The following is a 141,878-nucleotide window of genomic DNA, read 5'->3' on the forward strand; positions in this document are numbered from 1 at the left end:
GCTGAGACCAGAGGATCACAGTTCGCGGACAGCCTCAGCTACTTAGGGAGGCCCTCTGCAACTTAGTGAGACCCTGTTTCAAAATAAAGAACAAAAAATAGGGCAGGGGGTGTAGCTCAGAGGTTGAATGCCCTTGACTTCCATCTCCAGACCCGCAAAAAGGGGGGGGGAGGGGCTTGGGGTGTAATACAGAGGCAAAATGCCCCTGGGTTCCTTCCTCAATACCCCCCAAAAAAAAAAAATCGTTAAGCCAGACATAGTAGTATAGACCTATAATCCCATTTACTCATAGAGCTAAAGCAGAAATATCACCAATTAGAGGCCAGCTTTGGCAATTTGGCAGAACCCTGTCTCAAAATTAAAAAAAAAAAGTTAAAAAGAACTGCAGTTGCAGCTCAGTGGTAGAGAGACCCTTGGTTCAATCTCCAGTACTACAGAAAGGGGGTGGGAGTATTTAGTGAGATTCGGCTCCTAGCTGGCAACACACTTGTGATCCCAGTACTTGGGATGCTGAACCAGGAGATTTTAGGAACCAGGAGATTTTAGGTTCAAGGAGAGCTTTAGCAAGTAGTGAGACTCATCAATCTAGCAAGACCCTGTTTTAAAATAAAAATAAAAAAGGACTGGGGAGAGAAAGGTAGATAGATAGATAGATAGATAGATAGATAGATAGATAGAAGAGTTAGCTCCTTTTTGTGTCTAAACCCCAGCCTTGTGACCCCCACCTCTGCCATACAAAGATCATGTCTGAAAGCCATTTCTGTGGTTTCCATCCAGAGAAATTCAACACACATTTTTACAGAAATTGTAACATTATCTACATCATTCTGCACTTTATTTTTTTTTAATCCTGGAAAGTGGTACACATAGAGCCACTCATTCTTGTTCATTATTTCATAGTATCCCATTCAATAAACATACTACAGTTTGTTTAAACAGATCCAGAGCATTGAAAATTTTGGTGACCTCTGATCTCCTGCCACAGTGAATATTCTTGTGCATATATAATTTCTCACATATGGAAACATTTGCAAGATAATTTCCTAGAAGTGGAATTTCTGGGTGAAATGGCAGATGTATTTAAAATGTTTAAGGTTATTACCAAGTTGATTTCCATATCAATTTACTGATTAAGACATGTTACAATTATAAAGACACCATCTGTTTTTCTTTTAACTCAAAGGAAAAGATAACATAGTCATTGTCTATGGCATTAAGAAATCTTCATTTATGAAACATTTCCTCCGTGTCAGGAACTTACACGTATTGCCAAAAGCACTCCTGACACATTTGAAGCACAGTGAAGTAAGAAGTAAGCCTTTTAGCCGGGCATGGTGGCCCATGCTTGTAATCCCAATACCTGGGAGGCTGAGACAGGAAGATAGCAGGTTCGCAGCCAGCCTCAGCTATTTAGTGAGGTGCTCCACAACTTTGTGAGACCCTGTTTCAAAATAAAGAATAAAAAATAGAGCTGGGGGTTTAGCTCAGAGATAGAATGCCCCTGGGATCCATCCCCAGTACCACACACAAAAAGAGAAAGAAAGAAAGAAAGAAAGAAAGAAAGAAAGAAAGAAAGAAAGAAAGAAAGAAAGAAAGAAAGAAGAAAAAGAGAAAAAGAAGCCGGGCGTGGTGGCGCACGCTTGTAATCCCTGCGCTTGGGAGGCAGAGACAGGAGGATCGCACAGGTTCGAAGCCAGCCGTGCGCGCTGGCTTAGGAGACCCTGTTTCCAAATAAAAAAGTATAAAAAATAGGTCTGGGAGTGTAGCCCGGAGGTAGAAGGGCTTCCAGGAACCCCAGTACCACCAAAAAAAAAAAAAAAAAGAAAAAGAAAAAGCCTTTTAAGGCTCCCACAGAGTAGGCAGCAGAGACAGACAACAAGCCTTGGCCTATCAAGGCTCCAGCTTGGCCTGGCCCTGGCCCTGGCCCTTGTCACAATACAGGAAGCTGACACTCTGGTATGAGGAAGTCTGTTCCAGCAGAACTCACAGCAATGTCATGTGACCATGCCTGGGAACACAGGCTCAAAGCACAGGACAGACTGGCGGAGGCGGGGAGCCGAAAGGGCTTCTCCAAGGTGGGAGCCTTCCAGGTGAGGGCTCCAGTTTGAAGGAATGGATTTTGCTGGTGAGATGTAGGGAAGGGTCCTCAGGAGAGAGGGACCAACATCCACAAAGAACTAGAGGCCTGAAAACCAAGTAGAGAAAGGAGAGCAGGTGTACACAGAGACAGGCTAGTCTGGGGCCAGGCTAGAAAGGTATGCTGCAGCCCCTCCTATTCCTCTAGAAGCGTGGTTCCTCTGTGGCAGGTCACTTATCTGAAGAGGTGGCCCAGGCCAGAGCTGAGACTCTGGAGCCAGGTGGTCTGGATTTCCGTATCACTCCTGTCCCTTCCTAGCTGATGCTCTGTCTCCTCCTCTGTGAAATAGAGGATGGATTTATAAAGTTATCATGAAGCCGGGCGTGGTGGCGCACACTTGTCATCCCAACATTGGGAGGCTGAGACCAAAGGATTGCGTTGGCAGACAGCCTCAGCTAATTAGTGAGGCCCTCTGCAATTTAGTGAGACCCTGTTTCAAAATAAAGAATAAAAAAAGGGCAGGGGTTATAGCTTGGAGGTTGAATGCCCCTGGGCTCCATCCCCAGACCTGCAAAAAATAAAATAAAAATAAAAAAATAAAGTTGTCATGAGAATTAAATGTTTAAAACACATTTTTATTTTTTTAATTTATTTTTTGGTGGCAGTACTGGGGATTGAATCCAGAGGCATTCTACTTCCCAGGTACACCCCCAGCCCTCTGTTTTTTTGTTTTGTTTTGTTTTGTTTTGAAATAGGGTCTTGCTAGTTTGCTAAGTCTTGCTAAGTTGCTGAGGCTGAATTTTTTTTTTCAGTACTGGAATTCTCCTGTCTCAGCCTCCCATGTACTGGGATTACAAGCATGCACCATCATCATGCCCAGCCAGTTTTTGTTTTGTTTTTGTTTTTGTTTTGTTTTGTTTTGTTTTTGTAGTACAGGGGATGAAACCCAGGGGCATTCTACCTTTGAGCTACACTCCCAGACCTATTTTTTATTCTTTATTTTGAAACAGAGTCTCACTGAGTTGCAAAAGGCCTCACTAAGTAGCCGAAGCTGTTCACGAACTGCAATCCTCCTGTCTCAGCCTCCCAAATGCTGGGATTACAAGCATGCGCCAACACGCCCAATTCTTTCAGTTTTACAAGCATTCCTTAAGTGAGCCACTTAGGCTCTCTGCAACTTAGTAAGATATATTTTATTTTTTTTAAATTTATTTTATTTTATTATTTTTGGTGGTACTGGGGGTGGAACCCAGAGGCTTTCTACCTCCGGGCGATACTCCCAGACTTTTTTTTTTTTTTGGAAACAGGGTCTCACTAAGTTGCTGAGAGCCTCACTAAGTAGCTGAGGCTGGCTTTGAACCCATGCGATCCTCCTGTCTCAGCCTCCCAAGCGCAGGGATTACAAGCGTGCACCACCACGCCCAGTATAAGATGTATTTTAAAATAAAGAATAAAGCCAGGCATTGTGGCGCACGCTTGTAATCCCCGCGCTTGGGAGGCTGAGACAGGAGGACCGCACGGGTTCAGAGCCAGCCTCAGCTACTTAGTGAGGCTCTCAGCAACTTAGTGAAACCCTTTTTCCAAATAAAATACAAAAAAAGGTCTGGGAGTATAGCCCAGGGGTAGAAAGCCTCTGGGTTCCACCCCTAGTACCACCAAAAAATAAATAAATAAAATAAAATAACAATAGGGCTAAGGTGTAACTTGGAGATTAGAATGCCCCTGGGTTCAATCCCTAGTACTGCAAAAATAATATATATATTATTATATATATTATATATTACATATAATATATATTATATATTATTATATATAATAAATGAAACATTGTCTCTTCCTTTTTCTTTTTTCTCTGTGTGTGTGAGTTAGAGTTTGGAACCTAGGGGTGTTCTATCTCTGAACTACACCCTTCGCCCTATTTTATTCTTTATTTTGAATAGGGTCTCACTGAGTCGCAGTGAGTCTCACTTTACTGCTAACACTATTCTTGAACCTGTGATCCTCCTGTGCAATCCTCCTGTCTCAGGCTCACAAGTACTGGGATTACAAACCTGCACCACCGTTCCCCGCTCACCCGACTCCTTTTTCATCTTTTTGTAAGTGGATACTAGAAAACTCAAAGTTCCATAGGTGTTTTTATTCGTCATCTTTGGTCCATCCCCTGCCTCCAGGTGACCTACCTCCTGCCTCCTGCATGAGCAGCTGTGGGTTAGCGGTCTCCCCCAGCCAGGCTTCTTTACTTAGGGTTGCCAGACTGCCCGGTGGTCCATGTTTTGTCGCCCCCTGGCGGCTGCGATTCCAAGATGCCCTCCAGCTGTGTGTGTCAGGTGTGTGTGTGGGGGGTGTTGGGGATTTAACCCAGGAGGCATTCTACCTCTGAGCCAAACTCCCAGCCTTATTTAATTTAATTATTTATTGTGATACTGAGGATTGAACCCAGAGGAGTCCTACCTCTGAGTTATACCCTCAACCATTTATTTATTTATTTATTTATTTATTATTTTGTGTGTGGTACTGAGGATTGAACCCGGAAGCATTCTATTTCTGATCTATAGACCCCCAACCCAATTTTTATGATTTATTTATTTGTTTTTTTTTTGCAGGTCTGGGGATGGAACCCAGGGGCATTCTACCTCCGAGCTACACCCCCTGCCCTATTTTTTATTATTATTATTATTCTTTATTTTGAAACCGGGTCTCACTGAGTTGCAAAGGGCCTAAGTAGCTGAGGCTGTCTGCGAACCACAATCCTATCTCAGCCTCCCAAATGCTGGGATTACAAGTGTGCGCCACCACGCCCGGCTTTTATTATTTATTTTGAAACAGGACCTCACTAAATTGCAGAGAACCTCGCTAAGTAGCCTAGGGCTGGCCACGAACCTGCTATTCTCCTGTCTTTGCCTTCCAAGGCTTGGGGATTACAAGCATGTACCACCATGCCATTATTTTTTTTACTTTTTTTTTTGTGTGTGTGTGTGTGGTACTGAGGATATAACCCAGGGATATTCTACCTCTGAGCGATACCCCCAGCCCTACTTTTTTATTTATTTATTTATTTATTTATTTATTTATTTATTTATTTTTGGTGGTACTGGGGTTCTGGAAACCCTTTTACCTCTGGGCTACACTCCCAGACCTATTTTATATTTTTTTTATTTGGAAACAGGGTCTCTTAAGCCAGAGAGGCTGACTTCGAACCTGCGCGATCCTCCTGTCTCCACCTCCCAAGCATGGGGATTACAAGCCTGCACCACCACACCTGGCTTTTACTCTTTATTTTTGAAACAGAGTCTCCCTGACTTGCAAAGGGCCTCATTAAGTAGCTGAGGCTGTTTGCGAACCATGATCCTCCTGTCTCAGCTTCCCAAATGCTGGGATTACAAACATATGCCACCATGCCCGGCTTTTTATTTATTTATTTATTTATTTATTTATTTATTATTATTATTATTATTTTATTTTTATTTTTATTTTTTTTACTTTTGTTGTACTACAGATTGGACCCAGAGACATTCTATCTCCAAGATACACCCCCAGCCCTGCTGTCCTTGAACCTGCAATCCTCCTGTCTCAGCCTCCCAAGTACTGGGATTACAGGCATGCACTACCATTCCCAGCTTATTTTTTATTTTGAAACAGGGAAGCCAGGCATAGTGGTGCACACCTGTAATCCCAGTACTTGGGAGGCTGAGACAGGAGGATCGCAGGTTCTTAGCTAGCCTCAGAAACTTGTGAGGCTCTCCATAACTTAGTGAGTCCCTGTTTCAAAATAAAGAATAAAAGCCGGGCGTGGTGGTGCACGCTTGTAATCCCAGCATTTGGGAGGCTGAAACTGGAGGATCACGGTTCGCAGACAGCCTCAGCTATTTAGTGAGGCACTCCGTAACTTAGTGAGACCCTGTTTGTTTCAAAATAAAGAATAAAAACTAGGGCAGGGGGTGTAGGTCAGAGGTCAAATGCCCCTGGGTTCCATCCCCAGGCCCCCCTCCCCCAAAAGAAGAATAAAATAGGGCTTGGGTGTAGCTTGGAGGTAGAATACAGAGAGAGAGAGAGAAAGAGAGAGAGGGGAGGGGAGGGGGGTGGGGGGGGAGAAAGAGAGAGAGAAAAAGAGGGGGGGAGAAAGAGAGAGAGAGAGAGAGAGAGAGAGAGAGAGAGAGAGAGAGAGAGAGAGAGAGAGAGAGAGAGAAGCAGGGTCTTCCTAAATTGCTAAGGCTAGACTCAAACCTAAGATCATCCTCCTGTCTCAGCCTCCCAAATGCTGGGATTACAGGTGTGCCCTATCATGCCCAGCTAATTTTTTGTTTTGAAATAGGGTTTTGCTAGGTTGCTAAGAATCTCACTAAGTTGCTAAAACTGACCTTGAACCTGAGATAGTCCTGTCTCAGCCTCTCAAGTACTGGGATTACAAGCATCGGCCACCATTCTGCCTTTTTTTTTTTTTTTTTTTTTGGTGTGTATGTGGTACTGAGGATGGAACCCAGGGGCATCCTACCTCTGAGCCACATCCCCAGCCCTATTTTCTACTCTTTAGTGTGTGTGTGTGTGTGTGTGTGTGTGTGTGTATGGTACTGGGGTGGAACCCAGGGGCTTTTCTACCTCTGGGCTATACTCCCAGACCTATTTTATATTTTATTTGGAAACAGGGTCTCACTAAGTTGCTGAGAGCCTAAGTAGCTGAGGCTGGCTTCGAACCTGCGAGATCCTCCTGTCTCAGCCTCCCAAGCATTGGGATTACAAGCGTGCCCACCACGCCTGACTTATTCTTTATTTTGAAATAGGGTCTCACTAAGTTGGAGAGTGCCTCACTAAGTAGCTAACGCTAGCTGCAAACCTGTGATCCCCTTGTCTCAGCCTCCCAAGCACTGAGATTACAAGCGCGTACCACCACACCAGGCTCTGTCTTCCTTATTTGTTTGTTTATTTATGTATTTCCATTACTGGGGATAAAACCCAGGGGTATTCTACCTCCGAGCTACACCCCCAGCCCTATATTTTATTTTTTATTTTGCAACAGGGTTTCATGGAGTTGCAAAGGGTCTCACTAAGTAGCTGAGGCTGGCCATGAACCTGGATCCTCCTGTCTCAGCCTCCCAAATACTGAGATTACAAGCATGAGCCACCATGCCTGGCTTTATTTTTTATTTTGAAACAGGGTTTCACTACATTTCTGAGTCTGACCTCCAACTTCCAATCCTCCTGTCTCAGCCTCCCAAATACTATGATCATAGGGTGTGCCACCATGCCCAATCCTCCTTCTCTCCAATAATATCCTGTCTTTCAGGACTGTATCCTGAAATACTTTTTGGTCCCAAACCATATATTCCACTTACCTACTTTCCTGTTGTTATTTATTTATTTATTTATTTATTTATTTAGTGATACCAAAGATTGAATTTAGAGGAATTTTACCCCTGAGTTATACCTCAGCCCTATTTTTTAAATTAATTAATTAGCCAGGCATGGTGGCGCACGCTTGTAATCTCCGCATTTGGGAGGCAGAGACAGGAGGATCGTGCAGGTTCGAAGCCAGCCGTGCTAGCTTAAGAGACCCTGTTTCCAAATAAAAAAGTATAAAAAATAGGTCTGGGAGTGTAGCCCGGAGGTAGAAGGGCTTCCAGGAACCCCAGTACCACCAAAAAAGTAAACAAATAAATAAATAAATAAATTTATTTATTCTTTTTTTCTTTTTTTGGCGGTACTGGGGATGAAACCCAGGGGCATTCTACCTCCGAGCTACACTCCCAGTCCTATTTTTTATTCTTTATTTTGAAACAGGGTCTCACTGAGTTGCAAAGTGCCTCACTAAGTAGCTAAGACTGTCCATACACGAACCACGATCCTCTGGTCTCAGCCTCCTAAATGCTGGGATTACAAGCGTGTGCCACCACACCCGGCTTATTCTTTATTTGGAAACAGTCTCACTAAACTGCTGAGAGCCTTGCTAAGTTTGCTGAGCCTGGTTTCAAATCTGTGATCCTCCTGTCTCAGCCTCCCAAGAACTAGGATTATAGGAATGAGTCACTAGGCCTGGTGAGTCAGGAATCTTTCCAGAGTGTTATTTGTCCCTTGTGCTAGTACCCTGGTTCATAACCTTCTTGAGTAAACAAAGGGAATGGAAAGGAACTAAATTTCAATGGGTCATTAGGCTGGGAAAATACCCAGATGGATCTTCCTGGAAAATTATCAAGCTAGACCAAACCAGAGTCAACTTGGCCAACTCGGGCAAGGGGAGTGGATGGGGAAGAGGTCATAGATCACCTCCACTGGGAACTCTAGATTTTCCAGGGTTCCTGAAAATATTCCCAGGGTCCTGTGGAATGGAAATGTAAATTCAAGGAGACAATGTAACAACATAAAATATGCAACTGTTCAGGGAAAACTTTATTTTTAAATGAGTAACTATCAAATTTATGTGGTGTTTATATTTCTATGATTATAGGACTTTTTAAAACGTGTGAGTGTTTATGTGTTTTTAGAGATTGAACCCAGGGGCATTCTACCTCTGAGCTACACCCCCTGCCCTATTTTTTAATCTTTATTTTGAAACAGCGTCTCACTAAGTTGCAGAATGCCCCACTAAGTAGCTGAGGCTGTGAATGGTGATCCTCCAGTCTCAGCCTCCCAAAAGCTGGGGTAACAAGTGTGCGCCACCACGCCTGGCCTTTCAGATACTTGAAGGAAGAATATGGACACATTTTTTTTTTCTTGTGGGTCTGGGTATGGAACCCAGAGGCATTTGACCTCCGAGCTACATCCCTGCCCTATTTTTTATTCTTTATTTTGAAACAGGGTCTCACTGAGTTGCAGAGGGCATCACTAAGTAGCTGAGGCTGTCCGTGAACCGCGATCCTCCAGTCTCAGCCTCCCGAATGCTGGGATTATGAGCGTGCGCCACCAAGCCCGGCTGAACACAAATTTTTGAAGATCACTGTATACTTGAGGGTGGACTTGCTAAGTTGTAGTAGAATAGTGAGTGCCTATATGTGTAAGAATGAAATGTAGCCAGGCATGGTGGCCCACACTTGTAATCCCAGCATTTAGGAGGCTGAGACAGGGGGATCATGGTTCACAGATAGCTTCTGCTACGTAGTGAGGCCCTGTTTCAAAATAAAGAATAAAAAATAAAATAGGGCTGGGGGTATAGCTCAGAGGTAGAATGTCCCTGAATTCCATCCCTGGTACTGAAAAAAGAAAAAGAAAAAGAAAAAGAAAAAGAATGAAATGTAAAGGTGTTTTGGTTTTCCTGAAGGAGAAGAGGTGTAGGCCACACATTAGTACTGGGTACAACTTGTTGAAAGAGACTCACCCTAACCCAAATCATTGAAGATTAATAAATGTAAGCCTAAATGCCACGCTCTGTGTTTGCACTAAGAGCAAGGATATTCTGTCCCATCTAGCAGATGCTTTCCATGTGCTGGGTACCATGCAAAGAGCTTTACAGATACTATTTAATTCCCTGGCTTGTCAGATGAAGAAACTCAGCTCAGGCTCAGAGAGGGTAAGTGACCTGCCCAGGATCACAAAACTTGTAAGTGGGAGCTCTGATAGAGACCGCTGCAAATCACCCTTCTCTCCCCATGTCTACCGAGCCACTGCTCCCTCTCTACCCTTCAGGGTACTGCCAGGTGTGTGACATTGCAGGGGCACTTCTAGTCCTCACAGTGGCTGTGGATATTGATACCCTGGGAGAGGTCTCCTGCCCCCAAAGTTAACACTAACCAGCAGGGTGCCGTTTTATTTTCCGTTTTTTTGTTTTGCAGTACTAGGAATGAAACCCAGGGGTATTCTACCTCCAAGCTACACCCTCAGCTGTGAACTGTGATCTTCCTGCCTCAGCCTCCCAAATACTGGTATTACAGGCCTGCATCACCATGCTCAGCTATACATTTTGTTTTGAATCGGATAAAGAAAACTATCTCCACTCTGTCACATGTGTCCCCTGGTCTGGTAAAATGTGAACTTCAAGGTGATAGGTCAGGTCCCCTCATGGGACCCTGTAGCTGGGACAGGAGACAGAGCCTGGGAAGCCAGAAGCAGAGACAGGGCAGACTCCAGATGTTGCAAGAGGACTGGCATTCTCCTGCTCCCTCAGCCTCCACCCCAAGACCCCAGCTACTTAAATACCCTCATTTCCTCTCTCCAGTGCGACTCTACTGACCGAGAGGCTCCCAATATCGGTTGGCAGACCTCGTCCAGGGGCACCAAATAAAAGTGCCCGGTCTCACACTCCTTTGCTGGATTTTGCCTCCCTTGTGACCCCCGACTCAATTTCAACATTACACAAGGATTAGAGCACTGTGGTGTCTTTTCCAACATCCTGCCCTCCTCAATGCCCCCTCAGTGTCCGCTTGTCCCTACCACGGTACTCGAGGTGCTTATCACATTTATTTTTCTGTATCCCCAGCCCCAGCCCCAGATCTGGGCTCCTGGGAGTCAGCCAGATTCATCAGTGACCCCAGAGCCCGGCACAGGACCTGCCACCTGCACAGGCAAACAGTAATAACCAGTGTTAGTGGAACCCTTATCCCATCCCATGTGCTAAGAACTTGGCCTGTGTTCATTCATTTAATCTCACAACTATGCCATGATAGGGATTTGCTATTATTTTCATTCCACTTTACAGATGATGAAATTGATACAGAGCTAGCTTGCCTGAGGTCACAGAGTAAGCAACCAGGCCAAGGACATGAACTCAGGCTGTCTAGCTCAAGTGTGTGACCTTAAACACTGTGCCACACTGAAGAGATAGCTTGGTAAAGTTTTGCTCAATAACTTTGCTCACATACACACATACAAAAAAAATTCTATAATTTCTCCAAAGTCTCATTCAATCTGAAAGTTATTCTGGTTTTTGGTTTGTTGTTTGTTTTGTTTTTTTGTGGCACTGGGGATTTAACCAAGGGGAATTCTACCTCTGAGCTACACCCTCAGCCCTATTTTATTTTTATTTGGAAACAAATTCTCGCTAGGTTGATGAAAGTCTCATTATTTGCTGAGGCTGGCCATGAACTGTGATCCTCCTGTCTCAAGTACTGGGATTACAGGTGTGTATCACCTGGCCTGTACTGGATTGCTTCCCTGGATCTTGATTCCAGAGCTGACCTTCCCGGCCAGTGTGAGTCCCAGAAATTCAACTGAGCATAAAATTGGTTGTGAGTTTCCCAGGGCTCCAGGCAAATAGGAAAACAAGACTGATTTTTAACACTTCTAGTAATTCCTTTTAAACCATTTGTTTCCATTAGGTCTTAGAATATTTAGTAATTGCTCCCCCATCACTGTGTCAAATCTTATGGAAACAAAGACTGGTAAAACCCCACCCAGTCTCTGCAGTTAAAAAGATTACAGAAGCTGGGCACTTCTGTGAGGTTCCACTTTACTAGTCTGGAAGTGATTAAATTGTGGGCTGTATTCATTCAACTACAGCAAATCTCACCTTTGATTCTCAGGAATTTCAGGAAAGCACCTCTGTAGGTGTTCACTGGAACCAGGCAGGGCCTGAGTGCATGTTCTCATACAGTTTTCTTTTCTTTCTTCTTTTGTTTGTTTGTGGTACTGGGGATTGAGCCTCCAAGCTATACCCCATACTCTGTTTCTTTTTTTCTTTTTTCTTATTTGGAAACAGGTTCTTGCTAAGTTACAAAAAGCCTCACTAAATTGCTGAGACGTGTGTGTGTGTGTGTGTGTGTATGTGTGTGTGTGTGTGTGTGTGTGTGTGTGTGTGTTACTGTGGATGGAACCCAGGAGCTTTCTACCTCTGGGGTACATTCCAGACCTATTTTATATTTGGAAACAGGGTCTCACTAAATTGCTTAGAGCCTCACTAAATAGCTGAGGCTGGCTTCAAACCTGTGCAATCCTTCCTGTCTCAGCCTCCCAAGTACTGGGATTACAAATGTGTGCCACCACGCCCGGCTGAGGCTGGTTGTAAATCTGTAATCTTCCCGTCTTAGCCTCCCAAGTACTGTGATTAAAGGCATGTGCCACCACACCCCGCCAGTTTTCTTTATAATTGGAGAGACCGTTTGGTGAACACCCTGTTTACATTTTAGCTGGGAAAAGATTAAAGCACTCCCACAGTTCTGCTCTTAATTAGAACTCAACGTACTGTACTGTATAATAGTTCTTTAGCATTATTTTGAAAACCAGAACAACAGTTGTCCTCTTCTTATAACATCCTTATTTAAAACAAAGAGCATCAGGAAAAGACAAAGTCTTTCTTTATGGTCTTTCTCCTAGGACCAGGGGAAGAAACCCCAAAGAGGCAGCCTCCTGGTGTTGTTAGGGAGGGCAGCACATGAGCAAACTCAAGCGCCTCAGGAGGGGTATTTATTTCAGAGAACTTGTTACGACCTCATCTTTAGTACTGGATCACCGAAACTTGGTTTTGTGAACATTCTGGAAAAGATAATGCACTCACAAGAAAATTCGTAGGAACCATGCTACCAGTAGCTGATCTACCTTTTTTTTTTTTTTTTTTCTGGTATTGGGGATGAAACCCAGGGGCTTTCTACCTCCAAGCTATACCCCCAGTCCTATTTCATTCTTTATTTTGAAACAGGGTCTCATTGAGTTGCAGAGGGCCTCACTAAGTAATTGAGGTTGGCCGCGACCGCAATCCCCTGTCTCAGCCTCCGAAATGCTGGAATTACTAATGCATACCATAACTGATCTAAAAACCGGCTAGATTCCGGTTTTTAGATCAGTTACTGGAATGAGGCATGGTGGCACACGATTGTAATCCCAGCATTTGGGAGGCTGAGACAGGAGGATCGCAGATCGTGGACAGCCTCAGCTACTTAGTGAGGCCCTCTGCAACTCAGTGAGACCCCCTGTTTCAAAATAAAGAATAAAAAAATAGAGCTGAGGGTGCAGTTCAGAGGTAGAATGCCCCTGGGTTCCACCCCAAGTACCACAAAAAATAAATAAATTAATACAAACTAGAATCCATTTGTGGATCTGTCTGTTCATCAAACTCTCCCTCTTTTTTTTTTTTTTTTTTTGCGGGTCTGGGGATGGAACCCAGGGGCATTTGACCTCCGAGCTCCACCCCCTGCCCTATTTTTTTATTCTTTATTTTGAAACCGGGTCTCACTGAGTTGCGGAGGGCCTAAGTAGCTGAGGCTGTCCGCGAACCGTGATCCTCAGGTCTCAGCCTCCGGAATGCTGGGATTACAAATGTGCGCCACCACACCCAGCTCATCAAACTCCCTGACACTGAGCCTGAGCCTTCCAGATCTTAGCCTCTTGTTTTTGTTTTGTTTTGTTTTGTTTTGTTTTGTTTTGTTGTGGTAGTGAAGATGAAACCCAGGGGCATTTTATCTCTGAGCTACACCTTCAGCCCTATTTTTTATTCTATTTATTTTGAAACAGGGTCTCACTGAGTTGCAGAGGGCCTCACTAAGTAGCTGAGGCTGTCCACGAACCACAATCCTCCTGTCTCAGCTCCCAAATGCTGGGATTACAAGCGTGTGCCTCCATGCCCGGCTTTTAGCATCTGTTTATAAAATGAACAAAACAGGCTTGGTCCAGATGGAGGGCAGAGAAAAACCAGTTCCTGGGTTCCTCATCTCAGTGAGGGTTGATTGTCACCAAGCATTCATCACTGAAGACAGAAATAGGACATCATTTTCAATTTCCCCTAAATCTTGGCCCACTATCAAAATATATCAGGTCCGTAGCTATCTATCTCTGTGTGTGTGTGTGTGTGTGTGTGTGTGTGTGTGTGTGTGTGTGTATGTGTGTGTGTTATTAGGGATGGAAGCCAGGGGCATTCTGCCTCCAAGCTATGCCCCCAGCTCTGTTATTTATTTATTTATTTATTTATTTATTTATTTATTTATTGTGTGTGTGGTACTGGGGGTGAAACCCAGGGTCTTTTCTACCTCCTGGCTATACTCCCAGACCTATTTTATGCTTTATTTGGAAACAGGGTCTCACTAAATTGCTGAGAGCCTCACTAAGTAGCTGAGGCTGGCTTCGAACCTGTGCGATCTTCCTGTCTCGGCCTCCCATGTATTGGGATTACAAGCTTGTGCCACCACATCCAGCTTTTATTTTTATTATGAAACAGGGTCTTGGTAGGTTAATAAAAGTTTCTCAGTTGCTGATGCTGTCCTCGAACCTGCAATTCTCCTTTCTTAGACTCTCAAATACTAGGATTACAGGCATGCACTACCATGCCTGGCTTCCTTTTTATTTTTTATTTAATTTTTTTTGCAGTTCTGGGGATGGAACCCAGGGGCATTCTACCTCCAAGCTACAACACCAGCCCTATATTTTATTCTTTTTTCAGAAACAGAGTCTCACTGAGTTGCAAAGGACCTAAGTAGCAGAGGCTGTCCACAAACCGTAATCCTCTGTCTCAGCCTCTCAAATGCTGGGATTACAAGCATGCGACACCATGCCCAGCTTTATTTTTTATTTTGAAACAGGTCTTGCTAAGTTACTGCATGCTGCTGGCCTCCTGTCTCAGCCGGCCAAGCAGGCCACCATGCCTAGCTATCTGTCTCTTTAGTTCATCTACTTTTCCTCTTCCTCCTGCTTAGCTCTCACAGAAGTCTGTTAATTCTCTGATTATAGGACAGGTCATTTTGCACCAAAGTTTTTTTTAGTGCATCACCACGACCAGCTGGCCAGAATTTTTACCCCCACCCCCTGTACTGGGGATGAAACCCAGGGGTATTCTACCTCCAAGCTGAATCTTCATTCCTATTTTTTATTCCTTATTTTGAAACAGGGTCTCACTGAGGTGTAAAGGACCTAAATAGCTGAGGCTGTCTAAATGAGGTAAAACTACTCAAATTTAAATTGCTGAGCCAAGAGGGGTGCAAGAGGAGCGTGGAGGTGCACACTTGTAATCCCAGCATTCAGGAGGCTGAGACTGGAGGATCGCGGTTCACAGACAGCCTCAGCTACTTGGTGAGGCCCTCTGTGACTCAGTGAGACCAGGTTTCAAAATAAAGAATAAAAAATAGGGCAAAGGATGTAGCTCAGAGGTCAAATGCCCCTGGGTTTCATCCCCAGACCTGCAAAAAAAATAATAAAATAATAATAATAATAATAATAATAATAATAATAATAAGCCGGGGGTGGCGCATGCTTGTAATCATAGCATTTGGGAGGCTTAAGACAGGTGGATCCAGGTTCAAGGACAGCCTCAGCTACTACTAAGTGAGGCCTTTTGCAACTCAGTGAGACCCTGTTTCAAAATAAAGAATAAAAAATAGGGTTGGGTGTGTAGCTTGGAGGTAGAATGCCCCTGGGTTCCATTCCCAGTACCACAAACAAACAAACAAACAAACAAAAATTAAAATAAAGAATAATAAATAGGGCCCGGGGGTGTGACTAAGAGGTAGAATGCCCCTGGCTTCCATCCCCAGTACGCAAAAAAAAAAAAAAAAAAAAAAAATTATTGTGATAACAGTCCATTATGCTAACACGCAGGTGTGTGTGTGTGTGTGTGTGTGTGTGTGTGTGTGTGTGTGTGTGGTGTACTGGAAATGGAACACTGAGGAATTCTACCTCTAAGTTATACCCCCAGCCCCATTTTATTATTTTATTTTGAAACAGGGTCTCACTAAATTGCCGAGGTTGGCCACATACCTGCGATCCTCCTGTCTGCCTCCCAAGTACTGGGATAACAAGCACCTGGCCTGCTCTGACTTCTGACAGAAATTTTAATAGGTTTTAGGTAAGAGCGCCTGAGTTAATAATATAACAGGCACAGAACAGCTCTTAGGACACTGAGTAACTATTAAGGCATTATTATTATTACTGTCATTTGGCACAGAGGAAACGGATGCAGATTGGAGATGGGGGTTCCTATAGAATTTCATTGAGGGCTTTCATTCAGCAGATTTCTTTTCGTTCGTGTGTGTGTGTGTGTGTGTGTGTGTGTGTGTGTGTGTTAATGGGGACTGACCCCAGGGGCGTTCTACCTCTGAGCTACACCCCCAGCCCTATTTAAATTTTTTATTTTATTTTGAAACAGGGTCTCCTTAAATTACTGAGTCCAGTCTCCAACCTGCAATCCTTCTGTCTCAGCCTCCTATATACTGGGGTTACAAGTGTGAAACACCAGGCCGGGCAGACACTTAAATGAAAGTGCAGGGCCTAGGATTCCATGCTGGCGAAGATCTGTTGCTTTGTGTTCAGACCCGTAATTTCCATCCCTGCGCCTCACCCGCGTTGCTCATTTTCAAGCTGTGAGGACTACACTCCAAACTCTCCCGCAGTCCCTGCTCGGCCTCCAGGCGGCTCGGTTTCTCTTCTTTCCCACAACGCCCCTTCACGTAAGACTGCACTTCCCGTGAGCGCCCGCAGGCGTCGGCGTCGCGCAGCTTGCGTCGTCGCCCGGCGCCCTTTATACGCACTTCCGCCCGCGAGCCACTTCCTTTCCTTTCGGCGGCGCGCGGCGGCAAGATGGCGGTGCAAATTTCCAAGAAGAGAAAGGTAAGCCTGTGGGCCCGATTAACTGGCGTCGCGCGCGCCCAGCATTTCTTGAGGTGTCCGGGAGAGGCCCACAGCCTCGTGCCTGGCCTCGGGGAGCGGCCGAGGCCGCCTGGGGTTCCCGCAGGCCGCGGATGGCGGCGGATTGAGTTGCGAGGCCCGCCGCGGGGGAGCGCAGTGTGGTGGGAAAGGAAGACAGATTTCTGACAGTGCCGCACGGCGATGGATCTCGGGCGCCACGGCTACCCCGGAAAAGTCATCCGGTTTTATTCTATGGCACTGAGAAAGGGAGGCAGCCGTGTAGTTTTTTGTTTTATTTTTTGTGGTGCTGGGGATGGAACCCAGAGGCTTTCTACCTTCGGACTACACGCCCAGACTTTTTTAGTATTTCATTTGGAAACAGGGTCTCATTAAGTTGCTGAGAGCCTCACTAAGCTGAGGCTGGCTTCGAACCTGTGTGATCCTCCTGTCTCAGCCTCCCAAGCGCAGGGATTACAAGTGTGCGCCACCACACCCCCCAGCCCGAGTTTTTAGCCTTTTATTTTGAAACAGGGTCTCACTGAGTTACAAAAGGCCTCACTAAGTACTAGCTGAGGCTGTCAGTGAACCGCAGTCCTCTGTCTCAGCCTCCTAAATGCTGGGATTACAAGCATGCACCACCATGCTCCGCAGAGTTTTAACTTTTTCTCATCCCATGAAAATTTTGTAAAAGCCATTAGCTTTAGAGATCGATGGTGTGTCGTTTTGCCAAGGTACATCAAAGTTAAAAATTAAAGCCATGGTGCTCTTTAGAATTAGGATTTCCCATCTTCCCTAGGTAGGCTAAGTAAGACACTAACAAAGACCACGTTGTGTCTCTTAAGTGAGGCTGCTTTTCCCTTGAGTCCACTCTGCCTTTAACGAGTTATGTAGTGTTCATGCTGTCCTGAATGAAAAATGGAAGACAGGTTCTTTATTTTGCATGTGTTTAAACCCTTCAATGAAGAGGTGATGACGAGTCTGACTTGGAGGTGTACATCTTTGTCCATGTGATCCTACTCTGTGCTGTGTTCTGCGGCATAGTTTAAAGGACTCTGGTCAAAGAAACTTCCCAAAGATGACCTAGAGGCATTTGTCTGAGAAGGGTTGTTGTATGGCAAAAAAGTGTTGGAGAAATTAATGGGTCACGGTTTTGGAGGTGTTGAGTTCTGATGAGGGGTTCATTGGCTGATTAACTAGGCCACTTCAGGGGAGAATAAGCCTGTTTTTTTGTGTGTGTTCTAATTTTGAACTTGCTTTTTTCGTTAGTTTGTTGCTGATGGCATCTTCAAAGCTGAGCTAAATGAGTTTCTCACTCGGGAGCTGGCTGAAGATGGCTACTCTGGAGTTGAGGTCCGAGTTACACCAACAAGGACAGAAATCATTATCTTAGCCACCAGGTAAACTCAGTTTGATTTGCCATCTATAGTTGTTGTGATGCTGACAACCGGTGAGTCTGGCCTTGGTGAATTCGGTTTTTTTCTTTAAAATGTGTGCTTGCTTTGTGACAGTGAATGGGATTTTGCTATCATGCATAAATGTGAGACTTGGAAACGTAACACGGAGGATTTTTGTGAGTCATGAATTGTCACATTTACTCCCTAGGACACAGAATGTTCTTGGTGAGAAGGGTCGTCGGATCCGGGAATTGACCGCTGTAGTTCAGAAGAGGTTCGGCTTTCCCGAGGGCAGTGTAGAGGTGAGTGGTCCTGTCTTATACCAGGGGTTATTGTGGAATTGGAAGTAGCTCTTTAGAGTGGCATTTCTATAAACTGACCTTGGAGACTATTCATGACTAGTGAGTTAAATGAATTGATATTTTGAAGAGCTCTTAATAAAATCAGTGCCCCTTTTTTGTACTGGGTATTGAACAGGGACCTTTGAGTTTTCGTCTCTTTTACTTAGGAGCAGGGTCTAAGTTGGTGCAGGTCCCACAAAACTGCTGAGGCGGGCCTTGAACTTGTGATTCTCCTGTTCTGGTCTCCTAAGTTGTTGGGACTTCACATGTGCACCATTGTTCCTGGCTCAAGTGGGCTTGATTTTATAGGCCTGTTCAGCTAATTTATGGTATTCAAATATTCCACTTGGGTACAGAAATGATAACATAGGGGATCAGTTGGCTGCCCATCAGTCTCGTTTTTAGGAGGGTGCTCTACCTGTGAGAGGACGTTGAGGAATGATTCCACTAGTGTCACTTTGTACTGTGTATGCAGCAGGAATGCTTCAGTACTTAAGAGATATTATTGTATATAGGAAAAGATTTTTGTGGTGATTGTGTTGGCTTTTAACTGAGAATATAACAGGATGTACCTTACTTCCTTTAAAGCTTTATGCTGAAAAGGTGGCCACAAGAGGCTTGTGCGCCATTGCCCAGGCAGAGTCTCTTCGATACAAACTCCTAGGAGGGCTTGCTGTGCGGAGGTAAGTGTCTTGGGACTTGATGTTCATGCCTTTTTTGGTATGGATCAGAATGTGGTATGTGCCATTTAAAATTGAGCAGATGGCCGGGCGTGGTGGCGCGCGCTTGGGAGGCAGAGACAGGAGGATCGCGCAGGTTCGAAGCCAGCCGCGCGCGCTGGCTTAGGAGACCCTGTTTCCAAAATGAAAATGTAAAAAATAGGTCTGGGAGTGTAGCCCAGAGGTAGAAGGGCTTCCAGGAACCCCAGTACCACCAAAAATAAATAAATAAATAAATAAATAAATAAATAAATAAATAAAATAAAATTGAGCAGATGAACTCTTATGAAGTGACAGGATCATCTAGTCTCTGAAGGTTATAAGACTTGCAAATCTGTATCCCCACTGAACTCTGGTAGAATAACAACTAGTAAAGAAGCAAAGACCATAAAGGGTAGTCAGTGCTATAATGGAGAAGTGTTCTGGGTGTTTATGAGTAGAACAGAAATACAATTTTAAGCCTCCTTTGAGGCTTAAAAGACCCCATGGCAAGTGGGCAACAAGGAATGATTGTACCTCTTAAACAATTAGAAGTCATGCGTGTCCATTCGTGTATATACTCTCATATAGGGGACTCTCAAGAGGTAACAAACCGGGAGTGGTGACGGCTCCCTTGTAATCGCAGTACTTGGGAAGGCTGAGATGGGATTGCAAGTTTGCGGCTGGCCTCAGCTAGTGAGGGCTTCTGCAACTTAGTGAGACCCTGTTTGAAAATAAAGAATAAAAATAGGGCTGGGAGTGTAGCTAAGAGATAGAATGCCCTGGGGTCAATTCCCAGTACTGCAACACAGGTTTGATGGAAACAAGCTTAAAAATCTAGACAGTCTAGTAAACTAGGCGGTCAGTTACTGTGAGTTGTGATGAGGGAAAAAAGAGCATGAGGGGATGGGTTGCCTCCTGAGCTGGGCCTAGTGGTGAGATTGTAGTGGGAAGTTGAGTGCATTTTGACTGTTAATGGATTTATGGAGTGCCTTGCCCCTGGGAGGGAAGGGCATTACTGATGGTTTGAAGGTTGGGTTACAGGAAGGTTGACCTGGTAGGGTGGGTAGTACAACATGTGAAAATAATACCTGGTTTGAGTGCCAGATCCACTGCTTAGAACAATGGTTCCAGAAAGCTTGTTTCCTGGGCTTTGATGGAACCATCACTTGAAAACTTGTTAGAAATGAAGAGTTTGGTTTCTATCCAGGAGCCATCAAATAGAAAACTGGAGGTATGCCCCCATTAGTCAGTCTTAATAAGCGCTTCATGTGAATTTTGTATACTTTAAAGCTTGACTTGGAGCCAGGCATGGTGGCACACGCCTGTAATCTCAGTACTTGGGAAGCTGAGGCAGGAGAATCTCAGGTTTGAGGACAGCCTTAGCTGTTTCAAAATAGTAGTTTGACTTGGAAGTTCTAAAATGCAAGTGGGTTGCTGAACTTTTTCTCATGGTGCTGGGATTTGAATCAAGGGGCATTCTATCTCTGAATTGAAGGAAAATGTGAAAGGGCCCGGAGGTGGTTAGCTATCCAATTGCCATCTCCCAGGGTATAAAGTAATGGTTAAGTTAGGGTGGGCATGTTTTTTGGGGGGTGTTATTGGGGTTCCTGGAACCCCTTCTACCTCCAGGCTACACTCAGACCTATTTTATACTTTTATTTGGGAACAGGGTCTCTTAAGCCAGCACGGCTGGCTTTGAATCTGTGCGATCCTCCTGTCTCTGCCTCCCAAGCGCGGGGATTACAGGCATGCGCCACCACGTCCAGCGGGCATATTTTAAAGTTGAAGTTTTATAGAGCTAAAGTTTTTCTAGCATATTTTATCAAAGTAGTCAGGAGCCTGAATTAGTGCTTATGTCTATTAGTGAATATGAATTTGAGAGGATGAGTATTTCAGTGAACATGAAGGGACCACTGTTTAAAGGGGTACTTGTGAGTGTGCTTATATATGAGAAGCACCGAGGTAGTATTTTTAAAATATCTACACCTGGGCTCTGCCACTTGAGATTGTACATGGCCTGAAGGGAGAGCCTTAGCCATCAGGGTCAGTCTTCTCATAGCTAAGATTGGAAAACACTTGCTTAGAAAGAGCTTTCATTAATTCTCTGAGGAAAATTAACCTAAGATTAGGTGTGAGAGGAGTAGAAGAGAATTGCTATTTCTTGGCAAACTAATCATACTCTTTACTGAAGAACCATTTAAAAGTTAATGAAGCAGGGTGAGGCTAAGATAGGATGGTTGGTTCAAGGACAGCCTCAGCAAGTAGTGAGAATCATCAACCTCGCAAGATGAGACTGTTTTCAAAATAGGGTTGGGAGTTTGGCTTAGAGGTAGAATGCCCCTGGGTTTTCAAGTCCCAGTACCACATGGTTAGTAAAGACCAAGTCTAATTTTTGTTTTTAACTTGGTGGGGTGAACACATTCTGTCTTTGTGATAACACAGGTGGATCTCTTCTCTTCCAAAGGGCATGCTATGGTGTGCTGCGGTTCATCATGGAGAGCGGGGCCAAGGGCTGTGAGGTCGTGGTGTCTGGGAAGCTCCGAGGACAGAGGGCTAAATCCATGAAATTTGTGGATGGCCTGATGATCCACAGCGGGGACCCTGTTAACTACTATGTGGACACTGCTGTGCGCCATGTGCTGCTCAGACAGGGTGAGTAGCTGGGGGCAAAGGACATTAGCAGATAAGTATGGTTTTCCATAGACATCTCAAGTGTTTGGGGGGTTTACCGTGGAGGTAACTGGGGATGTTTTGATTGTGTGGGTTGTAAAATTTGTATTGCTGAGATCGTTGGATCAACAGTTGATCTCATCTTAGCCATCTGTATGCCCTTCCGTGATGACACGATGACGAGTCAGAAAGGTCACATCCTGCTCCTGGTCCTTGTCAGTGCCATGTTCTGTGGTGCTGTGCATGGGTGCCATTTGCAAAAGTGTCCTATTCATTGATTGATTTAGAGGCATTTGTCTGAGAAGGGAATCAGATCCAGCGGTGCTTGACCAAACTGCTGCTCTTCTATTTGGTTGTATGTTTGGGTGGTGAAACCCTACGTAGGTCCTAACTATTATGTCCTCTAGGTGTGCTGGGCATCAAAGTAAAGATCATGCTGCCTTGGGACCCGAGTGGTAAGATCGGCCCCAAGAAGCCCCTGCCTGACCATGTGAGCATCGTGGAACCCAAAGATGAGATCCTGCCCACCACCCCCATCTCAGAACAGAAGGGTGGGAAGCCAGAGCCGCCTGCCATGCCTCAGCCAGTCCCTACAGCATAAAAGGTATGTCCACAGGGGCTGCTCTGGACTAAGTAAGATTTTATTCCTTTTCATCTTTGAATACTGTTGTCTTACTAGTAAAGTACTTGTTGAGTAATATTGGATTCCATTTACTTTATATGGGAAAGTAAAATACAATTCCTATTCTTGGGCCCACAGGGTATTCTCTTACAGAAGGTTCTACTTTTATTACTCCCATTTCCAGGCTACATCCCCAGACCTTTTTTTTTTTAATATATATTTTATTTGGAAACGGGGTCTCACTAAATTGCCAAAAGCCTCACTAGCTACTGAGGCTGGCTTTAGACCTGAGGTTCTCCCGTCTCAGCCTCCCAAGTACTGGATTACAAGCCTGTGCTACAAGCCTTGAAATTGTTTTCATTTATTGCCCTTATTTGCTCAAGATTTTTAAGGCACTCCTGAGAGTAGTTATTCTGTCCTTTAGGAGCTCCCTTGAAAAGTAATACCAAACCTCCCATGCCTGGCATCTGAAGCTTTTTGTCTCCCAGTGTTATGTTGTACTTTATGTTTTTGGTACTGGGGATGGGAACCCCAGGGGTATTCTACCTCCAAGCTACACTCCTAGCCCTACTTTTTATTCTTTTTATTTTGAAACAGGGTCTCACTGACTTGCAAAGGGCCTACGTAGCTAAGGCTGGCCATGAACTGAGGTCCTCCTATCTCAGCCATCCAAATGCTGGGATCACAAGCGTGTGCCACCACACCCAGCTTTTTTATTTTTAAATGGTCTTAAGTTGTGGAGGGCCTTACTGAGTAGCTAAATATTAATCTTGTGTGTGTGTGTGTGTGTGTGTGTGTGTGTGTGTGTGTGTGTGTGGTACTGGGGGTGGAACCCAGGGACATTACTTCTGAGCCACACCCCCAGCTATTTTTTATTCTTTATTTTGAATTAGGGTCTCATGGAGTTGCAAGGGGCCTCACTAAGTAGCTGAGGCTGTCTGCAAACCAGGGTCTTCCTGTGTCAACCTCCCAAATGTTGGGATTACAAGCATGCGCCACCATGCCCGGCATCTTTTATTAATCTTAATGTGAATCCTGAGAGTGTACCCATTTGATAAGTGAAGGAACCTAATTTCAGGTGAAATTTCTCTTACTGTTGTGCTTTGTTTTCAGGGTATCCTTGGAAGCTGTAGCTGGAATCTGGATGTTGCTGTGTAAAGATGTTTAATAAAATCTTGGACAAAGACATAAGGCCTGACTAGACAATCTGTCCAATATTGACAACTGAGTTGTGTTGGCCTGTGAAGCATTACTTGGGAAGCCTTGTACAAGCTTAAAGCTCAAAATTAAATTTTCCTGTGCTCTTAGCCATTCCAGGGGGATGAGGGGCTAGCTAAAATTTGTCCCAAAAAAGTACTTGCTACCATGTCTCTCTGTTACTATATACATTTGGGGCATGTTACTGGGGATTGAAGGGGGGCGGGGTTCTCCCTCCAAGCTACACCCCTAGCCCTTCAAATTTTTCTGTTTTCAGATAGTTTCTCAAATTGCTGAGGCTGGCATGGTGGGATGTACCTATAATCCCAGTACTTGGGAGGCTGAGACACGATTGCAGGTTCAAGGAGAGCCTTAGCAACCTAGCCAGATCCTGTTTCAAAACAAAAAGGTCTGGGGGTGTAGCTTAGAATGTCCTTGGGTTCAGTCCCCAATGCCACAAAAAAAAAGACATTGGATGCTCTTTGTTTAGGTGAAATTAGTGAAGGTAGTTTGCTTTAAAATCCTGTACAAAGCCAGACATGGTGGCACATGGTTGTAATCCCAGCATTTGGGAGGCTGAGACAGGGATCCCCGTTCGCAGACAGTTTCAGCTACTTAGTGAAGCCCTTAGCAACTCAGTGAGACCCTGTTTCAAAAAAAAAAAAATACAGAATAAAATATAGGGCTGGGGGTATAGCTTGGAGGTAGAATGCCCCTTGGGTTCCACTCCCAGACAGGATTGTTCGTAATGAAATGAGTTAAAACCAATTCAAGCATTTAGGTAATGGGTGCTAAAACAGGTTTTCTGAGACCATAGTATTTAGTGTTAGCACAGCCAGCTAAAGTCATTATGGATAGGTGATAGCTTATTTTTCTGAGTTTTCTGCTCAGTCCACTCGGGGAACAGTGCTGCTATTGACTTCCCACCAGGTGGTGCTATAACAGCAAAAATTGCTTTAGAGAAGCTGTATGGAGAGGGAAAAATAAACTTACTGAACTGTGGACTGACACATGGAAAGCTGCACATTAGTCTTTAAGGGTGTCCCTATCCTCCCATTAGGCAAGGTGTCAATATTGAGCAGCCAGAATTTTGCTTAAAGTTGCACTTTGAATCTAATCCCACTACCCTGGAGGCCGAGTCAGATCACAGGTTTCTGGCCAGCCTCGGCAACTTAGCAAGACCCCCACAACTTCGCGAGGCCCTGTTTCAAAATAGGTCTGGTGGTAGATCTCAGAGGCAGAATGTCCCTGATTTAAATCCCCAGTACCAAAATCTGGAGCAGCACACAAACATTGAGAGAGCTAGGGAAAGGGATTTGAGGGGAGGGCCATGCCTGTATAGAACCTGGGTTTGCAAGCCAACTGTCTAGGCTGCTGTGGAGTTCTCCGGGTGGTGATTGCATATGATCTCACATCTCCAAGGGGAAATCTAAAGTTTTAAGCTTTGATAAAATTTTAACTTCATAATAGACATGTTTATCTTATGGTTGTAAATGATATGTACTGTGGCATACCCTTTTCCTAAGTTTTCTGCTATTTCTAGGATACACTGCTCATTTGCAGAGTTTCTCGGGTTGCTACAAATGTGTTGAGAATCATCTATAGTTCCTTAAGCACTTCCTCTTGGATATCATTAACCAACTTCATGCTAATGGATTTTCTCCATTACTACCTATTTACTAAAACATGTTCATTTTTGGTCTATAAAGGTCAACCCAAGCCAGGCAAGTGTATGTGGTGGTATACACTTAAAATCCCAGGACTTGGGAGGCTGAGGCTAGAGGACTGCAGGTTCGAAGCCAGCCTTGGCAAGTTAACCAGGCCCTCTGTTACTCAGACCCTAATTCCAAATAGAAATAAATTGTATTGGGGGATATAGCTCAGAGGTAGACTGCTTCTGGGTTCAATACTCAGTGTCACTCATCAACCCATGGTTTCTAAACATTTCTGTAGCATCTTTTACTCCAGTCACCTTTGTGCACACCTGCCTTCATGCCTCAAGCTATGAACTATACCAAGTGAATTTGTAACAGGCACCATAAAGATGAAAGAAACCAGGTGAGGTGGCACATGCTTGTAATCTCAGTACTTGGGAGACTGAAACAGGAGGAACACAGGTTTGAGGCCAGCCTGGAACTCAGTGAGACCCTGTTTAAAAAATAAAGAATAAAAATAGGCCCCAGAGTGTAGCTTGGAGGTAGAATGCCCAATACTGTTTAAAAAAATAATAAGGCTGGGGTATAGCTCAGAGATATATATAAAACTAGAAACATTTTCTCAAACTGAGAGGAGTGGTTGGTGAGCTCATTTATCTCCAAACAGAAAAGATGTTTTCCATTCATTATACCCCCAGCCCAATTATTTTGAAACAGGTTCTCAATGATTAGCAAAGGGCCTCACTAAGTAGCTGAGGCTGTCTGTGAACCTCGATCTTCCTGTCTCAGCCTCCCAAATTCTGGGATTACAAGCAATATGCCACCACACCCTGCTCAATTTATTTTTAAGATGGTCTCACTAAGTTGCAGAGGGCCTCACTAAGTTAGCTGAGGCTGGCCACGGACCTGTGATCCTCATCTTAGCCTCAATAATTTCACCACTATCCTTAAGAGACTTGACTACTGTTCATATGTCTGCATTCTTTTTCTGATTTGTCTGAACAAGTATGAAATATCCTCCCCTGTCAATATTTCTGTTTTTGTCATGGGTAGAAAATGAGAAATCTTAATTCCCAACTGATGTTTCCAGACTTCAGAAAAATAATACAAGGCCTGACATGGAGGCGCCCACTTGTAATCCCAGCACTTGGGAAGCCAAGACAAGAGGATCTCAGGTTGGCAGCCAGCCTCAGCAACTTGCGTGCAGCAATTTAGTAAGACCCTGTTTCTAAATTTAAAAATAGCCAGGCATGGTGGTGCATGTTTGCAATCCCGGCATTTGGGAGGCCGAGACAGGGAATGGTGGTTTGAAGACAGCCTCAGCTACTACTTAGTGAGGCTCTTTGCAACTCAGTGAGATCCTGTGTCAAAATAAAGAAGAAAAAATAGGGCTGGGGGTGTAGTTCAGATTATAATGCCCTTAGGTTCCATCCCCAGTACCACAAAAAAATAAAGTTTAAAGAATAGAATAGGGCTGGGGGTGTAGTTCAGAGGTAGAATGCCCCTGGGTTCAGTCCACACCATAAAAAATAAATACAATACTTTAGGAGCACAGAAGTACAATAAGAAACTGAAGATAAAAAGGGCCTGGGTTCAATCTCCAGTATCTCACCCCCCACATCAATTCTTATAAATTGCCAGAACTGGTTTAAAAAAAAAAACTAAAAAATTAGATTGGGTCCTCTGACTTCTGATGGAATAACAGGAGTTAAGCTGTTCTCAGCTGGGGAGAGGATGGCAAACGTGAATGGCTAAGTCTCGGTTCCCAGAGAATGGCAGCAGGCCTCCCCATTCAGGAGGCAGGCTGAGGGGTCAAAACGGCAATGGACAGGGGCCAAGGAGATGGTATCTCCATCTGCCCGGTAGCCCTTGGAGATCAGAACACACTGGTGCTTCCTGCTATGTTCCTATGAGCCTCACTCATCAGGCTTGTCTGCCCTCATCCAGTTGAAGGCTTGTAAGGACAGAGGCTGTACCCCATCAGATGAGGTTCTCCATGGTAGAAGTGACAGTAGCGTCTACTTCTGTACAATTGCTGCGCTGTGCTGTCAGCTTAGTAGAGCCTGGGTGAGGCAGCAGGGAGAGCAGGCTGGACCCAAGTTTGAATCCTCACTTGGCCACTGCTTACCATCCCAGTGACCTTAAGCAAGTTACTTCACAATTCTCTTTCTTGGGCAAGTGCTCTGCCACCAAGCTGTACTCCTGGCCCCACTTTGCAGTTTTTTAACCTCATTTGTGATGGCAACGTTGCCTGCCTCAGGCATTCCAGGACATCTGATTTAGTATATTCAGCAAGTGGTCTTGTCTGGGCACTGACGTGAATCTGACCCCTTTCCTGCCTCCGGGTATGTCAGGGGAGATCCAAAGGCCTGGCCAAATGCCGAATGATATGAGGGACAATGGAAAGGAAGGGACACTAGGAGAGAGTGGGCAACTCGGGGGTGCAGGATGACACATGTGCCAGGGACATCAACATTCACAAAACGGTATAGGGGCATGAATGACTAGCATGGGGAGAACACGGCACTCTGCTTGGCACCGAGGAGTGTTCAGCCCAGATGAAATGCCCGTGTTCTGGGGGCAAGTTTGACTGGGTATGTCCCTATCCTTTTCCTGGGTAGGTAGGCAAACAGTATGGCACCTTCTTTGTTTTGTCCTGTTACCCATGGAGTGGGATAGGCAGGATCAGTGGAACTGGGCCTCCACTCACTTCTCCCTGCTGCCTTTATCAGCTATGTCCAGATGGTCACAGACCCCCTAATCTGAGATAATCAGTGGGTCAGAGCTCAGCTGGGGCCTGGGCCTTTGTGCCTGGCTGGGATGGCCCAGCCCCAGCTGGAAAGACCCTGTGGAAAGGGCCCTGGGGCTTTGGAACATGGGGAGGGTTGTGGGTCTGGCCGTGTGCTGGAGAGAGATGCAAGCACCAGATGACAACTCCTTCAAAAGGCAATCTAAGTGCAAATGAGGGGTGCCTGCAGATGGGCTGGCCAGTGCCTCAGGCCCCGGAGCCACAGGCACAGACCTGAATGGCCGCAGCCTGAGGATCCATCTGTGGTGTGTTTTGTTCCTTCTCTAAGCTCACTCCAACCTATCCAGTAGTTAGGTCATTGTTCCTGGAGCCCCAGGTCGCACCAAGTTTTATAATGACATTAGAGGCTGGTGCCTTACATTGACATAGGGAGTCTGGCAAATCCAGGCGCACAGGTGAATGGCTAGCCAGGTGCTCACAGGCCCATGAGTCCAGTGCCCTCCACTCTAAGAGACTGTTCATAAGGTTTCCTCTCTTTTTCCCTTTTTTTATTTCTTATTTGGAAAACCCTAGGTTGCTGAGAGTCTTCCTAAGTTGCCATGGTTACCTTTGAACCTGTGATCCTCCTGTCTCAACCTCCCAAGTACTAGGATTACAAGCATGTGCCACCACCACCCCTGTGCCTGGTTAGGATTACAAGCATGTGCTGGTTCTATTTTTTTTTTTTTTTTTCATTCTGAAACAGGGTCTCACTAGGTTGGTGAGTCTTGCTAATTGCTGAGGCTGTCCTTGAACTGAGATCCTCCGGTCTCAGCCTCCCAAGTACTGGAATTACAGGTGTGCACCACCACCCCTGGCTATTTCCTAATACCCACACTGCTATTAGTGAAAATAAATATGCTACAGACTGATGGATATTCCTCCAACTATCTGTTGGAGCCTAATACCCAAGGTGATAGTATTAAGTCTCTGGGGGAGTACCTAAGTCACTGGGTTGAGTGCCTTTACAAGAGGTCAAGGAGCTGCCTGCCCCCTTTGGCCAGGTGAGGGCAGAGCAGGAAGGCTCCATCCAAGGAGCAGCACCCTCACCAGACACTAAGTCTGCTGGTGCCTTGACCTGGGACTTCCCAGCCTCCAGAACTGTGAAAAGTCCATTTCTAGGGTTTACAAGTGTCTTTAGGCATTTCACTGCAGCAGTATGAGTGGACTAGGATGGTACGAATGTGCTCTGTAATCAAGTAAAAGCAAGGAGCAGATCCTGGGGATTACTTCCCTGGGCCAAGAGGGTTCGAGCTAGGACCAACCTTTGAATGAGGTTTTATTTCTACAAGAAAAGGGGCAATAAGTTAAGAGGCCATTGACACAAAGGTGCCAGGAAAGGAGCAGAGTGCTGTGCCTGATTTCTCCCTGCCTCTCTGCCTCCCGGCTCGGGCGGTCCCGGTCTGTCACCTGCCCGGGCTCTGGATGATGGTGACACAGCCATGGGAGCTGGTGCAGCGCTGCAGGGATGGCTGGGCCTCCACCTGCCCACTGCTGGGGTCAAAGGTGAAGACCCTATCCGTGCTTTCCCCGCGATCATCCCGCCCACCAAGGATGTGGATCTTCCCGTCACACACGGTCACGCCACAGTTCTCCTGGGTGGACAAACAGAGAGGCAATCAATTATGGGGTCCAGCCTGGGACTCCCTCGGTCCCTAGCTGGCCAAGCCAGATAACAGAACCTTCCCTATAGACTATGACAAGGAAGCAGAATTTGGATAACCTCAGTTCAAGTTGACTTGGCCCTTAATGAATGAATGGCCTAGACAAGTCATATAAGTGCTCTGGGCCTTAAGTTTCCCCATCTCCAAAGGAAGAATAATGGTACCTTCTTCGTAAAATTCTCTTCACAATGAACAGGGTTAAGTATGTAAAGCATTGTATATAGTGCCTTGGTCTTAGTGAGAAGGCTAAAGGGATAGTGGCTGGGATATAGTAAACATACCAATTCTACCACCACCACCATCACCACTACATCTCAGATTCACAGAAGCCAGAAATCTTAGGCTCTTGGGATCACTGAAGGTCAGGACTGTCTGGGACCAACAGTCCAACCACACCTCTATAGAGAGTCCCCTTTGGAGTCTCAGAAAGGGGACAGAAGGTCAGGAAGGCCAGGAATTATAGAGGCCAGAGCTTCCAAGACCTGCCCCTCCTGTTTCTGAGATCACTGGAGCAGGGAAACTCAGCAAATCCCTTCCCCACTCCCCACTACACAACAGATTACCAGCTGGTGGACTTTTGGATAGGAAAATCATTATAGGGTCATTCAGACCAAACCCCCACTCAAAACTACAGCACTTGGGGACCAAGGCTCTGCCTTATTATGGCCCAATTTAATTGGTGGCCTTGGGCCAACCTCTTTAAGGCCAGTCTCCTCACCTGTGAAATGCACAGTTTGTGACTGAGGACAAAGCTAGAGAACTGTGTAAGACTAGTATAGTACTCAGTACAGAGTTATACACAAAACCCATTACCCCCAAGATTCAGAGCTCAGATGTGGGTTCCGCTCTGCTGAATGCATGGATCATTGTCAGGGCTCACGCCCAGCAGCTTCCACTTACCACAGGACTGGGGAGGGCAGCTGCCTCCCCCCAGACATCAGTGCCAGGGTCATAGGTGAAGATTTTGCTCATGAGGCCCCCTACCACATAGATGGTGTCCTCGAGGGAGACAGCCTCCAGACACCGTTGTGAGAAGGGTGCTGGTGACCGCAGGCTCCACTGGTCCTCCCTGGGATCAAAGCACTGCACCTGAGGGATGGGGAAGCAGTGGTGGTGGAGCCTAAACCCAGCTTTCCTGCTGCCTGTGTCCTGCCACCTCCCCCAGGGACACTTGGCACCCCACCACCAACATCCACCAGGCCTGAGCTAGCATCCGGGAGGGAGAAGAAACCCACCATCCAGCCCCAGCTCCTGGACACTTTTTGTCAAAAGCCTCCTCTTTCAAGGTCTAGCTCAAGTGCCACTCCGTCCTTAAAGCCTTTCCCTGCACCACTTTGAAGGAGAAATGAGTTGCCTTGTGTGAGATTAATCATATGAGCACATTGTATCAAGCTGGGAGAGGTATGGGTCCCGGGAGAGAGAGATACTGTCTGTGTCCTCCACAGAGATGGGTCCCTGGCAGCACACTTTGTTAGCCCTCTTCTTTCCTGGTGCTCTGGGGTCATGACTTGGTTCCAGCCAAGATGTCTCACAACCCTGCTGCTACAGCTGTTCACGGGCTTTCCTGAACCCTGTCTGAGTGCACACCTGTACCTGGCTGCCTGCTCCCTGTTTCCTTGGAGACCTTTGAGAATGGCCTATATAACAAATCAGTGCTATGTGGGAACATGCAAAATGTACTTCCTACCACTGGTGCCCTCCTTCCAGCTCCAGGAAGGTGTGCTGGGGGATGAGGTCAGGGAATAAGAAGGGTAAGGGGTCTTAATTTGGGAAAAATCTGGGTCCCAGGATTACAAGCCTGTGAAGCCATCAGGGGAGGAAGAAAGCCGCTATGAAGATTAATTTTTATTAACAAAAGCCTGAACATCCAACAAAAGGTTAGTAGACTGCAGTTCTTCCACCCCAAGGATGAATACTACAGGCATTGAAACATGGTTCTGAAGTTCTCAGCATGTAGGAAGTGCTCATGCTTAAATGAGAATAGGAAGCAGAATGCAAAACTTTACAGTAAGAACTAAAACTTCAACAGAAAATCAAAAGTCAATTCCTGGAAATATATAGCAGTTATCCTCAGGTGATATGATAGGACTAGGAGTGACTTTCTCCTTCTAAATTTTCAATGAGTGAGTGTGTGTGTGTGTGTGTGTGTGTGTGTGTTACTGGGGATTGAACCCAGAGGCATTCTACCTCTAAACCACACCCCAACCTTATTTATTCTTTATTTGGAAACAAGATTTCAATAGGTTGCTGAGGGTCTCATTACTTGCTGAGGCTGTCCTTGAACCTGTGATCCTCCAGTCCTGGCCTCCCAAGTATTTCTAAACTCATTTTCTTGCCTGAAACCTGTCACTGCCTCCTCTGAGCTGCTGATGGGATTGAGAAAATAGAGGAAAATACGTAAGCACCCGGGTCTATGCCTGGCAAAATGTGGGTACCGCTGATTTCCCATAGCCATCAACTCCCGGTCTGCACCCACCTTGTCGGTGTTGATGCCGTCCTGCCTGGCACCCCCGATCACGTAGAGCTGGCCAGAGCAGGGCACCACCGCCGCAGAGCTCACTGCCTCCGGCAAGGGTGCTGCAGCAGCCCAGGTGTTGGAGAAGGGGTCGTACCGCTCCACACTGTGCAGGCGCTGAAGGCCATCGAAGCCACCCACCGCGAACAGCTGCAGTGAGGACACCACCGGGGCACTGGGAGTCAGGGCCATGGGCAAATCCACAGCCCCACCACTTTAGTCTGAGTGCAGAAACCATCCCCACACCAGTTTGGGGGCCAAAGTAACTGGGAGTAACCTATCAATGCCACCACCTGGGTGACCTCCACCTAGTTAGGAACCTCCCTGGGTGGCTGCTTCTCCTTAACCAGGGATAATGAAGCTGGTCTTTAGCTGGTCTGACTACAGATTAGATTACAAATACCTGGCACCAAGTTGATACTTACTAATAAAAGCTGGTAGTTTATGAAGGGTTTATCATCCCTACTTAATTCTAAGAAGCACTTTTGTGTTTTTGAATTCTGGATGTAGTTTACAAAAATAATTGGCTGGATTTTTTTGTCCACTAGTGGAAGAGTAGAGATTCAAACTGAGACTGCTTGCCCCAGAGTCTACACCTCTGACCACTAGGCTGTACTATTACAGTAATGCCCATTATTGATAGCATTAGCTTCATTCTGTGATCTTGGGCAAATCCTTTTCTTTTCTTGGGCTTCAGATAACTTCTTACAAAGAGAGAGTCTTAGAGGGTCTTGTCCCAGAACGTCCATATCTGTGTCTTGGGTCACAGGGCAGCAGTCTCAGCGTTTACCTACCTGTCCCTGTAAGGCCACCATCTTGTGCCTCCACCTCCCCTTGTGTAGTGAGGCTACCTTGAGCCAGGTGTGAAGATGAGAGCTAAACATCCACACGTCACGACTGTTGATGTGGCCCCCTAGGGAGAGATAAGCAGCTGTTAGAGCAGTTGTTGCCCCAGGCCTTCTTGTTATCTCCAGCACCCTCAAAGAGTAAGAAACACAGACCCCCAGATCCAAAGGAAGGCTTATATTATATATATAGACGGTAGGAAGGGCTGATATAAGATTCTGGGCCAGTGACCCAGACCTGTGCTTTGAATGAGTGAAGAGAGTCTTTTTTTTTTTTGCGGGTCTGGGGATGGAACTCAGAGGCATTCAACCTCCGAGCTACACCCCCTGCCCTATTTTTTATTCTTTATTTTGAAACAGGGTCTTACTAGGTTGCGGAGGGCCTCACTAAGTAGTAGCTGAGGCTGTCCACAAACCGCGATCCTCCGGTCTCAGCCTCCCGAATGCTGGGATTACAAGTGTGTGCCACCACGCCCAGCCGAGAGTCTTGAGTTAAGGCTTTTGAGGGACAGGCCCTACAGATTCAGGAAGAAGGTGCTGATCCTCACTGGCTGCCTTGGTGGGGTGCCAGCTCTGTGCTCAGGGAAGCAAAGGAGGCACTCTGCTAGAGGTAAGAATGTGCAGGGTACCCAAGACAAGCTGCAGGGATGTGCTGGGGGTCAGGGGAAGGCGGAGCCATTTGTGTGGGGTGGGGGAGGGGTGGTCCCCCACACTTCTGCTTTTACTGTTATTTCATTCTCTCCCTCCATGGGGTATAGAGATTATGATACCCAGTTTCCATACAGAAAACCTGGATGAGACTTAGAGACCAGGGATGACCTGCAGAGGACCATATGACATGCTGTCAGAGCAAAGAGTAGAAGAGCTCCTGGGCCCCGGAACCCATCACCGGTGCTGCTGAAGGCCACACCAGCGCTCATCTCTGCCTACAGACCACTTCAGCCAATTACTAGGTTATCATAAAAGGCCTCACCTCCATCTCCCAAGGGGGGGAGGAAAGAGGAGGTAGTCTGCAGGAGGCTATGACCCAGCTCCTTGGGGCTCCTGCTGCAGTCTAATTCCTCACCAGAAACATAGATATCATTGCGAAGAGCACAGGCTGCGAACTCGGAGCGAGTGTAGCCAGGCAGGCTGGGCAGTGGGGTCCAGCGTTGGCTCCCTGGGTGGTAGGCATCGGCAAAAGGCAGCTTCAGGAGACCCTTGCGGTCACAACCACCGATGACCACGATGACTTCAGCTAGGTCCATGAATCTGTGGAGTTCATCGCCAGGCCTGTTAACCTGTGCCCAGGTTGCTGCTCCTTCTCACCCCCTTGCTGTCCACAGTGTACAGTCCTGCTCCCTTCCAGGCTCTTCCTCCCACCCCACCTGAAGGTTCCTGCTGGACTCCTGCCACTTCACCCTTCCCTCTGAAGATGAGCTCTAAGTTACACAAAATTAATCTTTGTGAATCCTTCCTCTTCCCCTTCCCTAGAAAAACCACCTTGTTCAATTCTTATGACTTGTATTAAGTTCTCTAGAGAAGGAAACAGAGGCTCACAAACTATGGATTGCCCAGAGTCAAGTCCAGTTTTGTCTAGTGTGAATCCACCCCTTTCGCGACTTTTCTGAGCTCCATCTCCCAATTAACTCCCTTGCCTCACTCCTTTATCCATTTTTCCTTTTAAAGCCATTCCCTAATTTCTTGGAGCAGGACTACTCACCCTCTCAGCAAAGCACCCCCCGGCACTGACCCTTCAAGGTTCCGACCTCACTAGATTTTCCAACCCTTTTAGCCAGTGGTTCCCTGATTCCTTTGACAATGATCAAGCATCTTCTCTGCCTCCGGCTCTAGGTAGGCCTAGCATTAGAGATACAGTGGTAACGTAGTGTCATCCCGTCTTAGCCCATAGTCTCCGCTGGTCTGCCATTCCAGGGGTGGGTTACGCCTTTTTCATTTCTTCCCTTGTCCCTGTTTACATCCCTTATTGTTCTGTGAGCTCCCAGGGAGCAAAGGGTTTCCCCAACCACTCCCTGCAGGACCTGCAGAGAATCACAGGTGCCGGGCAAGGGACACAGTGTGCGCCCGGTGTGTTAACTCTACGTGTGGGTTGCTGAATCCCCTAAGGAGGCGCGACCAAGCGCCTGCGGTGGGAGAAGGGCGTGGGTGACCATGCGGCCCGGGCCCTACCTCCGCGGCCGGGCCCGCAGCGCGCCCGCCTCCCGGCCCAGGATGAAGCAGGCCCGGGCCTCGAGCAGCAGCGGGCGGCAGTCGGCGCAGGCGCGCAGCAGCTCGTCGGCCTCCACCTTCTCCAGGAAGTAGGCGGGCGCCAGCAGCGGCAGGCGCACGTGCTCCAGCAGGCGCCGCAGCTGGCCGCGGCGGGCCGGCGCGTCGTGGCGCACCCAGCGCATGGCGGCCTCGAACACGGGCTCCTCGCGCGCCACGCCCAGCGCGGGGTCGGCCAGCAGCGCCGCCACCTCGTCGGGCGCCAGCTCCAGGAAGGCGGCGTGGCGCGCCAGCTCGGCGAAGGCCAGGGCCGGGCGCGGCGGCGCGGGCGGGCGGCGGCCCCGCACCGAGCCCAGCACCGCGGAGAGCGCCGCCCAGGGCCCCGCGTCCGGGCCCCGCAGCGCCGCGGCCTCCCTCATCCTGCGGGAAGAGAACCGAGATGAGGGAGGCGCCTGAGCCCACACCGGCCGCGCGGGTGTGCCCTGTGCGCCGCGTCGCGACCTGCCCCCCCCCCAGCCGCCCATCCCACCCGGCCCCTGTTTTATGGGCTCCACTGATCTAGCTCCCCCCCATCGGCTGTAATAACCCAGCCCCGGCCTCATCTGTAGCACCTTCTCTCCCTTTACCCACTTCAGCCATACATTTACGAAAGCCTGTAAGGTATTCTAACAGGGCTAGAGCAGTGCCACAGGCTACCAACACCAGGACGCCTTTACCACCATAGTCTAAGGAGGGAGAGCCAGGGGACTAATGGAACCTGAACCTTCTGTATAGGGAGGGAGGGTCTCGTGGCTGCAGCTGTAGTGTTTGGTTAAGGCATCCAGAGGTCTCAGTGTGTTTGTGTGCACCTGTGCCCACAGGTGCACAATAACTACCTCCCCCTCACTCTGTCCCGCCCGCTGCAGATCTCCTGTAGGTACTGCCCATTAACCAGACCCTTTCTACTTAACACCTGCCCCATCCTCCACAGCACAGCATCACACTGTAGCAGATGTTCAGTACCTGTTCGAGGTCGAGTGAGTGTATTAAATAAGTACTTATTAAGAGCCTTTGCTGTGCCAGTGAGCCAGACCGCCATAGTCCCTCTCTTCCCAGATCTCACAGCTTGCCCCCCCCCCCCGAGAGAGTACGGAATAGTAGGAGAATTAATGGTAAGGAGAGTAAACCCAGCTAGAGGGGAGTGAGGGAAGGGATTCTTGGATTCTTGAGGGGGTCCTTCAAACCCGGAAGGATGGGTAGAATTAGCCAAGTGAAGGCAGGGGAGAGGAGGGAGGATAGCTGTGATGGAGGGAGTGGAAGAACCCAGCACTAAGCGTGGACGGGGGCGCTATTCTCTCTAGCAGGGCAAGTCACTGCCCCTTTCCCGATCTCACCTGAAGCAGGCTCGTGATGCCTATCCCACAGAGCTGTGACTGTCTGATTACTGAATGTATGAAAGGTGCTAGGTATGTGGTACACACTCAAAATGCTTTCTTACCCTGACTTTACTCACGCCAAAGGGAACACACTACATGCTGGTTGCTTTTGTGCACATAATTTGATCTGCCCTCCACAGCCCCGAGAAGTGTTTTTACCCCCTCCCCCTTTAAGTTTGTCATGAGGCAACAAGCACTCCTTCAGAGGAGGGTGTGAAGAGCACTCCCCAGAGCCCACGGACTGAGGGCTGTTCCATGCTGCTCAGGGTTGGGTCCTAGTGAGCACACAGCCTCTGCTGCACACCTCCCGGGGGCAGGAGACTCCTCTATGTGGCAACTTACTGCAAGAGAGCTCAGCTCTGCCTTCTGGCCCTCGCTTCTAGCTCCGTTCTCTTGACTCAGCCGCTCTGCTGCCCCTGACGCTGCCCAGGGTCAGCCTGGCTTGCACCACTCATGTCATTTTGCTTCAGCATCACAAGAAATGAGTTTCCTCGTGGACACGGAAGGACACTACTTTTCCCAAGCAGAGGGGGCTGGGCCCTGAACCCACCTGGCTCCAGGCTCTGCGTTCCTAGCTGCTCTGCTGCTTGTCAAGGTAGGGGTCATGACCCGGAGGAGCAGCCAAGGACCAGCAAAGGGAGGCGAGACAGGTCACTTGAGCATGCTCCCCCGGGGTCCTCAGCCAGCCCAGGACACACCCACACTGAGCTGAGACCCAGGACGGCAGGTCTCAGTGTAAGGAGAGACTTCCTGCTAAGATGTCCCATAGCACCCGAGGCTTCTTAGGGAGAGGGAGGGAGTCTCCTCCTGAGAAGGGTGCCAGGGCTTATTTGTTCTACCTCTCTCTACTGCTCTAGGTAGGGAGAGCTGTAGACACGGGGACATGAAACCCAATTTCCACCTTGGGATTTCCAGTCTGGGGCCAAAGATACCCAATGGGAACATGGAAGGTAGAGATTCCCATCAGCCTTCTCCCATCTGGGCAGAGTCTAAGCACTTCAAGCACCTCTAAGATCCAGCCTGTGGAAGTGGGCTCAACATGCCACCATTCTCGAATCTTTTACAACTCCACACTCACACATGTACACACGCTCAGACTCACAGATATCACCCTGCCGGGCTGTTCTGCATCCTAAGCTCTGCCCCAGGTACTTTGCACTTACCTGGTCACTCCCTTTTCCAAGGGCTCCTCAGCTCCGGCTCTTGCTCCAGACTCTGTCTGCCACCTACACGCAGCAGCAGCCGGGGTTTCAGTGTCCCTACCCCTCTGCCCAAAGTCCCACTCAGGCTCAGCTGCGGGAGGACAAAGGGGCTGGACGCCAGGGGGGAGGGGTGAGGGAGGGGTGGACGCCGGGCTTTTGTTTCACTCTTGGACCAGCCCCAGGAGGCAGAGGGCGGGAGTAAGTGTGGGATGGACTGTTGTGCTGCTGGGGATCTGGTGAGTCCGGAATAGGGGCTCATCTGGTGCTGGCCTTGTTCTGAATAACTAGTAACATACAGGTGCATGTGTGTGTGTGTGTGTGTGTGCTTGTGCATACACGCGTTGTCTGCCTCCAGTGGATGGGTGGTTGTTGGCATGGTGTTCCAGGGTAACTCTGTGAATAAGGGAATACATGGCACACAGTGTCTGTTTAGCATTAGGGTGGTGTGGGCATATCGCTGCAGATGTGACCAAGAATGTGACCATAACTGTGGGTGGAGTTTTCCCTCCTCCTGCCTGTGTGTGACTGCCATGTCTATGCTCCTGCTTGACAGCAGACATGTCACTGTGGGACTTGGCATGACCCAGTCTTTTGTATCTATGTGATATATGATGTGATGTGATGTGTGTGTATCAGGGTTTTCTCTGTGAATTGTGTATCATATCCATAGACCTGGTGTGTCTGTGTGTACACGTGTGTGTGTGTGTGTGTGTGTGTGTGTGTGTGTGTGTGTGTGTACACATAGCATGTGGTCCTGGGTCTGGTGTGGTGAGTAGAGGGGAGGCACCGGGGCAGGCCGAGTTGGGTGGAGAGGAGAATGAGGCAGCTCTGGCCCAGGCTGGCCTCCTGGAGCCAAAGGAAGGGGATCCTGGGCTGGTCTGGGTCATTTGCTGCTTCCATGGGGCTGGAGAGGGGATTTGCCACTGTGGAAGGGGGCAGTGGCTGGGGGAAGAGCTTGCCCTGCCAAGAGCCTAGACAGGCCTGAGGCACAGGAGGCCTGGTCCTGGCACTGCTGAGATACCAGTCAAATCACTGCCCACCCCTTGACCTGGCTCTTCATCCCAGCAGGAGGGATAATTATTTCCTGCTCTGCCTCTCATACTAGGTTGCTAAGACACTTAGAAAAGGGTAAAAGCCATGCACTATGTGGAATCATCCTCGTGGAGGCCAGGTGTAGTGGGAGACAGCCTAGCCAGGTTTGGGTGGGCCCAGAGTTTGTGGAAGGATCCGGGATGGGAGGGCTCACTGTGATCTTAGCTAAGCATATGTCCTGAAGTCTGGCTGACCCTGCTCCAGGGAACAGTCCTGTGCCCCAAAAGAGGATTTTCTGTGTAGCTATTGGTTAAAGATGTGAGAGATTTGGCATCTTCATATTTTTCTCAGATGGGGGGTGAGGGGAGGCCTGCCCTCTGAGGTGGCGGTGTCGGGGGAAGGACTAGCTTACAGTGGGCAGCCAGAAGGCGAGGGGCCCCTTCCCTATTTTCCTGTGAAGTGGGCAGACAAGGAGAGAGGCTGTCCTCTGCAGACAAGGAGAGACCATGAAGGGTGTCAGGAGTGCAGGGCTTTCAGGCTAGGGGAGAGGAACCAGAGTGGGCCCTGGGCTACAGGCCCTGCTGTCTGCCCAGCTGGGGGAATGGCCTCCATTGTTTGTGGGGATCCTGCCCCTGGATCAGGAGTGGGGTGCAGTGCAGGGCCCTGGGGACAGCTGGATGCCAGCTAGCAATTCCACTCAGGACTCCAGCCCCCTTCAACCGCATTCACTCTTCTCCCCCTCAAGACTCCAGGGTGTCTCAAGGTGCCCAAGTGTGGCCAGGTGCCTTGGACATCTGGCCAGTGTGTCTAGGGGAGCTGACAGCACAGGGAGGGACTGGCAGGAAGGTCTGTCCTCTTTCCTAGGTGGCCCTGCTGGAAGCTGGAGAAGAATACCTTGGGGGTATTGGCCCGACGGTTTCAGGTTTCACTCACTGCATATGTCCAGAGACAGGCAAAAGCTGACCTCTACCCTAGGAAAGGAAGCTCTTGCCAGATGGGTATCCCCAAGGGGCAGTCCTCGAGGTTAACACGGGCCCAGTGTATGCTCCAGCATTTGGAAGGGGCTCTTTCCTTTTCCTCTAAGAAGATGCCAGAAACTTTCAGATCCCAAGAATTCTTATCCAGAAGACCTTAGAGAAGAGATACATCCCTTGCCTCCCAGGAAGCATGGTCTTTACCTACGGAAGGCCAGAGCTGGTGTTCAGCCTGCCCTTCCCCTTAGGATACACTTGAGACTACACAGACAGAGGGCAGTGGTCCCAAAGATGGGAAGGGACATCTGTGGTACCAAGGCTATATTTTGGCTTTCACTGTGCTGGGCATAGGGGTATGCCTCTCTCAGTCAGGTCCAAAGCCCTGAGAAGTCAGAGCCAACCCTTGCCACAGGGAAGAGGCATCACTGGGTTTGTCCCTTCATAGGTCAGGGGGGCTTAGAGTACCTCCTCATGGCTAGAAGGACATAATGGCCACACTCCTCAGCCCTGCATTGGACCCTGGGCCCCACTCCTCACTGGTTGCAGAAGGGGGCACGGGGCCTGGAGCCAGTGTCAGGACACTGGCTTTGCCTGTTCTAAGCTGTGTGGCTTTGGATGTTCACTTTACCCCTCAATGTGTTCCCCACCAGCCCTGGGGCATCATGGCTGACACAGGTGGGGCTCAAGCCTCCTACCACTTTCCCATTCATTTCTGAGAACGGCTCCTCCTCAGATCACAAGCCGGAACTGAATCCCAAACCCAGTGCCCTCTGTCTCCACCCTTCTGATGACAATTCAGACAGTACACATAAAGATGGCAGCTTTAATCATCCAGGCATAGGCCCCCGGGCCCCTCCACGGCAGGCATGATGGCCACATGCCTGCACTTGACCGTGCCCTGATGCTTTTTTGGGGAGGGGGCCCGCCCTGTGGCCACTGATGTGGGAACCTGAGGTCAGATCAGACTGCGGATCTCCTGGGCCTCAGGGCCACCTCTGCCCCAGAGGCCTGTTGGACACTTGGGTGTGAGATAGGGCAGCCCTGAGCCTGTACTTCTGGCCATCTCCAGCTGCTCCTAGGGGACATGGCTCGAGCCTCTGCCAGGGCAGGGGCTGGCGGTGGTGGGAGGCTGGCTGGGGAGGAGGATGTGTCTCTACCACAGCCACTGGCTGTGCTCCTGGGCCGGACTTCCTTGTGCTTTGAGATTGATGTAGAGAGCAGAGCTGCCAGGTCCTTGAGGCAGGATAAAAAATGGAGAAGTCAGTAGCCTCTTGGCATGGACAGGGGGACAGAGAGACGTACGTGAGCACAGGTGGGTGAGCATCCACACCCTCCACTGCTACAGGTGATACAGCACGGCCCAGTGAGCAGCAGAACTTCCAGGCTGGGATGTGAGGGTGGCCGTGAGAGCAGGGCCAGGCCCCTCACTCCTCCAGAGAAGGAGCCCCAGGCCTGCAGGGGCATCTGAACGCTGGAGTCCTGGCCCAGCTGGGCCTCAGGGGAGAGGGGACATCTTTCAGGAGAGGCTGGAGTAACGGGGCTGGAGCCCATGAGGAGGCCGTGGAGCCAGCTCCCAGAGCACTCCAGTGAGGACACGCTTTTGCCGGCTCTCCTGGGTGCTCCCAGTGTCTATGTTAGGTACAGGCAGAGACAGACAGGTCTTCAGCTAGCGCCCACCCCGGTCCGTGAGGGTCTTGGCTCGGCTGCCACCTCCTCGGGGGCCCCCGGCAGTGGTGGTGCTGTTGGTGTATGTGTCAAAACTGCTGTCCGAGCCTACAGAGAGCTCATCAGAGACCTCCACACCATCGCTGATCTCTGTTGGGCCAGGAGAGAGAATGTCAATGAGGAGGACAGGCTGAGGACGGCTGACCCACAACTCCTAGTGCAGTGGCACAGCCCCTGTGTTGTGGTTGGCACTGAGGCTGGCGTTCAGGCCTTCCTTGGACTCTGCTGAACTTTCTGGGCTCATCTCAGTCTCCCATTCCATGGAACTACCTTCTAGCCACAGAAGAGGCCATCTGTACCCTCTTGAGCTTGGTGCCTAGCATTTACTCTCCTTGAGGCTTTGTGTGTGTGTGTGTGTGTGTGTGTGTGTGTGTGTGTGTGTGTGTGTGTTACTGGGGGTGGAACCCAGGGGCTTTCTACCTCTGGGCTACACTCCCAGACCTATTTTATACTTTATTTGGAAACAGGGTCTCACTAAGTTACTGAGAGCCTCACTAAGTAGCTGAGGCTGGCTTTGAACCTGTGTGATCCTCCTGTCTCAGCCTCCCAAGCACTAGGATTACAAGTGTGAGCCACCACACCTGGCTGTTAGCCTCTCTTTTGGGAGTGATTTCCCCATCTATATCTCTTTTTCCTAAAACCCTGCTCAAGTCTTTTCTGTGTTAATCTCCTCTGAGTCCCTGAGACTGGGATGGGCTGCCTTATGGCCAGCCCCTGATTCCCTCGGCCCCAAACACAGGATGCTGGGCCCTCACTGAGCAGAGCACCTCCAGGGCATGTGCTATAGTGCTCCCTTACTGCCTTCCCGCACGCCTGCTCTGGAGCACCCTTCCTTCTTTCTTCCCACCCAGCCTGAACCTTGATGCTTTACCCAGGCACCTCCTACCATCCTTCACACTCCAGCCATGTCATCACCCACAACCTTCCTCCCTGCCTCAGGGAGCTCTAGCCACACTCTCCACAGCACCCCAATGGAGAGCTCTATTAACCCTTAGTTTCCCATGCCTTTGTCTATACACCTACCTCCTCCAACAGGCTGGAAACGGCAGTAGGGACTGGCAATGAGCAGGGGCAAAATCATTATTTATGGGATCTGTGAATGAACCAAGCAGAGGATTTGGGCCTTCCAAACAGACTCCCTCCCTGCCTGCCTGTCACGTGGGTGGAGACCTAGCCCAGGGTGCGCCTGGCCTGCTGCAGCGCTCACCTGAGAAGATGAGCTTCTCCTTCATGATGCTCACGTCCCGGCTGCTCCGGTGCACTGCAGCACTCAGCATGATCTGCTCAGGGTTGTAGCTCCGGATGCCACCCAGGCGCCACCTGCAGAGATGGCCCCTTGGCATCAGGTCCTTCCTCACCCCTTCCTGGAGCAGAGACCCTGTTCACTTCCAGAGCCTCTCTGGATGTGGCCTGAGAGACCAGCAGGACTCATGTCCCACTGTACAAATAGGGAAACAGGCCCAAAGAGGGGCAGAACAGGGACTTGAACCAGTCTCCTGATTCCTGGCAAGGGTTCTTCTGCCTGCCTCTGACCTCTAGAGCCCTTAATTAACAACACTGGCCCAGAAAGATAGTTTGGTGAGTTCTGTCTTAGGTACTGCCAGTTATGTGCCTGACTTTCTTTGGGACAATGGGCAGGGGAGCTTAGCAGAAATGGCTCTGATGACTTATTCTGGGGTACACACCAATCTCAGGAGGTCCCAGCTGATGTCTCCCACAGCTCCACCATCATGACAGGCTGAGTGAAGTGAGAGGGGAATCCCAGAAAGGAAGAAAGGGGAGGGAAGCAGGCGAGGGCAGGTGAGGGCAGTGTGGCTTTGCTCAGGCCCGTGAGGCAAGGTGTTCGAGTGACTTGGGGTGGGGCCATTTGCTGCTCTGTTCTAGCAATGCTAGCGGGGAGGGGCAGGTCAGCAGGAATCCTCCCGATGGCTGGGGAGAAGGTAGCGTGGGTGATACAGTGGATCAAGAGTGGGCTGCGAGGTGGACACGCAGGGGCTAGGGCCATGGGAGGACTCGGGCTCCTGCCCCAAGACACCTGGTTTTGCTGTAATAGTTCCTCTGAGCCAGCCCCAAATCCCTGGCCTCTGACCTTAGACTTTTCCTAGGATCTAGGCAGAAGGATTCACAGACACCCCCCCATCCCTACATCACCAAGAGGAGTGGAAGGGCATCTTGGAGACAGGCACTCAACCTCCCCGGGGACTGAATCCTGCTTGGGTAGGAGAAGGGAGCCAAGCCTCCACAAGAAACCAATTGCAAGTTTCTGGATGGAGTCAGCACAGCAGAAATGGACACACAGATGGACAGAGCAGACAGACAAGGAGGAAGCAGGGGCAGAGGGGAAGGCACCTGCACCCTGGCTGGGCTGGCTACCCCATGAATCCCTGAGGGCAGCGATCACACCTCCAATTCATTTCTGGGCACCTGACACCAACCTCAATGCCTGCCATGTTGTGGGTGCTGGACCAGCATTTGTGGAGTAAATGAGGAAGAATGAAGCCACAACAAAGTGGTCTTCTTTCCCTGCCTCATTCCTCCCCAGGTCCCCTCCCCTCTCAAGCTGCTCCTGACCTCCAGAAGACAATGACCACCACTATGGCCATATCTGATAGGCCCAGTACCCCACCGGGCAGCACATGTGAATGTCTGCCAACTTTGCAGACAGAGGAAGAGTCAGCTGGCTAAACATCCCTTGATCGGGCTCAGTCCCACAGCAAGCGGGCAGGTTCTCCTAGAAGCTGGTCAGTGAAGCCGTCTGACCTAGTAGGCCCTAAGGCACTTGACCAAGGTGGACTTGGGTCCCTAAGGACCAAGTCTCGTCTTAGAAATTAACATTAAAACCCAACAGGCAGGTGTCAGGCTAGGGTCTCTGCAGCCAGGCACATCTGGAACAGGAAGACACTGTGGGCCCTCCCCAGGGGGATGGGATAAAGGCTGAGGAGGGAGAGGAGCATGGGTGGGAGTCAAAAAGAGAAAGATGGGGACACAGAGAGAAAGATAAGCAGAGTGTAGACAATAGGAAAAGAAGCCCAAAGAGGCAGAAAGTTGGGGGTGCACTGGGCAGGTGTGAAGGCCCCTGAGAGGTAGGCTTGGGGGATGGGAGTGCTCAGGCCAGGAGCCCCTCCCTGAGGAAGACACATTGGGCTGAGAGAGGTGGGGGTCAGGGACCTGTCAAGGAAACGCTGGTCTCCACCATGGAATCAGAGTAGGAACAGAGAGTGGAGGGAAGGCACGTGGCCAGGTGGGAAGAGCAGAGAGGAGGACTGCTGGGGAGAGGGGCTGTGGGGCTTCAGGCACGGGAGGTGTGACCCGGGCACAGGCCATGGTGTGTGGCAGGTTTTCAGACAGAATTGGAAAGGAAATGGCAAGAAGGGAGAAAGAGGAACAGGAGGAGAAGGAGGAGGAGAAGGAGGAGGAAGACCACACCAGAATTACCTGATCAAGTGATAGCTGTGAGATGCCAGAGTGCAGCAGAGAGGGGGAGGGGGAGAGAGGAGGGACATGCGCCGGATCAGAGCAAGATGGGACAGAGAGAGAACGTCAGTCAAGAATAAAACCCCAGCCCCTTGGTTCCTGGCTGGGTTGGGTGCAAGGCTGGCCCTAAACCCTCCCCTGGACCCCCCAGCCCACCCACATCCCAGCTGCCGTCCTGAGGGGTGTGGAGGCTCTCAGGTTGGCAGGAGTGAGTGCCGGATGCCACTGGGAACCCATGCCCTGGCTAAGGGGTGAGCAGGCGAGCCTGCAGAGGGGCAGAGATTTGCCAGGATCCACCCAGCAGATCAGGTCAGGGCCTGGCTCTGGGCTCCTAGCTGATGCTCATTCCAGAAGCCGCCAGCCTCTGGCTGGGGGAGGAGGGGCAGAGCCATGGGGGCGCCTCCCTTTTCTGCTGGTCAGACCTTCTCCTGGCCCCAGGATTTGGGGGGTGGGGGGCTGAGCCTGCCAGGGGGTAGGGAAGGCCATGGATTGTCAGCGCCTACTCACTTCTGGAACACGAAGATGCCCACGATGAGGGTGAAGGAGATCAGGTCGGCGGTGACCCACATGAGACAGTACTCGTCCGGGGGCTGTGGACAGATGGCGCGAGGCCAGCTTCCAGTCATGGCCCATTCAGACTGAGGGTCCATGGGCTGGAGGACCCCCTGTGACCATCGAGGAATGGCAAGGGAGGACATTAAAGGGATTGGGAGTTTAAGATTGTACTTTGCAGTAGACTCTGTGGACCCCAGGGTGTGTGCATGCATACGTGTGCACACACTAAGGTTACAAGTGGAGGGTTTGTGTGATTTAGGGGGCTCAAGCAAGAACCAAATGATGGAAGAAGGATATTGGCTATGAATGCGTGCGCGTGGCACAGCGAGCAGATGGGCATGTGAGCCTGTGAGCGGGGGTGTGGCCCCTGTGCAGGAGTACACGTCACTGTGTGAGGATCAGAAGGGCGTACAGAGGGACTGGGAGGACAGAGGCCTGTGTGTAGCTTCAAGCCTCCTTGCTCAGGCCAGCGAGACAGGATGCCATTGGTCAACCCTGGGGCCTGAACTCTCCAGCGTTTTCGTCCTCACGTCAACCAAGCGGAGGCTTGGGAGGTTTTTAAGGACAATGGGCAGGTGAGAACTGGAGAGTGAGGCCTTTAGGGCTTTGAAGGGGTCATGATGATTCTAGCATGTGAAGCCTGTGGCCTAGGTCCCCATTTTCCTTTTCCCTCCAAGGCTCTCTTCTGACTTAAATCCCAAAAAATCATAACTCAGGTAGGCCTCAGTACCACCGGCACCCTGTTAGCCATGAGCAACCTCTGTCTGCCTTCTGTATCCTCAGGGGTGGCAGTGGGAGCTAGACCCCACTGCTCAGGAGGGAGGCCAGGGGCTCCCCAGGGAGAAGGGGCTGGAGCTTGGTCTGTCTGCAAGCATTCAGCCCACCAGCACAAACATGGTTTGATTAACTGGTGTCTGAGCAGACTAACAATCTGTTCTTGTCCTGTTGTTACCCTTTTCCAATACTTCCTGTCCTTTAAAACCAAATGATATAAACACTCCCAAATCAAGAACCCCAAGTAGCTATCTATTTCTTGGGGGCCCCTAAGTGATGTGTTCCTTCCCAGGGGTCAGGTCCAGAGTCCCCATATCACCTCAGTACGGACCCCAGAGGCTGTGAAAATCCTCCTCATGCCTGCAGCCCCAACTTGTCCATCGAGTCCTGCACGCAGAGCTAGCCAAGTGGTTGAGGCAGGCTACAGGCTTTCTGCATTGTCCTCGGGTGCTCCCCAACAATCTCCAACTCACCATGATCCAGAGGGGGGCAGGCACTCGGGCCAGGGTGTGGGAGTTGTCGGAGGTGACAGATGGGACCCCGGCACACCACAGCAGGGAGAAGAGCCATGGTGTGTTGACAGTGTAGAGGTTCACGCTCAGGTTCCAGGATGCGTAGTCCCTGGACAAGAGACAGCGACTGGTAAGTCCTGGGTATGGGCTGCTGCTCAGCATGGAGCACCTGTAAGTCACGCCCCTTCACAACCTCATGCCACTTCACAGCTACCCTAGAGGAGGGAACTCTGTGCCCAGAGGCCCAGCTCATAGCCAAACCCAGCTCTGCCTGTAGGCAGGCAACCTCTTTGGATTTTTTTTTTCAGTACTGGGGATTGAACCCAGGGAAATCTATCTTTGAGCTCCCTATTTTTTATTCTTTATTTTTATTTTTATTTTTATTTTTATTTTTGTGTGTGTGTGTGGTGCTAAGGATTGAGTCCAGGGGCATTTTACCTCTGGTGTACATCCCCAGCCCAATTTTATTTTTATTCTTTATTTTGAAACAGGCTCTCACTAAGTTGTGCAGGGCCTCACTAAGTAGCTGAGGCTGGCTATGAACCTGAATCCTCCTGTCTCAGCCTCCCAAGTATTGGGATTATAAGCATGAGCCACCACTCCTGGCATTTATTCTTTATTTTGAAACAGGGTCTCATTAAGTTGCAGAGGGCCTCACTAAGTAGCTGAGACTGGCTGCAAACCCGTGATCCTCCTGTCTGAGCCTCCCAAGTCCTGGGATTACAAGTGTGCACCATGCCCAGCGGCCTCTTGTCTTTGAACCTTGTGTGCCCAAGTCACTTTTGTGCATACCCTCTGTCCCACTGTACTGGGGTGACAGGGCTGGGGTGATTGGGACCCATACTTCTTGGGGTGGCCTGGGGCCGGATGGGGTAGACACCTGAGCTCCTGGCGGGACACCTGAGTGTAGCGTAGGTTCAGTCTCTGGATGTGGCCTCTCCGCAGACTGGAGACCGCCTCCTTGGAGCCTGAGGTCTGCTGGAAGCCAGGAGCCACCTTCCGCACAAGGGGCCTCTGCCTGTTAGGCAGCCACAGGACCTGGTGGGAGAGGGGGAGGCCTCAGGTTTCTCTTCCACAAAGGAGAGGTAAGAGCGCCTACCACCCTTGAGCTTGTGTAGGGTTAACAGAGGGGGCCTGGCATATGGTGGTCACAGAAGCTAACATAATCATTTTCAGGGGACAGCTCAGCCCAGCTGTGGGCATCAGTGCCCTGGCAACAACTCAAGAAGCTTCCTCCCAGGTCTCTGTGGAGACAAGATGGATCACCCAAACACAAATTGGTCTGCACGCAGCCACCAACATCTAGTATGTTGTCACAAATTAGTGGCGAGTTCTTCGGCACCACAGCGATGTGGGCAGTCCTCCACTGGAGTAGCCAGAGAACCTGGCCCCGCTCCCGCCCTCTGAACATCTGAAAGGACTTTCTGATTCCCCTCTTGTCCTCACAACGGCCCTGGTGGAGAGCCGAGGGGCACACAACCTCCGCTTCACGGATGTGAACGCTGACGCGTGGAGAGGGGCAGGCGAGTTCATGCTGGAGTGGCTGCAGGCCTCACCTGGTGCTGTGGGAAGCCAGAGTGCAGCAGGGCCTCCAGCGTGACATTGAGGAAGCTGCCACGGTACGGGTGCTCCCGGGGTGGGTCACGCAGATTGAGCAGCAGTGTGGCATTGCCCTTGGCCAGCTCCAGCAGCTCCACCAGGCTGCAGATGGACTGGTTCTGGGCCTCCCTGTAGTCCGAGGGTGACAAGGAGCTGGCCGTCCAGAAGGGGTCTGTCTGCAGAAGACAGGGATGCATGGGGCTGTGTCAGCAGCCCTTTGGGGGTTTTTGCATGCCTTCCCAGCAACTGAACGTGGAGATCCCCGGGCTGCCAGTGTCTGTCGGTGTGTGCGTGTCAGGTGAAGTGGTGGCTGTGGCCTTTGGGGGCTCTAGGAACTCCCTTTTCTACCCCACAGCCACTTCCTGAGAGAATGATTTTCCTGGAGCACCTCCCAGACCCCGGTGCCTTTTCTTCTAGCCATATTTCAGGCCAGATGGCGGACCTCCCTCCAAATATGTAGAATTGCCAATTAGCAATTCTGTTCATTGTCAGCATCCCACCTATCAGCTTTTCTGGTGTGGGAGACAGATCTAGACCAAGCAGTAACACCCAGGAGGCCCAGCTGCAGTGGCAGGAGCCCAGCAGAAGCCGCTGGCCAGCCTGCTAGTCACCGATTTGATGGACACCTGTCTCGAATTGCCTGGGGTCCCTGCCCATGTTTTCCAGGACCAGGACCAGGACCAGGTGCATCCAGACCTTCAGGAACCACTGTCCAGCGTTGAGCCTCTGCAGGATGGTCCAGTTGAGCATGGAGGCGGGCCTGCGGGCGAGCTCCGGGAAGGCCTGCTCCACATCGGTGGTGCGCCGCAGCGTGGTGTCATGCATGAGGAAGGGCACACCGTCCAGGCTGCGGTGAGAGTGCCGAGTCACTGCCCGCCCAGGGCCCCCACCTGCCCACCAGCAGCAGGCCTTACACACTGCACTCCTCCCCCCAGCAGGGTCCCTGACTGGACCACAGGCTCCCTGCCTGTGCATCGAGGACAGCGGTTGGTGGGTGACTCCAAAGGCAGCACCTCTGGCACTCTATGAGGGTCAGGCAGGGGTGAGGACTACCAAGGAGGGAGAAGCCTGGCTCATTCTCTTGGTAACCTTGGGGGTAAGGTGTCATTTCATTTGATAATGGGGAAACTGAGGCAAGGGGAGGGGAGCACCTAGCTCAAGATTCACAGCCAGTCAGTGGTGGAACCAGTCTTGGAATCCAGTTCCTGTGATGTCATAATGCATAAGGACCATAATGCATAAGGGCACCCCTTTGGCAAATTCCACTCCCACCATGGCTGCCAAGGCTCATAGATGAAGCTGGGCATGGTGGCGCACACTTGTAATCCCAGCGCTTGGGAGGCTGAGACAGGAGGATCGCACAGGTTCGAAGCCAGCCTCAGCTACTGAGTGAGGCTCTCAGCTACTTAGTGAGACTCTGTTTCCAAATAAAATATAAAATAGGTCTGGGAGTATAGCCCAGAGGTAGAAAAGCCTCTAGGTTCCACCCCCAGTGCCACACACACACACACACACACACACACACAAGCTCATGGATCTTCAGGCTTCATGGGAAACAGTAAAAGGCACTGTGCCCTGCCCAGGGCCTCAAGGCAGCCTTGCCCCCTCCCCTTCTCAGAGCCTCCATTGTAAGATTGGTGTGAATCCTTTCTTCCTGCCATTTATACTAATACATATTTATATACCTAAAGGTGTAAAATGTGTATGTCTCTTCTGTGTGGTCTTTACCCACAGCTGCCTTCACTTACTGAGGGTTTGAGCTCCACCATGCAGACACACATAGATCTAGTTTTCCTTGGATCTGTGGCAGGGCTCCAGGCCCCGCCCTCCTCCCTGCCTGAACCAAGAGAGTCAGTCTGCTCTTTTCTATATTATCTGCCCTGGAGTTTGGCACAAGATTCACTTGTTTACCCTGCTGTGGAGGCTCCGGGCCTCCATCTCCCCAGCTGCACAGCTTTGGGATGGGCGGTCTCACCAGCAGTGACCCAGGTACAGACCTGTACCCGGTGACCTGTACCGGATGTACACTGTACCCGATGCCTGGGGAGGGGAGGTGCCACCCTCCTTCCCCTCACCTACCTGATGGTGACATCCGCCTGGAGCCCATACAGTTTCTGCTCAAGGGCCTTCCGGAAGGACATCAGCGTGTGCTCTGGAGCCAGCTGGGGAGGAAGGGGTAGTGAGGGGAGAGCCGGAATCCAGCTGATATACCCCTCTCCAGCCAAAAGAAAGCCTTCCATGCTGGGAAGCTGGGTAGGCCTGGTTCTAACTGGTTCCTCCATGGAGTAGCTGCGTGACCCTGGGTGCCCTCTCAGCCTCTCTGAAGTTCAGTTTCCTTTTCTGCTAAGTCATGTCCACTTTTCAGGGGTTTTTTTTTGGGGGGGGGGACAAGGAAAGGCAGAGTTAGTGTGGGCATATATAAATGCCTGATATATTGCTAGTACCTAATCCTTGCTGTATCCTGAGCACTGAGCGAGATGCTGGAGGCAAGAGGCCTTTTTATGGTCCTGAAGCTCTATGGTAGCCCTGGATCAGGCTGAATGCCAAGTTCCTTCTTGGTTATACCCTGAGCTCAGTCCAGGTGGACATGCTGGAAGGAGTGGGGGATGAGATGGTAGTTTAATTGGGGTGACACATTTTCTCATATGCACAGGTGTGACAATAACCTCTTCCTCCCTGGACTGCTATATGGATTAAAAGCCCCTAGCATGATGCCAGATCCAGAGAAAGTGACTTCACAGAGTATAAATCAGCCCCTGGTTCTAGCCTTGACTCTGTGTTATCTATGTTTGTGAGCTTGGGTGCACTTCTCCCTCCTGTGCGTTGTCCCCACTTGCCCCTTGGGGATGTGTGCTCACTGTTCTCTGAGGGTCCTGAGGCTGGGAGAGTTGGGGTTTGATCTCTTTCTCCTGCTCTGGTCCATCCATCCGAGGGCACTGTCATACCCCTTGCTGCCACTGGAGGTCAGCACCAAGCCAGGGATTGGGATAAGACCGGTGTCAGCAGGATGGGAATGGGGTGGAGAGAAGAGGGAAAGGGTTCCTATGCCTGTGAAGGTGGACTGGAAGCAGATCAGGAGGGGCTTCCAAAATGGGAGGAGGCAGCCGGGCTTGGTGGCGCATGCTTGTCATCCCAGCATGCGGGAGGCTGAGACCGGAGGATCGCGAGGTTCGCGGGCAGCCTCAGCTACTTAGTGAGGCCCTCCGCAACTTAGTGTTTCAAAATAAAGAATAAAAATAGGGCAGGGTGTGTAGCTTGGAGGTCGGTCGATGCCCCTGGGTTCCATCCAGACCCGCAAAAAAGAAGGGGAAAAAAAGGGGAGGAGGAGGCAGAGCAAGTGATGGATGGGGAAAGTCTTTTCTGGGAGTTTTTGAGGCCTCAGTCTCCCAAGCAGCTGGGATTACAAATCTGCTTGGTGGGTCCTGAGTGTGTGTGTGTGTGTGTGTGTGTGTGTGTGTGTGTGTGTGTGTGTGGTACTGGGGTTCCTGGAAGCCCTTCTACCTCCAGGCTACACTCCCAGACCTATTTTTTATTTTTGGAAACAGGGTCTCCTAAGCCAGAGCGCGCGGCTGGCTTCGAACCTGTGCGATCCTCCTGTCTCCGCCTGCCAAGTGCGGGGATTACAAGCGTGCGCCACCACGCCCGGCAATGGGTCCTGATTTTTAATAACTGAATTAGAAAGAGATAGTTTTTTTTTTTTGCTTTTTTTTTTTTTTGGTGGTACTGGGGGTGGAATCCAGAGGCTTACTACCTCCGGGCTACACTCCCAGACCTATTTTATACTTTTATTTGGAAACAGGGTCTCACTAAGTTGCTGAGAGCCTCACTAAGTAGCTGAGGCTGGCTTCGAACCTACGCGATCCTCCTGTCTCAGCCTCCCAAGCGTGGGGATTACAAGCGTGCACCACCACCACCACGCCCGGCAGAAAGAGATAGTTTTGAGGCAACAAAGGATTGTAATTGACATGGACTTTATGTTAGATAATATTAAGGAATTATTAATTTGGATAGGTGTAATAATAGTATTATGGTTATATTAAAAGGCCTTGTGGGTAGAGATACATCTTGAAGTATATATTGTTGAAATGATATGGTGTCTAGGATTTGCTTTACTATAACGGAAAAAAAAGGTAGGGGAACTTTTTCAAAATATAAGAAAAAAAGTAAAAATGGCCAAATGTTGCAAAATACTGAAGGTGATATTGGATGCATTAGGTGTGTTTCTTTATTATGTGATATATTATTCTTTCCATTCCTGTGTATGTTTGAAGTTTTCCACCTAGAGAAAATGACCAGAGCAAGGTGTAGTGGCACATTCTTATAATCCCAGATACATCCTCTTAAAGCAATGGATTTGTGAGTCCAGTTCACTATGCCAGATCTGAATGGCACAGTTGTACCTAGACACCAAGTTCTCCGGGAGCTAAAAGCATCTCCCAGAGGAGACCAGTACTGCCTCAAGTTTCTGGTGGGTGAGGAGACTGGTCCAGAGAGGGGTCTGCCAGAGGTAACAATAATGCCTCTTACTTTCTGGGTGCTAGGTATGTTTCTGGACACTACATCCATGCTAACGCCAGTCAATCTCAGCATCCCCAAGGCAGGTTGTAGGGACCAAGCACAGAGAATATGAAAACTCTGGGTTCCCACAGCTGGCGGGGCCAGGCTTCCCACCCAGGCAGCATGGCTGTGGAGCCTGAGCACTCCTGTGTGGGACACAGGGTACCGCAGGGGCAGAACAGGGCGCTGACTTTGACGTCAATCTCTTTCTCCAATTCAATCCAGTTGAACCGTCTTCCCTTGCACAGCCGGCTGAGTTGCATCCTGGCTCTCCCGCCCTGTCACCTGGCCAGCTCTCCTGCTTCCTGGTCACAGTGCCAAGCTTGGGCCTACCCCTCTCCCCTGCATCTCTGTAGGTCCCACAGGATAAAGATGAAATCTAGCAAGATGCCTTCAGGGCTCTTTAGGATTTGGTGCCTTGCAGCTCTCCTGGCCTTTGTACCAACTCTCCCCATATATCTTCCCCAAACCGCTAAGAATGACTCCTGTTATCAGGTTATATATATCATACCCATTTCCCAAAAAGGCCCCCTCCCCTGCATTGGCAGCTACTCCCACCCCCACACAGTCTGCTAGGCACTCACCATGGGGGCCCCACGGTGGCCAATGAGGGCAGGCTTGGGGCCCAGGTCTTTTTTCTCCATGATGCAGGGAGAGGAGATGGTGAGAGGGGCCAGGTAGAGGGCAAAGACCACAGCGAGGAACATGCAGAGAATGGTCGCCTGGGAGGCTGCGGACATGGGCCATGAACACCTCCTATGAACCACTGCTCCCACCAGCCCCCACCATGAGCCCCAGATGGCTAGGGTTGGACACAGGAGCCCAGTGTCCTGGGGGGGGCAGTGCCATTCCTGTTGGAAACCCCGCCCCCAAGTCACACACCTGCGCACACACAGACCTAGGGACTCAGGAGGACTTCAGCTCCAGGCTGACCCCCCTGAGCAAAGGGCCCCTCCCTCCAGGCCACCCAGGTGAAGTGTGGGCAGGGCGGCCCATGCTGGCCTTGGTACTGTGCCAGCCCTGCCCCGTGGTACTCACAGGACCGCTCTGCACGGGCAAACTGTCCTGCCACAATCCAGGAGAGAGCGGTGATAGCAGCCAGGGCCCCCATGTGCAGAAACGGTGCTGTGCCCTGGGTGAGAGAGAGAGGCCTGAGCTTGCCTAGCCCCTCAGGCTGCTGACGGTCCCCTCTACACACAGGGCAGGTGACTCAGCTGAGGACACTGGGAATCCAGGGGCCCTGGGTTGTAGCATCTTCTCCTCCTCTGACCTAGACCCCCTCTGGCCCTCTGTGGGTCTTGGTGTGGGGACACAGGAGTGATGAACAGCACCGCCCGTCACGGGGTCCTGGAGAAGCAGCCCTCACCTCCACTCACCTGCAGGGAGATCAGCAGCACCTCCCACTCGTCCTCCCACAGCTGGGCCACTGCAGACATGGCCACCACCGTGGAGGCCAAGATGACCACCAGCCCAATCTGGAGGGGAAGCACCAGACAGAGGGTCAGAGAGGTGTGAGGGGCCCAGTGTGTCCGACAGGGAGGGATGGAGAGAGCAGTAAAGGAATGAAGGAGAGAAGAGGGAGGAAGGAAATAGACTGGTGTGGTTCGGCTGAAAAACACCCAGGTACAGACTCAGAAGGAGGTGGCCCAGCCCAGGAGGACAGGACAGTGAGAGAGGGAAGGGAGGGTGAAGAGAAGATGAGGCGAGTCCTCCGTGGGCCCAGCCCTCCAAGCGACCTCAGGGGAAAATCTGGCCCATCAGGGAAGGTCCAACAAGAAAACCACCTTGCCAGGCTGGGTGTAGTGGCACGCACTTGTAATCCCAGCATTTGGGAGACTGGGACAGGAGGACTGCGGTTCGTGGACAGCCTCAGCTACTTAATGAGGCCCTTCGCAACTCAGTGAGACCCTGTTTCAAAATAAAGAATAAAAAATAGGGCTGAGGATATCGCTCAGAGGTAGAATGCCCCTGGGTTCCATCCTTGCCCAGGTGGGGGCAGGAGCCCAAGTGCAGGCCAGCCTCGCATGCACCTAGGGCTGGCTCACAGTGGCACTTCCGCAGTGCACACAGCAAGGCAGGGGTCTGCCCCGCCCCTTCCCCAGCACTTGCCAGCCCGGCCTCCCAGCACCCATCCAGCTTGTGTCGGGGTTGCCAGGAGCACAGCTCTGATGGAGGACTCAGGAGTACCTTCAGAGATTTTTTTTTTCTTTTGTGGTACTGGGAATTGAACCCAGGGGCATTCTATCTCAGCCCTATTTTACTCTTTATTTTGAAACAAGGGCTCACTAGGTTGCTGAGAGTCGTCTTATATTTCTGAGGCTGTCCTTGAATCTGCGATTCTCCTGTTTCAGCCTCCCAAGCACTGGGATTACAGGTGTGGGCCACCATGCTTGGTGGGAGAAAGGTCTTTTGGGAAATATGTTACCCTAGGCCCCAAACTAAGTGAAATGAAGCTCAAGTTTCCTGTTTCTCAGCCCCCAGCACCATTCCCTATTGGGCGCTGAGTCTCACTGCCCACTCTGAGTCTCCCACACTGTCCGGGCTGGTCCCCAAGCCAGTCACACCTCTGCTCCAACATCCCACAGCCGATGCTCTGGCAGGGCCCCCAGGGCGACCACGCTGCCCTCTGACTTCTCGGACGCCTCTCCTGCTGCGCTGCCTGGACTCCCCACCACCCTGGAGCTGTCCTTCCCATCAGCAGTGTCCTCTTGCCTCTTTCTCCTCCTGCCAGGCCCTTTGGCTGGCACTGACCCACTGGGAACCGCCGGCAACAGAGCAAGGGCTGAGCAGACTCTCTAGAGGTGAGGGCAGAGACAGCAGCCTATCTGTCTTCGCTCCTTGCCAGGTAGAGAAAATGAATTCTTGCCTGGGATTAAGTTTTCCTTTGAAGATTTGTCAGTTCAGCCCATCAGCCTGGAAACAAATGTCTCCCTAAGAAACAGTAACAAGGCTGAAATAGGTAAGGCCTCTCTGGGCTGTGATGAGCTGGCTCCAGGACAAGGGAAGACAAGGGAACAAAAGTGTGTCTGTGTGTGGGGGCACGTCAGGGTGTCCTGGGGCTTTTCTCTTGTCTCACAGCTTTAAAGCAGAGGACCCAGACACCAACCCCTCTGCCGGCTTCAGAGGCTGTGCTCTTTCTGGGGGGCCAGGCTGCTGGGAAGCCCAGGAGTGTGGGACAGGGGATCAGGGAGTTCCCAACAATCCTGAGAATCCCCTTCCTCAACACACGGGCTGTGGCTCAGCATTCTATTTCTGAGCTACACCCCCAGCCCTTTTTATCTTATATATATATATATATATTTTTTTTTTGAAACAGGGTCATACTAAGTTGCTGGGGCTGGCCTTGAACCTGAGATCCTCCTATCTCAGCCTTCCAAGTACTGGGATGATAGGCACACACCTGATTGGTGCCTGATTGGTCTTTGGTTGTCTCTTCTGCTGGCTGTGGTTTGTGATGGCAATGGGAGGGATGGAGGATATAGCAGTATGTTCATTCATTCACTCAGTGAGTCTTGCCTGCTGGGTGCTGGGACCCGGCTTTGCAGACCTGCAGTGGGTAGGGTGTCTGGCCTCTGCTTTTCTGGGGTTTCATGGCATACAGTTGGCCCAAGGTGAAGAGCCACACCAAGTCACACTCCTGGTCAAATCCTGACTCTGAAAAAGCCAGGCGTGGTGGTGCACGCCTGTAATCCCCGCACTTGGGAGGCTGAGAAAGGAGGATCACACAGGTTCGAAGCCAGCCTCAGCTACTTAGTGAGGCTCTCAGCGACTTAGTGAGACTGTTTCCAAATAAAGTATAAAACAGGTCTGGGAGTGTAGCCTGGAGGTAGAAAGCCTCTGGGTTCTACCCCCAGTACCAAAAAAAAAAAAAAAAAAAAAAAAAAATCCTGGCTCTGCTGGGTGCAGTGGAGGAAGCCTCTCCAGGGTCTCGCTTGAGCTGAGACCTGGGGTAGTGAGTGCCCATAGGAAAGGGTTTGGGGAAGGTAAGTGAAAGCATGCAGGTGAAGTGCTCTGCACAGAGCCTGGCAGCAGAGTCCTTACCAGATGTCACCTGTGTCTGTTTAAGTGGTAGCAACTGATCAGAATTACTGTGAGAAGCGAATGAAATGCCATGTGACAAATGCCCTATATACACGGTAAGTGCAAAATAAACAATGGTCGGTGCTGTTACGATGAACACAGTGCCTCACATACAGGAGGCTCTCTATGGAGAGGACAAGGAGAGTCAGCTAGCAGAGGTGCTGAGCCTGAGCTGCAGGTGGCAGGTGCACCAGCCCAGCTCAGCCACACCTGCCACGTGGCTGTGTGGTACTCTAGGCTTCTCACTGGGTCTCAGGTGATAATCTTTTTTTTTTTTTTTTTGGTGGTACTGAGAATTAAAACCACAGGGCATTATACCCCTGAGCTACATCCTCAGCCTTATTTTATTTCTTATTTTGAACTAGGGTCTCACTAAGTTGCTGAGGCTTGGCCATAAACTTGCAATCCTCCTGTCTTAGCCTCCCAAGTACTGGGATTACAAGTGTGCACCACCACGCCCATCTGACAGACCTCTCCTTTGTGCAGAACTTGGGTTGTGGCTGTGGCCCCTGGGCCTGGAAGCCAGGGGACATGGGCAGGAGCACTTTGGATGCACAGAGCTGTCAGGACTGCTGGGGAAGTGGGAGCTATAACCATCACCTCACAGTGCCCTCTGAGCTGACTCTGGGTGGGGGGTGGGGTAAGAGGGGATGCCTCAGGAAAAGACAAAGCCCCCAAGAATACCCCCAATGTTCCCCTCACCTCCTGGCCCTGGACTCTCCTGGAGGCTCACCAAGGAGGGACCTCTGGAGAGAGGAGCTCTGGGCAGAGTAGGGAGAAGGATGAAGGTCCCTAAAGGTACCTGGATTCATTCACACACCAACCCCTACACAGGTGGCTCCCTCCCCATCCAGTCCTGGGTACCTGTCCTGCCCTCTCAGGACTCAAGAGAACCAGGGACTCATGATTAAAAATACCATAAAACTGGAGTCTTTCAAAATAACATGACAGTCGGGCATGGTGGCATACCCTTGTAATCCCTGTGCTTGGGAGGCAGAGACAGGAGGATCACGCAGGTTTGAAGACAGCCTCACTGGCTTAAGAGACCCTGTTTCCAAATAAAAATATAAAAAATAGGTGTCTGGGAGTGTAATCCAGAGGTAGAAGGGTTTCCAGGAATCCCAGTACCCCCCCCCAAAAAAAAAGAAAAAAAAGAGAAAAAAAAGGAAAGGAAAAAAAACCAACATTACATAAGACCAGAGAGATACATGAAAGTAAGTAATAAGTTCAAAAATAGATGTGAATACATTAAACTATATACTATATGATCAAAGTGGCATCTCAGATTAGAGGGGACAGGCTGACTTACTCACTGGAGACAGCTGAAAGCCATCTAAAAAGAACTAAGATCACATCATACCCCCAAATAACTTCCAAAAGGATAAAAAATTTAAATGTTAAAAAATGTAAAGCCAGAAGTAGTGGCACACACTTGTAAGCCCAGTATTTAGGAGGCTGAGACAGGAGGATCACAGGTTTGGTGCCAGCCTCAGCAACTGGTATGGCCCTTCAAAACTTAGTGAGACCCTGTTTCAAAATTAAGAATAAAAACGGGTTGGGGGTGTAGCTAAGAGGAGAATGCCCCTGGGTTCAATCCCTAGCACCACTCATGCATGTGCACACACACACACAATGTGAAAACATATAATTACCGGCTGATACCACAGAGAAATTTTATATAATTTTGGAATGGGAAAGACCTTTCCAAGTCTGACAGCTTAAGTACATGGGTGGGGGGATCCTATCACCGGACAAATACAATAAGCAGTTAAAAGATGAATGACAAACTAGGAAAAATCATCTGGAATTCATTAGACAAAAGGCCAATTTTGAAATCTCAAAGAGATCAAATTAGTAAGCAAAAAGAAAATCTAACTGGGTGTGGTAGCCGTAGGCTTATAATCCCAGTCCTTGCGAGGCTGAGACAGGAGGATCCCAGATTCACTGCCAGCCTCAGCTACTTAGTGAGGCCCTCTGCAACTTAGTGAGATCCTGTTTCAAAAATAATTAATAAAAAATAGGACTGGGGGTGTAGCTTGGAGGTAGAATACCCCTGGGTTCAATCCTCAGTACAAAAAAAAAAAAAAAAAAAAAGCAGCAGCAGCAAATCCCATAAGCAAAAAGCTAGTCGATAGAAAGTCCAAATGACTCAAGCCTGTGAAAAATGCTGAATCCAAGTCATCATAAGGGAAATGCAAACGCCAAGTATAGTAAGCTGCCATTTCCCACCCATCAGGTAGGCGAAGGTCAAGAAATCAGCTGCCGGCTGTGGGTGAGGGTATTTTTATAGGCCTGGCCGTACATTGCTGGAGAGCATGAGTTAGTGATGCTCTACAAGGAGGCCATGTGGCAAGATTAGAACAAGGAATCTATACATTCCTCGCCCAGAAATTCCTCTCCTGAGTCACTACCACACCACTGTCCTGAAAAAGGACTGAAAGCAACCCAGATGCCAACTGTGGCCATCCACGGGGGGCTGGCCAGATAGCTAGGGAACCAGCGAACATGGGGGACAGGGAGAGGAAGTGCGCGACAGCGTTCAGTGTCCCCAAGGAGGAGCACTGGGCATTTTGTTAAAGGGCAGAGCAGAGGGTGCGGAGGACAACTTGTGTTTCAAGAGAAGGAAGAAGAAAATGTGTGTGTGTGTGTGTGTGTGTGTGTGTGTGTGTGTATACATACATACATACATACATACATACATACATGTTTTTGCAGTACTGGGCATGGAACCCAGGGGCATTCTACCTCCGACCTCCACTCCCGGCCCTATTTTTTTATTCTTTTTTTTTTTGGTGGTACTGGGGTTCCTGGAAGCCCTTCTACCTCCGGGCTACACTCCCACGGGCTACACTCCCAGACCTATTTTTTAACTTTATGTGGAAACAGGGTCTCTTAAGCCAGCGAAGCTGGCTCGGAACCAGCGTGATCCTCCTGTCTCTGCCTCCCAAGCACGGGGATTACAAGCGTGCGCCACCACGCTCGGCTATTCTTTATTTTTTGAAATAGGGTCTCACTGAGTTACAAAGGGCTTACTAAGTAGTAGCTGAAGCTGTCCTTGAACCACGATCCTCCTGTCTCAGCCTCCCAAATGCTGGGATTACAAGCATGAGCCACCACACCCAGTGTGTGTGTGTGTGTGTGTGTGTGTGTGTGTGTGTATTTAAATATGCTTAAAATGTCTCTGGAAAGATAGTAGGTTTTCGGACTTCCGGGAAGATGGCGACCGAGAAAAGCGGGGCTTAAGAGTCCCGCTAACAACCAATCTCCATTACCACAAAAAGAGCGCCTTTCATAGCCAGAAAACACCATCACCAGAAAAACAAAAAAACCACCAGGCTCCAGAGAGAAAGCGGACTGAGAACAGAGCTCAGGGCCACAGAGGAGACACACGCGCCCGAGGACGCGGCAACAGCGCCATACTGCCGGCGGCAGCGGCGAACTCAGTGGACGGCTACAGCAAGCCGAGGTGAGCCGATGCGGAACAGCCAGGCTGGATCTTTCGGCGCAGACAGCATTTAAAGCTCCCAGTGGCCGAGCTCAGCACACGCTGCAGGGATTCAGAGTGGAAATCAAAACCAGAGAAGAAAAAATACGCCAGCCTCATGGCCGAGGGCGTGGCAGAGGCGCCATATTGCCACCGGCGGCGGCAGCAGCAGTGAATTCACCGAGTCCAGTACAGCTACATCTACGTACTCAAGAACAGTGAGTCAAATTGCGGGCCACAGAGGAGAAATCCCAGTATTGTGCCTCCTGGGACTTGACCCAGTGAGGGAGTGGTGGTGGCAGAGATATCACACCATAGGAGAGCGTGCAATCTGGCACCCCCCATAGTTTAAAGCAGTCTCTATCGACTCCCTGGGTCGGAGACTCTGTGATACAACCCAGTAAAGGAGTAGTAGGGTCTGAGATAATACAGACTCGAGATCCAGAGCACCTTAAGTGAAGCCATAGTGACCCAAGGGAAGAACCCAGAGAAGGCACAAACCTCCGAAATCATGGGAAAGAGGAATAACACTGAAGTAATGAATGTGCACAACCCCACAACATCAGAACCTGATAAAACAGAAAATCAGAGATTTCTAGAAGATCAAATCAGGAAAATAACTGTAGAAATAATAGAGGTGCTTCGAAAAGAACTCAGAGAGAGCCAAAAAGAGATAAAGGATGCAATTAATGAAGTAAAGGCCTCAATTCAAAGTACAAACAACCGATTAGAACACATGGAGAACAGAATCTCGCTCTTAGAAGATGAGCAATCCAAAAATGAATGCATAGTTTCTAATCTAGAAAAAGATATCCAACAGCAGGAATCTGACATTGAAGAAATATGGGCCCATCTTAAGAGAGCTAACCTAAGAATAATTGGAATAGAGGAGGGAAAAGAAAGTGATACCAAAGGGATCAACAATCTCTTCAAGGAAGTAATAGCAGAAAATTTTCCAAACATAGAGCAAGAGGTCGATACACAGATCCAGGAAACTTATAGAACTCCCTTTAGACAGGATCCGAGAAGAGGATCCCCACGCCATATAATTGTCAAAATGACCAATGTGGAAGCCAAGCAGAGAATCTTAAAGGCAACAAAAACAAAGGGCCAAGTGACATTCAGAGGCAAACCAATTAGAATCACTCCAGACTTCCCAAACCAAGTCATGAGAGCCAGAAGGGCTTGGAGTAACATATTCCAAACTCTGAAAGAAAACAACTTCCAGCCAAAAATTTCCTATCCAGCAAAACTTTCTATCAAATTAGATGGAGAAATAAGAAGCTTCCATGACAAACAGAAACTGAAGGAATTTATGTCTTCAAAACCAGCGCTAGAGAAAATACTCAAAGAGATTAACTACAAAGAAGAAATAGGTAACACTCACCAGAACCAGAGAAACAAGAATTTCCATCCAACAGACAACTAAGATTGGTTATCTGTGGAGATTCATTATTTATGTTAGTCTTTTACCTATCTCTAAATTGTATTGTTTGCCTTTATTGTTGTTAATTTTTAGGATTTCTAGTTGGAATATTAATATACCTTCAGATATAGCATTTGGAAATATTTTATCCAATTCTATTAGTAACTTTTAACTCTGTTTACATTGTCTTTGGATATACAATATTTTCTTTTATTTTTTAGGGAGTTTGTATATTCTTCTGTTGCCTGTGCCATTGAAATCATATCCAAGAAATCACTGTCAATTTCAATGTTGTGAGGTTTTATGACCCAGATTTTCTCCTAAAAGTTTATAGTCTTAAGATTTGTATTTAGGTCTATTATCTATTTTGAGTTAATATTTGTATATGGGATTAGGTAAGGGTCCAATTTTATTCTTTTCCATGTAATTATTATTTTTTAACAATATTTAGTTAAAAGATTATCATTTCCACCACCAAATGTTCGTGGAAACCTTGTCAAAAATAACTTGACAATATAGGGAAGAATTTAGCTCTAGGCTTTTATTTAACTCCAATGGTTTATATATCTGCCTTTAGAATAGTACTACACTGTTTCAATTATTGTAGCTTTATATGGTATGAAATCAGAAAATATATATCTTCTAGCTTTGTTCTTTTTCAAGATCGTTTTGGGTACCTAGACTCCATATTCCATATTAGGATAGATTTTTTTCTGAAAAATAAATATATAAATATATGATAGTTTCACCTAAAAAACAGAAAAAAATATTCTCTGGTAAGAAAGAAAGCAAAAAGAAATATTGAAATGTTATCTTTAAGTCATCAAAAGCTTGGTATCAGACAAATGAAACTGTTATGTGAGATTATCATTTTTAATTTTAGATAAATTGCCATAATACTAGATGTCAACTACTAAGCCAAGCATGGGTGGGAGGTATAGGGAGAGAATGGGGTGGGGATTGGGTGGGGGCTGACTGGGAAAAGTGTGCATGTATGTCTACAAAAGTATGTATCCTACTATGATGTATGAATACAGTGCACCAATAAAAAAAAAAGGAAAAAAAAAAAAAGATAGTAGGTTTTCATTGTATACTTTTTCATGACCTTTGAGACACAAAAATGTTACATGATCAAAAATGAATTCAATTATTAGCCAGGTGTGGTGGAGCAAGTTTATAATCCCAGTAGCCTCAGCTACTTAGTGTGGCCCTCTACAACTTCAAGAGATCTTGTTTTAAAATAAAGAATAAAAAATAGGGCTGGGAGTATTATAGCTCAGAAGTAGAATGCCTCTGGGTTCAATCCTCAGTACCGAAAAAAAAAAAAAAAGAATTCAATCAAAACAAACATATCTTTTTTTTCTGTGTATGGATCACAATTCCTATCTTTTTGCATGTCTTATTTTTCTCTTCAAAACTGGACATTTAAAATTACATATAGAGCCAGGTGTGGTGGCGCACGCTTGTAATCTCCGTGCTTGGGAGGCTGAGACACAGGTTCGAGGCCAGCCTCAGCTACTTAGTGAGGCTCTCAGCAACTTAGTGAGACCCTGTTTCCAAATAAAAATATAAAATAGGTCTAGGAGTATAGCCCAGAGGTAGAAGGCCTCTGGGTTCCACCCCCAGTACCACCAAATAAATTAATTAATTAAATAAAATAAAATTACATATAGGAGCTGGTATGGTTACAGGCATACACCTGTAATCCCAGTACTTGGCATGCTGAGACAGGAGATTCACAGGTTTGAGGGCAGCCTCAACAAGTTGTAAGATTCTCATCAACCTAGTGAGACCCTGTTTCTAAACAAAAAACTAAAATAGGGCTGGGATATAGCCTGGAGGCACAATGTCTCTGGGTTCCATCCCCAGTACCACACACACACACACACACACACACACACACACACACAATTACATACAGTTATATATTTATTTTATTTTTTATATTTTTACTTTTTATATTTTTACTTTTTTATATTTTTATATTATTTTATATTTATTTTATATTTATATTACTTTTTATATTTATATTATTTTATCTTTGTATGTGTGTGGTACTGAGGATAGAACCCAGGGGCATTCTACTTCTGAGTTATACCTCCAGCCCTATTTTTTATTCTTTATTTTGGTTTTTTTTTTTGGGGGGGGGGGTCTGGGGATGGAACCCAGGGGCATTTGACCTCCGAGCTACACCCCCTGTCTTATTTTTTACTCTTTATTTTGAAACCGGGTCTCACTGAATTGCAGAGGGCCTCACTAAGTAGTTGAGGCTGTCCGCGAACCGTGATCCTCCAGGTCTCAGCCTCCTGAAAGCTGGGATTACAAGCCTGTGCCACCATGCCCAGCTTTATTCTTTATTTTGAAACAAGGTCTCACTGAGTTGCTGAGGCTGTCTGCGAACCTCGATCCTCCTGTCTCAGCTTCCCAAATGCTGAGATTATGAGTGTGCCCCACCACACCCGGCTTCTAAATAATATATTTAAACCATTAAAATATGTCTGGAAATAAAACAAACAAGCAAAACAAAACAAAGCCTTGAACAAACAAAAGAGTAGGTTCCTTAGAATCTTAGAATCCAATGACAGAATTGTGAAAACAGAATATATATGTAGAAATTCCAGGCCCTGCCTCAATACCCTAAGCCCTGGGAACCCCCCTCCCTGGCAGGATGGGGCAGTCTCCACTGGGGGTCAGTTCTGCCTGGAAGGCCCTCACACCAAGATCTGACAGGAGGGGAGAGGAAGGCTCACAGGGCCCCAGGGAGTGGGCTCCAGTGTGCAGGAGATCTGACTTCTTGCCTCCACCTGCCCCGCCGGCTGGCTTAGGCTGGCTTAGTGCCTCTGCAGGCATCTCTGCCAGCATCAAGCAGATGTGACCTGGCCTGCTGAGAAGTGGGCATGACTCCAGCAGGTGACCACAGTGTGTGCTGGTCCCACCCAGGGCGCCAGTTGTGCATTTCTTTCAGGTGTCAGCTTTGCAGCCAGGAGAAGAAAGCACCTCACAGAGGGACCCTCAGAAGCCCAGAGGAGAGCTGCCGGAGGAAGGAGGGGTGCACCAAGGGCTGCTCACCACTCTTCACCCCTGCAAGACTTCAGTCCTCTGGGTCTGGCTTCTGGGCCCTGTAATTAACTGAACCTCAAAGTCTCCAAATCCCTGCTGCTCCCAGGCACCTCCCATTCCACACAACCCAGTCCCAGCTCAGTGTCTGTCTTCCTCTTCCTCTTCCCAGTCCCCTTCTGGCTAAGAGCCCTTTCCCTTGGGGTCACTCTGGACCCATCTCATGCACTCGTGGTTGTTTCTGGACATTTCTGCTTTCTTCCTAAATAGAGTTCTGACTCTGAGCCAAGCTCTGAGAAAAAAGATGACACAGCCCTTCTCCGATGGCTCTTTGTACCAACCCTATGCCAAGCAGAGCAGGCATCAGAAACCTCCCGTCAGGGCTCTGGGATGTACGGTGGCTGCCAGCTCCCAGCCCAGCCCTGAGTAGGGGACAGGGAAATGATCAATGCCATGCTAGCTTATACCAGACTGGAGTGCTCAGAAATATAGCAGAGGAGGCTGCAAGGTAGGGGAGCTCTGGGAGAGAAGGCAGCATGCCTACGTGGCCAGTGACAAGGGAGGGGGCAAAGAGCGGGCGCGCAAGGGCTGAAAAGCAGAGGAGAGGCAGGCGGAGAGGTGGGCACGCTGGGAGGGCAGGGGCCTCAGGAGCAGAAGCTGAGGACACCGCCCCGTGACAGGAGCAGGAGGCATGGGCAGCACCAGAGCATGGTGGGGTGGAGAGTTTGGGTCCTCATAGGAGCCCTGGGAGTGGTAGAAGGGGCTTTAAGGAAATGGCATCACTGGATAAGGTTTTTAAAAGATCTGGTTGAAGAATGAAAAAGACTCGGCCAGCGGGCTGGGCTACGTAGGAGCTATGAACTGGGCTGGTTACGCAGTTGGCTATAGGGGTAGAATCTTGGTTCTGCCACTTGCACAAGGGGAGACCTAGGGCAGGTTACTTAACCTTTCTGTACCTCAGTTTCCAAAAAAGCAAAATGAGGTGATGCCAGTGCCGACCTCCTAGGTAGGGGTTACATGAGGGGATGCAGGCCAGGCTGAGAGGACAGTGCCCATCTCACAGCAAGTGCCCTGTGGGTACCACCAGAACAGTTACAGCCATGACCCAGGGGAGGGAGATGTGCCCAGACTCTCCCTCTGCCGCCGTGGCCTCCAGCCTCCCTTCCCTCTCTTGTTCCCAGCAGAGACAGCCCTTACCTTGTGCAGCCAGTGCAGGTTCATCTGCTGTCCCACGGTGATGTGACACAGTGCCAGGACCTGAGCAGGGGCCACAGGGTGGCAGTCAGGCCCCATGTGTGACCTGGCCTGGCCCAGAGCAGAGTCAGCAGACCTTCCCTACAGGTGACAGGAATACCCTATTCTGCCCAGCCCAGCCCAAGCCTGGCCTCCTTCCCAGGCCCGCCAGGCCTCCAGTCTCCGCTACTTGGATTTCTCCCTAAAAGGTCACTGGGTCCTGCTGCACTTGGACTGTCCAACTTCATTCACAAAATGTTTAGGGAGTTTCAGGCTACAGTATTTCCTTCCTTCCTTCCTTCCTTCCTTTCTTTTCTTTTCCTTTCTTTCTTTTTGTAGTAAGAGACTGGACCCAGGTCTAATAGCTATATCCTTCTCCCTTCTTTATTTTTTATTTTGAGACAGTCTTGCTAAGTTGCCACAAACATGTGATCCTCTTGTCTTAGCCTTCCAAGTCACTGAGATTACAGGCATGAACCTCTGCACCCAGCCAGGCTTCAGGCTTCTGAATAAGACTTAAGCCCTGGCCCCAAGAAACCCCGGTCCAGAATGGGATTGACTTGTATCTCAGTCAGGGATCCAAAGCAGAGTTCCTGGAGGAGGAATCTGAAATGGGCCTTGAGAACTGGGCTGGGGGAACATTCCAGGAGAGGCAGCTGAGGGAGACTGGCAAAACAGATGGCTTCCCACCTAGGGGCACCCGGGCCTCAGAAGCGTAGCAGCTGAAGGGGCTCAGGGCACAGCCAGCTTCCCCTTTAGACCAGGGCAGGCTTCACCATCAGCCTGTCACGGGCAGTGTCCCCTCCCCTGGGAGCAGGGCTATCTGCCCTCTGAGACAGCCTGCGTACCAGGAGGCCCGCGATGTACGTGAAAGCGGCAGCTGTGGTCACAAGGATGGGCACAGACCAGTCGCTCCAGTAGCCCATGCGGTTGTAGAGGTACCTGGCGGAAGAAGAGGCAGTGGTCAGACCTCACGGGCACTGCCTAGCCCAGAAGCCAGGGTGTCTCAGCCACCACACAACTGCAGGAGAGTGGACTGCAGGCTGGGCTCAGCCCAGGCCCTGCCCGCCCCAGTGTTCAGCGTTTCCCTCATCATCAGTCATGCCTGCTCCTACTGGACCCTGGAGACCAAGAGTAAAGAAGAAATGAACAATTCTCCCCATTCTACCACCCAGAAGTATCTGTTACTGACTGTGGGACTCTCTCCCCATGGGTCCGCCATGCCTGTATATTTGTATGAGTAGCAAAGCTGGCCCCCTCCCCTGCAGGAGGCAGTCAGCAGCGTGGCTTTGGGTGAAGTCCCCACTGCCTTTTACTGACTGGTCAGACCTTCTGGAGATGATGGGTTTCACTGATTCCAAGAAGCCATTGGCTGTGATGTTCATCTCAATTTTAATGTTAGGCAGACGTGCTAAGTCAAAAGAGGACCACAAGGCTGTTTTTAAAAATCCCATTTTAGCTGGACATGGTGGCACATTCCTGTAATCCCAGTTCTTGGGAGGCCGAGAGGAGGATTGTGGTTCACGGCCAGCCTCAGCTACTTAATGAGGCCCTCCGTAGCTTAGTGAGACCTTGTTTCAAAATAAAGAATAAAAATAGGGCTGCGGTGGAGCTTGGAGGTAGAATGCTCCTGGGTTCCATCCCCAGTTCTTCAAAAACAAAACAAAACAAAACAAAATCCATTTCAATGTTAAATGTGAACATATGATATTAGAACTGATCAAATGGAATACCTGACTTCTCTGACCCTTAGTCTCGTCATCTGTAACACGGATAAGAAGAGAACGTCCTTCATCAGGCTTTGAGGAGATGAAGTGAGGTGAGACACAGGTTAGAACCAACAAATTCCTCAAAAGAGCATTTACTGATATCAATAAAAATGCTGAGGAAATGGATTTTTTACTATGGTACTGTGTGTGTGTGTGTGTGTGTGTGTGTGTGTGTGTGTGTGTGTATGTGTGTAAAACTGGGGATTGAACCCAGGGGATTCTATAGAGTTACACCCCCAGCCCTGTTTCTTTTTTAATCTTTTTTTTTTTTTAAATTGGGTCTCACTAGGTTGATGAGAGTCTCACTAATTTCTGAGGTTGTCCTTGAACCTGTGATCCTCTTGTCTCAGCCTTCCAAATACTGGAGTGTGCCACCATGCCCATCTAAAATGGAATTTTTAAAAACAGCCATGTGAGCTAGGTGTGGTGGCTCACACTTATAATCCCAGCATTTGGGAGACTGAGACAGGAGGATCACGGTTCGAAGACAGCTTCAGCTACTTAGTGAGGCTCTTTGCAACTCAGTGAGAGAGACCCTGTTTCAAAATAAAGAATAAAAAATAGGACTGGAGGTGTATCTTGGAGGTAGAATGCCCCTGGGTTCCATCCCCAGTACCAGAAAAAAAAAAAAAGTAAATATAGCCACGTGTGGTGGTGTACACTTGTAATCCCAGTACTTGGAAGACTGAGACAGGAGGATTGAAGGTTCTTGCACAGCCTCAGCTACTTAGTGAGGCCCTTTGCAACTCTGTGAGACCCTGTTGCAAAAATAAAGAATGAAAAATAGGGGTGGGGGTGTAGCTCAAAGGTAGAATGCCCCTGGGTTTCATCTCAAGTACCACAAAAAACAAAACAAAAAACAGCCATGTGGTCCTCTATTGAGTTCATGTGCCATATATAGTCAACTTTCTATTATGGCACTTCATAATTTCTAGTTATTCACTATAAATTAACACAAAAGCTGGGCTTGGTGGCACACACTTGTAATCCCAGCATTTGGGAGGCTGAGACAGGAGTGTCATGGTTCGCGGACAACTCAGCTACTTAGTGAGGCCCTCTGCAACTCAGGGAGACCCTGTTTCAAAATAAAGAATAAAAAAAATAGGGCTGGGGGTGTAGCTTGGAGATAGGATGCCCCTGGATTCCATTCTTAGTACCACAAAAAAAAATTAACACAAAAATGAAAAAAAAATTTAATTTATGGTTAGTCCCTTAGGATAGAGTCCTATACATAAAATTGTAGGGTCAAAGAGAATGAACTTTGAAAAGCTTTTGATAGATGCAGCTTAGCTGCTTTCCAGAAAGATGGAACCATTCACATAATCCTTGGATAAGTAGGATAACTGAGGCTCAAAGGAAGCTGCAACTTGCTCAAGGTCATTACAGAATCCAAGCCAGCTCTAGGCTGCTTCAGCCTGCTGCTATCCTGGCCCTTGCCTGGGGACCAAGAGGACAGCAGGGCGCATCTGCCCCGGCCCTGGCCCTCACCCTCAGAGTCCAGGGGAAGAGCTGCTACTTGGAAGGTCATGACTATACTCATCTGACTGCACAGTTGAGGCCCAAAGAGGGGCAGGACTTGCCACTGGTGACTGCTCCTGGAAGATGTTCTGGGCCTGCTTGTCTCAAGCACAACTCCCTTTGGCAGAGCTTTCCAGGACAGCGTCCAGATGGCCCCATCTACTGCTAGCCTTCTGGGTCTTGCCCACAGCCTCTTACCACATGAACCAACCCCAGAGGCTCTGGAGATCATGAGGGTCGAGTCAGGGTCTCCTGAACTCCAGTACCAAGCCCCCAGGAAACTCAGGTGACAGGTGAAGAGGCTACAGGTCTCAGGCATCCCTGAGTCCCAGGTGGGCCTTTCCTTCCAAACTCCCTAACAAAGCAACCATTTATCCTCTGCCAAGTCTCCTGGGACTGGGCAGCTCTCTCTAAGAAAAGTAGATGGCTCTGTGGAAAACATGATACAGTTGGTCAGGCTCAAGTCTGGCCCCAGGTCCATCTGCATCCCACTGTGTGACTTTGAAAAGTCTGTGTGACCTCCGTAGGCCTTGTTCTCCTCAGAGTGCCAATGCATATTTTTGGCACTGACTGGTCATATGGTCATGGATGAGTCCTGTCCCTCTTTGGGCCAGTTTCTCTAGCTGACTGTATGCTCTGTGATCTTTTTGTTATTGTTGTTTATGGTACTGGGGATTGAACTCAGGGGCCTTCTTCCTCTGAGCTACACACACTCCCAGCCCTTTTTATTTTTTACTTTGAAACAGGGTCTCACTAAGCTGCTGAAGCTGGCCTCAAATTTGGGATCCTCTCAGCCTCCCAAATACTGGGATTATAGACGTGGGCTACCATGCCCTGCTACCCTCTGATCTTCTAATTCATCAGAACTGTTCAGGGTCTCATCAATGGCCAGTGGGGAATGTTCTCATTTATTCATACTATTACACATACTTCAGACATGTGCAAAGATGAATAAATTTATGGAATTTAATAAAGACCAAGTGCCTCCTCTGGGACTCAGCTAGGAGCTCCAGCTCATCTTGCTGAGCTGCTGCGGGGAAGGAGGAGGACAGCATCACATTCTTTAGTGCGCTCATTAATAACAGTGGCGCAAAGCAGACATGGTGGCACACACTTGTAATCCCAGTACATGGGAAACTGAGACAGGAAGATCACTTCAGGTACTTAGTGAGGCCCTCTGCAACTCAGTGAGACCCTGTTTCAAAATAAAGAATAAAAAATTGGTCTGGGGGTCTAGCTCTGAGGTACAATGCCTCTGGGTTCAATCCCCAGCACCACAAAAATAAAATAAAATAACAGTGTCACAGCCTGGTGCTGCACAGAGGCAGCTGGACAACAGACTCCACATCCCAGGAAGGACATCTCCAGGTCCTCACAGAATCCTAGAAGCTGAGTCCTGGCAGCCCCAGACTAACCACAAGCAGTTCTCACCTGGGAGAGCTTAGGTGGGCTCTGAGCACTCCCACTCCACCATCCATCTCACCTCCGAACCACCTGCTGAGGTCACACCTGCCCCATTGATAGAGGAAGACCGAGAGGCTCACATCACACCAGAGACTTACTCATGGTCACTTCTGGTCAGGTTGGGGAGCAAGCAGGCCGGGCTCTCACACCCTGATTACCTTAAACTTGGGCCTCAGTTTCCAAACGTATCAATGGAGGCATTCCCACTGGAAACCAGGGGCCTTCCCTCCTCCTGTGGCCTTTCACTGTTTAACAAAAGGCAGGCAATGGAGGGGTGAGGGCCAGGCGTGGTGGTGCATGCCTGTAATCCCAGTACTTGGAAAGATGAGACAGGAGGATCCCAGGTTCGAGAGCAGCCTCAGCAAGTAGTGAGATTCTCATTAACTTAGTGAGACACTTTCCAAACAAGAAATAAAATCAGGCTAGGGATGTAGCACAAAGGTAGAATGCCTCTGGATTCAATCCCCAGTACCAATAAATAAATAAATAAGGAAGAGACAGAAAGAGACAGGTGTCCCTCCTGTACCCAGGTGCCTGTCTCAGACAGCCCTGCCTGCCTGTGGACCCAAGCTGTCCCAGACCACAGCATCTTCCACCCTGCCCAGGGCCACTCCAGGGCCACTCCAGGAGAAAGGGGCCTAGGATTGGGGGCTGTCTTCTCTGCTGAGGCCTTGGTTTTTCAGGTGTTGGAGTTCTTGATCAGAGCCCCAGCCGCAGGCTGAGCGCTGACCCTTCTATTTCCCGTGGCTGGGTACCAGAAAAGAGTATTCCAAGTCTCCCCAGTGGTCCTCAGCCCCTGCCTTTGGTCTGTCCCCTTGGGCCTCTCCAAGCACGTAATTCAGGCTGAGTCATCCCCACAAACACTCAGGGGTTTGGAGGAGACCAGCACTGGGGCCTATGGGCCTGGTCCCAGCTGGGCCTTCAGGGCCCACCCCCTGCCTCCTCCTCCAGGAGGCCTTCTCCAGTCTCAGTGGGCCTGCCCTCAGGCATGGATTTCTCTCTTTCTCTTCATACAGTGACATTCCATCCCCACCCCACCAGGTGGGCACGACTCATGACTCATCCGGTGATCCTTGCCATAGAGAGAGCTGGTGGCCAGCCTGGGATGAAGACTCAAACTCCAGCCCCGTCCCCACCCCTGGGCCCCTGGGACCAGCCCCACTCACCAGTTGAATTCGTCGTAGTCATTATGAACTTCCCACCAGAAGTACAGCCAGGTGAGTGTGAGGCCGAAGGTGAAGGTGAGAAGCAGGAACCAGAGGCGCTCCCACTGGAAGGCAGAGGAGTGGGGTCAGGCAGGGCCAGGCTGCCCTTCAGGCTGCCTCCCACCAGGGCCTCCCCTCCCGCTTTACAGCAGACCCTGCTGGGCAGGATTGCTGGCCTCTTGGTACAAGTGAGGAACCAAGGATGAGGGGGAAGTGGCCTGTCCAGCATCACAGGGACCAAAGTCACCAAAGTGTGGGGCCGCGGGTCTGCCCCAGAGCTGTAGCCTTCTGCTGCAGCCAGAGGCCTTCCCAGGGTGTGTTGGTCCCTGTTCTGGTGAGGCCTCATCTGCCCTGAAGCCTTCGCACTGGCCCAGTGACCTGCAGTCTGCAAAGTCACATCCCTCCCTTGCTCTGTTCCCATTCAAGCCGCCAAAGTAGCCATGATTCTGCACCTCTACCCAGAGAGGCCAAGCAACTGTCCAAGTCACACAGCAAGTTAGCAGAGAATTCAGGACCGGTGCCCCAGTCTGTAGGTTTGAAGAAATACAGTGCTGTCCTTGCTCCTGTGTGTGTGTCTCCAGCCTGGGTGGGGAGGGGGATGCTGACCCCGCCCGTCTGCTGGGAGAGGATTCAGCCGAGAGGTCTGCAGGCATTGCACCGAGCCCTCAGCTCCTCGCTGCTCTCATCTGTCCCCTCATCTCAGAAGCACAAGTTTGGAATGTCCTGCACGAGGTGAGGGGGGCAGGTGTGCAGGCCATCACCCACCAGGGGCAGGTTGGTGTGAGAGGAAAACCAAGGCCCTCCCCTGAGAGTGTGCAGCAGCAGAGGCCTCTCCCCTCTCCCCTGGGTGCTGCTGAGCCCGTCCACAGTCCACACATGACAGCCACTCAGAGCTACGGTTCCAACCTGTCCGCATTTAACCCCTCATCGGGCTTAGCCAAGCAAGGATGCCCTTCTGGGTGTGGCCCCCTGAGCCCTCCAGCTTCATCCCAACCAGTTCCCTCTGCAAGGAAGGGCCGCTGCCCCTGGGCTTGCCCCCCCCCAACATTTAAGTGGACTCAAATGCCTCATCCTCTGGGAAGCTTTCCTGGGCACTGCCCCAGAACCCTCATGCCCTCCTGCGCTATCAGTGTCCCCTGCCTTTAAACTTGTACGCTGTGTCCTCTGACCTGCTCATGTGACTGTCCTCCAGATGACTTGGGTTCCACAGGACGGGGACTGAGCCTGCCTCCACTCCATTAGTGTTTGTGACTGAGCAGGAGGGTACAAGAAGAGGAAGAGAAGCTCTCTTACTGCCTAGAACACCTCCACCCCACACTGCTCAGGGCCATTCTGATGGAGGGCCAGTACAGTGTGCAGAGCCAGACAAGTCCCCGCTTACCACTTAACAGCTGTATAACCTTGGGCAGATTACCCAACGTGTGTGTGTGTGTGTGTGTGTGTGTGTGTGTGTGTGTGTGTGTGCGCGCACGCATGCACGCCTATTCACACCTCTGTGAAATAGGTAACAGAACTCTTACCATGAAGTTGATGTGAGAATTAAATGAGATAATAAAAGCCAAGTGCTCAGAAGAGTCTGCGCTCTCCATCCATGCACCTGTAAGCATCCTGTACCTCTCTCTAGCAAGCAGGAGAGTCCCTCCACCCTGATGACCAGTGACTAGGACACTCTAGCACCCCCCACACGGGTGAGTCACACAAGCTTTGACCTGCACTTGGGTTAGCAGCTGCCACTACTCATGGTCATGTGCGGAGCCAGGCTGCTTTGTTTAACCCCCTCTGGGTACATAAGCAGAGAAGTGAAGGTGGCGGTACTCTGAAACCCAGTCCTTCCAGCAGGATTGGGTGGAGGTGGCTTCTCAGAGCACATGCCACTGTGTCTGCCCCACTTGGGCACAGACTGGCTTGAGCCCAGTGCTACCTGGGGACAGACAAATCTTGGTTAGAGCAGGGCAGGCCAGGTGCACTCTTAAAAGGACTGAGCCCTGTGGCTAGGGAATGGCTGGGAGTGCCTGGGGCAGACAAGAACAGGCTCCCTGTGGCCAGGCTGTGGAGCGAGCCCACACAGCCACATCTGCTTCTCTCCACACCCCCACCCTGCTGGCCTGGCACCCAGGTCTAGTCCTTCTCAGAGTCTCTGTTGTTGCCTTGAATTCCTGCTTGACTCATAGCAGCCCACATTTCCTGCAGAGTCCAGCTGGCGGTCCCAGGTCTCCTTTAATATCTGGGTCCTCTATAGAATGGCCCACGAACCCCAGGCCAATCCCTCTCTGGTCATATCATACTCAAGCTTGAACTCTGAATTGGCTCAAGCTCTTCTGGGGAGTCCAGGGCCTGCCCTGATGTGACCTGGGCCAACGCCTTCACCTGAAGCCCCCCACCCCGCACATACTTCAGACACCACACATGGAATTACCGTAGTTCCCCAACAGGCTCTGCCAAACCTGTGTCTCCCATGAACCACATCCTCCATGGGAAGCAACCTTTCCCTGCACCGAGGCAAGCTTATCTCGGTCCAGAGGCCCCTTCTCCGTGTCTTACAGGGTGAATCCATCTCCTCAGAGCCCCCATCACGCTCGTGCCCACTTGGTTAGGGCACAGAGCCCATCCATCTATGTCTGCCTTTATGAGTCATCTCTTTGCTATACATGAGAACATGGAACAGCTGGATGTTTTCAGATTCCCAGACAGCAGAGGAACTCGAGAAAGATTTGATAATGAACTGGTAGGAGAGGAAGCACCCTGTCTCCTATACTGGCATGATTATACCCACCCAGGAGTGGTTTTTCTGGGGACTTATCACCCCTCCTCTTGGATGGCTCCTGGTGACTACCAGCCAGCAGTGCCAATAGCCACTTTTCCACAGGATTGGTTCACTGCAGTAGGGACGGGGCCTCTGTGCCCCTGACCAGAAGCCAAGCCTCTGAGGGCCCTGGTGAGGGGGAGCCTCAGCCTAGGATGAGGCCTGTCCCAGCTTTAATATCAGGGGCGCAGAGAACCTGCCGCAAGTGATGCGGGACCCAAGGGCCATGCCAGAAGGCTGCCAGGGAGGCTGCAGGTGTCCTGAGGGTCCACGTTAGCCAGGGGTCCTGTACTCCGTAGCTATTGTCCTCACTTGCCAGATCCTCATCTCGAGGCAGGGCAGGACAGGCTGAGAATGAGGGGCTTGGCCCCCTGCTCCTGGGAACTGGCCCAGCGACAAGATTAGAGGTGGCAAGTGGTGAGGCACCCAGGCTTGGCAGGGATGGGGCCTTGGCACTGGGGAATCGGGAACTGTGTTAGGAGCCAGATTTGGCTGCACCTGGGGATTAAAATTCTGGGAGCTAGAAACTAGAGGCTACCTGGCCACAGAAAGCCTGTGGACAGGGACAAAGAGACCCCCAATACAGTGGGGAAGGAGAGTGAGGTGGGGCTAGCTGAGAAAAATCAGAGGGAAAAACTGAATGGCAGCGGCTGGAAGAAAGGGGAAGGGAAGGCAGGAACCAGAGGAAGTGGCCTGTGGAGCAGCTCCACTGATAAAGAGGTTCCTAATGGCACTAATGGTCCTTGTCAGGGCGCATTACAGCAGAGAAAGACCTGTGGCCGCTTTACCCTCTAACAAGGCAGTCTGGCTCTGCTCCCAGGAGATGGCAGCAGGGATGCCTGCCCCAAAAGGCCTCCTGATTGCAGTTCCCCAGTCCTCCCATCTCTCACAGTCGGCATGGGGCCAGCAGTGGTCTATTTAGTGGGGTATGCCCAGAGGAGGTCCTCAGAGGAGGACCACCACATATGGCTGAGCAAGCTGTGTTCCACACCACACTAAGAAACACCATTCATGTGGTGGCTACCAGGCATGTACAGATTTACAATGATAATTTCCTGGCAGATGGCAGTCAAGTGGCAGAAGGGGTACCCTTTGTTCATTTGTGCAAAGGCTCAACAAGGTGAGTGGAGGTCAGAGGGGTCCCCAAGTGGGAGTCCTGGGAGTCCTGATAAGAGGCAGCCCTGAGCTGTTTGTTCCTCCCTCTCTGGGATCAGGGATGACTACCCCAGGTCCAGCGTGGCTCCGCCCCTCCGTCTCTCCGGGGCCCGCCCTCAGGCCTAACCTCTTGCTCCTCCAGGCCTAACCTCTTGCCTATCCTTCTGGCCCCCAAAGATCTCCTTTTCCTGATCATCCTGCACTGGCTCCTGGTACCCACTGACTTGGTCCTCAATGGCACTCATTGTGGAAAGACGCTTCAGGACCTCTGAAGACTGGGCGCTGTCACTTGGGCAAATCATTTCACCCTTTGAGCCTTGGATTCCCCACCTATAAAACAGGAATGGTAACCCCGGCCTCGGAGGGGTGCTGTTAGAAGAGCTGATGGCTTTCATGTGGCACATAGTATATGCATAGTAAGGGACAGTTTTCTGGGCTGTGGATTCCCGCAGAGCCCCAGGCCCCTGGACCCAGCATCAGACTGGGCACAAGATGGCGCTCAGATGTGGTGTGAGGAACTGAAGGAGGAATGGATATGCGACTGAGGCAGGGATGCTTCAGGGCTACAAGGGACAAGGCTATCATTCAAGCCCCAGGCTTGTCCTCAGACTCAGGCCAGGAGTCCAGGGAATCCAGGGAAGGAGCACAAGCCTCTCAGAGCCCTGGCAGACACCAGGGAGAAGGACCAAGGCTGATCAGGCCCTCGGCTCACCCAGGCGGCAGCAGGAGTGTTGGCGGCCCCTCGTGGGGCAGACAGGAGAGTGGCGGGGCAGAAGAGGACCCCTGGCTGTGGATGGGTAGGATATTGTATCCCTGTTCCCAAGGGTCAGAGGCTGAGGTCTCAGCAGCTGTGACAGAGAATCCCAGAGGCCCCAGTCCCAGAGGCTATACCCCTGCCTCACCTCCTCCCCATTCCTGGCCTAACCCATGACATGAGACCTCCATCACAATCTGGGCCACAGTGGGCCACAGTGGGCCAACTTCACGGAAGGAAGACCACTGTTCTTCCTCCCTGCCTCTTGTTGATGGTTCTCCCCTCGCCTCTCTGTCTCTGTCCTGTCCCTCCCAGCCTAGAGCCCTCTGCATTCAGAGGAAAAGGTGCCTTCAAAAAGAGCGCATCAGCAGCCCGGGCTCCTGTAGTCACAGCTCAGCGGCAGCCTCAAAACTCAGCCCTACACAGGAAGTGCGGGCACCACCACTCCACTGAGGTGGGACGGCCCTGCTGCTGACGGCTGCCACTCACTGCAGGATCCTTCCTGCTCCAGACGGCTGCCCCAGGCCAGGGCACGCACAGCCCCCACCCCTGCTATGGACCCTCTAGGGTACGATGTACCTCTCCTGGGTCCCCAAACAGAACATGGAGTTATGATCTCTGTGGTCTGGACAGAGCAGGGGCAGGAACTGCCAGCCCCACTCTGGCAACATCAGATGCTCAGAATCACAGACACTCAGAGCCAGAGCTGTCTCTGTTCAACTTCTCTTCCCATGCCCCAGGCTATATGCTGCCTCTGCAGCCCCCAGGATGAAAGCACAGCCTACTCCTGCTCCAGGAGCTCCAGGGATAGGACTCTTGTATCAAGTGGCTTTGGTTCTCTGAACTCAAAGTTCTTCCTCCTAAGACCGCCCCCCCAAGCCTGACAGAGGGAGGCGGAGTTGGGAGCCCAGAAACACTGAGTTCCATTCCCCAGCTGGCCACTGCTGAGTGGCCTTGGGGAAGGTGTCCATTCTCTCTGAGCCCTAGCTTCCTGCTCTTGGAGCAGGGGCAGTGGCACTGGTATGTGGCAGTGGTGGTGAAAGCTCACAGGCTGCAGCATGGCTGGCTGGTGGGACACTTCCCTGCCCTGTGCTCCTCCCTGGGTGGAGCTGAAACCTGCCCCTTTTCATGCTGTCCTGCAGCTGCGTCTGATACCACAGAGAATGAATCTAGTCAAAAGGGCAAGAAATACTGGGGTCAAATGGCCAAGGAGTGTGGGACTATAATACAGAGCTGGGCTTTAATCCCGGCCCTTCTACCCACTGGCTGCATGGCTGTGGGCCAAGCACTCTGTATCTCGGACCTCAGCTGCCTCTTCTGTTCACAGGGATGACATCACCACCACCTCACAGGAGGGCTGCCAGGCCCCACGCGCTTACAGATGTAAGCTGTACATTGCCAGATCCACCATCGCTCCTATAATTATCATTTGGCGTCTGACAGCCCTTTAATTATGTGAAGACAGTGATCAAGCCTTCTCCTTCCCTCTGCTCTACTCCAGATTTTTCTCTGGCTGCTGAGGACAGCAAGCCTGATCACCTGCCCCTTGCCCAGGGTGGGTGCCATGAGCGGCGAGACGCAGAGGTCAGGCTGAGTCCCCAGCGCTGAGGGAGGAGGAAGACCCTGGCACACAGCCATGCAATGCCCCTCCCTGGCTGCATCCTTGGCTGGGTGCTGTTCACAGCACTGGGGGTGGGGTACTCCATCTTTTCTTCCCCACAGCTCTGCCAAGCAGGCAGAATAGCCTAAGGAAACAAAGCCCCGGAGAGAGGAGGTCACAAAGCATACAGGCAGAATTCGCACCCAGGTCTGGGTGCCTTCACCGTCCCCCACTGTCTCCCAGCAACAAGGAGCAGGATATGTAATTATCCTTGTCTGGCCACAGAGGAAACAGGCTCAGAGGGCCAGGCCCTTGCCCAAGGTCACGCTGCAAGCTGCAGGTAGTGTCGGGTGGGACCCTGGAATTTCAGAGTTAGACGGGATTTCAGAAGATTTCATCATCTTGCCTCATCCTCTAAAGGTCCAATTAAGAAATGGAGAAACTGAGATCCAAAGTAGGAGGAAGCCAGGCGTGGTGGTGCATGCTTGTAATCTCAGTATTTGGGAGGCTGAGACAGGAGAATCGTGGTTTGAGGACAGCCTCAGCTACTACTTAGTGAGGCCCTTTGCAACTCAATGAGACCCTGTTTCAAAATAAAGAATAAAAAACAGGGCAGGGGGTGTAGCTCAGAGGGAGAATGCCCCTGGGTTCCATCCCTGGTACTGCAAAAAGAAAAACAAGACAAAACAAAAATTCACAAACAACAACAACAAAAACCCCAACAACAACAAAATAGGAGGATGATGTGGGAACATGGGCACGAGATTGATACATCAGTAAATTAATGCAGAAATAAAGGTGAATTCAGCAGACGGTGTTGGGACACCTGGACATCCACTTGATGTCACCCCTGCCTCATCTCCTCCTGTTCTTGGCCTAACTCTGCAGGACATGAGACCCTTCATCACAATCTGGGCCGGAGCAGGCCATCTGCATGGAAGGAAGGCATTGAGAGGGGAAGGTGTGTACAAAAAGAGGATTATTAGCAGCCAGATGAGCTCACATCCCACACCCCATCGCATCCTCTCCACTCTTCTGGTCATTTCACACACACATACTGAGCCCGTCTACTTCAAGATCAACCAGGCCATCCTCAGCAACCTGCAGAGATGACAGAGCAGAAAATAGAGGATTCTGATTCTGGGGATGAGTAGGAGTGGGACAAGCAATGATCACTTAGCAGGTGTCAAGGCCACCTTTCTTTGTGTGTGTGGCCTGGGGATTAAACACAGAGGTATTCTACCTCCAAGCTACACTGCCAGCCCTATTTTATTTCTTTATTTTGAAACAGAGTCTCACTACATTACAGAGGGCCTTGCTGAGTTACTGAGGCTGGCTTCAAACCTGCAATCTTCTGGTCTCTACCTCCCAAGTACTGGGATTAAAGGCATGCGCCATCACATATGGGGGCCATGACCTTTTTTAGAAAACTTTTTTTCTGCAGTGGGTGGTGCTTAGACCCAAGGGCTCATGCTTGATAGATAAGCACTCTACCACTAAGCTACACCCCTATTTCCTCCCTTTAAAAAAAAACAAAAAACCAGGCATGGTGGCGCATGCTTCGAAGCCAGCCTTGCTGGCGTAAGAGACTGTTTCCAAATAAAAATATAAAAAAATAGGTAGGGAGGGCAGCCCAGAGGTAGAAGGGTTTCCAGAAACCCCAGTAACACCAAAAAAAAAATAAAAATAAAAATAAAAATAAAAATAAATAAATAAATAAATCTTTCTCTACATAAGAATATTCACTTTCAGCTGGGCGTTGTGGTGAACACTTGTAATCCCCATGCTTGGGAGACAGACACAGGAGGATTGTGCAGGTTTTAAGCCAGCCGTGCTGGCTTGAGACACTGTTTTCAAATTTTAAAAAGTATAAAATAGGTCTGAAAGTATAGCCCAGAAGTAGAAGGGCTTCCAGGAACCCCAGTACCACCATAAAAAAAAAGAATATTCACTTTCAGCTGGGCATGGTGGTGCCCGCTTGCAATTCCAGTACTTAGAAGGCTGAGACGGGAGGATCCGGGTTCACGGCCAGCCTCAGCTACTTAGTAAGGCACTCCTCAACTATAGTGAGACCCCTGTTTCAAAATAAAGAATAAAAAATTGGAGCCGGGTATGGTGGCGCACGCTTGTAATCCCCGCACTAGGGAGGTGGAGACAGGAGGATCACACAGGTTCGAAGCCAGCCTCAGTTACTTAGTAAGGCTCTCAGCAATTTAGTGAGACCCTGTTTCCAAATAAAAAAATATAAAATGGGTCTGGGAGTATAGCCCAGAGGTAGAAAGCCTCTGGGTTCCACCCCCGTACCACAAAAAAAAAAAAAAAAAAAAAAAAAAATTGGGCTGGGGTATAACTCAGAGGTAGAATGCCCCAGGATCAATCCCCAGTAACACACACACACACACACACACACACACACACACACACACACACGAATATTAACTTTCTAGTTGGCATAGTGGTTAATGCCTGTAATCTCAGTACCTGGAAGGAAACCAAGGATTGCAAATCTGAGGCCAGCCTCAGCACTTAGCAAGACCATATTTCAAAATCAAAAGCAAGCCAGGCGTGGTGGGTGGCACATGCCTATAATCTCAGTACTTGGGAGGCTGAGGCAAGAGGATCCTAAGTTCGAGGACAGTCTCAGCAACTTAGCTAGGTTCAGAGGTAGAATGCCCTGGGTTCAATCCTCGGTACCAAAACAGAAAACAAAAACAAAACCAAAACTAACCTTCATACATATAGTATATTTAATTTTATCATTTATATTAATTTTTATCATGTTCTTTGTATAAAATGTAAAATTATGCACAGTCAGTACTATTGCTCATTTTCTTTATTGGTCTGGCCTTTATGTTGTGTTTAAGGAAGATAGCGTAAGATCAGACACCGATGTGGGTGAGCTGTTGATTTCGTGGTTTACCTGTCAATCTGTCACTCACCCATCTGTTCAGAGCTCCATCTGAATGTCACCCACACAGAGAAGGGTTTGAAAGCTTGGTCTCTAGAGCATGGAGACTGGAATTTCTTTTACTCTGCATCTTTCCAAGATGTTTGAATTTTCTCAATAAATGTGTGCTTTCTGAATAGAAAAAAATGTTTAAAGATAGAAAAAACACTCTCATTTTAATCCATCTGGAATTTATTTTGGTGAGAGGTAAGAGGGAGGGATCTAATTTTACTTTTGCCACAAGGATGCTTCACCACTGTGACATTTGCAATGACGTCCACATCAGTTTACCGCACAGGAAGCTCCCGGATGTCTGCAGATTTCATTTCTAGATTTTCTCGTCTGTCCTGGGGCAGCCCCTTCCCCTTCGTGCTAGCTCTGCCTGGTTGTAGCTCCAAGCTCAGCCCTCGGGCCCTCCCCCGTGGTCTCAGCTCCCAGTTGTGCTGAGGGACCGGGAAGGAGAAACTGAGGGGTCCCGACACTGCAGGCCAAATCTGGGGCACCCCAGCTCATCCACCTGTCAGACCATTTCATGCTGACCAAGTTCCAAACGGGAGGGGGTGGGCTGACACAGGGCAAGGCAGTGGCCTAGGAAAGTGGACTGGGAGGGCGTGGGGAGCTCCTGGAAGGGAGCGATGGGCAGGCCCTGGCAGGATTACCCTGGATCTGACCCAGGGGATTTGGGGGAGGGGGCAGCCTGGGCAGGTTTGAGATATATTGCAGCATCAGAGCCAAGCAGGGAAAGGGATTATTAGAATCCCCCCAACCCCCAGCCTGCTCCTGGCAGTCTAAGAGGCTGGATTTATTTCTCTGGGCTACGGAATGCCAGGCAATTAGGCCTCTGTCTGCCCTTGCTTCTGTTGCGTGCACTCAGGGGGGAGGATGAAACCAGACCCAGCCAGGAGCTCCAGGTTCTCCCCGCCCATCCAGTGGGTTTCATCTGCTCCATGGGAGACATGCACAGGAGACCTGGGGGACCCTCTGGAGGTCCTTGCCCAGGTCCCAGGGTGCAGGGCCACAGTCCCTGCCCATGCCTGCTCCCTAACTGGGTATTTATGGAGGCCACCATTCCCCCTGTCAGGGCCAGGGTAAGCTGCTCTTCCTGGGTGTGGCAAAGCCACCCTGAGTGCTGTCAGTGCCACTCTGAGAGGAGCTAAGTGGGATGCGGTTCTGAAGCCAGCAGCGGAATGGCTTTACTGTAGCCACAAACTCTCGGCTCCCAGCGGAGGAGCATTTCCCTCTTCTCCTCACTGCAACCTTGCATGGCTGCTACCACCATTTGGGTTTTGTTTGTTTCTTTTTTGTTTTGAACTTGGGATTGAAGGCAGAGTTTATCTATCTCTGAGCTATAGCTCAGCCTGCTATTTATTTATTATTTATTTATTATTATTTATTTTTGCAGTATTGGGGATTGAACCCAGGGGTACCTCTGAGCTACACTCCCAACCCTTTTATTATTGTTATTTATTTATTTTTTTTGGTGGTACTGGGGGTGGAATCCAGGGGCTTTCTACTTCCAGGCTATATTCTCAGACCTATTTTATACTTTATTTGGAAACAGGGTCTCACTAAGTTGCTGAGAGCCTCACTAAGTAGCTGAGGCTGGCTTCAAACCTGTGCGATCCTCCTGTCTCAGCCTCCCAAGCACTGGGATTACAAGTGTGCACCACCATGCCCGGCATCCCAACCCTATTTTATTCTTTATTTTGAAATAGGGTCTCACTAAGTTGAGGAGGCCTTACTCAGTAGCTGAGGGTGGCTGTGAGTCTGCAATCCTCCTGCCTCCGCCTGCTAAGTACTAGGATCACCATGCTCGGCTTAGCCTTCTTAATTTTCTGTTTTCAAACAAGTCTCGCTAAGTTATTGAAGCTGGCCTCGAACCTGTAATCATCCTGATTCAGCCTCCCAAGAACTGGGATTATAGGTGCGGGCCACCATGACTGACAGATGTTGTATAAGACAAACCACACCTTCACATCAGTTATCTAATTGGGCCCTCAGGGCATGGATTTGCACCTCCATTTATCCAGCAAAGCCTTTCCTTGTCCTGCAAGAGCTCAGGTAGAGGCAAGGCAGAGTCCAGGCCACAGCTCCCTTAACCAGCAGCACCCAGTTAATCTGGCTGAATCCAATCACACTGGGGAGCCCACTCCAAGCTGCTCTGAGTCCTGAGTGCACTCACTCTCTCTTCCCTACTCCACATCCCAGATGCAAACCCACATAGTTGATGGAACAGGAAGTGGGGGCCAGCTGGGAAACTTACCTCCCCCTCCCTCTTGCCCATGTGCAGAGCCCAATCCCAGCTTCAAGGGATTGGGAGGTCCTGCCAGCTGAGCTAGCATTCTTCCTCGTAGACCACAGCCAGGGGTCCAGGAGGCAGGGTCGGGAACACAGCATGCACAGGCCTGTTTTGGCAGACCACCGACACCCCAGAGCTCACGGGGTCCCATCTCCCCGCTGCGGGCAGTGCGAAGGCAGACCCACTGCCTCAGCAGCTTCCACGTTCACCATTTGGCCCATCTGCTCAGTCACTGTGCAGACTTGGCCAAGGACCTCCTCTGAGCAGACCCAGCTCTGCCCTTGAGACATTTAAGGAGTCCAGCAGGAGGAATCACAATCCCCATGGCGGCACAGACCTGAGACATAGGGAACTCAGGGGAGAGAGGATAGATGGAATGGGAGGGGAAGAAGGAGAGCAAGGTTGGTTTTGGCAGGGGGTGTCGGGGTTTGCCATGAGCTAAGCAGAGAAGGACTGCGGGAGCAAGGACCAGCGCTGTGAAGGGCGAGTTCCCAGGATAAGAAGTTGCACGGCTGGAGGGGCAGGGGCAGAGGAGGTGGGGCTGGCCTTCCCCACGGCAGCCATCTTCCTGCCATGGCAGGAGGGACCCGTCACGGGAAGAAAGCAACTGGGGATAGGGAGATTCCCTTGTCTGTCCCCCTACTTCCACGGTGCTATTCCTGGCTGCCTGCCTACTCCTGGGCTGGGGGCAGGGCTGTCCATCTCTGGGAATGGCCTTCCTTTACCTGGGCTGCAATCCTGGGATAATGGGGTTGCCTTCAAAGGCTCTTTCCCTCCGTCTCCACCCCAGCCGACCTGTTGATTACACCTTCTAGGTACTCTAGATCCCTCCCTGTGAGGCCCTAGCCCCTCTCATCTGGTCCCTGGCTCTCCCCACTTCCACTTAGGCCCTCAGAGTATCCTCCATGGTTTAACCACAGTGGTTCCTGCATAGCTGGAGTCTGACCTGGGTGCTCAACAGCCAGGCTGAAGTCCCAGCTGCTCAGCATATCCTCCAGGTTCAGGCCCACCTGGTAGCACCCTCCTCAATCCTCTTCTGGCCACACTGGGGCTGAGTTACTTTCAGTTCCCAAACACAAGACACAGTTGATCCTGTGCTGAACACTTCCCACTCCGGCCACTGGAGCTAACTCTTAGCTGCCAGCTCAGGCAGGCTTGCCCTGGACTCAGCAGTGATCACCCTGGGTGGTCTGGGTGTGCTGGGTCCTGTCTGCTCCACCAACCTGGGAGCCCTTCAAGGTAGGGGAGAACCAGGTCTGAAACACCTGTGTCTACAGAGCAGGTACCAAAACAGGTTTGTTGATTGAATAAGTAACTAGTACATCTAAGACAAGATGCATTTGGTTCCATTTGGTGTGGAACAGGGCAGAGAAAACAGGCCTGGGGTGCAAGCAGAGGTAGGACATGCTACATCTTTTGCCCCTCAGCCTGATTAAACCACTTTTCTTGGAGCCGGGCATGGTGGCACACGCTTATAATCCTAGTACTTGGGAGGCTGAGACAGGAGGATCACAGATTCACAGCCAACCTCAGCTTTACTTAGTGAGGCCCTCTACAACTTAGTGAGAGCTTGTTTCAAAATAAAGAATAAAATAGGTCTGGGGGTATAGCTCAGAGGTAGAATACCCCTAGGTTCTATCCCCAGTACCACATATACACACAAAAAAATCATTCTTCTTGTATCCCCATCTATAAGACTGGGGGGGATCAATTAAGATTATAATATTTTTCAATAAGCAAATATACCATAGAAATTCAAGACAGCCAGCTCCTTCAGTGTCTCTGACTGGGAAGTTCCTCCAGGCATCTGACCTACATCCCTTTTGCTGCAGGGAAGATGGTTTTGCCACTGTGCTGCCTCCCACAGATACGGTGTCTTTAGGGGACCCTGTGGGGCCAGCCTGAGAACAGTCTTCTGTCCTACCAAGTCCTTAATTGGTAGTATTAGAGTAATGAGTCACAGACAACAACCAATTAATTATCCTCAGTTATAAAAACCTTCGCTTCCCCTTCCTGGCTGTCGGGTGAGCCGGCCTCCCGCTGCCTGGCTCCTCTAGTCTCAGCATGGGGGCCAACAGAAGAGGTCACTCACCTCTGCAGGCCCAGTTTCCAGTTCTGTATTTGTCTAGTGTGTGTCCTGGGAGGGCAGTGTGAGCAGAGGCGTGGAGGAGATGGGGGTGTGTCGGGCAGGGGCAAGTGGAAGCAGAGAGGCTCCTTCTCTTGCTCTCCGCCCACCCTCCCCACCCCCAGGATCTGCTTTGGTACCCACACTGGATGCTAATCAAGGAACAGCACGATCCCAGCCTGGCACCCGAGGACATTCCCACTGTGCCCCGGTGCTCCTCCAGGCGACTCCCCAAGCCCCTCTCAGCCCCCTGCTTCCTCCTATAAGGTGCTCTCACTTCAACACGCACACCCTCAAGACACAACAGGTCCCACCCCAGCCCTGTCCCATCCTGCTACATAGAGATCCACCACGACTCCCCACGTGGCAGCTCCAAGCCTGGATTTCTCCACTCTTGAAAGGGGCACACAATTAAACACGGCCCACAGGGATGTCATAACCATGAATGGGGCGGCACACGAAAACCGTCTGCCCCTGCATTCAGTAGGTACATAATAAATGTGAACTTTCGCCATTACTCTCTCGCAGCTTGAGAACAGGAATGAAATGCCTCCATGACTCACCCACCTGTCTGCTGCCCATTTCACAGGTGAGGCCCAGATAGCTTGGCTTCTTGAGTCTGGGATTGTAGGAGGGAAGGTGATAGTGAGGAGAGGCACCAGGCCCCGCTGGGCCCCCGCCTCACCCCGCAGGGGCCTCTCCTCCCTACCAGCACTCCCTGAGCTCACAGCAGCCTGAATCTGTTCAGCAAAACTTCCGGAGCGTCTACTTTCTACCAGCCCTGTATCTGAGACACCAGATTGCTGTTCCATCCACTGTGCCGGCCAGAGAGCACACACCCCTAACCATCTTGGCCCAGCTGTTGGGGGGGGTGGGGTGCTGCAAGTTGGGAGCGGGGTGAACAAGTGATGCTGAGAACGGAGAACTGGAGCTGAGGACGCTCCTCCTCAGCTGCGTTCCAGGGTTGTCTGAGGTGAGCGCACCCCTTCTGAAGGAGTCTGTCACCCTCCCCCTCTCCCAGCAAAGCCTGGTTCCTGGCTTCCTGCTCCTTCAGCTCTGGTCCACCCCCTACCCTGGGCCCCCAGAACCCTGTGCTGGCCACAGCCAAGACCCATCACTTCCTGACTCCATAGTCTGTGGCTGGCCAGCCGGTCAGGACCACTGAGGAGCGGAGTGTGAGACATCCTGGGAGATATTCATTCCTCCCTGATGGCCACGGGGCTTTCAGAGGCTCAGCTGTCCTCCTCCTTGCTGCCTCCATCACCCCCTGCCCCATCTTTGCAGCTGTCGCCCCCCAACCTGGGCTCTACCCTTCCAGCTGTGACCTTGGTCCAGCCTCCACCTTCTCTGGCTTGTGCCCCATGGCTCACAGTCTGCAAGAAGCAGGAAGGACAGGAACAGCGTGTGTTGGTGCAGTGCTGGCCCACCGAATACGTGGGATTCAGACCCCAGCAGGCCCACTGCCTGCCCTCAGCCCGCAGAGAATGGAGCGTGGAGCCAAGCAAAGTGACCACAGAAGTCACCATCAGCCCTCTCTCATTTCAGAGGGGCTCGGGTATCTGGGTGACTTGTCCTGATGGCTTGTCAGCTGGCAGCATGCTGGTCATTTTGCGCACCTTGTCTCACATCCTGGGCCATGAGAGGGGTGTGTTATCACCGTCAGTCACAGGACAGCTAGGTACCAGTGGGAGAGTTACAACTGGTCTTAGTCCATCTGGCTCTGGCCCCTGCCTGTGACCCTGTGAAGGACGCAGCCCATCTCAGAGGGAAAGGCCGTCCCAGCATTCAGGATCCCACTCTGAAGCCTTGGGCTGACCTCTCAGACACAGCAGGGAATCGGGCTGGGTACATACCCCCGTGGTGCCTGCATCTCACCATTTGGGGGTCGTAGACCCAGGCTCCTTCTCAGTCTAGCGCTCTGTCCCACCCCAGCATCAGCAGAAGCAGGGAGACAGGCGACAAGCTACCCTAACCTCCCATCCAGAGAGCCCGGCCTACTTGGCCCCTGACCTCAGTGCGGCCTCCCCTGGCCACGCCGGCCTGTCTGGAGCTGGCTGAATTCAGAAGCTGGCTTCTTTGTTCAGACAAGCAGGAGGGAGGAGGAAAGTTGTTCTCCAGGCAGCAAAGCTTTTAGATAAACACCACATAGGAATTGGGTTCCTTCAGAGAAGAAACTAGACCTACTGGCTGATAGTGCCCCAGGGACTGGAACGCGAAGTCTGGCCTGGGAAGCCTGGCACCAGAGGAAGCCTTCTTTATCCGGCTTGATGCCCACTGCCAACTCTGGCAGGCCAGTGGCTCAGGTGACTGGGTCCTGGTGCCAGGCCACATCCCGGTCAGCTCCCAGGCTCCAGGATGGCCAGACCCACCCCCTCACTCTCCTGCCACGGCCTGCCTGTTCGCCTGCCCTTCTGGATCTGCTGGGGCTGGAGCTGAGAGCTGCTCACCTTGGGGTGACCCTTCCCGCCCAGACCTCTGGGGAAGCCCAGCCTCCAGCCGTCAATCCACCTGGCTAGGCAGATTCAGGAATTACTATAGGCCCAGTTTTCACAGGGAGAAGCAGAAACCCAGAAGGGCCATGGACCTGTCCAAAGCCACACAGCAGACAGACAGTTAATACCAGGTCTCCCTGCGGCCTTGGGCTTGCTGGGGCTCCAGAGTCCCTCTGCCGGTACCCCAGGGGACTCACCGGTGTGGTGTCATCGTGGGAGCGCTGGTAGCGTTTCCAGCGGCAGCCGTAGATGCCCGTGAGGCAGGAGAGGCAGAGCTGAGGCTCATAGTACTGCAGCGGCTGGTGTCTCACCATGCTCGTGCCGCGGCCCCGGGGCCCGGCCCTCAGGCGCCCATGGAGGCCCCCACCTGGTCCTGCAGGAGGAAGCACAGGCCTGTGAGGCAGGAGAGAGTGATGAGTCCAGCCCAACACCACAAAGGTTATTGTGGCTCAGGTCGGCGGGGGCCAGCCTCTGCCCGGAGCTCCTGGTGGGGCTTACCTCATGTGGAGACCAGGCCTGCAGTCACAGGCACCCGGGACCTGTGCCCTGCACTCACCTGCGCCCTCATCTCCTACTCCTGCCCCTCCCGGCCTCCTGATTCAAGTCCTTTTCACTTGTCCAGCACCTGCGGCTCCCTCTGCCTAGAATGTTCCTCCGTAGAAATCTTTTTCCCTTCCTCTCTTCAGGCCTTACCACAAATGTCCTTTTTTTTTTTTTTTTTTTTTTTTTTTTTTGTGGGTCTGTGGATGGAACCTGTGGGCATCGACCTCCGAGCTACCCCCTGCCCTATTTTTATTCCTTATTTTTGAAACAGGGTCTCACTAAGTTGCGGAGGGCCTCACTAAATAGTAGCTGAGGCTGTCCGCGAACCGCGATCCTCTGGTCTCAGCCTCCCGAATGCTGGGATTACAAGCGTGCGCCACCACACCCGGACACAAATGTCCTTTCAATGAGACTTTCTCAGATGACTTTCTGTAAAACTGGAACCCCTTCCCATATCCCATACTCTCAGTTTCTCAGTTGTGTTTTGTCTTTCTTCTCTTTTGTGATACTGGTGGTTGAATCCAGGGGCATTCCACCTCTGAGATACAAACTGAATACAATACAATACATACATACATACATACATACATACATACATACATACATACATACATACTTATTTATTTATTTTGTGGTGCTGGGGGTTGAGCCCAGGGGCATTCTACCTCTGAGATACACCTCCAGCCCAATTTTTAAAAAAATATTTTGGTGGTACTGGGGTTCCTGGAAACCCTTCTACCTCCGGGCTACACTCCCAGACCTATTTTATATATTATTTAGAAACAGGGTCTCTTAAGCCAGAGAGGCTGGCTTCGAACCTGCGCGATCCTCCTGTCTCTGCCTCCCAAGTGCGAGGATTACAAACGTGCGCCACCGCACCCAGCTCCAGCCCGATTTTTTATTCTTTATCTTGAAACAGGGTCTCACTAAATTGCGGAGGGCCTAAGTAGTTGAGGCTGCCCTCAAACCTGCAATCCTCCTGTCTCAGCCTCCCAAGTACTGGGATTACAAGTAAGTGACACCACGCCCAGCTTATTTTTACTTTGAAACAGGATCACTAAGTAAATGAGTGTCTCACTACTTGCTGAGGCTGTCCCTGGACCTGTGATCCTTTTGCCTCAGCCTCCCAAATATTGGGATTACAGATGTGGGCCACCACACCTGGCCCAGTCACGTCCTTAAATATTATCTACTTGCTTATTTTGTTTCTTGTCTGCTTGCCCCATTTTAAGCCTCATGAAGTCAAGGTTTTTATCTGTTTTATTCTCTGCTATGGCCCCTGGGCCTGGAATAGTGCCTAGCAATAGTAGAGTTTCAAAATAAATATTTAAAAATACATTATCATGTGCCAGGCGTGGTGGTGCACGCTTGTAATCCCCGTGCTTGGGAGGCGGAGACAGGAGGATCGCGCAGGTTCGACGCCAGCCTCGCTGGCTTAAGAGACCCTGTTTCCAAGTAAAAAAATATTTTTAAAAATAGGTCTGGGAGTGTAGGCCGGAGGTAGAAGTGTTTCCAGGAACCCCAGTACCACCAAATAAATAAATAAATAAACAAACAAACAAACATTATCATGAAAGTGGACAGGGGTTGAGCACTTAAATACAGCAGGCACTGTACAAATGCTTCCCATTCATTTCCATCTTCTCAAAACCATCCAGAGTGGCAGGTAGCATCCCAGACCCACTTGACAGCTGGATAGACTGAGGCTCTGAAAGAGAAAGGGGCAATGCTGGCCTGCAGTTACACAGCTGGGCGGATGCAGGAATCTGTTCTGGTGCTCTCAGAAGAAGGCTCATCCTCCAGGGCCCGGATCCCCAGCCTGGCAGAGCAATGTGAGGTATCTTGAGGGTCAAACTACGGCTTCCTCAGCCCTGAGTGACGCTCGAGATGCCCGCAGGGAAACTGGCCTTCCAGGCCGGTGTTGGTCAAGTCTGATCAGGTGAAACTGGATTGGGGTGCCTTATACCCTGAGTGCCAGGCATCATCTGGTCCTTAACCCCACGGTGAGGTAGTTTATTATTATGATTCTATTTTGCAACAGAAAACTCAACTCCTGGTTCCTGAGACCCCAGAATTCAAAGCCATATGTTCTGAGCCAGCCCTGTCCTCAAGCCCCAGAAAGGATGGGGACAGCACAGACAGCAGCCTCGTAGGACTAGTGAGGAAACGGCCAGGCACCGGCTACCAGCCACCCTAGGAAGGAAATAGTATTTTTTAATTGAGATATAATGTACATGTCACAAGATTTACCCTTTTATAGCATGCATGTCAGTGTCTGTTTGATTTTTAGCATATGCATAAAGTTATACAACCATCACCACTACCTAATTCCAAAACATTTCCATCACTCCAACAAAAATCCCACACTCACTAGCACACCCCCAGCCACCCTCGTGCCTCCGTCTGGCCCTGGGATTGGCAGCCACAAATCCACTTTGTCTCTGTGGATTTGCCTGTTCTAGAGATTTCATATAAATGGAATCTAATACGTGGCCTTTCTTGTTAGCATTGTTTTTAATGTTTTAATAGTTTCCATGCTGTGGCACATGTCAGTCCTTCCTTTTTTTGAGTGAATAATATTCAAACACATGGCTTTTCCACATTTTGCTTATCCATTTGTTAGTCGATGAACAATGTGGGTTACTGCCACCTTTTGGTTGTTGTGAGTAGCACTACAATGAATGCAGCTCCGTATGGGCATGTCCTCATTTCTCTTGGATACACATACTTTGGGGTAGATTTGTTAGGTCATATGGTAACTTTTACATTGAACATTTTGAGAAAGTGCTTCTTTAAAGTGGCACTACCCGTTTATATTCCCAAGGTGTTATCACCAATTCCATTTTATAGATGAGAAACTTGAAGCACAGAAAGATCTAGCCACTTGCCAAAGGTCACAGAGCAGAGCCAGAATGCGTACCCAGGCAGTCTGGCTGCAGGAGCCATGTTTTAAGCCTTGGGCTGGCAAACTAACTGAGCGGCCACCAAATCTCATCCGCTGCCTGGTTTTGAACGGCCTGAAAGCTCAGAATGGTTTTTACATTCTTAAATAGTTGGGGAATGCAATCAAAACAAGAATATCTTGTGACACATGGAAATTATACAAAAGCCAAATCTCAGTATCCATAAATAAAGCTTCATTGGACACAGCCGTGCTCAGTCATTTGTGAATCGTCTGTGGCTCAGAGTTGAGTCGTTGCCACAGAGACCATATGGCCTGCGAAAGCCCCAAATACTTATTGTCTGGCCCTTGGGGGAGCGTGTTTGTGGATTCCTGCAACCAGGGGCTTGGCTGCTCCTGAGCCAGTAATTTTAAGTGCTGCAGGAGGCAGGCATGTGATGGAGGGAGCGGAGGGAAACTGTGGGCACTGCTGTGGGGCAGGGAGGGCTGGGGCTTGCTTCTTGAAGGCAGCACTGAGCTGCAGCTGGGAAGAGGAGCTCCCATGATGCCACTCTCTGTGCCCACCTGCCCAGGACACCATAGGAGAGCGCTAAGCTTCCTGCCCATGCACTGCTCCCTCCAGGGCCTATCTAGGGCCTCTGCCTGTCTCCCACCCCTCCCCCAACACTGCCACCACCAAATGTTAACCTCAGCCCAGGGACCTGGGACGGGGGGGGGGGGCATGAGGAGCTTGCTGGGAACCCACTGTCTGGTGCAGCCTCCGTCCCAGAGGCTCCTGGGGAGGCATGTGGGATACGATGCAGCTGAGGGTGCTCCCTGAGCCTAGCTGAGCCCGGGTGCCTGGGGGACAGTCTGGGGTGGGGCTTCAGCTGCTCTTGGCTTAGCTCCCATAGCTCCTGTGGGGTGGAGACTGATTACATGGGTGGGAGACAAATGCTCTCAGCTTTACTCTGCTCCAGGAGATTTGGGGGCCACTGTGTGTCCACATATGTGTTCCCACATTCTCCGCCTCCCAGGGTCCACAGCTAGCGAGTCCAACCTCATCCTGTGTGCCCCAAGATTAGGGCTTCCACTGTCATCTCAGCCACCCCATCTGTTCCCACCTCCCCAGGCAGGGAGGAGGCAGTTGAAAGGTAGAAAGAAGCCTGGGTTTGTGCTGTCTGGACACAGATTTGCACTGTGGTGGAGGCCACCTGGGGCTCCCCTGGGCCTTGGATTCCATCTTTGCCTCAACTTCCATTGGAGAGCACACGTGGGAATAGGGTGAAAGAAAGGTGCCAGGAGGGATGTGCCACGACAGCAATCAAGGCTCAGCAGGTCGGCCTCCTGGGAGCATGAACCCAGAGCCAGCTTCCCTGCCGTCACAATCCTTTCCAGGACCCTGGACCCTCTTCCCCACCTCGCCTTCCTGACACCCACTGGGAATGGGCATTCTATAGAACCTGGAGGAGAGGGAAGCCCTGGCCAGGGACTCAGGGGATTTGGGCTGAGGACTCTCCTCTCCCCAGGTGAGAGTGCATCCAGTCCCTAACTGGGACTCCTCAGGAGGCAAACCTCTTCTATTCGCTCTGTGTGTTCTGCTGGCGGGCTGTCGTGTCCACTCCCGTGGAGACAGCTACGTGGTGGCTCGTGGCTCTGGCTATGGGGGTGACACTCAGGCCCTGCAGACCCGGCTGGCTGCCTAGACTGGCCTCCCTACCCCGACCCGTTCGCTTCCAACCCCCCTCCAGGCCCTCTCCTTGCCATTCCCTCAGCCACAGGTCTCCTCTTTTCAGGCCTTCCTGCAGTGGGCCCGTTCTGCACCACAAGCCGCCCCCTGTAGCCAGAGTGAACTTCTTACCAGCCACATGACCAGGATCTGGCCCCTGCCATTCCTCTTGCCTGCCTTCTTCAGAACTTGCTGTCCCTTGTCAAATTAACTCTTTCTGATCCTGGAGTCTCAGCTCAGGTGTTCCCCACTCCAAAGAGACTGGTTAGTGGTTTCCGTAGCCTCCCACAGCCCGGCACATCCCCCACTATGACTCAGGTACACTGCGTGTACACTGTGTATATGCCTGACTCCTCCATGAAATGGCCTGTTTATCCTCATGTCCCCAGTGACCAGCACAGGCAGCAAGTGGAGCAGGGTGGCCGGGCGTGGTGGGGCACGCCTGTAATCCCAGGATTCAGAGGCAGAGGGTCACAGTTCATGGACAGCCTCAGCTGCTTATCGAGGCCCTTCACAACTCAGTGAGACCTGTTTCAAAAATAAAAATACTAGCCAGGCGTGGTGGCGCACACTTGTAATCCCCGCACTTGGGAGGCAGAGACAGGAGGATCGCACGGGTTCGTAGTCAACCTCGCTGGCTTAAGAGACCTGTTTCCAAAGAAATAAAAAATATTAAATAGGTCTGGGAGTGTAGCCCGGAGGTAGAATGGCTTCTAGGAACCCCAGTACCACAAAAAAATTAATTAATTAAAAAAAATAAAACACTAGACGGGCGTGGTGCCGCACACTTGTAATCCCCACGCTTGGGAGAGTGAGACAGGAGGATCGCACAGTTTTGAAGCCAGCCTCAGCTACTGAGTGAGGCTCTCAGCAACTTAGTGAGACCCTGTTTCCAAGTAAAGTATAAATAGGTCTGGAAGTATAGCCCAGAGGTAGACAGTCCCTGGGTTCCACTCCCAATACCACCAAAAGATAATAAATAATAAATAAAATAAAATAAAAAGACTAAAAAATAGGGCTGGGGATTAGCTTGGAGGTAGAATGCCCCTGGGTTCCATCCCCAGTACCACACATACACACACACACACACACACACACACACAAAAAAAAAAAAAAAAAAAAAAAAAACATCCAGGCATGGTAGCACATGCTTGTAATCCCAGCACTTGGGAGACTGAGATAGGAGGATCACACAGGTTTAAACCAGCCTCAGCTACTTAGTGAGGCTCTCAGCAACTTAGTGAGACCCTGTTTCCAAATAAAAGTATAAAATAGTCTGGGAGTAGAACCTGGAGGTAGAAAAGCCCCTGGATTTTACCCCCAGTACCACAAAAGAAAGAAAGAAAGAAAAAGAAAGAGAGAAAGAAAGAAAGAAAGAGGGAGGGAAGGAAGGAAGGAAGGAAGGAAGGAAGGAGGGAGGAGTGGGGTCTTCCTGGACTACATTGCAGGGGAACACCCAGAAGCTCTGCTGACAGATGTGCAGTGGACCTCTGACACTCAGGCGGTGAGCTCTCAAGGGAGGACTCTTCCCACCCACCCCCAGCCCATCCTGACCCTTCTACGTTTCCGCTGGGCTAATGACATTACTTAGCATCAATGGATTTCAATTTGCCAAGCCACCTCCCAGGGCTGAGATCCCAGCCAAGTTCCTGAGAAATCCCTTGCCCAGAGCCCCATTGGCTCGGGACAAAAGAAAGCCCCTCCCCAGGCCAAAGTCCTGTTTTCTGTCTGCATTCCTGGCCCCTGCCCTGAACTCCTGTGGCCAGCGGCCTCCTGTTAGCACAGGGAAAGATCTTTCAAGAACCCACGCCTGAAGTCCCGGCGTTTGGGAGGCTGAGACAGGAGGATCGCAGTTTGCGGACAGCCTCAGCTACTTAGTGAGGCCCTTTGCAACTCAGTGAGACCCTGTTTCAAAATAAGGAATAGAAAATAGGGCTGGGGGTGTAGCTTGGAGGTAGAATGCCCCTGGGTTCCATCCCCAGTACCCCCCCCAACACACACACACAAAAAAAAAACCCACACCTGAGATGCACTAGGTGTTCATCTCAGAGCTGAGGCAGGATGCTGAGAATGGTCTCTACCTGTAGCATCCTGTCCTCTGCCACTCCAACATCCCGGAATGCACCTGACCTGTGTCCCTGCCCCTCCTTTCTCCTTGGCGGCCAAGCCCTCACTGTTCCCAGACCACGCGGCCCATTCTCTTGCCTGAGAGTGGATGGAATTTCAGGCCAGGTGTGAGGGCCTGAGTTTCTCTCTGGTCTTCCTCTGCTGACTGCTTTGTGGCCACGGACAGGCCACTAGAATTTCTCCGAGCCTTACTGTGTGCACTGGGGAGAGTGGGGCTGGATGGACCGGCACACGAAAGTGCCTGAGCCCGCAGTCAACAGGGGTGACACCCTGGGGCGCCTTGAGCAACATGCATGAAACTTGATGTCGTCACTGGGGATGTAAGTATGGGGAATGAAAGCCTAAGTGAAGAGAGCCAGTTTAAAAGGCCACAAATGATGTTACTCCGTTTACAAGAACTGTCCAGAATAGGCAAATACAGACAGAGAGTAGATTAGTGAATGCCAGGGCTCGGAGGGTTAGTGAGAAACGGGGACAGGGGTTGACTGATAATGGGTGTATGGAGTTTCATTTTGGAGTGATGAAACTGGTCTGGAATTAGAAAGTGGTGACAGTTGTACAAAACCCAGGGAATTGTGTAACTCATACAGGTGAGTTGTATGGTGTGTGGATTTTATCTCAGTAAAACTTTTTTTATTGTTTGTTTTTAACCAGCAGGCCTGGAAGTCAGCTGGAGACTATCTGCACAGTGTGGAGGTGCTGTAAAGCCAGTGGCAGCTGTACCAGAAAGGACAGTGGCCTGGGGCCCGTGGCTGTACCTGAGCCTCTCCATTCCTGCCCAGGCCGGGGTCTCCAGACCCTCAGATTCTGGGATCTGCTCTGTTCCCTTGCAAGCTACTCCTCTGCTTCCACCAACCTGAATTCTTTCTGTTTTGTTTGCAATCAAAACCTTTGACCGGTATAAGTACATCTACTGTGTTCCCAGTTCTTAGCAGGTGTGTGTGTGTGTGTGTGTGTGTTTTAATAGGAATCAAACCTGGAGGTGGTTTACCTCTGAGCTACACCCCCCAGCCCTATTTTCTTTATTATTTTGAAACAGAGCCTCACTAAGTTACCACATGATGGCCTCAAACCTTCCATCCTCCTAGCTCATCCTCCTAAGTACTGAGATTATAGGCGTGTGTCACTGCGGCCCAGTTTCTTAGCAGGTTTTAAGTGCTCAGTGAAAATGTCCCTGCAGTGGTGGAAACCGACATCTATACAGTGCTAAATTCTAGTCACAGCAGCTGTTGTTCCTTGTGCTATGCTGGCTGGCTGGGTGGTACAGCGGGGACCCTGGGGACTGGGGGCATGCTGGGCTCTGTGCTGAGAACTGCAAGTGTGCTTCCTCCTGACGACAACCTTCCCAAGTGCAGACCAACAGCCTCGTTCTACAGATCATAACTCTGGGCCTGTGCAAAAGGATAACAACCCGTGGTCCATCCACACAATGGAATATTATTCAGGGATAAAAATAAATGAGCGATCAAACCCCAAAAAGACACAGAGGAAACTTAGAAGCATATTGCTAAATGACACAAGCACTCTAAAAGGGCCACATGCTGTGTGATTCTAACTATACCACGTTCTAGAAAAAGCACCATCATGGAGGAACGCAAAGATCAGCGGCCGCCGGAGGCTCGGGCTCAGGAGGGAGAAGTAGGTGGTGCGTGGGGGTTTCGGGGCAGTTAAGCCATTCTGCGTGACCCAGTAATGCTGGAAACGTGTCATTACACATTTGTCAAATTGGGTAGAATGTGCAACAGAGTGAGCCCTAATATAAACTGTGGACTTCAGCAATGATGTCTCACCATCATCTGTAATAAATGTGTCACGTTAATTCAAAATATGACACGGAAAACTAGGAAGGAGGAGGGGGGGGATGTGGGAGCACTGCCCTTTCTAGTCAGCTTTCTGCAGACCTAAAGCCAAGTGGAAGAGGGAGATCTGAACCCAGGGTGACTCTGAAGCTGAGACTGCACTGCACCAGCTCACATTCCCATCCCCTTCCACGTCTACACCAACTGCAGTGTCTGCTGCACCTCAAGGGGCAGAGCTCAGTGTTTTGGTTGGCAGCGAGGGCGCACAGGCAGGGAGCAGGGCCAGGAGCCCAGGAGGAAGAGGAAAAACCCCTGAGGGGCGCCAGGGCTGGGGGAGGCGGAGGCCTGACCTTCTCCAGCAGCCTGCCAGGGCCCGGGGAAGAAGAGCCAGGGGAGGAGACACTCCTTTCTCCTTGGCCTGAGCTGCCCTTGCTGGGGCCTCACTCTAGCTCAGGCCCAGGGCTGCCATGCCAGCCAGGCTCAGCCCCTGCAGGCTGGCTAACCTCCATTAGCCTCCGGCCTCAGCTTTCCCATCCGTGTGTGTGTGTGTGTGTGTGTGTGTGTGCGCGCGCGCGCGCACACGTGCGCACACACACACATTGGAAGGGGCCTTCTAGTACTCAACTTTATTTTCTTTTTCTATATTTTGGTACTGGGGATTGAATCCAAAGATATTCTACCTCTGAGCTACACCTCTAGCCCTTTTTATATTTATTTATTTATTTATTTTGCGGTACTGGGTATGGGACCCAGGGGCATTCTACCTCCAAGCTACATCCCCAGCCCTATTTTTTTTCTTTATCTTGAAACAGGATTTCACTGAGTTGCAAAGGGCCTCACTAAGTAGCTGACGCTGGCCATGAACCTGCGATCCTCCTGTCTCAGCCTCCTGAATGCTGAAATTACAAGCCAAGCGTACACCACCATGCCCGGCTCCTTTTTATGTTTTTTTGTTGTTGTTGTTGTTGTTTTTGTTTTGAAACAGGTTCTGGCTAGGTTACTGAGAGCCTTGCTAAGTTGCTGAGACTGGTCTTGAACCTGCAATTTTCCTTTCTCGGCCTTCCAAGTGCTGGGATTACTGGTGTCCGCCACCATGCTTAGCTTTCTAGCATATCTAGCACTAGACTTCTAAAACCACTTATCCATCTGCTCTCTCCTTACCCCCAGGAGTAAATCACAGATCTGACTCCTCAAGGAGGACAGAAGGACATGTCCCACAGTCCTTCCTGCTCTGACTGTTCCCAGGGCTGCCACTGTGAGTCCTGGCAGTGAATCGCGCTCCTGGGACCCAGATGAGAGCCACACAAAGATCTGCAGCCAGCGTAACAGCCTGCTCAGCTCGGCCCCCGCTGGGCTTTGCCCTGCCCAAGGGCCTCCACCATCTTTGGTAGTGACCACTCTGGCCTAGATAACACACAGCAATGACCCAAACATCGCTTAGAGAAAACCCTAGGTGTGAAAGGTACAGGGGCACAGTGACTTCTTCCCATATGGATTGGGGAGCATGGCCTTGGGGCGTCACTTGGGTCCCTCTGTGGTCCTGTTTCATCCAATTCCTGTTCCCAGTGTGCCAGTGAAGCCCCGGTGCCCAGGAGCCTCTGTGTCTGTCCTCACCGCCTGGCACCTCCCCCAAGGAAGCCATCACCGGACACATCTGTGCTCCTGGGGTTGCAGCACTGACCTTAGTGAGGCGGCTTTCCGGAGAGGTTGGGTTAAGCAGAATTCAGAAGTAAGGAAAGATCTGGAGCATAAAGGGAAGAAGGAAGCGCATTCTAGGTACGAGGGCAGCAGGGAGGAAGCGGGCCTCTCCCAGGGCAGAGGTGTCTCCAGGCTCTGACCAGCAAGGTGGGCCCCATTTGGGTCCTACGTGGTGGTGGTGGTGGTGGTGGTGGTGGTGGTGGTGGTGGTGGTGGTGGTGGTGGTAGTGGGCCTTGCTGCCCTGCAAGGGTCCTATGGGCAGCCGGGCAGCCCCCAGACAGCTCACCAACTGGATGGTTTCCCCAAACAAAACACACCCAAACCTCTAAAACAAATCTCTTTTCCCAAGCACCATGGCTGGAGGCTTGGGGAGGGAACTTATCCTGGGACTCCCCACTCCCAAAGGTGCATATAAAGCCCCCTCTCAGAGAAATGAGGAACTGACCAATCCCAGGCCCCACACTGCTGCTCTCCAGCCTCCTGCAGGCAGCCCTGAGGGAGCGCTTGTGGACTTCATACAATTCCCAGTGCATGGCTTCATTAGATGGCTCCAATGGAGAGATCTGGGCTGTCACCATCTCACCATGTGACCTTGAGTAGGTCACTCCACCTCTCTGGGCCTCAAAGAAAGCCCTAGATTCTGACAAAATTGGCATAGAAGGTAGCCAGACCCAGGCAGGAAGGAAGTCTAAGTCCCAGAGGCAGCTTCAGTGGGGAGAGAGTGCCCGAGGATGCAGGCCAGGTGGGCCCCACCCCCGCCACACCTGCTCATTGTTTGGGGAAAAGTTACTCTCAGGGCGGAGAGCCAGAACCCTCAAAGAATCAATCATGCCATAATTATGGTCATTATGAGTCTTTTTGCAAGGTGATGCCAGGGCGTCCTATTTACCCAACACTTTTGTCCCAAGAGACAGGTTGCTTTTCCTCTGGGTAGAAGGCTGGAGGCAGAGGCACACCAGACCTTCCTGCAGGCCTGTCGCCGCTCCCCTGCAGGGCCAGGTGGTGGACCCTCCAGTCCCCCTCCCTCCTGGCCAGCACCCCCGACCCCTGCAGGTACTGCCTGGAGATAAGGGGTTCACCAAGAACAAGGGAAGGAAGGAAGGAAGGAAGGAAGGAAGGAAGGAAGGAAGGACTTTTCCCTTCGGGGAGACAACCTCATGGTATGACAGTGGCCACATAAGCAACTGCATATTTAGTGCCTTACGACTTACAAAGAGCTTCCACATACATCACTTAATTGAAGTGTCATACTGACCCCTACCCAGGCCATTACCAAGACCCCTGTTTACAGACACAGAAGCTGAGCTGGTGGAGCCAGAACTTGCCCAGCAGCAGGCTGGGAAGCAGGGATCTGCTGAGCCTCTCCCTAAGGTAAGGCTGCAGGGGACAGACCTGGCTGTGTAGGGCACATTTTGGGCCAGAGGCTGAACCAGACCCCGATTGGGGGCCTGCCAGGATCTTGGGTTCTCTTGGCACAGAAAGGACCTCTATTTCCCTGCTCAGGGATACAGGCTTAGGCTGAGTAGTAAGCAGGAATGAGTGGCCTTGCCCAGTGAGTGGAACTGGGCACCTCAGAGCTCAAAATCTCAGGTTGCAAGTGCCCCGAACCAGTTTTAGAATCACCTCATCCAAAACACATACACTTACGAAAACCTTAGAACTATGAAGTCATAAAATGTCAGGACCCAAAGTCTTGGGGACACTCCCTCCACCCTCCCCTCTCATGCAGGAATCCTTGTACCGCAGTGGGGGGCATCTTAGACAGGGGCTTGTGTAGTCCCAGTGACAGCCCCTACTTCTTTGGATGCTCCCTTTAAGTGAGGACACATTCGTGCCCCTGGGTCTATAGGAAGGACATCCTGGGAGGAGTTCTCGCCCCTCCCCTCTCCTGCCCTCTTGGCACTGACAGGTTCTCTCAGGCTCAGGCAGAGCACGCAAACACCCTAAGTCCTCTGCCTGGGGTGGTGGGGAGAGGGACACTCACCACCTTCTCTCAAGTCGATACCTGGGGCCTGTCCCAGGAGCCCAGTGACTCAGTCATAGAGCCTGGGGTAGCTTTTTCTTCCTTTCCTCTCTTTTGTAATGGGGATTGAACCAGAGTCATTCTACCTTTGAGCTACACCCCCAGCTATTAGCTTTTATTTTGAAATAGGGTCTATGTTGCTTAGGGTCTCACTAAATTGCTGAGGTTGGCCTTGAACCTGCAATCCTCCTGTCTTAGCCTTTCAAAAACTAGAATCACAGGTGTGTACCACCAAGCCTGACCTGGGGTGGCTTTTTCTGATGCCTTTCCTCTGCATAGGGTGGGGGAGGAGGGAGCTGAGTCCAGCAGAGACTTGCACCAGGCTCTGCCCAGTGTTTGTCCCTGAAGGAATGGGGAGCAGTGATTTGTTTTATTTACCTACATAAAGGAGCAGAGCTGTTATACAAACAGCCTTCCCAAGCAGGCCAAGCCAGTGGGAAGAGAAGCAAGTCCTACCATCTGAGCAGTTCTTCTCCCACTTCCTTCCCCTGCCCCCTCCCTCTCCAGCCTCACCTTTCCCTGCCCCTCCTGCTATGGCTGTGCTCCAAGGACACCACACTACCCAGCCGTTTCCCCCCTGCAAGCCTGGGCTCAGGCTGGGCCCTCCGCCAGGACAGCCCTCCCCACCCCAATCCAAACCCCATCCATCTTAACAAATGGGCCCTGTGCAAAGCTTGGTCTCATTCCCCACAGAAGCCCACTGCCTCCTCCCTGTGCACTCACATCACCTGGCAGAGCTCTTGAGAGTGATCACAGGCCTCAGCACTCAGTAATCATCTGCTGCCATGGCTCCCCACCCCCAGGCTGAGAGCTCCTCCAGGCAGAGCCTTCTGATCCATTTGGCCAAGCTTTTCTGAATACCCACAGTGTCCGCTGCCCTGTGCCCAGTGACGGGGACCCAAGATACCCTAGACCTCCTCCTGCTGGCGGAGTTGCCGCTTAGGGAACCCGTGTTCCCTGTATTGGGCCTAGGTCCTCAGGGGTTGGTGCCTGTGTATCTGTCCATCAGAAAGCCTGGTTAAATGTGCAAAGAAAGTTAAGAAGAAACTGATCAGAAAGACTTTTAAACCCCCAACTACAGAGCCTTTGAATTCTGCCTTTGAATAATAATTAACCTTTTCCCAATTCATAGAAAAAATAAGTTACTAAAAAAGAGTCTCAATCAGATACTTTTCTCCTCTATATTTTTTTTAAAACCTCTGATATCGGCCGGGCATGGTGGCACACGCTTGTAATCCCCGCGCTTGGGAGGCGGAGACAGGAGGATCTCGCAGATTCAAAGCCAGCCGCACTGGTTAAAAGACCCTGTTTCCAAATAAAAAGTATAAAATAGGTCTGGGAGTGTAGCTTGAAGGCATAAGGGTTTCCAGGAACCCCAGTACCACCACAAAAACAAAAAAACCCTCTGATATCTGTACATTTCTGTACCAGATTCGGTAGGATGACCTCAGGTTTAGCACCAGGTCCTCATTTCATCCCTGTTCTTAGCATCCCTTCTTCAGTGTTCCTGCAAAACAAAGTGCTCTCTGCTCCAGTGCGCTCTGCTCCCATGCACCTCTCAGAACCTGGAGCCTAAACTTTTCTGTGCCTCTTTCAAAAGCCACATTTCCCTTTGGTGGCCAAAGCAAACTGGCCTTGCTTGGCTGCTGAGGAAGAAGGTCCAGGAGTTGGCCAGCCCACCCTGAGGCTTCATGCTGATTTCAGGACTCAACACCTCCAACTCTACCATTTGCCTTTCATTCCTTGGGACTAAGCATCATTTTCTCTAGGATTCTCTCTTAAAACATAGATGTTCTCTGGAGTTGGAAGCCTACTAAGCCCCCAAGTTGGAGGCCAAGGAGTCTTAGTGAACAGGGGGCACTAGAGAGGCAGTCGGAGGGTTTGAACAGGCCATCTTGCTTGGGTTCGAAACCAGCTCTACCACTTAACTGAGCACGCTTCTTAATGCCTCTGTTCCTCAGTTTCCTAGTTTATAACATGGGGATAAGGACACCAACCTTATGGGCTGTTACAAGGATTATTAAGTGAAGCTGGATGCGGTGGCCCGTACCTAGAATCCCAGTACTTGGGAGGCTGACACAGGCGTGAAGCCAGCCTGGCCACTTAGGGAGGGAAACCCTGTTTCAAAATTAAAAATAAAAAGGGCTAGGGGCATCACTTGGAGATGGAAGGCCCCTGGGCTTAGGGCATCACTTGGAGATGGAAGGCCCCTGGGTTTGATATTCAGTACCAAAGCAAAAAATAAAAAACAAAATAACAAAGGATTAAATGATCTACTGCAAGCCAGGCCCTTAGACAATCACCTGGTACATGTATGCTGCAGTAAGACACAACTCCATTAAGAACGGCAGTTTCTTTTATAAAGTGGGACAATAATCCCTGCTCCTCTTGCCTTGTTTCATAAACTGTAGAGTGTTTTCCCCACGGGCGAGGCAGACAATGTTTCAGAAGCTGGAGGCTGCTTTCAGCAGCCTGCCTCTACCTCCTTTCTCTCTTCCTATTTTCCCTCTTTTCTCTTTACCTGTAAAAAGGTACCAGTGTCTGTGAGCTGGGCTCCTGGGGGTGTCCCGTCCACGTAGGTAGTGATGTCACTGGAACAGCTGTGGAGTCAAGGAGACATACACAGTGAGATCCTTTATCTCCCCACCCTGCTTCCTACCCTCGGCACCCCATGCTTAGCAAGTCCCCATCCTAGGTTCCAGTGTGCTGCCTATGGGGCCCAGTGACGGGTCACCCCATCCCTGTCCTGGGGAATCCACGAAGCTGGTGGCTGATCCAGTCCCAATCCATGAAACCCAGGACATGCAACCCCACTTCCAAACATGCTGCCCACAAACCAGCCCCCAACCACAACCCAGATGACCTGCTTGAACCCCCTGTGCCCCTCTGCAGGCCCCATGGAAACAGGACCCAAAGCCCAGCCAGCCTGGGGGCAGAGGCCTTCCTGCTGCCAGCAACCTGCTTCTGTGAGGTAGCCGCCAGACCAGCTGTTCTTCCAAAGCAGCCGAGGAGGGGAGGGCCGGTGGGCCGGAGGCGGGATCTGGGGCACCGCAATTATGTGCCTGAGTTCTGACTCATGCGCCGCCTCCCTCACCCCAGCCCCCACAGCTAGCAGGGCAGCCCCCCTCCAGGGACTGGGAGGAGAGATGGTACCAACAGGCCAGGGGAGGGAAAGGCACTTTGGGTAGGCAGAGCAGGCTTTAGAGGATGCTGCCACCTTGCCTACTTGGGGACACTGAAGCTGGTGAGCCTGCCTAGGTCACCCAGAGAGGCAGAGACAGAGCCAGGGCTGGGCCCCAGGGAGGTGGTGTCTTAGGCCTGGTGCCCAGTCCAAGACCCGTGTCAACATGACTCTTCCCAGTCCATTGGGACCTTAGAGCCACACACCAGCAAGAAGCACACAGCCAAGAGAGCTCCTGTCCAGGCAGACAGAGCTGGGCTGAGGCAGCTCAGACAGGGGCCTGGTGGGGCCCAGCCTGCCGCTGCACCTCCAGCACCCAGGTTTCTCACGGTGCCTGGAATGCAGTGCACCTCACCGCTCACAAAACATACTGTTTGCTTTGTCTCCCACGGTGATCCCGAGGCTGAAGTGACAAATAGACCAGGGCTTCTCGAACTTCAGCGTGCACACAAATCACCTGGGCATTGTGTTCGACAGTGGTCTGACTTAGAAGGTCCAGGTTCCGACCTGAGATTGTGTTTCTGCTGTGCTCCCAGGTCCATGCGTCACAATGTGAGTAGCAAAGACATCACTGAGAGCAAGATGCTGGGGTCAAACTGCCCAAGGTGGAACCTGGGCTTTTATGTCATGATCTTGAGCACGTTATTTAACTTCTCTGTGTATCAGTGTCCTTAGGCGTTCAACGCTCAGCTAACTACCAGGAGGCTGAGACAAGAGGATTGCAGGTTCCAGTCAGAACTCAGCCACATAATTGCAGTGCTTCAGATCCTACCTCTGGCCCAGCGGCCCTTCCCTCCTCAGCTGGTTTGGAAGAACTTAGACCCTCAGCATCTTAGTGAGATCCTCTTTCAAAAATTAAAAAGTAAAGAGCCGGGCGTGGCGGCACATGCTTGTAATACCAGCATTCAGGAGGCTGAGACAGAAGGATCAGGGTTTGCGAATAGCCTCAGCTACTTATGCCCTTTGCAGCTCAATGAGACCCTATTTCAAAATAAAAATAAACATAAAAAGATTAAAAAAAATAGGGCTGAGGGTGTAGCTCGGAGGTAGACTCTCCAGTACCACACACACAAAAAAATAATAAGTAAAAAGGGCTAAGGATGTAGTTCTAAGGCAGAATGACCCTGGGTTCAATTCTCAGTATTCTCCCCACCAAAAAAAGAAAACCTAGCTGGCATGGTGGCAAACGCTTGTAATCCCAGCATTCAGGAGGCTGAGACTGGAGGATCGCAGTTCGCAGACAGCTTCGGGTACTTAGCAAGGCCCTTCACAACTCAGTGAGACCCTGTTTCAAAAATAAAAAGACAAAAATATAGGGATGGGAGTGTAGTTCAGAGGTAAAATGCCCTGGGTTCCATCCCCAGCACTGAAGAAAGAAAGAAAGAGAAAGAGAGAAAGAAAGAAAGAAAGAAAGAAAGAAAGAAAGGATAGAAAGAAAGAAAACCTACCCCATGCAGTTGATGCAGGGATTAAATTAGCTAACATGTAGAAAATGTTTAAAGTGATATTATTACTTAAAATACTAAAATAGGCTCTCAGAGGTGGACAGACTCCCCACAAGGTGGTGGAGTTAGAATTTAAAACAAGCCAGGGGCCGGGCGTAGTGGCGCACGCTTGTAATCCCCGCGCTTGGGAGGCAGAGACAGGAGGATCGCGCAGGTTCAAAGCCAGCCACGCTGGCATAAGAGACCCTGTCTCAAAAAAATATATAAAAAATAGGTCTGGGAGTGTAGCCCAGAGGTAGAAGGGCTTCCAGGAACCCCAGTACCACCAATAAAATAAAATAAAACAAAACAAAACAAGCCAGGCGTGGTGGTGTGCACTTGTAATCCCAAAATGACCTGGGAGACTGAAACAGGAGGATCACAGGTTCAAGGCCAGTCTTAGCTACTTAGTGAGGCCCTCTGCAACTTAATGAAACCCTGTTTCAAAATAAAGAATAAAAATAAAGGACTGGGGACATAGCTGGGAGGTAGAATATCCCTGGGTTTAATCCACAGTACAGAAAAAAAAAAAAAGCAACCCCAAATTTCTTTATGTAAAACCCGTAATACTAAGCTACACAAAGTGTCACAGTTAGCAAGCCCTCCTTGTGTTAGACAGACATGGATATCAAGGGGCAAGGTTGGTGTCAGAAATCCATGACTATGACTCTGGGCCCAGTGCTCTTCCCACTGTCCTGTAAGGAAGAGAAAGTGCCACCGAGTCTCCCTAAGGGGTCTCAGCTCTGCTGTTTTCCCCACCTGAGCCAGCGGCTACTCTTACAACCAGATGTGGGGATGGCTGGATGCCGCCTCTCCAAGCCCCTGCTCACCTGGCTGGGGGAGGCAGGATGGTCTAACAGCTGCCTTCCACTTCCCATCTCCTACCTCCAGCCTGGGCCAGGACTCCATCTTGGGTCACCCAGTTGGAGTCCAGGCAGAGGGTGGCAGGCCAGGGCCTGGCTCCACCCCCAGCCCGGGGCACTAAGAGGCTGGGAGTCCCTTGAAGGAAGTGCTGGTCCTACGCAGGAAGTGGCTCTTTAAGCTGAAACCCCCAGCAGAATGACTCCAGACCCTGGGGTGGGTGGCGGGAGCTGATGACTGAAGAGAAACCAATGAGGCATAGCAACACCTATTCACATTTTACCTGAAACTCAGACTTGGCACGGACCCTCTTTTGTGCCGCCTGGCCTGGAGGCTTTCCTGCTGTGGCCTAGCCGTGTGACTCCGGTATCTCAGGGCCCTTCCTGAGCCCCAGTTCCCTCATCTGTAGGATCAAGGGCTGCGCTAAAAGCCTGCTGTGGACTGGCATTTGGCAATGAGATGAAAGACTGGAGCAAATGAATATAGGTTCTGACATGAAACAACAGATGCACATAGGCATAAATGAAGGAGTGCACTGAGAGGCGTACGTTTACACTCTAGCTGTAGCATAAGATCTGGCCTTTATCTATTGAGTTGTATGAGAGACATCTCATTGGCAATAAGACTCACCTCCGGGGCCCCTTCGATGAGGACAAGGGCCACTACCCACAAATACACACATTTATTATAACACATACAGAGTCCCTGCCACACCACATCCATGTGACCTGTAATGCTAAACATCTGCTTCCCTAACACCACTCAGGTTCCAGCCAAATTCTTCTCCATTTCTTGAAGAACAAAAGGCGCTTCTGTCCAGATGCTGGAAGGTCATCTGCTAGGGAGTGAACTCTGCCTGAGGTAGAGGGCGGGTAGAGGCAGGGGCGCTGCGTAGCAAAGATGTTTCAGAGAGAAGACAAATTAACTTGTCAGATCCTTTTTCTCTGATAGCAACGTGCAATAGCTTCTTGCATAACCACGTATCAGTTTTCCAGTAATGCTGAGCGTCTTTTTTTTTTTTTGGCATTTCTTCCTGTTCCATTTTGTGGTTCTAAAAGTACTCATGAATTAGTGTGGTATTCACAAAAAGTGCATGGTGGCTCAGGCACATCTTATAATATTTAACAACTTCTATTACTCTAACATAACATGAAATGTGATACTAATTCTTTTTTTCTTTTTTTTTTTTTTCTTTTTTGCAGGTACCGGGGATGGAACCCAGAGGCATCCTACCTCTGATCTACACCCCCAGTCCTATTTTTAGTCTTACTTTTTTTTGGTGGTGGTGGTACTGGGGTTCCTGGAAGCCCTTCTACCTCTGGGCTACACTCCCAGACCTATTTTTTTAAATATATTTTTGAAACAGGGTCTCTTAAGCCAGCGCGGCTGGCTTCGAACCTGTGCCATCCTCCTGTCTCCGCCTCCCAAGCGCGGGGGATTACAAGCACGCGCCACCAGGCCCAGCTTTAGTCTTACTTTTGAAACAGGGTCTCACTGAGTTGCAAAGGGCGTCAATAAGTAGCTGAAGCTCTCTGCAAACCACGATCCTCCTGTCTCAGCCTCCCAAATGCTGGGGTTACAAGCGTGTGCCACCATGCCCGGCTTTATTTTGAAACAGGGTCTCACTGAGTTGCAAAGGGCTGCACTAAGTAGCTGAGGCTGTCCTCGAACTGTGATCTCCCTGTCTCAGCCTCCCAAACACTGGGATTACAAGTGTGCACCACCACGCCTGGCTTCGTTCATACTCCTAATGCAGGTGTATTTGTCAAGGTGTTTTATTTAACAGGTTTAATAAGTCAAGATGTCTACGCACATCATCTTGCTGCTCCTACCTTCCCACGGCAGGAGCGATGCCACAGGTGGTAGATGGAGGCTCGGGGGTTCCAAGTCATCCCTTGGATTTATACCCTGACTCTCAAGCCTGTCTAGACAGTCACAGTCACAGAGTCACTGACACACACATCCTGAGCTTTCCTGTGTGTCCAGTATGGGTGGACGGGCTAGGGATGGAAGAGCCGTGGTCTACTGGTATAGACAGATGCACCAAGAGCATTGTATGGAAAAGGTATTAGTGACCAGGGAAGGGAGGGAGGGGGGGGCAGAATTCTCCCAACCTCAGCTCAGCCTGGCTCAGGGATGGAGCCACCTGGGATTGAGAAAACTCGTTTCCCCAGCATCCACAACCCAGCCCAGTCCTCCCACCGGGCCTCCTGGTTTAGACCACTTCCTCCACTAGGAACACCAACCTTGTCCACCCTGACTCCTGGTATCTGCAGGCTCTGCAGGCCTCAGAGTGGGGCCCAACTTTGCAGTAAATCAGGTGCTAAACCTGATGAGAGCAGGGCCATGCCCAGCTGAACACAGACTCCTGTCTATGACTCCCAGTACTTGTCAGGTGAGTGGATGAGGACATAGAGGTGACTGACCATGATGGCTTAGTTCACCTTCACTGCAAGGGGAGGGTACTAAAAATTTCCAAACCAAGCTGGGTGTGGTGGCTCATACTTGTAAACCCAGCATTCCGGAGGCTGAGACAGGAGGATCTTAGGCCCTCTGCAACTCAGTGAGAACCTGCTTCAAAATAAAAATTAAAAATAATAGAGCTGGAGGTGTATCTCCAAGGTAGAATGTCCCTGGATTCCATGCCAGTACTGAAAAGAAAAAAAAAATCCAAACCAAAGAGGGACCGGGGCTGGGAACCAGAGTGGAGCTGAAGAAAGGGCAAGGTTGCCCACTTAGCTAGCCACAGGCTGGAAAGAGAACCTGGCCCTCTCATCTCTACCCTTTTGCTGTGTGGTCACAGGTAAATCACCTAACTTCTCTGGGTATCAACTGGGGTAAGCAGGGATTAGCCCAGTGCTATCACCTAATATTAAGTGAACACATATACACTTCTGGTAGGACCATGGGGCACTGAGGCTCAGAGAAGGGAGGTGACTTAGGGTCACACAGCAGGTGACAGAGACTGGACTAGACCCCAAGCTCCTCGTGCACTGCAGGGTTAGACTCCCGTGGGCCTAACTGGGGAGGCCAGATCATGTGACACCTCTTGTGCTATCACAGGGGACAGGAGAAGTGTTAGGGTGGCACCAACTGGGCCAACCCAGGCTGACCTCAGCAGTGAAAGTCACATAGTCAGCTGGGTGGGGTGGCGCACACTTGTAATTCCCGCATTTGGTAGCTGAGACCGGAGGACCTTGGTTCAAGGACAGCCTCAGCTACTTAGCAAGGCCCTTCGCAACTCAGTGAGACCATGTTTCAAAAATGAAACGACTAGAAAACGGGGCTGGGGGTGTAGCTCGGAGGTAGAATGCCCCTGGGTTCCATCCCTAGTACCACACACACACACCAAAAAAAAAAAGTCCCATAGTCAGATCCTGGGGTTTAGTCCGGACAGCATGGAAGGACAACTTCTGTTCATTCTCTCCTGGAACACCCTGACCAACAAGTGTTCCTCAAGTGATCCGGATCCAGAGCAGGCAGGCTGGGAAGAGGAGCCAGCTTGGGTTCTGGAGGGGATGTGCCATAGGGGCTTCGGCCTCCTCTTGCTGTGGAGTCTCCCTGGCCCTGGCCTAACCTTTGCCCGTCCGCCCTGTCCCGTCTTGCACTCTTCAGGTACCCTCTGGGAGGGAGGAGTTGAGCAGGACACCTGGGCAGCCTCTAGGCCATGGAGCCGAGTTATCTGGGAGAACCTTGCATACTGGGCCTGGAGGGGTGCTGGGTGGGCTCCGCCTCTGGAAGCTGACCTAGAGAAGACCTGGGGCTGGGGGAGTGGAGGGGGCACAGTGCGGCTCTCAGGGGGTGCTGGCCTCACAGGCCTGGGGCTCCCCGCTCTGCATACCCTCTTCCAATAGCTGTCACTGGCCGGTGCCAGGGTCTAGGCAGTCAGTACTCCTGTGCTTTATTTCATATTATCCACACACTCATCCCCTGAAGCAGACTCTGCCCTGCTCTACTCACACATCCTGGGGGGAAATGGGCTGTGTGGTCTCTCCCCAAATCCAGCCCCTGGCTCCGGGGGTGGGAGTCCAGCTGCCCTGGGAATGCTAAAATCCCTTTACCAAGGGCATGGCCATCCCCTAAGGTGGCCCTAGGAGATTGGAGCCATTAATTCTCCTATTGGGGAGAAGAGAAAACTGAGGCTCAGAGATGCCAAAAGTTAACATGAAAGATCTCCTGTCTGGCAAGCAGCAGAACACAATTTGAATTGAGGTTTGCCGGATGCAAAATCCGAGGGCTGGCCCCTTTCCCCGCTCCCTGTCCCTCTGTCCACCGCCTGCCCATCTGAGCCTCTTTATATCCTGAACGCCACCGTCCCCTTTCATCATCTAGGCCAACTAACTTTCCTTCTTCACTGCTTTTTTACTGGATGGAAAGGAGGAGACTCTGTGAAGGATCCAAGAAGAATGACTAAGTCCTCAGATTCCTTTCCTTGGCTCAGATTCTGTTTTGGTCAATCTGTGAATTGGGGCGGGTCTGACATTCTGGGAATGCAGGGAGACTTCAAACCAACTTCATGAAAACAAGTTGTAAAAACACGGATGGCTGATAGGCTTGGCTCCTCTGCAGCGGGCTGAACGAGTTCACCACGGGCTCCTCTGCAGCGGGCTGAACGAGTTCACCACGGGGAAAAGCACAGCAGGGAAGGCTTAGGCCAGACCCAAAGGAAGAACTTCCTACTAACTGGGGCTGGGCTTAGAGGCGGGCCTGGGAGTGCCCTCTTTGGAATGGGGGTCAGTGTCTTGACCTTCCCAGACCTTTCTTGTTTGAAGTGTCCCTAAAGCAGCCTGGTGAGGACCAAAGTCACAAAACCCTCTAGAGGCCGACCCAACCTAGACTGAGCCTCAAGTCTTGTCCGAACCTGGCTTATAAAGGTGCTCTGAGTCTGTGGGGCTCCTAGGACCCAGCCCTGCACCGGCATGGCTTCTGGACCTGAAGACAGAGGGCAGGATGAGGGCTATCTCCAAGACATCTCCTATGCTGTAGGTCCTGATAACCTCCCCACCCAACTCTGCTGCCCAGGGCCACAAGCTATTCATAACTGCCTCTCCCCTCCTCCTGCATCCTCTCATAGGCTGCCTCTTCCCAGGCAACAATAAAGAGGCCTGAGTCCTGCCTGGTCTATCCCTGTCCAATCCCTCTCCAGTCCCCTGGGTTCAACCAGCTAGGGTATTCTACCTCTGAGCTGCACCTCAAGCTCATATATATATATATATATATATATATATATATATATATTTTTTTTTTTTTTTTTTTTTTTTTCTCTCTGAAACAGGGTCTTGCTAAGTTACCACACACTGGCCTTGAACCTGTGATCCTCCTGTCTCAGTCTCCCAAGTACTGCAGCTTCCTGCCTTTCTTCCCTTTCTTACTGCTGGAACTTCTGAATGAGTTGCCTACACTCACGTCTCCACTTCCTCCCACTGCTGAACCCACTACCTCTGTCAAGTTCACCCGTGCCCTTCACTTCCCAGCAGACACTTCTCAGTCCTCAGCTGATGCTGGACCTGGCCCTGCCTCTGGAAACTCTCTCCTTCTCTGGCTTCCTGGACACCAGTTACTGGGTTTCCTCCCTGCTGCAGGCCTCCTCCTCAGTCCCTTGCTGGCTGGTCTTGGCTCAGGCCTGGACGCTGCTGCTGCCCAAGCCCTCCTTCCTTCCTCCTTGAACAACGTCACCCACTCCGTGGCTTCAGCCGCCTCTGCCTTGGCATGCCTAGACTGAGCTCACTCCTGTCCCAGGATCCTACGACCCTCTGCCCACCTGCCCCCAACTCAGTCCAGGCATCTCATAAGAGCCTCTCATTCGTGATGCCAAGTGGGGACATCACCTTCCCTTAAACCTGCTCCTCCCCATTCTCCACTCATCTCAAGGGGCCTCTAGCCTCCATGCCCCCCAGCTTAGAAGAAGAAAATCATCCTCCCACCTCCCTCTTCCCCCAAACCCCAAATCTCACTGGATTCCAGGCCTTACACCCATTCCCCCTTAATCCCCTTATCTTCCCCAACACCCGTGGAATCTCAGCAATTCCTCTTGCAGGAAACCTTCCCTGACTCTACCAAAGTCCCCGGGTACTTTCAGAAGTTTTTCTGTGCCCTGAATAGCCCTCAGTCCCACCCTGATGTCCAGCCTGTTCTGACCTGGGTGTCCAGCAACCAGCCCAAGCTCAGCCCTAGAGCCCCAGAGCCCTAACCTCTCAAACCTGGAAACTTGTATTTCTGCTAGATTTACTCCCTTGGAGAGAAAGGATCTTCCCAAGTCCACAGGCCCCGCCAGGGCAAGGGCTGTCTCCTGGCTCTGCTCCTCCTGGGGCTGGGGGTGAAATACAATGGCATTTAGCCCATTTATTTATTTATTTATTTATTTTTATATTTTTGTGGTACTGGGGGTGGAACCCAGGGGCATTCTACCTGTGAGCTACACCCCCAGCCCTATTTTTCATTCTTTATCTTGAAACAGGGTCTCACTGAGTTGCAAAGGGCCTAAGTAGCTGAGGCTGTCTGCAAACCACAATCCTCCTGTCAGCCTCCCAAATGCTGGGATTACAAGTATGTGCCACCATGCCTGGCTCATTGAGTCCATTTTAGAGGCACCAAACCTGTGTGCCAATAAGGGAAGAAGCTATCACGTGGAGCCTAGAGAGAGCTAAAGTGCCTGCCCCCCTACACCCAGACAGACAAGAATTCAGAGTATACCCATAGACAGACACAGGTGACACAAGGACACACTGGCGTAAGCACACAAGCACATGGAGGTGTGTGCAGATGTGCAGAGGCAGGCCCATGGGGTTGCGAACATGCTGGAGGCAGCATGGACCTGGGCCACCGCCGCACCCTGAGTCGCCAGATCCAGGGCTGCAGGCTGGCTTGGTCACGGCTCAGGCTGAGGCACAACAGCACCCAGATAGCCCTGCCTGGTCCACCTGCACCCTGAGGCTGTAGCCAGACCTGGGAGGGCTGTGGGAAGGAGAAGATGATGGGTGCAGAGGCCATTCTCCACAGATGGGGCTGGGAGCAGAAGAGGAGGCCACTGGAACCCTCTGGCCTGACAGCTACCCACAGGCTGGCTGCCAGGCTCCCTCACATGGCCCTGCCAAGGCAGTTACTCTCCTCCCAGCACAGCCAGTCTGGGAGAGAAGGATCATAATGTAAGTGTGCAGTCTACCAGAAGGGGAAGGAAGTCAAGCTGGGTGTGCACATCACACTCAAGACTGTAATGGGATAGTCAGGTACGGTGGCACATGCCTATAATCCCAGCACTTGTGAGTGAAGAACAAAGTTTGACCACACCAGAGACCACTTTGTAGCCAAGATATTTATGGGAGGGGCCAACACGAAAGGAAGAAAAAGAGAGCACGCGAGCTGGGGTCAGCATTATAAACCAGCTCAGGGGTACGTGTGGGGGCTAATAGGCTAGGAGAAATGCCTTTTGAACTAATTGGCTGGGGTCCCACTGGGGGGTCGGTCGTGTGGCCAGGTGACTGGGCCAGGGTCAGCAGGAATGTCCTTTTCACTGATTGGCCAAGGTGGACCAGGAGAGGACAAGTCTTCCTGGTAACTGGACAGGTCCGGCTGGAGGGAGGATGGTGGCTTATCTGGTCGGACCAGGGCCTCTCAGGAAATGGACACTTAGCTCATAGGGGTTTCTGAAATAGAAATTTAATTCATTTGACAGTGAGGCTGAGACAGGAGGATTGCAGTTTGAGGCCAGTCTTAGAAACTTAGTGAGGCCTTGTTTCAAAATAAAAAGGGTGTCTGGGCGTGGTGGTGCACGTTTGTAATCCAGGAGGCTGAGACAGGAGGATCGCACAAGTTCGAAGCCAGCCTCAGCTACTTAGTGAGGCTCTCAGCAACTTAGTGAGACCCTGTTTCCAAATAAAATAGAAAATAGGCCTGGGAGTGTAGCCTGAAGTTAGAAAGCCTCTGGGTACCACCCCCAGTACCACAAAATATTAATTAATTAATTAATTAAACAAAATAAAAAAGGCTGGGGGTATAGCTTAGTGGTAGAATGCCCTGGGGTCTAATCCCCAGTACCAACTCCCCCTGAAAACCAACAAAAAGATGTAGGGCAAATACATGGTGTGAACCCCATAGGCCCTGCCCTTTCTTTACCACCCCAAGTCCAATACCTCCCTGAATCCTGCTGATTTCCCTCAGAAATCGCTTCCCCGTTATGGTACCTCAGTCTACCATTCTTTTGAGAAACAGCCAAGAACTCCTTGGAACCTCCATCCCCACATGCAAAACTTTTCTCAACCCAGCCTTAACTCACCCCTGGAGAACGCCACTGCTTCAAGCTACATGTTGCTCTAGGGACTCCACTCTAGCTCCACACCTTTGCATGGCAGACTAAGTCCATGTGGCATTGCCTCTGCTTGGTAAACTCCTATAGATCCCTCAACACCCACAGGGACAATGCTGCTGTTTTGTGGATTAGCTTCAGTAGGAGCTGTCAGGTCTTAAAGCCACCACATCATGAGTAAATTGCATATGGTCAAATTCACCCTTGGCTATATATAGCTACCATTTATAGGCAATGCCTAGGTATTGTTCTAGGCATTTCCTGTTTTGACTGACATAGACCTCACGATGTGACAGATTGCATTTCCAAAGACATCTGCAGCAGCACCTCCCAGCCCCCATGCTCAGGAGAAGTGAGTTCAATACAACCCTTGCTTGAGTGACAGGGTGGGGTGGGGTGGGGTGGGGTGTGGGAGCAATGGCTGAAGTGGCATTATGTGACTTCCGACTTCCAAGCCAGGTCATCAAAATTGATGGTCTCATCCGGGCGTGGTGGCGCACGCTTGTAAACCCAGCATTCGGGAGGCTGAGACCAGAGGATCATGATTCATGGGCAGCTTCAGCTACTCAGTGAGGCCCTCTGCAACTTAGTGAGACCCTGTTTCAAAATAAAGAATAAAAAATAGAGCAGAGGGTGTAGCTCGAAGGTCGAATGCCAGTGGGTTCCATCACCAGACCCGAAAAGAAAAAAAATTGATGGTCTCCCGCCTCTTCCATTGGGACACTACTGCTGGAGCCCCAAGTCAACATGTGGGCACCCAGACTGTCAGAGGCCACCACACCCAGCAAGGAAGGAAGCTCTGAGCCTGCACAGAGAGCAAGACAGGCTGCCAACCCCAGTTGTTCAGCTCCTCGCAGTTCAAGTCCCATCTGCTTGTGAGACCCTGAGCCAGAGCCCTCAGTAAGGCTGACTGAAATCCCAGACCTGCAGAAACTCTGAGATAACAAAATGATTGTTCTCAGCCGGGCGTGGTGGCGCACACTAGTAATCCCTGCGCTTGGGAGGCTGAGACAGGAGGATCGCACAGGTTTAAAGTCAGCCTCAGCTACTTAGTGAGAAATAAACGTCAGGAACGTAGTGAGAAATAAAGTATAAAATAGGTCTGGGAGTATAGCCTGGAGGTAGAAAAGCCCCTGGGTTCCACCAAAACAAACAAACAAACAAACAAAATTATTGTTCTTATATGAAGTCTCTCAGTTTTGGGGGATTTATTATGTGACAATAGTAACTGGAACAACAACTATAAAGTAGGAACCATCACTTTAGAAGGATCTGACACATGGAGGCTAAACAATTTGCCTAAGATCACAGAAGTAGTAACTGGCAGAGTCAGTATCTGAACCCAGGAAGCTTAGCTCCAGAATCCACACTTGCCTTCTATGGCATTCTAAGTGTCTCTGAGGTCTGGCTGATCCCCCAGCCCATGGTGGCCTCAGGGAGTGGCTGCTGAAGAAATTATTACAGGAGGGAGTAAGTGAATGAGTGAATGAGTGCAGAGCAAGGACCTTAGATGCTTGTACCATGCAAGTGAGCTGGACACTGCCCACAGCCCTGGGAGCAGCCAGGGGATCAAGGAGCCTGGCAGGTGCCCTGCCTCTGCTCGCGCAGGCATGCTCCTTGCTCCCTTCCCTGCCTCCCCTAGCCCCAAACTTACAGGATTATACAGGCCCCTGAGCAGCCAGTCTCTCCTAAGACAAGCCCTATGGACTCGGGGGTGGGGGCGAGGTTGTGGGGGATACGCCTGGGTTTAATCTCAGCATGGCCAGTGGCTGTTCGTGCAAACTTGGATGAGTTCCTGCCCTTTACTGGAACCAAGTGCTCTCCAGCTTCAGTGTCCTGAGACTCTCTGGACACAGTGACACATGCCTATGATCCCAATACCTGGAAGGCTGAGACAGGAGGACTGTAGGTCTGAGAGTGGCACTAGAAATTGAACCTAGGGGCATCCTATCTCCAAGCTACACCCCAGCCCTATTTTTCATTCTTTATTTTGAAACAGGGTCTCACTAAGTTGCAGAGGGCCTCACTAAGTAGCTGAGGCTGGCTGCAAACCACAATCCTCCAGTCTCAGCCTCCCAAGTACCAGGATTACAAGTATGTGCCACCACGACTGGCTCAAAAAACAATTTTAAAAAGGGCTGGGGGTGTAGCTCAGAGGTAGAATAGCTCTGGGTTCAATCCCCAAGTATATATAAAAAAAGTAAAAACCCCATACAGTAATCCCAGTACTTTGGAGGCTGAGACAGAAAGATTGTGGGTTTGTGGCCAGCCTTAGCTACTTAGTGAGGCCCTCTGTAACTTAGTGAGACCCTGTTTAAAAATAGTTAGAAATAGAGCTGAACATAATGGTACACGCTTTGTAATCCCAGCATTCGGGAGGCAGAGACCAGAGGATCACAGTTTGGGGACAGCCTCAGCTACTACTTAGCGAGGCCCTTCGCAACTCAGTGAGACCCTGTTTTAAAAAAATAAAAAGACTCGTGCCAGGCATGGTGACACACGCTTGTAATCCCTGCACTTGGGAGGTGGAGACAGGAGGATCACACAGGTTCGAAGCCAGCCTCGCTGGCTTAAGAGACCCTGTTTCCAAATAAAAATATAAAAATAGGTCTGGAGTGTAGCCCGGAGGTAGAAGGGTTTCCAGGAACCCCATTACCACCAAATAAATAAGTAAATAAAAATAAAAAATAAATAAAAATAAAAAGACTTAAAAAAATAGGACTGAGGGTATAGCTCAGAGGTAGAATGCCCCTGGGTTCCATCCCCAATACCAAAAAAAAAAAAAAAAAAAATAGGACTGGGGGGGTATGACTCAGAGGTAGAATGCCCTTGGGTTCAATGCTCGGTAACACACACACACACACACACACACACACACACACACACACACATACGAAAAAAAAATACATATACTGAAACTCACAGGTATTATGCTGGCCCATGGATTGGAATGCAGGTGAGATGTGGGTCATATAACCCCAGATAAAAGAAACTTGTCTCTAGTAGAAGGAAGGTGATGACAGGAGTGAATTCTGTTTACCACTCACAGTGACCTTGCCCATGTGCCAGGCCTTTCTCTATACACAGACTCCATTCCTTGCAGCAACCCCACTGAACAGGGGAGCCAGTGGGCAGGGACTTCAGATCAGCTAAAGTGATGTTGGATGCAGGGACCATCCCAAGCCCATCCAGTTTCACAACTCCCACTCATCACAACAGCCAAAGGCTAGAAGCAATCTAAGTGTCTACCAACAGGTGGATGGGCAGAAAAGATATGTAGCCACATAGTAGAATATGATCATGCCTTAAAATGGAAGGACTGAGCCAGGTGTGGTGGTATGCACCTGTAATTCCTGTATTTAGGAGACTGAGACAGGAGAATTGCAGGTTTGAGGATAGCCTTAGCAAGTAGTGAGACTCTCATCAACCTAGCAAGATCCTATTTCCAAATAAAAAATAAAAACCAGGCTAGGGGTGTAGCTCGAAGAAGGTAGAATGCCTTTGGATTCGATTCCAAGTACCCAAAAAGGAAGGACAGCCTGTCACTTGCTGCAACATTGCTGACTCCAGAGGGCCTTATGCTAAGGGTATAAGGCCAGTCATAAAGGGACAAGCACTACAGAATTCCACCTATATGAGGTTTCTAAAGTGGTCAACTTTATTTGTTTATTATTTATTTTTGCGGGTCTGGGGATGGGACCCAGGGGCATTTGACCTCCAAGCTACACCCCCTGCCCTATTTTTTTTATTTTTTATTTTTTTTTGGTGGTACTGGGGGTGGAACCCAGAGACTTTCTACCTCTGGGCTATACTCCCAGACCCATTTTATATTTTATTTAGAAACAGGGTCTCACTAAGTTGCTGAGAGCCTCACTAAGAAGCTGAGGCTGGCCTCGAACCTGTGTGATCCTCCTGTCTCAGCCTCCCAAGTGCAGGGATTACAAGCGTGCGCCACCACGCCCGGCCTATTTTTTTATTCTTTATTTTGAAACAGGGTCTCACTAAGTTGTGGAGGGCCTCACTAAGTAGCCAAGGCTGTCTGCGAACCGTGATCCTCCGGTCTCAGCCTCCCAAATGCTGGGATTACAACATGCACCACCACATCCGGGTTAAAGTGATCAACTTTATAGAAACAGAAAGTACTATGGTGGTTGGCAGAGCCAGAGGAGGGGTACTTGTGGTTTAACAGTGTGAAATTCCAGTTTCATATGATGAAAAATCTCTGGAGGTCAGGGCAGAGGGTGTAGCTCAGTGGTAGAGACTTGCCTAACTTATGCGAGGCCCTGAGTTTGATCCCCAGCAACACATACACAGCTCTGGTGATCCACGCACAACACATAAAATGATCACAATGATAAGCTTTATGTTATGTGTTCTTAACATGAAATAAAAACTTTAAAAATATTCCTACACTACTTCTGGGCTAGACAGGGAGCTTCAACAGGTCCCAGGAAGGTGTGCGCAGGAAGGGTTTGAAGCAGAAGGAGCAGTGGGCCGGGCAGGGTTTGAGCGAGCACTGATGGGCCTGGGGCACTACGGGCTTGCATACCTGGTCCTTGCCTCCATTCCAGGGCTCTAGCCCTCTTGCCCTCTAGATCTCCACCCAAAAGCCACATTCCTGAGGGGAGAGGGCACTGGCCTGGAAGGAAGGAGAGATCTCTTAAATGCCTGTGATTGTTCTCAGGCCACTTACTACAGGACCTCGGCCACTCTGTATCCTTCTGGGGCCTCAGTCTTCCCATGTGTACAATCAGAGGGGACCCAGGATTTCTAGGTATCCTTCCAATTCTCCCACTGGCAATGACCTTGGAGGGGGACATGGGAGGCACCAGGGACTGTAGAGATGAAGGACCAGGACACACATGGTGGGAGACCAGGATTCTGGAGTTTCAGCCTCATGATCCTACCCCATGCAGCCTCAACCCACTTTGCAGAAGGGGAATCTGAAACCTAAGAGGTTTGGTTTAATTGAAACTCAACAAACATGGGCCTGTGTCAGCTGTGTTTGTGATAGGGCCACAATTTCTGCACCCAGCTCAGTACCGTTTCTCCTGTTCATGCTGCCAGAAGTGCAAAAGATTCTCACATACGGGAAAGCATGAGTGTGGTAAGAGACAGATCCTCCATTCCCCCAGAGCTTTCTCTAAGAATTCTGACTCTCACTCCTTCCCCTTGACTCCCGGGAACTCCCAGGTTCTCCCCAGAAGGAATGGGATAAGAAAGTCCTTGGTTCCAGCTGCAGCTCTGCCAAGTACCATCTGGGCCCCATGCCTTCATGTGCACCCGGGGTGAGGCCCCGCCCTGCAGCCTCTTAGGAAGGTTAAGTGAGGCCAGAACTGCAAGTGCTGAGCCCAGGGTCTGGCACATAGTAGGTGCTCAATAACAGTTGCCATCATCTCTCCTTTCAGACAAAGCCATTCTCATTGATCTGTTTGTTAGACTCAAAGACAGGTTTGTTTGTTTGTTTGTTTGAAGTCCTCCCAGAGGAGACTTTCCCAAAGGACAATGGGAGACGCTCCCCAGCTGCCCCAGGGAGGAGGAGGAGGAAGAGGAGAGAGAGCCCTGCTTCATGGAAAAAAGGAAAATCAGGGTCTCCTGGGACCAAGAGTGAAATCCAGGGGAGCCTGGTGGCTGCCCTCAACACCCAGGAGGACCCAGGGTGGCCCCAGATCCCGCTTAATAAGCTCCCTGGGGCCTGGCAGGAGGCTGATGCGATGGGGCTGCTACTTAAATCGCACAAAGCCTTCTATTCTTAGCGGAGGGGGGGTGGGGCTGGTTTCCTCCCAGCTGCCCAGCAGCACTAACCAGCCCCAGGCGGCCATTCACAGAGGGGTCAGGCAGAACCACAGGAGGTGGCCCACAGGTGGGCCTTCAGACTATTCAGAGTCTACAGAGGGGCTACCTGGACTGGATAGAGGCCTGAGTCAATGACCCCCAAGGTCACTTCCAACTCTTGATTTCATAGGAGTAAGATTCTAAGGTCCCATGATCCAGTGCTTCCAAGATTCGGGAGTAGAAGAGTCCATGGCTCTCCAAAGGGCCAAGTTTCAAGATGCTGACAAAGATGAGATGCTGGGCTCTAGTGTGTGCTCCCAGCCCTCCTGCCTCCACCCCGGAAGCCCATGAGGCAGAGGATAGGCAGCTCTACCTCAGTCCTGGGGTCCCCAGGCAAGGGAGAATGATGTGTGCAGCCCTTCTGAAGGACAAGTCAAGAATCAGGGAATGGGACAGTGGGTCAAAGCCTCCTGCCCAAGGCTGGCCGGCCGACCACACACAAGGCCTGTGACACTGAGATTGTGAGGGACATTCAGGGGGACACTTGTCAGGGGCACTCAGAGATGAGCCAACCAGCTCTCTTATTAAGGAAAGCAAATGAAGCTCCACTCTGCTGGTCATCACAGAACCTGGCGGTCACCAGGACTGGGAACCAGAGCCGCTGCCCAAGCCCTTGCCTGCACCAGCACCATCCTCCCCAAGGTTCCCCATGCACCCACCTGTCAGTTGCTGCTCTTTTTTCTCAGGAGAGTTCACTAGTTTATTTCTCATGGGAACCTCACATGCTGAGAATTCAGCATGTGTTCCTTCCACTTCACAGGGGACTCGCCAGGTCACCTGGCTAGCAGGGCAGAGTGAGGACTCACACCCAGGGACACCAGGATGGCTCGGAGCCCCTCTGCTGGAGTTAGACGTATGATCAAGTGTCTAAAAACATTGTTTCTTTCTTTTTTTTTTTTTTTTTTTGGCGGTCCTGGGGTTCCTGGAAGCCCTTCTACCTCTGGGATACACTCCCACGGGCTACATTCCCAGACCTATTTTTAAACCTTTTTATGTGGAAAAGGGGTCTCTTAACATTGTTTCTTTGCTCCGGCCTAGAGTTGGATTTTCCCTGCAAATTGGTGGCCTACCATGCCTCTGGTCCCCTGCTGGGTGTGCCACTCACTGGGTTTTTTACTCTGCCCTCACTCCAGCCTTGTGAGGTTGGCCTTGTCGTCAGTACCTTACAGATGAGGCCACCGGAGACTTAAAGGCCGAGTCACAAATCCAGTGTTGCACAGGCACAGGAGCTGAGCGGGAGACAGGAACTCAGTGTGTTCCTGTTTGGCCCTTTTAAAATAGGTAATGGGCTAGGGATGCAGCTTAGCAGTAGAGCACTTGCCTAGCACATAGGAGGCCCTGGGTTCGATCCCTAACACCACCAAAAACAAAGCAAAATGCATCAGGGATGAGTTGGAGGAGGGTTCTTCCTTCAGTAGCCCACTTAAGTTTATTTGATTTCACTATACCCTTCTGCCTGCCTGTTACCCTGAGATATACACCCCACACCATACCAGCCCAAGCAGAGGGAGCATCTGTGCCTCCCTGGGGCTAGCCTCGCCAGCTGTCCTCCCCCTTTCCTGCCCTGGTGAGGCCAGGACACCATCTGGGAGCTGTTCAGGCACAAGGGCACTGAGAGGGCCCTAGAAACTTGGGAGGAAGGGTTGCTGGGCACAGCCAGCCCTGTCCCCTTGCACCATGCTGGGCAGGTTGGCTTGACCAAGTACTGTGAGTTGACAGGTTGTGGGCCCCAGCATGGATGCCCCAGGCTCTGCCGAAATAGAGCAGCATCCATACTAGAGGTCTGAACTGCCCTGAGTGACACCTCCTGCCCGGCCAACAGGGCAGTGGCGGGGAGGAGTGGTGACCGTCTCATCCTGTCCCCCGGGCCCTATGCCGTGCGGTGCCAATCATCCAGCCATCAGGGGACACAGCATCCCCTGAATGTTGGACCCAGCCTGTGATCAAAATTACAAGTTGGGGGAAGGGGAGTCCTGGCATGTGCTCCCTCATTTTTTCCAGAAGACCAAGACTCAGCACTCTGCAGGCCTCTGGGCTGCAGCTGGGGAGGAGGCAGAATCTGGTAGCCAGGCTCAGGAGACAGGAAGGCTGCAAGGTTTCTCTCTCTTTTCAATGCACACAGATACTGGACTACAGACATACCATCCTGGCCCATGTGTACAACTTGTACATAATTCACAGGCTCCGATTGCTGTGGCCTGGATAAAACCTACCCCAGCAAGAGGAGCCTGCCTGGGGAACAGCAAGCTGCTGCCAGGGGGCACTTCTGGAAAAGGGAGTGAGTGGACTAGAGGCCCGGGGGGGGGGGATCATAGAAACTGGAAAAATAAACATTGCTGATGTTTATTTAACCCCCGTATGTATGGGGGTTAAATCAGTTTTGTGTTCACAAACTCTATCTCATCCAGGCTTTGCAAAGACCCAGTGTGGGCGTTACTATAATTTCCATTTTATAGAGAAGGAAACTAGGGATGAGAGCTAAGTAATCAAAATGAACAACCATTTTTACATAGCAGAATGTCCTGCAAACACAAAGCCCCCGCCAGGAGTGGTGGCGCCTGCTTGTAATCCCCGCACTTGGGAGGCTAAGACAGGAGGATCGCGCAGGTTTGAAGCCAGCCTCAGCTACTTAGTGAGGCTCTTAGCAACTTAGTGAGACCCTGTTTCCAAATAAAAAAATATAAAAATAGGTCTGGGAGTATAGCCCGGAGGTAGAAAGCCTCTGGGTTCCACCCCCAGTACCACAGAAAAAAAAAAAAAAAAAAAAACCCAACCCCAATCCGGCTCAGCTCTCTTCTCCCCCACTCCACTCTGCTTTTGCCCTGGTTGAGTCCCGGGGCCTTGAAAGCACCGCCAATGAGACCACCAGGGCCTCCTATCTGGGTTCAGCGGGCCAACTGCTGAAAGAAGAGAGGATGGGGAGCCAGTGGGCAGCCCCCACCCGGCTGCTAGCAGTGTGCAGAACCTCAAGGCTGGGGAGAGGTGCTTGGGTCTCCCCCTGCACATGCCCAGAATTCCTGTGAGCCACTGGGGGCTGGAGGGACGTGTCAGCGACCTTACCTGACCATAGGTGAGAAGAACCCAAGGTTTAGGGAAGGGTCCAAAAATACCAGCCAGGTGCTAGGGACACTGGGATGAAGGTGACACAGTCCCAGCCCTCAAGGCTACTCACTCCCACTCAGCTGGTGTCCAGACCCTGGCGATCTGCCCCAGCAGCTTCTCCAGCCCTATCTAGGCTTCCTCGCCATCTCCCCATGTGCTGACACTTCTACACCTTTGCTCCTTGGAGAACGTCCTCTCCTCCCAGCCACCGAGCCTGTGCCCTAGCCCATCTCCCCCTCACAGGGCCTCAAGAGGAAGCGCTCCTGCCCTCCCCGCCCTCCTGCCCTCCTGAGGGCCTCCCCACACTCTTGACCCCTTACAGCATCTGTGCACTCTGCCCAGCTGATCCCTCTGCCCCTGGGAAATCCTGTCACAGAGTCAGCTCAGTATAGCTCCACTTAGTTGAATAAACGTGTCACCCACCCACCCACTTCCACGACCCAGAACAATGAAAAAAAATCACTTCTTCCTTTTAAGGCTTGTACTTGTCTTTCTTTAAAAACCCTTAGTGGGCACGGGAAAACGAAGTGGAAGATTCTTAGTCAGACTTGCCGTGACATTTCCCAGCACTGGCAGCGTGCCTGACACACCGGAGAAGCCCAAGATATGTTCATTAGGTGGATGAGGAATTAAGATATCTCCCCCTTCCATTTGCCCTGCTGCCTGAAACCCCACCATTACTCTGAAGGCTTTCCTGGGGCTAGTGTTTCCAGGATGCTCTCTTAAAATGCAAACAGTCCTGAATCCGGAACCTAGCTTCTGGCCGGGGGTCTTCCCATGCAAAGCACCAAGCAAGGATTGGCTAATCGGCTGGTCCCAAGTCCCAGACCCTGCTCTGTGGCGAAGGAGGTGCACGTTCCAACAAGCTGGGGAAAGCATGGCTATCCGCTGTGGCCTGTTGGGGCTCCCTAATTCAAACCAACACATTAAAGGCCTGTCCTGAGTGACATTATCTAGCAGTGTCCAAAGCCATATCCCCAAATATATCCTGCAGACTATTACCGTTCCCTGGAACTAGAGCTCCCCAGAGCACAGCTCTAGAAGTGCACACTAGAGGAATGACTTGACCCCGGTCCACTGCAGGGTAAAGTGCTGCCCGAGGCCACACCTCTTTGGGTTGACCATTTATGGAGGAGCTGGTCCAATCTCAGCCAACAATAACAATCCTTGGTGGCAGAAAGAAAGGTGGTATGGCACAGCTTGCAAATGGAGTGCAGAGAAGGGAGAAGGTAACGGACTCGCTGGAGATGAAGTGAGCCCCAGCTGCAACCTGGGCTCACTGCTGGCCACGGGGCAGGGGTCTCATCCTGCTGAGTTTTGCTTTTGTTGTTTGTAAAATGGAGCCAGTACTCTTCTCAAGGCTGTTGTGAAGATTCGGTGTGGTGGTGAGGCAGCGAAGATTCTAAACTGTAAAGCCCTAGGCCAACATTCACCATGTGCATAATTATTTCCCTGCATGTGCTGCCAGGAGGGTGTGTCTGTGTCTTGATCAATCTCAAGCCCATGCCAGGGCCTCAGTCAGGGTGGATGGAAACCCAGCAAGGCCCAGGCTCACCCATGGCTAGTTGAGTAGAAACGAATGGACAAATGACTGAACGACCCCATTCTGAGATCAACTCTCCCATTTCTCAGCCCCCAATTTGTAGAAAAGACAAGGTGGATACACACAAGCAGGAGGGGAGAAGAAAGAGGTACCAGGCTGCTGGAGGAAGGTTTGTGGGCAGTGGAATGGACAGGGTGGGAAGAGCCAGAAACCAGAGCTGACCACATGTAGCTGCCTTGGGTCCTGCGGTGCAGGGCCAGGACCTCTGGGTACTCTAGCACAGCAGGCTGGTTCAGGTTCAAGAGGCCCATCCTTTCAAGGGTAACCATGTCTGCCATGTGCAAGGAAAAGAAGTGACTGACACTTTGGGTTTTTTTTTTTGTTTGTTTGTTTGTTTTTTGCGGGTCTGGGGATGGAATTCAGGGGCATTCGACCTCTGACCTACACCCCTGCCCTATTTTTTATTCTTTATTTTGAAACCAGGTCTCACTGAGTTGCAGAGGGCCTCACTAAGTAGCTGAGGCTGTCCGCGAACCTCAATCCTCTGGTCTCAGCCTCCTGAATGCTGGGATTACAAGCATGCGCCACCACGCCCAGCTGACCCTTTGTTGTTTATAAAGGCTTCCATGGCAGACTATTGGAGTTGTTTTAAATGGGATGGGGGCAGATCAAGCCTCCATGCCATGACACAAGCCTTAGCTGCTTGCCTAATAAACTGCTTCCTATATTTTATACTATTCAACACACTCGTGCATGGGATAAAGATTTTTTTTTTTTTATTTTTGGGGCTGGGGGGTTGAACTCAGGGGTGTTCTACTTCTGAGCTATACCTCAGAGCTCTTTTTGCTTTTTATTTTTTTAATTTTTATTGGTGCATTATATTCATACATCATATTGGGGTAAAAAACTTGTGTGTACATACATGTACACATCACTGATTTAGAATGGATTACAAAACTGGGATATGTACACAATGGAATTTTACTCAGCCATTAAAAAAAACCTCAATTACATCATTTTCAGGGAAATGGATGGAACTGGAGGACATTATGCTAAGTGAGATTAGTCAGTCACAAAAAATAAGAAATCAGATGCTTTCCCTAATATGTGAGAGCTAAGGAGAAATGGGTTATAGAAGGAACTCTTTTTGCTTTTTATTTTGAGACAGGGTCTTGCTAAGTACTGAGGATCTTGCTGAATTGCTAAGGTTGCCCTCAAACCTATAATCCCTCCTGTCTCAGCTTCCCAAGTACTGGGATTATGGGTGTGTGTCACTATGCCCGGCCAGGATAAGCATTTTGAAAGTGCCCCCAGGATAAGCATTTTGAAAGTGCCCGGCAGGTGCTGTTGGGCAGTGGGGAGATGAGGTCACAGCAGACAGCATCATACATGGAAGGCTGGATAAATAAGGCATTGGTTCACTTGAGGACAAGAGGGAGGTGCAGGAAAAAAAAAGAAAACTACAGACATGAAGTCTGGAGGAGGAAGTTAAATCATTGTGTGGCCTCAGGTAAGATGCTGTCCTTCTCTGAGCATCTCTCTTCTACCTATAAAGTAAGACTGAGGATAAAAATTAGAAAAACTACTGTAGGGCATGAGATCCCAACCAGCAGTGCATACGGCCAACAAGGCAGGGGGTGCCAATTATTTGCTGTGGGTTAGATTGTCTCTTTCACAGATGGGCAAACCAAGATGGGGCTGGTTCCTAACTTGACTGAGGCCTGAGAGTTGGTAGGAGGTAATGGAACCCGTAGATCAGCTTCCACAGCCTACTCTCACCTGCCCTCCCAAAAATAGCCATGATGCTTCCTCACAGGCCACGAGGATTCGGTGACACCCTAGATATCAAAGTGCTTTGTGAAGTTAAACTAGCTTGTGTCCAAAGGCAACAAAAAAATAAGTCTCGATTCCTCCATGAAACCAAACACTGAAGTCATGGGGGCACTCAGAACTGGCCAAACCCGGATCTCCTGGGTTCCTGATCCCTCGACCTCCTGAATTCCTTGGACAACTGCCTCCTAGGGAAAGGGATCCTCAGGGGCCTCAGCTGACCCTTCACAGCCCACAGAGCAGGGCTCTTCCTGATGCCCACTGGCCCCCCTTCAGGACCAGAAGATCACCCAGCTCATGACCACCTGCCTCTCCTGTGTTCCAGGTGCTGAAGAGTTGCTCCAGGGTCCCTTGCCACCCCAAAGACAGGCTGCGGGACCTTGGGCCAGTTGCCTCATCTCTCTGAGCCTCTGGTTTTTCACCCACAAAACAAGGGATTAAAGCAGGTCGTTCATGTGACACATCTACTCCAAAGGGAAATTCACATAGCCTGACCTTAACTGGATGAGTTAGCTGGGTGGGTAAGCAGAGGAGCACCAGGCTGTCGGAATCCCAGGAGGGAGGTAACATTCCCCAGAAACTCCCCATCTAACCTTGAGCTCATGGCTCACCTTGGGAGCCCCAACTGAGAGGTGAACTCAGTTCCTACCACCAGTAGCCACCAGCAGGATCCACATCTGTTATCTTCCCAGGTTGGCTGGGGTCTGAGAGAGGAAGGGGTAGGAAAAAAGTCTTCAGAAAGACCAGGGACCAGGAACACACACATCTGTCCCACAGGACCACGGTGGCCCAGAGAGATTGCTAACTGGCTGCAGACCATGCAGCGAGGCTGAAGGGTCCAATATACACGCCTCCTAGGCCCGGCCCAGGCTCTCTCTTCTGCTCCAGAGCCACCCTTTAGGAGCAAGGAGCAAGCACAGAGATGAAGAGCAATGGGAATAGTTAGGATGATGCACCACCCACACTTTGCCCCATCAGGAGGCCATGGCCATTGGCAGCTGGAACTCCAAGCCCCAGGCTAAAAACCAACACTCAGTTGCTCCAGTTCTTGCCTCATTTACTGCTGGTACCGCCCAGGCACATTTGGATGGAGGATAGTTTCAGTCTGCTTCTGCAGAGTACCCAGCAAGAAGAAAAGGTTCCCAGTGGAAGCATAATGGACTTCAGTTAGAACATCTTGGAGAGGCGTTAAGGATGCTGGATATGGTGACATACACCTAGAAACCAGTACTTGGGAGGATGAGACAGGAGAATTGCAGGTTTGCGGCTAGCCTTAATAGCTTAACAAGACCCTTAGCAACCTAGTGAGACCCTGTTTCAAAATAAAGAATAAAACAGGGCTGGGAGTGTTGCTCAGAGGTAGAATGCCCCTGAGTTCATTCTCTAGTACCAGAGAAAATAAATAAAATATAAGATGCTGTCTTATCCATTATGTCATTTTACCTACAAATCAGCCTGGCAGGTAAGGGTTGCTGCCTTCAGTTCACGGGTGAGCACAGGTGAGGTTCAGGGAGACTAAGTGACCTGTCCAGTGTCTTCTAAAGTTCTTCTTAAAAGAGGCAAAGCTGGGATCCCAAGCCTGGACTCTCATACCTACCTTCTCAGGCTCATCTGAGGACTGAGACACCATAGCCACTTGGGCATCTCACTACACATCCCCGGATGCCCAGGAGTGAACTATGGGGATGCCAGGAGCTTGTTGGTGGCTGGCTACAAAGGGCTCTGTGTTCTAGGCTGCCCCACTGTGCCCATGAACACCACACCACTTCATGGGGCCTCCAGGTACCTTCTAGGCATCTCTCCATCCTGTCCTCACAGTGCTTCCTCTGAGGTCCAAGCTCAGTCTCCTACCTGTATGCCACCTACTCTCTGCTTAGAAGGAGACTCACATGAGACCCATGTCCTCCCCACACTGATACTCACTACCTATCCCAGCCCCCTGCAGAGTCTGTCACAGGCCTGCCAGCCCCATACCCCTTTTATTGGCCTTCATAGGCTCCTGGAGGTACCCTGAGCTCAGGATGGTATGGCATGGCCCATTCTAAGGGGTCAAAGGCTAATGTGGGTCCAGTTCTATGCACTATGTCTTACTGGCTGCTGCAGGGCCAGCTCCAGGCTGGCTGAGCCACAGAGGTCTCTGTGCACAGGAGAACACCTGACAGCAGCCGACCTGTGTCCTTTGCTCACTCTGGAGATAAGGCTGCCCTGGGCAAGGCCACCCTGAAAGGCACCTGAGCTAGGAAGGAGGCAGAGAGGAGAGAAGGGTGTCCTCAGAAAGCCTCTTCCTCAGAGAACTGTGGGGCTTGAACTGCTGTGATTCTTCTTGGGGCCGGGAGTTGAGACCCCATTTGTAACAGGTGATCTCAAACTGTTTCCTGAGGAAGGGGAGTCCATGACTCCTTGGCTTTTGATAGGTGGGGTGAGGAACGCACTGAGCGTCTCTCCAGACCCTTGGCCCTGCCTAGGCCCCAGAACTGGATCTCTGCAGACTGCACCAGGCTCTGTGCTGCTGCTTCCAGGAGGGCCACCCAACAGGAATCAAGAAAGGGGGACTGGAGAAAGGGGGGAAAGATGGTTGAGGTTTATTCCCCTGCTGGGTTTTCAGAGGTAAGGGGTCTCTCTTCAGAAGGCCATGTCCCTTGTCCCTGTAGATGACCACTCCTGCTTTGTTCCTTCAGCACTGACAGTGACGCTCCTGGCAGCTGGGGGCTGCACTCTCCTTTCTGGATGTGAGACAGCCTGGGCTGACACACCCTCTCTGGCTGGGATATGAAGTCTCGCCACCATTGACCTCATGCAGGGTCTTCCCCCATGCAGCCCTCAGCCTATGCAAAGAGCAGAAGCCAGAAAGGAGGCACACATGCAGGCGCCCCTGCTCAGCCTGGGCTTTGCTGAGAACCTGTGACCTGCCTTGGAGACAGCACTGGCCAATAAAGGAGGGCCGCTGAGTAAGTGAAGCCCCGGCTAGTTTTGAGGCTGACTTCACAGCAGGCACTATGTTTACGCATTAAGACCCTCGTTGGCTTCTCAGACACCCCAAGGCAGTACATCCTAGTTAGGCATTTTACAGGAGGGGACACTGGTGCTCAGAGACAGAATGACTTGCCCAGGGTCTTCCTGCCAGTAAGTGACAGCCAGGATGCACACACAAGCCTTTCTGCCCCTAACCCACCAGATGTGTGCTGCACCGAAATCTGTGTGAAAGCAGCTCACGAAAGAGGACGGTTTTGATGGGGTCCGCTAGTGGGAGGGCTCACTCGGGGGCCTCCAGCAGTGTCCCTAGATGCCCTCCCCTAACTGAGAACAAAACAATCCTCTGATTCTTCAGTTCCTTCAGGTGGGACAGGGCCCCAAGCGAGCAGTGCAATTTGGTGTCCAGGTTGGAAAAACAAGCAGACCCACACAAGCCTCCATTGTTAGAGAGCCTGATGCTTTGAACATTAAAACAAAACCAAGCAAAACAAAATGCTGGCTGCCTTGTCTTATCCCTTAGAGAGAAGGGAGACGGTGGGAAGGGCCCTGAGATGAGGTGTTGATTCCTTTCCCCACCCAGTTCTAATCTCAGAACCCCGGCTCAGGTGGCTGAGGCAGCGAATACAGGGTCAAGTCCAGCCTGGCTCTGCCACTGCTTCTGTGACCTTTCACTCACCCCAGTGACGTGCCAGGCACTGCACTTTGCTTTCCATGCGTGACCTCATTTCAGAGATTACTGCTAGTGCCATTGTTATAGAGGAGGACACTGGAGGTTCAAAGACGACACCCAGGGAGCAGGTGACTGAGGGAGCCCAGGTTCATCTGATTGCAAAGTCATTCCAGCCCCCTCAGTCCTCAGGCAGGGAGGTCCCGGGGGGGGGGGGGGGCAGCACTCCTGAGGCTCCCAAACTTGGTTGAAATGAAAGTCCCTGCAAAGCTCTAATAATCGACACCCAGGTCTGGTCCCAGAGATGGTGGATGAGATGGGACCTGGGCAGGATTTTTCAAAGCTTCCATTCTAGGCCCAGGGGTGCACACCTGTAACCCTAGCTACTCAGGAGGCTGAGGCAGGAGGATCACAAAAGGTCAAAGCCAGCCTGGACAGCCTAGCAAGAGCTGGGCATGGTGGTACACACCACAGCTGGGGATGTAGCTTAGTGGTACAGTGCCCCTGGGCTGAACCCCCAGTACTAAAAAAGAAAGAAAATAGCAACAACAATCCATGGGCTTGCTTCCTGTATCTCTTTCTGCCTCAGGAACACCCCCCCCCCACCTGACACCTTTAAGGTAGGAAAGGACTTACTTCCCTGGTCCCCCCTGAGTTCTTCCCCGCTTTTACAGAGGGGCAGAATTCAGGAACTAAAAGGGTGTCCTCAAGGCCCCTCAGTCAGCCACAGTAGAAGCAGCATGAGGGACGCTGATCTCAGATGCTTCTAGGGGAGCTTCTTTAAGATACTTGGGGGGAGCCAGGCGTGGTGGCGCACGCTTGTAATCCCAGCATTCGGGAGGCTGAGACCAGAGGATCGCTGTTCACGGACAGCCTCAGCTACTAAGCGAGGCCCTCCGCAACTCAGTGAGACCCGATTTTGTAATAAAGAATAAAAAATAGGGCAGGGGGTGTAGCTCAGAGGCCGAATGCCCCTGGGTTCCATCCCCAGACCCCCCAAAAAAAAGATACTTGGGGGTGTCTGGCTTCCTTGGTGATGGGAGAGAGCTTTCTCTTTGACTCTCTTGGGTGGGAGGGTGAGATGAATTCTTCATAGAATTGTTTTCTAAAAGTCCACTTGTTCAAAAGCCAAACAGCTGCAAGTGAATACTGGAGACCCCTGGACTTAATGGTATACCTTGGGCCCAAGGAGATAAGAGCCCTCAAGGCAGGCCTGTAGTTCTTGCTATGGGAAAAATTCTGTCCCCAGTCTGGGGAGAACTGGGCCCTCAAGCCAGCAGCCCACGCTTCCTCCCCATGGGCCTTTTAGCCTCTCTCTTACCCTCAGATCAGAATGTCACAAAATTCCAAGAGGTGGCAGGTGAGGGGAGAGAGAGGGCCCACAGGGTCCAGCAGCCCTGGGGCCCACCTGATACCCTCCAGCCTGCTGCCCTCAGAGAGGAACCTCATTCACATGCAGATCTCACAGCAGCATGGGAGCACTGCCTCCAGGAAGCCTGCCCTGACTCCCTCCCCACACAGCCTTGGGCAGCCCAGCTCTTGGCCTGCCCTGACACACTCTGTGTTGTCTTTGCCTCCGTGTCCTCCCCTTCCTACCAGGCTGTTCATTCACTCATTCCACAGAGCAGCTCGCCATGCCTGGGATCCATTCCAGTGCCCTTCCTGAGCACCTGTTCTCTCTTGGCTCCTTGCTAGGTGCTGGAGACAGATAATAATGGCTAACATTGACTAAGCACTCATTACGTGCTGGGCCTTTACAAGTGCTTTACATGTATGATCCATTTAATCCTCACAATTACTGTGAAGTAGGTCTATGATTAGTCCCATTTTACAGATGTGGTCACTGAGGCCCAGAGAGGTGAAATCACTTGCCCAAGTCACTGGAGCCCACCTTTGCCATCGGGCACAGCTCTGAGTGGGACCAGCCCCGCCTCCGGAGCGCACTAATCACAATTTGGAAGCTCGGGATTTGTGTGTTCACCTGTTTAAAGTCTGTTTCCTCCACAGAATCTCCAATCACAGCACACTGTGGCTGGATGTGCGTGTAGGGAGAGGCCAGCCAAACAGCACCTCCCTTTAAGAAAGGACTCACTCTCTGCTCAGCATCTGCTCTCTGGATCCCAGGCGGCTCCTCCCAACTGGGTCATTTCTGCTGCTAAGACCTGAGAAGAAAAGCCCATGTCCCCAGACACCCCAGCCCTGCTCCCTGCCCTGAACCTCACTCCCAGGCTGACAGCAGCCTGCTCACACTACAGCTCTCTGGAAAGTTGCCGGGAACTGCATCTCTACAAGACCCAAGGGACACGGGGCAGCCCTCTTGAGGAAGGCCTCCCTGCACCTGCCACGCCCTCCTTCCCGGCTTCATCGCTGGACTCTTTAGTCAGCGTCTCACTGAGTCACTAGTTCACGAGGCCACGGGCAAGGGGGACGCTGACCGAGTGCATGCCTAGGGGCCAGGCCTGGATAGGTACCCCTCTCATTGAGCCCTCAACCCTGTTATTATGGGCCCCCTTTGACAGGTAAGAAAACAGGTGCCACGTTGAGCAACTTGTCCCTGGGGCAGCTTGCACCGCCTCCCTTGACCTGGGGACTGCTACCGTGTGGCAGGCGCACTGCTAGGCGCTTGCGGGGAGAGATGGGTAGGAGTGGCGGAGAGTCTGGTTCTGCCAGGCTGACGAGGGCATCAGATTGCCGTGAGTCCCACCCACAGGGCACAGTCAGAGAGCACAGGCGGGTTGGGCTCGCCTGCTCGGGAGGCGTCCTGGAGTCTTCTAGGAGGTGGCATCTTCAGGCCTGCAGGACCTCACTGACCTCTCTCCCAGCAAGCCACAGCCCACAGAGCTCTGGTGCCCAGCGTGTGCTTGCTACCATCCTGGAGGCGGCAAAGGGAGCAGAAGCCAGCTGTCCTGCTGATGACCTTACTGTGGCCAGGCCAGCCTGCTTCCAGTCCTGCCAACCTGGCCTGGCCCGGCCGGCTCCCAGCCAATGGCTCCTAACGACTACGCTGCCTGCGGCCCTGGCCACCACTCTCCTTTGGGTGACCGCAGTTCCTCTGGCCCAGACAGCGGCCAGGCCAAAAATCACAGCTGCCTGTCATACCACATCCTCTAGCCCCGTGCGGTAGTCTCTCCCTCCATCTGCAGGGTCACAAAGGACACTGCAGAAAGCTGGAGATGCACGGCACTCAGATGCTACCCCGACCACAGTGCCCGTGCCAAATGGCACCGCACAGAGGGGCTGATTCATCGCAGGCCACACAGCCAGCCAGTGCAGAGCATGGCCCAGCATCCCTTCCTGGGCCCCATGCACAGCACTGCCCTTGAGAAGAAGGCACATGTCCAGTCCTTTGCGTGCAAAGAATGCTTTCGAGGTACTGGGTGGAGCTGAGGAGAGAGCAGGTATAAAAGGTGGTGTTTTGGTGACAGATAGAAGCACTGACCTCCAATCCAAGCAAATGTGGGGCCTGACTACCTCCTCCCCAATCCAGCTGTGTGGACTCACGATTTTCTGAGTCTCTGGAGCACAAGAGTAGCCACCTCCCAGAGCTACTGTGAGTGAGAGTGTTTGTAAAGTCTTAGCACATTGCCTCACTCTTACAGATTTGAGGGAGTTGGCTACTGTTAATAGCATCATTATAGTATTATTAAATGTGTGGATACATTTTACATAACTTTTTTTGTGTGTGTGGTACTGGGAATGGAACCCAGGGCTTTCTACCTCTGGGCTACACTCCCAGACCTATTTTATTTGGAAACGGGGCCTCACTACTTGTTGCTGAGAGCCTCCCTCACTAAGTAGCTGAGGCTGGCTTGGAGCCTGTGTGATCCTCCTGTCTCAGCCTCCCAAGTACAAGTGTGCGCCACCATGCCCGGCTTTACATAACATTTTTTAATGCTGTGGATGGTAGATATTATTTATTACTGTAAAGTTAAAAAGACTTAGAAGTGGCATGCCCAGAGAGTTGACCAATTCAGGATGTTCTGTGGGGATTTATGACCTAAGCTGGGCCTGGACAGATGAAAAGGTGATCAGAGAAGACGCAGAGATGGCAGTTCTGATGGGAGGTACCCCACGAGCAAAGGGCAGTAACGGGGCTACAGAGTGTCATGGGGTGTGTGTGCTGGAGACAGTAGTGAACACTGAGCCAGAGGTCCACGCAGCGGCTCAGTGCGCAAGGACTTGAGCGCCCTAGCTAGGACCTTGGCCTTGATCTCACAGAGGGGACCCCGGGCTGCTCTTGGCAGGGTAACTTCTATCCAACACTCAGGGCCCCTTCCTCCTACTCACTCATCCCTCTTCTCCTTGCCCCTCGCTAACCCCACAAGCTCAGACCCCATTCACCCACCCCTCTGCCTACCACATCATCCCATCCCGTGGTACGTGTTCACAGGGAAGCACCCTTTACCAAGTCCATTTCACACCCTGTGTCTTACACGTGTGACCTCATGGTCACCTATAGCAATCCTGAGAAGAGGGGATCGCTATGCTCGCTTTACAGAGGGGAAAAAAGAGGCCTGGCAGGACTAGGCGTAAGTAGGTGACAAGCCAGGATTCAAGCTTGACAAACAGGACCCCTACTTTATCCAGTAAGTTGTCTCTAGCTCCAGCCCAGACACCTACCTCCTCCATGAAGCCCACAGTTATCCAGTCCCTAAGGGCCTCCCATGCCACCTGACCCCATCCTCACCCTTCTCCCCTTTCCACACTTCTTTGGGATCAGAGGCCCACAGCTTGATCCTAGCTCAGATAGCGTGGTTCCTATTGTTGCCTGAGGCTGCATCTGGTCCCTGACAGAGAAAGCTGAGTTAATAATAGGTCACTCTCTTCCTGTCTTATCCTGCTCCATATCCCTTACCAAAGAGTCACTCCATACCCAAGATGAAGGGCACAAACAGGAGTCACTTGCCTCTTCTGGTGGGGTGCAGAAGCTCAGCTGAACACAAAGCGATTTCCCTGGGCCTGCCTCCCAGGGAAGGGAATAATAAATTATTCACTGTGCCTTGTGCCCATGGAGGCCAGACAATGGGCCAAGCGAATGGACACCAGCGCCCCTTCCCCATGTCCCACAGGAAGCTATGGTGAGAGGGTGTCATCAGAACCCAGAGGCCCCTGCCAGGGTCCCCAAGCAGATCCTAGAGGACTGTGAGACAAGGGGAGATGGCAGGGGAGCATGACCCACACAGGAGCCTGAACTGGGCAAATCCGGGTCTCTGAGCCTTCAACCGTGGCCTGCATCCTAATCTGAGGCATGGCTGAGACTTCCTAGTCAAAACGCAAACTTCCTTTTCTTCATAGGGAAGGAAATAGATTGTTTAGCCAGGCGCTGGATATTTGTATCTCAGTCCCCACAATGTCCTGGTAAAGGAGCCTTTTACAGAGAAACAGATAGCTGGGGCTGAGGGATGAAGTGATTTTGCCAGTGAGCAAGAGGCAGGGCCCCTTCCCCCACTGGTCTGACTTAGCACTGTCTGCCCTTACCAGCCACTTAGGTCCCGAGCAGCCACTTAGCCCATCTGGGTAACTTCCAGGCTACTTGGTAGGCAGTTGGGGCTCAAGAGTTCCTGAAGCAAACCCCAGGCAAGTGGCTTCACGCCTCTGAGCCCGTTTCCCGCACAAGGTAAACATTAATAACGGCCCTATTCTTGGCAAGCACAGCAAACTCCTTAGCACTCTACTGTGGCTAATGGATTGCCTCATTACGTGAACAGGTAATACACGCAGACTACCTTGAGCCCGCTTTACAGTGAGACATCTGAGAGGTAGGTACCAGGAGACTCCCCACCCCTGCTCTACCTCCCTCCAGCATACCATGAAATGAGATCACAGGTGTGAAATTATTTCATCAAAGAAGAGCCTTGTTTAGATGCAAGGATTATTATGAGAACTTGAATCCTCACACAGAGGTGGGTGTGGAGGGGGAATCCCAAGCCCCTTAGTCACCTTCTGGGTTCCCCCAACCCCTTAAACACCAGGGACAAGCTTCCACTATTTATTCTACCTCCAGGGACTTTCCAAAGTGGCTTCCCCTTGACTCGAGGGAGCTTGGCACAGTGGGGGTTAACTAGTCCCAGTCAAGGCCATAGGGCCCAGACCAAGGCCAAATGCCCTCCCCTGCCCCCTCAGTAAGAACCCACAGAGTCCTTGTCAGGGGCTCTTTCATAATATCCCCCCCCCCCTCTGCATCTTCCCTACCCCGGAGAGCAACAGCAAGAGTCTCTGCCTGGGAGGGAGTAAAGAGCCTGAGACTGTGCCCTCAGCCCTGGTTGCCCCAGCCTTAAGACCTTGAGCAAGCCCTCTCTCCTCCTGAGCCAGAGGTGCTCACAGGTCCCCCTGTCCAAGAGAGACTGAGGTCAGGCCTTCAATCTGGGCCAAAGGCTATAAAGCTGCTGGCACATCTCAGGCCCTAGCAACCACACAACAGCCTCATACATGGTCACCTCAACCTAACAACGGGGGGGGGGGGCAGCCATGGTCCCAGAAGATGCAAAGTGGGGAGGAGACTAAACATCCTGAAGGATGATGTTTGGGAAGGCTTTCTCAAGTTGACCTCTGCCTCAATCTCTCACTGGCTTTAGGGCCTGGGGCAATTGCCCATTCAGTGGTCCTCAGTATGCCCGTTAGTAGTGTAATGGGGTGAGCTGGGTGAGTGCCCAGGAGCCGCGTTTCCTCCAGCTTCTACAGGGCTCTGACTTGGGGACCATCACAGTGAATTTCTCAACAGATAAGCAGAATCCCAGGCATTCCAGCATGTCTTGCAGACCCTGGAGTCAGGCACAAAGGAGTGGGAGTGCCCCCCATCCTGAGCCAGAGGAGAGATTTGGAACTGGGAAGCTTCCCACCTCTGCCTTCAACTCTGGGTCGCCTGCCATGAGAGGTGACATGCCATGAGAGGCTGCCATGAGTGGGAGCAAGGAAAGCCACCCCTTAGCTTCCAGATCAGTGCTGGGATGTCCCCCTTCCAGCCTGCCAGCTACCCACTTCCTTTCCTCTCCCCCCACCCCTTTGCTCTTCCCTCTTTCTCCTCTTCCTCCTCCCTGGTCTCATCCCCAGCAGTGAAGAGAGCAGGGCCCCTCAGCCCTGCTGAGCCTCAGTTTCCCCATCTGTCGGCACTCCTAACAATACACAACATCTATCTCAAGAGGTAGCAGCGAGAGGGACCATGTGTGCAAGGGTGGGGCATGGACCTGCACACAATGGGAGCTAACTAAGTGCCCATTTTCTCCCTTCCCGCGCCCTCTCCTAGCCAGTCCCAGCCTCTGCCTGTGCCTCCTCCACGCCTCAGTCCTGCGGGTGAGGATCGGACCGCTCCCGCTCCGCATCCGGGGCTCTCTCACCTGCAGCCCGGCAGGAGCAGCCCCGGTGTTCTCTTAAGGGCTAGCGCCAGTCCCTCACCTGCGGCGGGAGAAAGGCGGCGGCGGCGGCTCTCTTCACCTGCCGGCGACTCGGTGTGGCGGGGACCCCCTCGCCGGGGGGAGGGGTCCCGCCGGACGGGGCCGGCCCCCCGGGCGCTCGTGGGTTCCAAGTCCAAAGCGGCCGGTCGGAAGCAGCTGGGGGTTCCGTTCTCGGGGAGCCGGAGGCTGGGGACGTCCGGGCTCCGTGCACTCCGGTCCCGGGCCGGGGCCACCTTGCGCTAACCCGGGGCGGAGGGTTGGGGGCTCCGACACACACTGGTAGAAAAGCTGGGAACGAACCCGCAACGACGGACCGGTGTGGGGGGGCTCGGGTCGGAGCCGGGCTCGGGCGCTCGGGACCGCGGGGCCGGGAGCGTCCCGGAGCAGAACCCGGGCTGGGACGGGCAGGGCAGGGCAGGGCAGGCGCCTCGGAGTCCGCGAGGAAGTCTCGGGTCCCGGGGCGGCTCGCCCTGCAAAGCCAGGCGGACTCGGGCGCGCGGCTGACTTGGGAGCTCCGGCCCGGCTCCACTTCCTCCTCTTCCCCCGGCCCGCTCGCCGCCGCTCAGCCCCGCGCCGCCGCCGCGGCCACCGCCGCTGTCATACTCGCCGCCCACCCCCACCGGAGCCGCGGCCCGAGCCCGGCCGAGCCCCGCCGAGCGCAGCCGAGGCAGCGCCGCCCAGCGCCCGAGCGCCTCCGAGCGCGGCCCCGCCCCCGGGGCGGAGCCAGGTGGCCACGCCCACCGGCCGGGGCGCGCGCCCGCGTCCCTGCGGGCCCCCTGCCGGCCGGGAAGCAGGAGCCAATCAGAGTGCGGAAAGGGGCGGCGCTCTGCGGAAGGCGAACTCTACCACGGAGAAGGCGGGGCGGACGATGGAGAGGTGCGGCTGGAGGGAGGACAATGGACTGGTTGGGGGTTCTTCAAGAGCCTCCGGAGGGGATCGATCCAGGGGCCTGAGGACCCTCATGGAGGGAGACGTGGGTGGCGCTGCATTATCTAGGACAGAGACAGGAGGTGTGCAGTGGCGGCGGGGCCCGGGGGTGTGAGTCACGGGTAAGGAACAGGGATGGATAGGAAATGCAGGGCGAGGCAGGGTGCGAGCCAGGTGGGGTACCGGGGGATCCGGGGGTGGGGAGCTCGGGCTGGCGCAGTGCTCCCTCCTTTTCCCCTCCCCATCTTTTAGGTGCGCGGTGCGGAGGTGAGTTGAATGCTGTAAAACGTTCAGATTTTAGGAAGCGGTGAAAAATAAGTTTTCGAAAATAAAGAGCAGATCTCTCTTCCACGCTTCCCCTTTCCCAGCGTTCATCGCCAGGAGGAGCGTCGTTGTCAGTTTTGAAAAATACGAAGCCAAGAGCAGAGTGTGCGAGGACAGCTCACCTCCAGTCGTGACGCGGCTGCCGTCGCTCCCGCCTCTCCACCTCCACCCCTGCGCCCCGGGAACGCGAGCCGAGCCCCAGCGTCCTGCGCGGCCGGCTCGGAGCTGGCTTCGGAGGGGTTTGATGTATGAATGAATGTGGCGTGTGCGCGGGGGCGTAGTGAAAGCCACTAATTGGCCCCGAGAGAGCAGAGCTGGAGGCGGCACAATACAGCCGCACTCTGAGCCGCACACCAACCGCATGTGGTGGGAACCCCATTTCACTGCGGAGGGTCCAAGCTCCGAGAGGTCAAGTGCCGGAATCCCACAGCCCGCACAGGCTCCACTCCGCACTGCAGCTTTCCTGGGCAAAGCTCTGGGACGTGGTATGGAGACAAGTGAGGGGCTAGAGCGCAGCGGGCTTCAGAGGTTGGAGGGAGGTGCATTCCTGGCAGAGGAAACCGCATGTGCTAAGGCATGGCGAAGAAGGAACCCCTCTGGGGACCCGTGGCCTATGCTGAGGCTTCCCTGGGAGAGCGATGCGCAGGCTGAGGCCAGAAGGGTTATCCAGGCTAACAGGAACAGACAGCGCCCCAGAAAACCCTTGCAGGGGAAGGAAAGCTTTGCTCTCCGGAGGGACCCAGAAAAGTACAGGATGGCTAGAGCTCCCGGGGAGCGAGTCTCAGAATCCATGAGGGAGAAAGAGAAGGGTAGACATGGGAGTTCAGGGTTTATTCTAACACCCCAAATTCTGCCGGGTTCTCCCCATGATCCGGAACCCAGCGAAGTCGTACCGAGGCTCAAGCTTTGAAGAGCTCTGAGTTTGGACATACTAGCTGGCAGAGAGGAGCTCTGGGACGTTTTTAAGGCCAGCTTTGTAATGGGAAGGATGGAGTTGTGTAGGAAAACAGGTAGCATGCAAACACTTGGAGCCTCCTGGAGGCACAGTTTGGGGCCTGCCTAAAGAAGAGCCCTGTGTCTTTGTGGAGGCCTGGCCCAGAAGCTGCCTAGTCTCCTCTTTAAGATATGCCAACCAAGGATGGAGGCCCTAGTTGGAAGGGAGAGTGAGCTGGAGGCTGAAGTCCATCGTGGTGGTGGGGGACATCCTCAGTCAGCCTGAGGGCTGGGAAGTCGCTGGGCCTGAGGGCTGGTAGCAGGGAGTTTTGCCTTATGTGTTGAAGTTGGTCGTGGTGCTAAGGAACCTGACATTTTCTTTTTTTCAACACCTTCTCCAGCTCCAAACTACCAGCATGAGCAGGCCTAAGTCCCTAGCCTGGCACTCCAGCCCGGTCAACCTCACCAGCCTCACCTCTCCACCTGGGACTTCTCTCAGCTCTGTCGAACAGGATGCGCTGAGCGTGTTTGTGCACACCTTCATCACAACACTTGGAAGACTTAGACAGGAGGATTGCAGGTTCAAGACCAGCCTCAGCAACTTAAAGAAACCCTCAGAAATCTAGTGAGAGAGTTTCAAAATATTTAAAAAGCCAGACATGGTGGCGCATGCCTGTAATCCCAGTGTTTGGAAGGCTGAGACAGAAGTGTAGTTTCAAAGCCAGCCTTATCAATTTACTGAGGCGGTCAGCAACTTAGCAAGACCCTGTTTCCAAACAAAAAACCAAATAGAATTGGGGGTGTAACTCAGAGGTAAAAATGCCCCTTGGGTTCACCTCCCAGCACCAAAAATAAAATAAAATAACCTGAAAATAAAAAAATCTGCTGAGCATGGTGGTACACACTCGTAATCCCAGTATTTAGGAGGCTGAGACAGGAGGATCCCAGGTTCAAAGCCAGTCTTGCAACATAGCAAGGCTCTCAGAAACCTAGTAAGACCCTGTTTCCAAATAAAGAAATAAAATTGGGTCGAGGGTGTAGCTTAGAGGTAGAATGCCTCTGGGTTCAATCCCCAGCACCAATAAATAAGTAAATTAATTCACTAATTAATTAAAAGGGCTCAGTGGTAGAGGGCCCTGGGTTCAGTCCCCAGGACCACAAGACAAACAAGCCAAGCAGGATGTGTTTTGTCTCCATGCAGGTCTCCATGTAGTTGTGCTGCTGTTCTACCAGTGGGCACCCTGATCCCCTTTCTCTCCCTAGTGAATTCCTGCTTCCCTACTGAACCAAAGGGAAGAAGCTTGAGGCCAGATGCTTGCCTGTCCTCTGCTGCTGTGACCCCAGAGCCTGGC

General features: G+C 51.0%; 3 protein-coding genes across 5 annotated transcripts; 1 reads left to right on the forward strand and 2 right to left on the reverse strand.

Annotated features, from left to right (window-relative positions):
* The first annotated feature begins 16,461 nt into the window (after positions 1-16,461).
* Positions 16,462-23,455, forward strand: RPS3 (ribosomal protein S3). The gene is made up of 7 exons (XM_080702367.1): positions 16,462-16,528; positions 17,813-17,943; positions 18,149-18,242; positions 18,870-18,964; positions 21,447-21,634; positions 22,060-22,256; positions 23,388-23,455. Exons 1-6 carry the CDS (start codon positions 16,499-16,501, stop codon positions 22,251-22,253), a joined length of 732 nt encoding a protein of 243 aa, XP_080558493.1. The 5' UTR covers positions 16,462-16,498; the 3' UTR covers positions 22,254-22,256; positions 23,388-23,455.
* Positions 23,456-29,320: 5,865 nt separating this feature from the next.
* Positions 29,321-40,476, reverse strand: KLHL35 (kelch like family member 35; the record flags this gene model as incomplete). Its single annotated transcript, XM_080689350.1, has 8 exons — positions 29,321-29,509; positions 30,479-30,667; positions 32,055-32,243; positions 32,888-33,006; positions 34,005-34,189; positions 35,108-35,563; positions 37,722-37,851; positions 40,395-40,476. The coding sequence occupies 8 exons, from the start codon at positions 40,474-40,476 to the stop codon at positions 29,321-29,323; spliced, it is 1,539 nt and encodes a 512-aa protein (XP_080545476.1).
* A 956-nt stretch (positions 40,477-41,432) lies between these two features.
* On the reverse strand, positions 41,433-88,687 carry GDPD5 (glycerophosphodiester phosphodiesterase domain containing 5; the record flags this gene model as incomplete). 3 transcript variants are annotated; one of them, XM_080698281.1, is made up of 15 exons in its annotated part: positions 41,433-41,581; positions 42,699-42,811; positions 45,473-45,555; positions 46,768-46,915; positions 47,687-47,844; positions 48,363-48,581; positions 49,102-49,252; positions 50,485-50,567; positions 53,547-53,692; positions 54,001-54,094; positions 54,339-54,437; positions 66,207-66,266; positions 67,091-67,184; positions 72,160-72,263; positions 88,571-88,687. In XM_080698281.1, the coding sequence occupies 15 exons, from the start codon at positions 88,685-88,687 to the stop codon at positions 41,433-41,435; spliced, it is 1,818 nt and encodes a 605-aa protein (XP_080554407.1). The 3 variants fall into 3 exon arrangements, with proteins under 3 accessions (XP_080554407.1, XP_080554406.1, XP_080554408.1); XM_080698280.1 differs by having other exon boundaries at positions 42,699-42,826; XM_080698282.1 differs by lacking the exon at positions 72,160-72,263 and having other exon boundaries at positions 42,699-42,826; positions 88,571-88,659.
* Positions 88,688-141,878: the final 53,191 nt, after the last annotated feature.

This window comes from Muscardinus avellanarius, assembly GCF_963383645.1.
Source record: "Muscardinus avellanarius genome assembly, chromosome: 1".
In the NCBI taxonomy this organism is placed as follows: domain Eukaryota; kingdom Metazoa; phylum Chordata; class Mammalia; order Rodentia; family Gliridae; genus Muscardinus; species Muscardinus avellanarius.

Coding starts and splice junctions, on each gene's coding strand:
- RPS3 (XM_080702367.1), top strand. CDS start 16,499: ATGGCGGTGCAAATTTCCAAGAAGAGAAAG. Junction 16,529..17,812: donor AAATTTCCAAGAAGAGAAAG/GTAAGCCTGTGG, acceptor TTTTTTCGTTAG/TTTGTTGCTGATGGCATCTT. Junction 21,635..22,059: donor CCATGTGCTGCTCAGACAGG/GTGAGTAGCTGG, acceptor TATGTCCTCTAG/GTGTGCTGGGCATCAAAGTA.